Below are 144,179 nucleotides of genomic sequence, written 5' to 3'. Positions count from 1 at the left end.
CATCAGCCCCGTGCCTGAGGTGCATCATTAGAGCTGTGTGAATAACTGCGTCAGCCCCGTGCCCGAGGTGCATCATCAGAGCTGTGTGAATAACTGCGTCAGTCCCGTGCCCGAGGTACATCATTAGAGCTGTGTGAATAACTTTGTCAGCCCCGTGCCCGAGGTGCATCATCCGAGCTGTGTGAATAACTGCGTCAGTCCCGTGCCGAGCTCAACTGCAGCCGATACTTACATCCAGAAACTTAACTCTCTGTGCACCTACCCACACCAAAATATTAACCAACAGTGAAGCCCTGCACTCACAGCCCACAAAACAGCTTTGCTCATTTAGAAGACGGACACACATTGAATTTGGAGCTTCTTCTGCGTTGATGGTTATTTCTATAAATTACTATTGAATTCTTGTTTTCTACTACCAGTTTGATAGACCACCATAAATCACGTTGACCCAGATCGCTGTCCCCGGATAACCCCTATGTCGTCGCTTTCCCTGTGCTACCCGGCCTGAGCCTCCTCTGCAGTTACCTGGGGTGAGGCGTCGCTCCCCAACGAAAGGCAGAGCCGGTGGTGTTCCATGAGGCTGTTCCTCGCCGTGGGACATCAGACCGCACCGCTGCGGGGAATGTCCCCCAGGGGACCCAGGCAGTGGGGCACACCTCCTGCGCTTAGGGGACTGGGACTGGGGGCTAAGCAGGGCCTCGAACTCCATGGGCCGCTTCAGAGTGGCACCACACGCCATGCTGCCTTCCGTGAAGCCGACCAGGAAGAGAACAGTTATCGGCGCGCGGCGGAGACGCTGGCGCCGTGAGCGTGCGCGCGACCAAATCTGCGTGTGGCCAGCTCTTGACGCTCCCTCTCCCATTCACAATGCTGCGCGCGTGCACAGCTCTTATCTCGTTTTGTCGGATTTTCTCGGCTGAAACGATCTCTATAGTTCTCTGGCGAGTTTCTAGCCGAGACCTAAAAACGGGCACCTTGTTTTTATCATTTTGTGTCAATCTCTGAATGAGGCTCTGTGTATCATTGACTGAACTCAGCGAGCCCCAATAATGTGATGTTACAGAGAATGGTAAAAAGGAGCATTTAAAACAAAACTGCAAACTATTTTTGTGAAGAAAATGACAGAACGTCTCAATAATTTCTTTAAATATCCAATATTTTTAACATTATCCACAAATTCATATTCGTATTTCATGCCAAGGCATTTAGAGCTCGACAGACGTTTATAGTACCAAGTCTGACATATGAACCTGACAATTTTTTTATATATTTTGGTTAATAAACCTTTACGAGGACAAAGAGGCAGTACCTTTCAAAATTACGTGCCTGAAAAAAGATATCTACATGCCATGTTAGTTCCACTCTATCATACACATGCACAATAATTTGTTCATCCTTTTGACTACACCAGGTGAATGAATTTGAACAGAGAAGGGTGATGCAGAAATGTGATCTAGTGATTACGTTAAAAACATCAGCAACATGAGACCTTCATCTAAATCTCAGCTTCCCTACTTGACAAACTTAATGACCCTGGACAAATCATTTTATTCTCCACCACTTGCAGTGCCTGCACTAGAAAAACAGTACGTGTTGAATGGGTAGATGCAGTTCGGAGAGGAATGAGAAAACACTCGTAAAGACTTTGTTAATCCATGAGAGTAGATAGTATACCTTTTCTGGTCTAATGGTCAATAGTGTTAAAGGATGCTGAGAGGTCAAACAGGGCAAAAAGTAGCGGTCTCCATTTTTTGTCATGAGAAGGGTGCTGGTGTTACATTGTGACCTGAAACCCAACTGTTAATCATGAAGTTGGGTGTGTCGTTGATTTTATTTTTAAATTAGATGGCATTTTAGAACATCTAGTCTATAGCCGTAGTATGATCATATAATTTTAAGGTCAAGCTACGCGTTTATTCAAATGTGTGATGATTTGCTTTGAACCTGCTGAGGTAGACGGTCATTAAATGCAGCTGCGGCCCATGGAGGGAGTTCTGTGGGGCAGAAAGGCGGGGCAAGGGAGGGGCAGGGTGGGGGGTAGTAAACACTGGAATATGGATTATTGGAAGTAAGTAAACAATTAAATAAATAAAACAAATGTTGTTGTGCGCCCTGCATCACAAAGCAATGCAGGGCACACAACTAATTTGTTTTATTTATTTAATTGTTTACTTACCTCCAATCAAATAAATAAAATAAATAATCAAACGAATTTCGATGCTTGCCCTAGATCACAAAAGTGATGCAGGGCGCACAACGAAATTAGTTTTATTTATTTAATTGTTACCTTACCTCCAATCATCCATATGCCGGTGTTTACTACCCCACACTCTGCCCCTCCCCCACCCCGCCTTTTGGACCCACGGAACTCCCTCCACAGGCCGCAACTGGTTAAATGAGACATTCACCATGCTGAGCAAAGGGGCACATGCTTTAATAAAAAGGCTTTTCAATGATAGTGTTGGGGAGTGTTGACTTGGCTCTTTTTGCAGGGTTAGCCCCAAACTTTTTGCTTCTTCCACCTATTTTTTCCTGACCTGTTGTTGTTGGTTTTAGGACTTTGGACATTTTACCACTACTAATCAGTGCTAAAGGGCATATGCTCTCTGTGTAAATTATGAACTTGATTGGTTATCCATGATTGGCATATTTGACTTACTGGTCAGTCCCTAGTAAATGTCATCCTAGGGGGGAATGGGACCACCCACCATAAGCGCGGTGGTCCCATGGGTGGTATTAGGATGTACCCGCCACAGTGGCGGGCACATCCTGCTTTTTCAGCAGAGAGCACCGCCCGCCACAATGCTAAAAATGCATTACAGCATTTGCATAAACAAAGCGGCAGGCACCGCGCGGTGCCTGACGCTTTGTTTATGCAAATGAAGGGGGTACCACAGGTACCCCCCCCGTTTGCACCCCCCACCTCTCCTTCACTCTTGGGGCCCGCAGGGGGCCCCCAGAGTGAAGACCGCATGCCTTTCCGTGGCGGCATCGCCTTCACGGAAAGGCATCCGATTTGGGCCATCCTAATATGGCTGGCGGTGTCTATTAGACACCGCCACCATATTAATCTTTTTCTGCGCCGGCCGCAAGGCGACCGGGGCGGAAAAGCGGCAGACGATCTTTCCGTCCGCCGCGGTCCCCCCGCCATTCTAATATGGCGGGGGGAATTCAGGACAGGATGTCGGGCAGATTGCCCCCGCCAGGCCGGTGGTGGCTACCGCCAGCCTGGTGGGGGCAATCCGCCCGACATCCTAATGGGTCCCTATGTGTGCCAGGGCTGGTAAATGAAATACTACTAGTGGGCCTGCAGCAATGATCGTGCCACCCACATGAGTAGCTCGGAAAAGGTAACTCAGACCTGCCACTGCAGTGTCTGTGCACAGTTGTTAACTGCCATCTCAACTTGGCAAGTGTACCCACTTGCCAGGCCCAAACCTTCCCTTTTGTTACATGTTAGTCACCCCTAAGGTAGGCCCAAGGTACTCTGTGGGCAGGGTGCAGTGTATGTGAAAGGTAGGACATGTACTGATGTGTGTAACATGTCCTGATAATGAAATACTGCCAATTTTGTTTTTCACTATTGAAAGATTATCTTGCCCCATAGGACAGAATGGTGAATGCTTTGTAACCTTTTACAAGCATATCTTCCCATAGGGATAAGATAGAAAAATAAAGTTTGAGCTCTCTGAACTTAGAATTTAATAACACATTTTTTACTAAAGATGGTGTTTAAATTGTGTGTTTGAAAATGCCACTTTTAGAAAGTAAGTAGGAGTAAGCCTATACCTCGGATTTTTCAAGCATAAACAATTTTTAGCTTAAAGGATTAACATTTCTTTCTTATATTAATCCTGGTACATTTATTTATACCTTTTACTTAATATTTTATATATTTCATTTCTCAAACATTAACACATGGAAAATGAAGACATTCACTTCATAGTTACATAGAAAAAACACTTCATAAAAAACATTTCACATATATATAGGATGAACCGTTCTTTACAAAACACTGTTTTGTAAAGCATGATTTACTTTATTAACATTGTTTTGTAAAGCACGATTCATTCTATATATATGTGAAATGTTTTTTATGAAGTGTTTTTTCTATCTAACTATGAAGTGACAATATCTTCATTTTCCATTTGTTAATGTTTGAGAAATGAAAATATAAAATATGAAGTAAAAGGTATAAATAAATGTACCAGGATTAATATTAGAATGAAATGTTCATCCTTTAAGTTAAAAATTGTTTATGCTTGAAAAATCTGAGGTATAGGCTTACCCCTGGGTGCTTCAGAATTTAATGGACCTGCCTATCCCTTGTCCTATGGGTCTAACTCCCCTTCATTTTTGAAACTTTTAGAAAGTAAGCATTTTCTTGTTTAACCGTTCTGTGTGCCTCTGCCTGTTTGTGTATTGACTGTCAGGTTTTGGAGTGACAGGGGCTAGGAGGTGCATTTTCTCAGACAGCCACAGGGGGTGAGAGCGGGGTTGATGTGAGTCCTGCCTTTCCTGAATGAGTTAGGGCTGGGCTGAATAGACCTGGGCTGAATTCAGAGTAGGGGGAGCTGTTCTCACTAGCACCTGGTCTGCATTTAGAGTGGTTGGAGGAAATTTCCCCTGCACCTGAATAGGGCCTGTCTGCCTTACACAATGCTGCTCCACCTTCTGCAGGGCAGCTGCACCAGAGAGGACAGAACTGGTTTGGACTGGGCTAAAAAACACTTGCCCAAAGACAACAAAAACATTTTGGGGTATTAGACCTAAAACCCCTGAACTTTAGACTACATCTAGAATCAAGAGAAATCTTTGCCAAGGAGAAGAGCTGGAGAAACCTATAAGAAGTACTGCCCTTGCTGTGTGTCTGGGGTTGGCCTGCAGATGATATTTCTGCCAAGGAAAGGAGAAGGACTTGGCTGTGTGCTGTGTCCCCTGCTTGAAGAAAGTCTCCAATGGCTTGAGTAGAGATTGCCTCCTGTTTTGAAGTGTCAGGAACACAAAGACTTCACCCCCAGCTCCCCTGAACATCCTTGCTGGGAGTTCTGACCTGCCAGGAGTGCCTGTGGTTGTGAGTGGCCTCTGGAGGTTGTTTCTGCTACTGGGAGCTGGAAAGCAAACCCAACAACAAGGAAATCGACACATCGCTCTTCTTGCAACAGTTTTTCCTACCCAACGCCGTGGTACAAGAAGAATCTCCCCTCCGTGCCGGAGCTGAAACTGACACAGCGCCTGTCGCCGCTGCAAGAATCAATGCATTGAGGGATCAAGGCTGAAGAAATCAACGCAACGCCGCCGTATTGTTCGCCGACGCATCTTTGATTTCCAAGCATCGTCCCTGTGAGGCATCACCCGCAGATCGGAGTTGTCTCAGAATCGATGCGTCGCTTCCCCCTACAGACCGGACTTGACGCACCGCTCCCCTGTGTCCAGTGGAACTGTCACATCGCGTCCAGGAAGGTCTCAGGAATCAATGCATCTCTTTGTTTTTCAACGCTTTCAATCGCTGCAGCTGTTTGGCTTGGTGAATTTTGTCACGACAGGTACTTTGCATTAAGTCACGCATCCATAGTTTTCTATAGACTCAGTTGCTAAAACCTTTTGAAAGTAATTTTTTCTTAATTCTTGTATGTTGGATTTTTTGTCATTTTGGTCTTGTTAAAGTTTAGATAAATATAATTTATTTTTCGAAACCGGTGTGGTGTCCATTTGTCGTGTTATCACTGTGTTACTGTGAGTATTGGTACACATTCTTTACACATTGCATTTGGGATAAGCCTGTCTGCTAGTGCCAAGTTACCAAGGGGGTGATCACAAGTTATCTAGAGTGTGTATTCCCCTTACCCTGACTAGAAATGAGGGTCCCTATTTGGACAAAGGTACCTACCCCAGCCAACTAGAGACCCCCATTTCTAACAGGGAGAATATAAACATTATATAGCATGTGGGTGTTGGGACGGAATTGTACTCTGCATGGTAATGCCCATCTGTTCTGAGGTCTAGATCCCTATTAATGATTTTTGTTGTCACAGGCAAACACAGATCAGGCGTGTGTCCCATGACATAGACCTAACTCATGTATTGCGGTCTTGTTGCACCAGTAGGGGTACCCAAAGCGCTACCCTTTAAGTATTGAAAGGCTACCGCCTTCACTAAGAGTTAAGCAGAATGAGCATGGTGGTGGCAGGATACCATGCAGTGATCAGTAGGAGTGAACTGGTCCTTTCTAACCTGTGTCATTGCAGTGAGGCCTACAGGCTCACTCACATTTTTAAAGCTCAGGGCCTGTGTTTTTAACTCACCTTTGGCTAAATTAGATTGGTGTGAAGTGCTGCGCAGCGAGGAAGTGGTGTATATGTGTTCGGATGAATGTGTGCCTGGGAAGGGTGCAATACCGAGAAGTGCATGCATGGCATATGAAGGTGCTGAAGGTGTATGTGCCTGTGAGTGGTATAGTACCTGAAGGATGTAGTGCCGTGCAGTACGAGCAGGTTAAGTGAATATGATTGGTGTATGTGTTACTGTCAGTGGTACCATACTTGAGGGATGCAGTGTGTGCATGATAAATCAATGGGCTGGATTCAAGCTAGCCTGGCTGATGATGGCTGATTAGCCAGAAACTGGTCCCAGGATGCTTGTTTCAGATCCAGGGAAGACATGGCTTGGCAGTTCGGGCTGGACTGTTCCCATGAGGCGCAGGGTCAGACTGATTTGCATATGGCCATGTCTGAACTGGGGTGGCAGAGTGAGCTAAAGAATGATGATGGATTAAACCCAAATCAGTTGACTGAGGGTGGTGAGTGCTTGCATTGTTCAACACTCCGTCCATCATCCCCTTTGGTTTTGCTTTGTTCGCCCTAAGTTGGCAGTGTATGCCCAGATGTGGGTCCCTTGCTCACTTTGCCACTGGATTCAAGCTAGCCTGGCTGATGATGACTGATTGCCCAGACACCGGTCCCAGGTTGCTTGTTTTCGGTCCAGGGAAGACATGGCTTGGCAGTTCGGGCTGGACTGTTCCCATGAGGCGCAGGGTCAGACTGATTTGCATATGGCCATGTCTGAACTGGGGTGGTGGAGTGAGCTAAAGAATTATGATGGATTAAACCCAGATCAGTTGACTGGGGGTGAGTGCTTGCATTGTTCAACACTTTGTCCATCATCCCCTTTGGTTTTGCTTTGTTCGTCCTAAGTTGGCCGGGTATGCCCAGACGTGGGTCCCTTGCTCACTTTGCCACTGGATTCAAGCTGGCCTGGATGATCACGGCTGATTGGGCAGAAACCGGTCCCAGGATGCTTGTTTCCAGTCCAGGGAAGACATGGCTTGGCATTTGGGGTTGGACTGTTCCCATGAGGCACAGGGTCAGACTGATTTGCATATGGCCATGTCTGAACTGGGGTGGCTGAGTGAGCTAAAGAATGACGATGGATTAAACCCATATCAGTTGACTGGGGGTGAGTGTTTGCATTGTTCAACACTCCGTCCATCATCCCCTTTGGTTTTGCTTTGTTCGCCTTAAGTTGGTAGGGTATGCCCAGACGTGGGTCCCTTGCTCACTTTGCCCCTGGATTCAAGCTTGCCTTGCTGATGACGGCTGATTAGCCAGAAAACAGTCCCAAGATGCTTGTCTCCGGTCCCAGGAAGACATGGCTCGGCAGGTCGGGCTGGACTGTTCCCCTGAGGCACAGGGTCAGACTGATGTGCATATGGCCATGTCTGAACAGGGGTGGCGGAGTGAGCTAAAGAATGATGATGGATTAAACCCAGATCAGTTGACTGGGGGTGAGTGCTTGCATTGTTCAACACTCTGTCCATCATCCCCTTTGGTTTTGCTGGGTGTATGTGTGCCTTTGATTGGTACAGTATCTGAATGATACAGTGCTGGACAGTGTCAGCATGTTAAATGCAAGTGCTGGAGGTGTGTGTGCCTGTGAGTGGTACAGTAAATTGTGGATAAAATACTTTGCAGTGTGTGCATGCTTTATGCATGCCCTGGTTGTATGTGTGCCTGTGGATGGTACAATCACTGATGGCCCTGGTTTACAATTTTTTAGACGCACGTCTGCATAGTGAAACATGGGGAGGAGGTAGATAAATCCCGCCAACAGATTTGTGTATTGCTGCATGCATGTAAGCTGGGTGGGACACACACTGGGGAGGGAGGACTAAGCCTCACTCTACACTTCAAAGGGTGCTTTTTGATTCAGGAAGAGGTCACAAAGAAGGGACTTGGGCACGATTAATTAAGGAGATAGGGCTAATGAGAGAATCATGAAGAGTAGGGCTGGGTACCCGGCCTAATCGTTTGAGGCACCCATCACTTTGTCTAAGACCCGGTGTGAACTCTAGTCATTCCCGAGGCCTGTGTTGTGGGACTATCAGCTTCAGCAAAATCCCCGCTGTGAAAGACTGCTTTCAGAACGAAGAGAGAGAAGAGGAGTAGGCAATTCAAATCAAGCAGAACCCTAACATGAAACTTCATATTCTCAGACCCTAAATCTGATTTGGTGTCTGGAAAGGATCACTGACATAATGTCGATTACAAAAATATCTCCATACACAAATATTGACACATAAATCTCGATGTCAAAAATATCGACATCCTATATTTATAATGTAAAGTACAAAACAATTGTAAAAATAATATCGATATAAAAAATATCGAAGTACAAAATATTGTTTTTATATAGAAAAAATGTTAAATGAATTAATTAATAAGATTTACTTTTCAGAAATTATTTAGATGTAATATACATTTTAACAAATATAAGTAAATGTAATTTAAAACATTTAATCATACATATATAAAGTGTAATACATATATGTATTACTTTAAAACAATTATTAAACTTATAATTTTAATTCATTTTAAAATCTTATAAATATATAAACATTTACAAATATATATATATATATATATATATTACCTACTGGCGGTCGCCAGTAGGTATATATAGTTAGGATTTTTTCCCTATGGGATTTCTGAAAATTCTATGTCTAATAACTTTGGCGTTTGTGGACGGAATCGGCTGAAATTTTCAGGAAAATGGCACATTTTGTTTCCGAGCAGCTCCTGGAAATTTGGGGGGGTTTCGTCAAGGGGGGGCTGAGAAAAAAGGGGGGTCCCAAAACGCGTTTTTAACATTGAGTTTTCCATAGGGCGGTTGGACTCACTTTTAGCTCGAACGGCTGAATGGATTTGCACGAAACTTGGCAAAATTGTAGGGACTGTTAGCCCGATGTGCCTTTGCTAGGTCTCAATATATGTGCTTCAGTGGATTTTGAGAAATTAACGTTTAAATCAAGATATATATCTGTAACAGCGCTCCGGGCAGCGCTCCGGTTCGCGTACTTTTCGCTTATCGGAACTTTGCGAAGCGAAGCTGATTGGCTCTCCGGTGTCTGTCAACATTCTAAACAGTCCGGTGCGGCCGCCATCTTGTCTCTCGGTAGGATCGAGAGACAAGAGGAGGCCAAAACAAAGGAGGAAATGAAGGAAAGGGGGCAAGGTAGACCCCTTCTGACCCCCTAGGATTGATGAGGGGATATTATAGAGCCACGCTGGGCCCAAAAAAAAAAAAAAAAAAAAATCTGTTTTTTTCGCCGTAGAGACGCGTCTTGGTACGCGAACCGGGCAGCTAACCGGGAAGCTAACCGGCAGTGTAACGAGAGTCTGACGAGTAGCTGATTGGCTGTCAACATTGTAAACAGTTCGGAGCGGCCGCCATCTTGTCTCTCGGTAGGATCGAGAGACAAGAGGAGGCCAAAACAAAGGGGGAAATGAAGGAAAGGGGCAAGGTAGACCCCTTCTGACCCCCTAGGATTGATGAGGGGATATTATAGAGCCACGCTGGGCCCAAAAAAAAAATTCCGATTTTTTCGCCGTAGAGACGCGTCTTGGTATGCGAACCGGGCAGCTAACCGGCAGTGTAACGGGAGTCTGAGGAGAAGCTGATTGGCTGTTATCATTGTAAACAGTCTGGAGCGGCCGCCTCTCTGTGGGATCGAGAGACAAGAGGTGGAAAAAAGGTGTAAATGAATGAAAGGGGTAAGGCAGACCCCTCCTGAACCCCTAGGATTGATGAGGGGGCTATTAAAGTTCCCTGGGGGGTGAAAAAAAAAATGCGATTTTTCGCGGTAAAGGTGCTTCCTGGTACGTTAACTGGGCAGCTAACCGGCAGCGTAACGGGAGTCCGACATATTGTGTTTTTTGAACGTTTGTGATATGTGCACGTGTGGATTTTGTCTAATTAAGGTTAAAAAAATATATATATATCTTTAAGCGTGTTTTGGCGCGCTTACGTTTTGGGTTTGGTTTGCGCTGCAGAGACGATACGTCACGGTTATGCGATGCATCAGGAGGCGTCTCACAGGCTACGTGATACGTCACTTAATAAAGAATATATTTTACAGCTATAGATATTAGCTTTTAAAAAACCAATGAAATTCACAGAAAAAACCATAGGTTATAGACCATATATAGTTAGGAATTTGCATTTACAAAACCTTATTTTATTTGCACAAAACCATTGAAATTCCATATATAGTTAGTTGCACTAACTATATATCGCGGACCCGCAATCCACTGCTAATGATGTCACATATTACATCATTCATGACATGGTCAGTGACATCACTGATGACATCACTGATGACATCTCAAATGACATCACTGATGACATCACTGATGACATCTCAAATGACATCACTGATGACATCACTGACATCTCATTTGACATTACTGATTACATCACTGATGATATCATTTATGTGATAATACATCTTCAGACTCTAATATAACCTTAGATACACTCAGTGTAAACAGGCACTCACAGACTGTCACACATCCATGGAGTTACCCACACACCTAGTCAGTCATGCAAAGAATCAATCACACCTCCATTTCCTCAACTATACAGTTATACACACCTTACTTATTCAAACATATACTAACACATATTTTTTCTCTTATACAATCCTTGATACAAGTTCACAATGATTCATACAGCCACTCTCACATTCACTGGCTCTTATGTTCAGTTATTTATATATGTCAACTCTCACATGGAGTGTGTTTTACATATGTACTTACTTTGACATGTAGAACTGAGATATCCATTCACTCACCAATACACTCATGCATGCAGTCAACCGCCCATACAGCTGTTTCCACATGCACTTTTGAAACCATACATCTAGTGAATCAACTGCTCACACATCTATGCACAGAGTCATACACCTCCCAGCCACCCACACACACACACTCAGTCTCCCATACAAATACTTGGGCAACCAATCAATAACCCATATAGTTACTCATATAGCTACTTATCAACACATGCAACAGTTTACAGAACAACAGACATAATAATGCACAAATTAAGACAGTTTAGTCACTAACCCATGCACTCAGTGAGACACATTTAATCACTCACTCATACAGTCAGTCATGCACCTACTAAATCCTTCATCCAGACACTTATACATCCACTCATTATTCAATATGTAAGACATATTTTAACTTTACAGAAACATACAGTCACTGGATGTTGTCATCAGTGATGTCATCAGTGATGTCACTGACCATGTCATGAATGATGTAATATGTGACATCATTAGCAGTGGATTGCGGGTCCGCGATATATAGTTAGTGCAACTAACTATATATGGAATTTCAATGGTTTTGTGCAAATAAAATAAGGTTTTTTAAATGCTAATCCCTAACTATATATGGTCTATAACCTATGGTTTTTTCAGTGAATTTTCAAGGTTTTGTAAATGCAAATTCCTAACTATATATGGTCTATAACCTATGGTTTTTTCTGTGAATATATATATATATATATATATATATATATATATATATATATATATATATATATATATATATCCTATAACATCAACTCAAATTAAAAACACATTATATTATAAACTAAAACAATACAATATTTAATCATTTTTAAACTTACATTTTTCATTCCATTGAGTGCAACAGTACGGAAACTGTTGTATAGCGTAGGGGTAAAAAATTACCATTCCCACACAAGCGAGTGCAACAGTAGGGAAAGTGTTGGATAGCGGAGAGGTAAAAATTACTATTCCCACGCCAGTGAATGCAACAGTAGGAAAAGTTTTGATTAGCGGAGGGGTAAAAATTACCATTCCATACTCCAATTACTGCAACAGTAGGGAAAGTGTTGGATAGCGGAAGGTTAAAAATTACTATTCCCACTCCAGAAAGTGCAACAGTATGGAAAGTGTTGGATAGCGGAGATGCAAACATTACTATTCCCACTCCAGTGAGTGCAACAGTAGGGAAAGTTTTGGATAGCGGAGGGGTAAAAATTACTATTCCCCCTCCAATGAGTGCAACAGTAGGGAAAGTGTTGGATAGCAGAGAGGTAAAAATTACTATTCCCACTCCAAGTACTGCAGCAGTAGGGAAAGTGTTGGATAGCGGAAGGTTAAAAATTACTATTCCCACTCCAAAAAGTGCAACAGTAGGGAAAGTGTTGGATATCGGAGAGGTCAAAATTACTATTACCACTCCAGTGAGTGCTACAGTTGGGAAAGTGTTAGTTACCGGAGAGGTAAAAATTACTATTCCCACTCCAATTACTGCAACAGTAGGGAAAGTGTTAGATAATGGAAGGTTAAAAATTACTATTCGCACTCCATAAAGTGCAACAGCGGGGAAAGTGTTGGATAGCGGAGAGGTAAAAATTACTATTCCCACTCCAGAAAGTGCAACAGTAGGGAAAGTGTTGGATAGCGGAGAGGTAAACATTACGATTCCAACTCCAGTGAGTGCAACAGTAGGGAAAGTTTGGGATAGCAGAGGGGTAAAAATTACTATTCCCACTCCACTGAGTGCAGCAGTAGGGAAAATGTTGGATAGCGGAGGGGTAAAAATTACTATTCCCATTCCAGTGAGTGCAACAGTAGGGAAGGTTTTGGATAGGTGAGGGGTAAAAATTACTATTCCCACTCCAGTGACTACGACAGTAGGGAAAGATTTGGATAGCGGAGTGGAAAAAATTACTATTCCCACTCCAGTGACAGCAACAGTATGGATACTGTTGGATAGCGGATGGGTACAAATTACTATTACCACTCCAGTGAGTGCAACAGTAGGGAAAGTGTTGGATAGCAGAGGGGTAAAAACTAATATTCCCACTGAAGTCAATTCAAAATTAAAAACAAACAAAATATCAACTATAATACAAAAGATGTTAAAAAAGAAAAAAAAGAAAACATATTTAAAATGACAAAATATAGAAACATACTGCAATGTTTTAATAAAATTACCTACAAAGATTACTTTACAAAAATGTTAAATGTTTTTTTACGAACAAATAACTATATGTAATAGAAATTAATTATAAACAAAAACATTAACTGTTACATAAATGTAATATTTTTTATTTCCTACCCGATAGCACCCCACTGTTCACAAAACACTTCTAAAATTCTAAAAAAACTGTACCTCCATAATTAACATAATTAATGATCAAATAAACACATTTTATTAATAAAAAAAACAGATACAATTAATTTATTCACCAAACGTTATCTCTATAAAACCAAAATCCACACATAAAAAAATAAACAATTACCATAAATATTTATCAATTAATGAATGAATATTAATGAGCTACCAATTAATAATTATTAAAACCTAAAATACTTTCTACCATCTACCCCAATAAACACCACAACACACACCTAAAAATCATCCCACAATTTCCATAACTAGTTTTACATTATTAACTTAATATCAATTAACAAATTATTAATTAATTTGAAATAATTTACTTCCCAACCTTTACCACTATAAACCCCATCACTCTCATCTCAAATTACACAATTGCCATATTTGTTTTTAATTAATTAATTACCATTATTTAACAATTAATTATAAATAAATGTCTTCCCACCATATTCCCCTATAAACTCACACCCCACTCCTACAAAAAAGACACAATTCACATAATTACCAATTAATTAATAATAATTAACAACCAATTAATACATATTCAATAATAAATTAGGTCTCACTATTAACAGTATAAAATATAAATTAAATAAATATTAATAAATTAAACATATCAATAATTTGATTATAATTAAATTACTTCCCACCCTATCCCCCTATAAACCCTCAACCCGCTCCAGAAAAAAACACCATTAACATAATTACCAATTAATTAATGAATTAAAATGAACAATTAATAATCAACAAATAATAAATTTATACCCACAATTAGCACTATGAAATCTAAATTAAATAAATACTAATAAATAAAAAATATAATTAATTTATTATAATTAAATTGCTTCCCACCCTACTCCCCTATAAATCCACCACCCGTAAGGAACTAAAAAACGCAAAATGTTAATAAAATATAACATTAATAACTACAAAAAATGTAACACATATAAAAAAAGCTATCCTTATACATCAAAATACTTTTTAAAATACATACTAAAATACATAACACTAACTTAAAAATCGATATTTTAAACAACTATATTTTTGCAAATGATATTACTAACCGATATTTAAAAAAACAATGTTTCTTAAATTAAAGTCGATATTCTTGACCACGATATTCTTGATGTCGGTATTTCTGTTTCACGGTATTTCAAACTCAATATTTGTGTTTCTCGATATTTAAAAATCGATATTCTGTCAATACACCATCTGGAAATGGCTCATAAAAGGGAGAGTTTGAGACCCCAAAAATGGTACTCCGGCAAGCAGTCAGACAGGCTGTGTGAGAAGGGATAGCTCTGCAAGACTTCTGCCTGTGACCAGGACTGGGGGCCAAGGCCTGCTTGTCTCTCTGCTGGGTGAGGGGACATCACATTGAGAATCCATGACCACTTGTCCTGGAGCCTGAAACACCAGCGCCTGCCTGCTTGCCAAGATCAGTGTATCCTGTGAGGAAGAGTAAGAGTATTGGAGGGAGCAAGGACTCCCTGCATGAGGTGTGAGGAAACAGCTGCTGCACCAGTCAGGTTGTTGCCCGTTTGTAGGACTGAGTCAGCAACTCGCATGCCAGGAGAGGGCTGCCTCAAAGATGGGCATGTAAAAGGCTACCATGTGGTAAGTGCCAAAGCCTTCTGCGGTAGGGGTGCAGCAATCCTGTATACTAGGAGGGGCTATCATGGAAAATACTGCTGGGCGGTAAGGGACGAAGACTTAGTAGTGCAGTGAGGACCTGGTATGGCAGGAGGGGCTGCTGAGGAGAACTTCACTGTGCTGACCAGCCGAAGTCCATGGGCAGTGAGTTGTGGTGAACACATATGTCAGAGGAAGTCACCAGGAGCACCAACTTGTTCTAACTTGTCGGAGAAGTGAGGACACTATAGGAGCACCATCACCAAAGCGAGGAATCCATGACAGAATTGTCATAATCACCCCCACCCCTGCCCATCTGGAGGGAATGAACACTTACCCCACGGGAGAAGCCACAGATAACCTCTGGTTGCCTCAGGATTGCGAATTTGAGGGAGATATCCTCCATCAGCTGAGTGCTGCAGCTTAGTTCACATGCAGCAGACTTACCTGAACTGGAATGCATCCTCTGTGAGCATCCGCAGACGGAGCACAATCCAGAATTCCAAATGCTTTTCTCCTGCCAGTACGGGTAAGACTTGTTTCAAGCTAGTTGGCCCCTGGGGAACTTGCTGCTAGTTGAAGCACAATAGCTCTGGAACACTATTGAGTTAGAGTTGGAGTACTCTTGAGAGTCCGACTACTAGTAGGGGGTACCCTGGATGTTACCCACAGTGAATGGGGAATACCCATGATTGCTAATGTGAGGATTGAGTGGGACAGGGAGTCACTAAAGAGGCACTAGAGCCCGACCTGAAGGGAGGACTATGAAATTTGTTGTGAATGTCGTATATGTCCTTGGGTGTGTGGTAGAAAATAAAATGCTTCTCTTTTTCCATAAAAGTGAGTATTTGGCTGGGAATTTACTTATTACTGTTGCAGCTGCATGCATTTTGATTTGTGAGCCCGTATGCACTAAGAAGTAGCCACACCTCCCCCTAATGGAGCCCTGGACTGCTCAATCACCTTTGTTATGGAAGAAGGGGACCCCTATATTTGGAAATAGACTCGCTATACATAGAGAAGAAACATATTAGGTAAGAGTATATAGCTGAGTCAGTCACAATATTGACTAAAGCAGAAACAGGTCAATGTAGAAATGTCTAATTATCAGCCCATAACAACATCAAATTTTGAATATACAAATAAAGGTCTATGACCAAGATAGTAAAACAATTAATTTTCATTTATTTGATAAGTCTTCCTTTACTTTTTTCACTTTTATCATTTTATATAGATATTTGCATGATTTGTAATATTGTTTTCATTATAAACACAAAGACATTTATAAAGAACAGTACAACCAAAACTTAGACAAAAAGATGGAGGCAAGGAGGTAGATAAGACTACGCGCGTTTCGGCGTTATCGCCTTCATCAGGGCACCGTCTTAATGCACTAAAACTAAACAAAAAATGAATACAAACATTATAATTTGTTATTTTATAGACATATTGTATAGGGCAATTATATTTAACAACTATAGAAGACCTGGAGCTGCTTACAATGTGACCACACATATATCAAGGAACACATACTATATATTACATAATAGATCCAGCAAGACACCATCGCATAAATATATATACAGTGCAAAGAGTACAAAAACCCCACAAAAATATTTTTTATAACAAAAAAAGGACACATAATCTCAATATAGAGACCCGAATAGCATAAACATGGTATATCATACATATAATTGGCCCACTTCTTTTAGAAAAAGACATAACAACATATTGATAACATTCATGACATTCCATAGTCGTTGGGTTTATATATAGTATGGACTCTCAGTTCATAGTATGAAAGCCATACATATATAATATAACCATTCAGTGCATAGCTCGACATAACAGTCATATTCAGTTCATAGACGTTTGAGCATTAAGCGCCAGTATATGCATGAAATGGCCGATAACAAAAAAAGAAGAAACAATAGGTACGTGAATGGAGTGAAGCCCAGCTATATGAAATACCTATCCAAAAATGGTATCAAGGCAGATAAAGGCCAGGGGAACCCTATAAGTAAGAGAGTATTACCTGTTTTGGAGGTAAATGGATCCGTGATATGTTTAATGGGACAATGGTGGAAGAACCCACAATGGATGACGTGCTGCACAACTGTCGCTACTACCTCTGGAGAAACAAATATGTATAAAGGAAACTGATATCATGAATGCTACTTGGTATATACAATATAGTTGCTACTGTACCAATAAACGGAGGGCATATATGCTACAACCTATTTATTGTACTATAGGCCCTTTGCATGATGAAAAAATGATAACTCAATAGCCTAAAGCCAATGGGAGAGCCAGTAGTACATGCAGAGATCATAAGACAATATATATCCGACATAAACTTACTTCTATATGAGTGTAGGAAACAATACTCATGGGATTCCGTGAAAAGATGGATTCTTTAAAGTGTCAATGTCGAAAATCTCCAAAACAGAAATGACACATGAATAAGACTCTTTGTGAGAGGAGGTGTTTGTATCAGAGCTATGGCCAGAACAGAGTCGATTCAACTAATATATCCCAGTGCTCTCTGTATGGTAAAGGCACATATAGGACACAAACTGAGCTGAATGTGCGCTGTTATTATGTAAGTAAAACAGCAAGATGAAAACGTAGCTCATGATAAAGATGCCGAAATTGTGAACACAGGTGTCGCTGACAGATCATATACCGATTAAGGCTAAAAGTACAACTGGGAGAGGAATAGAATATGTATAGTATTCCTATATTTATATAAGGAAAAAAACTGCAGGTATTAAATATATAAACGATATCTAGCGAAGCAGCACAGACTTGCTTCAAGGTAATTGATGCTGTCACTGATAAATATTGCAAACCGTAATGCAGAGTGGACGAATAGTCCGTGCTGAAAAAACCTGAAAAGATGAAAATAAAAAGAGTTTTAACGAATAGCAATAAGTATCCGTGACTAAATAGCGAACCAAATAATGGTGCTGCACTAAGCAGATCACCTTTACCACTGAGAATCAAATGCATAAGAGGTACTTGGCCCAGTTGCTCAGAATCCATTCTAGGGCAGGTCCTGGGACATCATGAGTATGAGGCCTCAACCACCACGGTTGGACCCAGTAGCTCACTCCATGCCCTGGTGCCCTTTGAATGGGGTTCTCACAGAGGGTGTATTTTCAAAGGGTAAAAAATTGATAAATGTACATTACAAACTGTCAAGAGTATGAGAAGGGTGTTAGCTGATTGGTTCTTGGGCAGGGAAAATTGTATACTTAGCATATAACGTATGGAAAAGTTGGGAAGCTTGAGCTTTGCTGAAGATAGGAGAAACATTTGAATTTATCTATTTTAAGCTCCCAACCTGACAGTAGTGATTATTTCATGTAGTAGGACACTGTACGGGTGGGCTGAAACTTACCATGGAAACCACCACACAACACCCTAGTGCATGCAAGAGAGATTCGCTGATCACGCTGCAGTGTACCTAAGGACATTAGCGCACCATTCTACTGTGCATGTTGTCAACCACATTACAATGTATTCTATGAATATTACACAACCACATTTAGGTGCACCCCTCAACACTGCATTTTACAACGGTTTGCAATTCACTCTAGTAACATATTGTGTCAGCAGAGCAAGGATCAATATATCAACTACTACTGATACATGATTAAAGATAAAATACTGATTTTAAATGCCATCTTCTTTAATACAGGGGTCATACAGAACCTTTTCACATGTCATGCCTCATGAAAACTCAGAGGTCCTACATGTGTGTCTTCAGCATTACCATTGTTTACTTAGTAGCTGAGTTCATCATCAATAACACGATGGTAGGAAATCCACCTTTTCTGCACCGGCTTGCCCGATGTTTTGCCTTTTTCTGCACCTTGCTTTTGCTGGTATTATGACTCTGTGATCTGTGACACTGCCATCCAATGCTGCAGTGCGTGTAATGTGCCTCTAAAATTGCACAGTAAAATTTGATTCATTGGTGCATTTATTCCAGTAAGGCAATTGTACGTCATTGTAGATATTGCACTAGAGGCGTAGAATTGAAGTTAAATGTTATATGCAGGCTTCAGTGTGTATTTATACCACCCACATATATGAAAAAAAAAATTGGCAGCCAGAAACCTCTTTATGCACTTGCTGGAATGCAGTTTAAAAGCACTCCAGTATCACATGGCATGAAAAAGTGCCATGTAGGAAACCCTTTTTTTATATACTAGATAAATAAGCTTTAAAGGTCGCCTTGTAAGCCTTCACGGCAGCACAGATAATGGCTATCCTACGGTAAGGACCTTGATACATGTATCTCACAAAAATCAGTGGATCAATCAAACAACCATAGGCATTCCCAAAATTACTTCTTCCAATAAGTACTCAAAACGTTACCTAGCAATTATTCAAAAATAAAATGCACATGATGAATGTTGTATATCCAGTATTTCCTTTAGCTTTGATGCTAAAGCTCATACTATGGGGCATATTCTCAAGGACTCATTGCCGATTTAGCTGCACTTTTCCGCCATAAAAGCGGCAATAGATTTATCGCCCTATTCACAAGCTTGCGCCAACAACCGAAATTGTCAGTTTACCTGCGATAGCTGCCGCTAAAAACATCGTCAAGGCTGACCGCGACAACTAACACTAATCATATGCAGAGCAGACGTTCCCGTCCAAAAACCCATGATAACACCACTTTGCGATATTCTCAACGACAAGCCAGATCGGCGATGCGGCCTAAAAACAGGAGATAAGGCACGTTAGCAGCAGGGACTTAAGACCTGCCTTTTTCTAGTCTTAAGTAGGACAAAAACCTGGGGGCATATTATCAAGGGGGTTTATCTCCGCTTTTTTGGCTTTAAAAGCCAAGAAAGCAGAGATAAAATTATCTCCCTATTACCTAGCTGTCGCTAACACCAGTTAGCAACAGCTAGTTGGAGATAGCAACCATCTTGGGCCCCACTTTGCATGTCAATGATAGTTATCACTAATGACATGCAAAGTGGGCGTGCCAAGATGTTAGCGACCGGAAACAGTCGCTAACATCGCTATCTCCTATTACCAACTTTTGGAGATATTCGCGCTAAGCGCGAATATCTCCAAAAGCTAACACCTGCCCCGAGCAGTTCTTAGCCATGTTATCCAATGGGAGGTGGATAACATGGCTAAGAGCATTAGCTCGGTAATGCATGAATATTGCTGACTTTTCAGCGCTATTCATGTATTGTGGCCGATTTTTATCGCATTTGTGATAAACCTTGGTAATACCAAGGTTTATCTGTGATAAAAATCGCCGCAGCTCAGCGGTACATTTTTGTCTCTAACCAAACAATAGCGATAATTATCGCTATTGCTTGGTAATATGCCCCCTGGAGTTTAAAGGGAGCCCAGCCCAGAGACACATCTGAAGACCAACAGATGCCATGGAGCTACTAATCATGCAGTTTGGAGACCCAAGAGGGCCACAACACCCACCGCCACCAGGCCCAGGACCACCCCCAGCCCCAGGATTACCCCCCCTCAGGACTACCACGAGGCAGCACAAAACAAGACAGCGGACCTTCCGAAAATGCACCAGCCTCAGAGACTTAACACCAGAGAATGTCATTGCCCACTAAAGGCTCCAAAGGACAACCATCCTCAGGATCCTGACCCACATTGCCCACAGGCTGTCAGCACTAACACAGCGGAAAACCAACATCCCTCCGCAGAAAAAAGCTGCTGGCTGTGCTACACTTGTTGGCGTCTGATACCTTCCAACCAACAACTGCCTGAGTCGGAGGAATCTCACAGCCAGCCCTATCAAAGTTCCTCACACCTATCTTGGATGCCATCATCAACTTGATACCCATCACCTTCACTTCCCCCACACTGCGCAAGAACAGCAGGAGGCCAAGCAAGCCTTCTACGCCATAGTTCATTTCCCGCATGTGTTGGGGGTAATTGACTGCACACATGTCCTTCTTGTGCCCCCTGCCGACACTGCACACAATTACCGCAACAGAAAGCACAAGCATTCCATCAATGTGCAGGCAATAGTGGACCACCATGGACTAATCACCAATGTAGTCGCCAACTTCCCAGGCAGTGTGCACGATTCCTACATCTTCTGACAGTCCATAATCAACCAGCGCTTTCAGGATGGCACCTATGGAAATGCACTGCTCATTGGTAAGTACCAACGGAACACACCACATACCTCAACTCCACAATCATACAACTCCCAACTGTGGGAATGCACACGTAACTAAATCGCATACAACATGCCAACCAACATGCTCACCTTCCAGACACAACAACACAAGTAACTGTGGCAACAGGGGCCACACAAGTAGACAAACCATCCACAAAGGCATAGCCCCTCTGCCACATAATTGCAGAATGTGTGGAGAGGTGGGAACCAAGAATATGCAAAGGAGGCAAGTGACCCATGAATAAGAATGTACACACTGCCTAGTGTGGCGGAGATGTGCTGGACAGTCTTGAGTATGCAGAGCACAGACATGTCCATGTGGACATATACTGCTGGTGTTTGCAGTGTTGTGGACAGTGGACGCAACCAAGATCCCTCATGCAGTGAGGAAGACTTTGAACATGTTGCTATGCTGCCCCCCCGTAAGCATAAGCATAGTGGGCTGGGCCAGCGTACGCCAGTCCAGCGTAGGAGTGTAAATAAATAGCCCGGGGCTCTGGGATGTGTCAGAGTGTGGCCTGCTCTTTTATGGATGCGGTCTACACTCAGCCACCTCAGTGTCGTGGCGTGCACCAGGCCATGATAATTGGACTGCAGCCATGCTAATCGTCATGCAGTGACACTTGCATTGTCAGCGTGGTCCATGGATAAGCAGCTTTGCTGGGTTCAGCACATGTGCATGGGTTTGTTGTGAAATCAGTGATGTGTGGGGAGGGCCCCCTCTGGGCACATTGTCAACGGGATCCTTCTTGCTGTTTTGATGTGTGCTGCAGTATGCCAAGGAGATCAGGGACATGATCCAGAGTCATTGTGGGGAGACGGTGGCAGGAGTTAGGAGACCAGACACTGCTCTATATCACATGACCCTAAAGCAACAGGGTGAGTAATGACCAGGGACTGGGGGGACGAGGGAGATGGGCACAATGGCACACTGTGCACTGTGCTATACTTAATTGTGCATGTGTGCCATTGTGCCCATCTCCCCCGTCCCCCCCAGTCCCTGTTCGTTACTCACCCTGTTGCTGTCAGGTCAGGTCATGTAGAGCAGTCTCCGGTCCCCCAACTCCTGCCATTGTCTCCCCACTGATTACTGTGGACAGCATTTCCTCCATCTCATCCAGCTCCTGCTGTGGCGCTGGACTCCCACCTCCAGTCTGCATTGCTGCTTTCCGGTTGTTAGAAAGTTTCAGCTTGGTTTTACTCTTCATATCATTCCAGCACTTCTTGCAGTCATCCACTTCCGTTCTCTTCACTCTAACTGCATTCACCTTGACCAAGATGGACTGCCATATTGCATTTTTAGTTGTCAATGACATAGTGGAGTTGATGAACAGTTGTTGGTGGTGTTCTATCACCTCCATAATCAGGATCTTGTTTTCCTGCGGACTGAATCGCGGGTTCCTCTTCTTCTTCTCCTTGCCCTTTTTCTTCCCAGAGGTCCCTGGCTAGTCCTCCCAGGGGTTTGTGGGGTTCTTGTTGGCCTTTGTAGTTGCTCCAGCTTCCTCCATGGTGCTTCTCAGTTGCTTGTGTTTTGTTTTTTGTTGTTGGTTTTTGTGCATCTTTTATGGTGATTTTTCCCAACTGACGTGGGAATAGCAAGCCTGGTGCTGCTTATTGCTGATATTTTTATCGCTGTTGGGACCTTCGCCACTTTTTTCATGTTTGAGTTTTCTTTTTGATCGGCGTGCTGGTAATTTTAACGGAGAAATTTTTACGCGTTATCGGGAAACTATCACCTGTTTCCAACGATAGACGGCGTTATGTAAAATTGCGTTAACCTAGGTTGGCGAACATAATCGCCCGTTCTTGAGAATATCCCCCTACGAGTCTTATTTTCAAGGAAATTAAGGGCAAATCGTCAATGTGATAATAATAATAAAATTACTTATAAAGCGCCTGGTTACACCAGCTGGTGTGTCCCTGCGCTGAGACCACTCTTCCAAACAAAAAGAGGAAACAAAAAGAGGAGGAGAAATAGGTCAGGAAACAAGGGGGAAATCTCGCATAGAACCTAAGATGAAATGATTAATAAAATAATTCTGTGGACATAATGACATTTCTGCAATTGTTTTATATATCTAATTACATCCCGAGATTTTCAGTGAATTTGTGGCACAGTGCTCACAAAAAGGGTCAGCGCAAAGAGAAATAAGAAATAGAGTGTACTATACAACATGGCTTCGGAATATGGATACAGGTATCCCATTGATAATTAAATAGAGTAAAAAGACCAATCAATGATAAAGAAAACAGACCAATTAATGATAATGTACACCAGACAGACTCATTATAAGTGGCCTACTTAATTTTGATATGTGCAGTAACTCCTGTTACCGTACATATCACAATCAGGAGTTTTGCAGCTAACACCGCACTACCACAGTTTTCAGCTGATACATTTCAGCAGGTTAAACATGCCAAAATTAATTGGCGGAAAAAGGCACGATAATTATTGGAACATGCTTATGTTGGAGCTTCAAGCATCAAAATCATCACATATTCCCTTTTTGCTGGGCAAACTCCTAATTGAAAATTATTTATTTGAACTGATAAATTCCAACCTAGCAGAGTCAGATTTTGTCAGATCCAATAAATATTGACCCAAACAGTTGGCCACTCATAATGAGAGCCATAATGTCCACTTGTTTGTGTTGATGTTTCACCCCTAAGGAAGCAATCTGCTGGTCACATTAGAACAAGAAATATTGAAGAAGAATGTGATGAAATGGGTGCAATGGATGAGGAAAATGGGAAAAATATCAGCATCCAGGCTTGGGCAGAAATGAAATTCTAATTAGTTAACAGCAGGATCACAGGAATATGTAATGCAATATGTACTCTTAAAAGATGGATGGATCAGAACTCTCAGAGCTCAGTCACAATGGCCAGCAAATGCTTCTGGGGATGTTTGCAGTAAACTAAAAAGGAAGTGCTGAAAAAGTAGTCGGGATAGTTGGAAAGAATAGTTAGGAATGTGTGCAGCAAATTCAATTACTGCTATTGCACAGGTAATACTTGCACTTTACCTCCATCTCCTCTGAAAATTCCTCTACTTGGGAAGACATCATCTAGAAGAAGAAGACTTTGCCTGAAATATGGAAGAAAGAACACTCTTGACTGCTACTTGAAAAGAGACTGGAACTGCTCTCCAAGACCATAAATGTGGCCTCCTATTTGCCTGCTCCAAAGATGCAAAAAGCAGAAGATCTCCTGACTCCAGTAAGGCAAATCTGACCACTGTGGCTCAGCAGGCACACTATCTGAAGAGAGATTTAAGGCCTCGAAGACAGCTCTGAGGACCTGAATGCTGTAAGAGGGAGCATGTTAGAGATGGGGGTCTCTAGTTAGTAAGGGTTTGCACCTTTGTTTAAGTAGAGACCCTTCTTTCTAATCAGGGTAAGGGTGATAAACTTCTCAAATAACCCATGTGCACCCCCTTGGTAGCTTGGCACACACAGACAGGCTTATCTCAGAGGAAATGTGTAAAGCATTTGTGAACACATACAGTAACTCAGAGAAAAAAACTACAAATGGACAACACATCAGTTTAGAAAAAACATAATCTTTATCTAAACCAAACAAGACAAAAATCCACAATACAGTATTCAAAATGTAATCTTTAGAAGGTAAAAACAGTTCTGACCATAGCAAACTATAGATGTGACACTTTCAACACAAAGTACCTTGGATGCGTCAAAATCATAAACAAGAACAGACACAGGTAAAGTGATGCGTCGGTTCCTTACACCAGGGGAGGTGAAACGTCAGTTCTGTACTGCCACGCAGTTGTGGTGATGCATCAGTTCCTTACTGAGGGGGAGGTGAGGCGTGGATTTCTTACTGTGCGGGGAGGTGATGCATCGTTTTTGTACTGCAGCATCAGGAGCTTTGTAGATTTGGCACCCCAGCGCGATGCGTGGGGATCAGGGTTGCGTTGCTCCAGCCACAGTCCCACGATGCGTTGATTCTTGCAGCCACACAGCAAGGCCTGCATTGGTATCGGTGTGGTGATCTCGGACCTCAGAGGTCAGACGTGCGGCGATTTCCCCAACCATGGGCAGACGCTGCATCAGTTTCTTTTGCGATGCATTGGAGACAGGGGCAGAAGCGTCATGCCTCTCATAGTTGCATCTCTTTTACAGCTCCCAACAGCAGGAACAACCTCCAGAGGCCCAACTCAGCAACAGGCACCTCTTGGCAGGTCAGGACTCCCAGCAAACGAGTTCAGGAAAGCTGGTGGTGAAGTATTTGTGTCCTTGAGACTTCAGAACAGGAGGCAAGCTCTACTTCAAGCCCTTGGAGATCTTCTTCAAGCAGGATACACAGCACACAGTAAAGTCGTTGTCCTCTCCTTGGCAGAAAAATCCACTGCAGGCCAACCCCCAAAAAGCACACAGCAAATGGTCAGTTCTTCTCCTTCAGCTTTCCCAGCTCTTCTCCTTGGAAGAGGTTCCTCTTGAGCCCAGAAGTAATATAAAGTTCCTCGGTCTGTTCCCCAATATTTATACAGCATATTCCTTTGTTCTCTTGTGGGACAGAGGCTCTGAAAACCGGTTCTATCCTCTCTGGTCCAACTGCCTAGTAGGAGATGGAGACAGCATTGTGTAAAGCAGACCAGGCCCAGTCAGGTAAAAGGAAATCTCCTCCCCCTACTCTAAATGCAGCCCAGGTCTATTCAGCCCAACCCTGACTCATCCAGGAAAGGCAGGACACACCTCAATACCCCCCCCTACCCCCCACAGTGGCTGTCTACAGTGAATGCACATCCTCAGCCTCTGTCACTCCAAAGCCAGACATTCAATCAATAATCCAGGAGAGGCACATAAATTGGCTAAGCAAGAAAGTACCTACTTTCGAAAAGTGGTATTTTCAAACACAGAATGTAAACAGAATCCTTACTAAAAGATGCATCTTTAGGTTCTGAGTTCAGGCATACTAAATTTCACCTTCCTATCTTGTCCCAGTGGGAAGTTATATTTATAAGATGTTTTAAATAAACTCCTGTTCTATCCTATGGGACAGGTAGCCTTTCAATAGTGAAAACTGAATTCACTGTAGTTCACTATCAGGACATGTTACACACACCAGGACATGTCCTACCTTTCACATACACTGTACGCTGCCCACAGGGGTACCTTGGGCCTACTTTAGGAGTGTCTTACATGTAAGAAAAGGGAAGGTTAGGGACTGGCAAGTGGGTGCACTTGCCAGGCCGAAATGGAAGTACCAAACTGTGAACCGACACTGTGGTGGCAGGTTTGAGAACCTTTTGCAAGGCTGCTTGTGTGGGTGGCACAATCTGTGCTGCAGGCCCACCATCAACATTTGACTTACAGGCCCAGGTGCACTGTACTAGGGACTTAGTATTAAGTCAACCAAGCCAATTCTGGAAACATCAATCCATATTCACAATTTATATAGGGAGCACTTGCACTCTAGCATTGATCAGCAGTGGCAAAGTGCCCAAAGCATCTAGACCAGCAAAAACGAAGTCCAGCACACAGCAAAAACACAGGGGAAAACACTGCCAAGGATGCCAGGTCTAACAGACGGCAAATAACGTTCCCAGAAGTTGGAGAAAAGTGGGACGTAGTCATTTTTTCGACCTCTGCAAGACTAGAATAAGGTACTGAAGTTTCCCTAGAAAAAAGACATGCTCAATGGACAAGAAAATCAAGTGTCTCCTACTTTGAGATTTTTACCACACTGAAAACTGGTTCAGATGTTCCTCAGAGTAAATTATAAAACCTCTTGAAGCCCTGCCCACCTATGGCTTTCAGCCTTGCCGTGCTGGCAGAGTTTAAGAACCAAAAAAAAACAAGTTGGAAGGTAAAACCTTGGACCGCAATGAGGTGTTAAGTCTATCCACGCAGTGAAATTACCTCAGCAGCTACAAAATCCAGATTTGTATCATTATATGATTTTGGCACCAAAACCAGCAACTTTAGTGCAAACTCAGCAGCAATGTATTTGAATTCGAGGGGCCCTTGGGTTGGCTGCAGCCCACTAACCTTGTAATCAAGACCCAACTGGAGTGTTGGCAGTACCCACATTTGACCAAACCCACAGCCAATCTCTTACTACAATGGGACAAGAGAGAGAGAGAGAAAGAGACACTGGAGATCATCTCACTGTCTAGATGCACAACTGGGCTTGACCTGTATTGCAGGAACATTGATACTTAAAGATAAGAATAATCCATTAGTATGACGATAGTGTGGACATTGAAAGTTACATTCTGATACTATATATGATAAATCAATTGACAATGTGTTTCACATTATTATGAAATGAAACTTTGTATTTCTTTTGAGCTGTCAAGCAATGACAGCTGAAATGGTAATTACAAACAACACTCAGAGTTATTATATGTTGTTTGTTAATGACAACTAGCATTAATGTTGTGCAATAACTTTATGTGGTTAATATTAAATTCAATATAACAGGTTGACAACTGTAATATGAAAATCATCTGTTATTATCATATAGTTCACCTATATCTTTGTATTCAAGATGGCCATCACCATTGGCCACTATTGGCTAATTTCATGAGAGTCCTGTGTTTCCATGGAGAATGCAATTTTCCTTGCTTCTACTCAGGTGTTTAACCTAGACTTCCCTTCGAGACATAAGCCTTCTGCCCAGATGGCACCCAGACTCTGAGAACATTTCCAATCTTCTCTTCCTCTGAAGTCCTGCACACTCAGGAGGGCCATGGTATAATGGTAAGCACTTCTCATGGCACATCCTGGCACCTTGGACCTCGTCTCAGGGAAAGACTTTGAGCACCAAAAAGTAGACTTCGTGTCTAGGTATAAACTTGACTGGGTGACCCACTGAATGCATCTGAATTTGGTTGGTTGGTCTGAAATTATTGAACTTAAGTCCTGGTCAATCGTGGACTTTATCTAGGTGTTTTTTTCTCAAATGTTTGAAAACTCCAATCTACTAGGGGTTAAAAAGAGGTTTACTGAGAACTGTGTCGAGAACTAACTAGGATGTATTTATTAAGGTGATAAGGCTATCCCATCCCAAATGAGTAACTCAATGTCTAATAAAGCCATTTTAAAGTGTGTCCCTTTAACATATATAGGTTCAATGCTCAAGCCAGCTGGTTCATTCCCACCGTCCATGAGCCCAGACTCACCTGTAGACTACTCAGAAGAGATGGAGGAACAACAAAACCCCGTAAACCCACGCAACCTTCAAAGCTGCTGGAACCGCACACCACCTCCTTCTCAAAACCACAAAGAAAAAAGCCCTCCAAGACAGAATCAATGTCAGTACACACAACAGCCAAGAATGCTTCACGTCAAAGAGTTTGCCAGGCCCAACAGCGAGTCCACAGACATCCCACTCTCCCAAGACACCTGCAACAGACTCAGCACTTTCTTCCACCACAATATCAGACTGATCTACAACAGCTTTGACACCCAAGACCCTCCCACCACACCAGAAACCACAGCACCCAACCACGTCGCACCCCAAAAGATCCTGCTCAACTGGACCCCGCTAACCACAGACGACATACTCAAGACTATGAATAGCATCCACTCCAGAGTCCCCTTGAATCCCATGCATGTACTACATCTTCCATACAGCAGCCAGTCCCATTCCCCCGAACTTTGCTGCACCATCCCCTGCTCAACCGAGACCCTTCTCTGATGACTGGAAACATGCTGAGATCAAACCTCTGCTGAAGAAGCCATCTGCCAACCTGACAGACCTCAAAAACATCAGATTCATCTCCCTGCTCCCCAGCCAAGGTCATCAAGAAGGCCAACAACTACCAACTCCCCGAGTTCATCGAAGTGAACCACATCCTGGCCATCTCCAATACAGATTCTGAAGCAACCACAGTACCGAGACCGCACTCCTCGCCGCCACCAATGACATCCAATCACTCCTCGACTGGGGAGAAACCAAAGTCCTCATTCTTCTGGACCTCTCAGCCGCCTTCAACAGCCTCTCCCACCGCACCCTAATCAGGAGACTCCATGACACCGGCATCTGTGACAAGGCCCTGAACTGGATCCATTCCTTCCTCACCGGTCAAACACAGCGAGTCAGACTACCTCCATTCCACTCAAAACTTACAGAGATCAGCTATGGAGTGCCCCAGGGCTCCTCCCTGAGCCTAACCCTCTTCAGCGTCTGTATGGCCCCGCTCGCAGCCATCATCAGGAACCACAGACTGAACATCGTCTCCTATGCTGATGACAGCCATCAGATCCTCTCCCTCACCAACAAACCCACAGCATATAGAAACAACTTCCACATCGGGATGAAGGCCGTTGCCACCAAGCTCAACTCGGACAAGTCAAAGTCCTCATCCTGGGACCCACCCCCTCAGCTTGGGATGACTCCTGGTGGCCCGCCAAACTGGGAACGCTCCTCCTCTCAGAGCACGCATGAAAACGCAGCATCATACTGTACTCCTCGCTCACAATAAACCACCAGATCAATGCTGTATCATCATCATACTTCAACACGCTCCGCCTGCTTATAAAGACATTCAGATGGATCCCCATTGAATCCAGAAAGACAGTCACCCACATACTCATCAGCAGCAGACTCGACTACGGCAATGCACACTATGATGGCATCACCCACAAACTCCTCAGGAAACTAGTGAACTTTCAAAATACCGTAGCCAGACTCGTCTTCAACATCCCCCGCCGCAGTCACATCTTGAACACCTTTGAGAACTCCACTGGCTCCCAGTCAACATAAGAATCCCTCTGAAGCTCCTCACAGATGCCTAGGAAGTCCTGGCTTGGCAGTTCGGGCTGGACACTTCCCACAAGGAACAGGGTCAAGACTGATTTGCATATGGCTGGGTCCAAACGGGGGTGGTGTGGTGAGCAAAAGAATGATAGATATTACTCAGATCCTTGTGACTGGGGGTGTTTGTTTGCATTGCCCAGCATTCTGTCCATCAATTGTTTTTTTGCATTAGTTCTCCATAACACAGGACCAACATATCTTAACCACCACCTTTCATTTCAGATGCCCAACAGTCCCTGGCCATCGTCCCACGGATCCACAGGACTAGAACCGGAAATAAATCCCTCTTCTACCTCACTGCCAAGGCCTGGAACACCCTGCCTCTTCACCTTAGGCGATTCCCGTCGCTGACCCTATTCAGGAAGGATCTGGCTCTTCAACTTGAACTACAGCACTCGGACAGATCAGCACCCCCCCTCCTCCCTCAGTGCCTGAGGATTCAGACATTTGACTTACTCCTGCAGGTATTGATTTGGGATGACGGACCTCAGATGGTTGAATTAGCTACCCTCTACAGCCCACCACTGGAGGGTGGCCTGGGAGTACCAGATTTTGAATTGTACTTTCTCGCAGCCCAGCTCCAGTGGATCACGAACTGGCTTGATGGAACAGGCTTATTGGAACTCGGAGAGTTGGGCACTGTACCCAACCAGGGACTCCTGCTGGCAAAGCTGCTGTGCCTGGCGCTGCGGAATCCCTACCCTTTTATCCTTTTGTCTACCTCTCTGCCCTGCTGGTGATGAGGGCTGCAGTGTACTGGTACAGTGACCCCTTATTCCCCATAACTACTGTTGGTGTTAACTCCCTCATAGCAACCCATTGACTTTCTTTACTGCAGGGCAAAGGAATTCCTGGATGGGGGCGGTCACTCGCCTAGTCTCGTGGTTTTATTAGGCTCTAAATGGGCTGGTTAAGACACCTTTGGATGCCCTTCGGATTCGCTGGGAGTGTAGTATCGAGTCTCAGCAAAGCCCTAAATCATAGAAGTAAATTTGGCATGGAAACTGGAATAGAAAAGACAAATTTATTAAGACCTCATGAGGTGGTACCACAGTCACACAGTACCCTTAGGCAATGCATGAAGTAGCACACCGCATGCAAGGCACATGGTCCTTTTATACCCGCACAGGGGCTCAAAAGAAGGCGGCACACATGTTCAAATGAGTTTTATGTACATAAAGGGACATTTTGAGAAAACACATTCAACTAGTGGGAAGAGCCAACGATTGTCCAGTTGGGGTAAACACATTCCTGACAGTGATGGATCAGAAACAGATGTGGCTCGACTGAGAATGCGTGTAATTGGCAGAGGCTGAATATAACTTGTTTCTAGGCAGATTACACAAGCAGTTAACAAAGAGGTAGGACAGAGCACATGGTGAACACGAGGTAGCACATGGCATACAAAATGGCTGACAGAAATACAAATGGGCTTCCAAAAACAGGCAAGATAATATCGGAAAACACACTGGCTTCAGCGAATGCTAACCTGCTCACTGGCAATTTACGACAGACGAACCTCTTAGCATTTAGCTGAAGACAGCTGTTCATTAGGGATAATCTAAATATGTATCATACACATCTATCAGCATAATTTCAGCAATTTCCTTCTGTTGGGTCTTAATTTCAGGGACATTTCTTTTAATAGGGGTACAAGCAGAAATACAAATGGAGCAAATCATAGGACCACATTGTAGGCATACACAACACGTAAATAATATTGTAATTATAACGCATAGGGCAGTCAATATCTTCCAACCCCAAGAGGTAAATAATGACCATATCCAGCTCGAAAATGTCCTGGTACTAGTTTCTGCATGGATTTCTGCAGCAATTTTATGCAGTTTCGAAATTGCATCATATACTGAGGGCGAATTATCTGGGATAAAGACACAACTACTTACGATAATACAGCATGCACCACTTCGATCAGCTAACATTACATCTAAAACCATTCTATTCTGAAGAGCAACAATTCTTGCAATTTGTAGCTCCGCTGTAATATTTCCTAATGCCATTGCTGTCTGATTTAATCGCCTTATCTTTCGACTGTTTAATGCAGCACCCACAAAGAAGAACAAACCTAGATTAAAATCAACATATTGCTGTAATGTAGTGTCAGTCTGGTCCACTTCATCTATACTAATGGTTCTCAGGACACCCCCGCGCTGCACGCCCCCAGCTGTGTGTGCCCCCTCGTGTGCCCTAGCTGCTGCTCGCAGCCTCGTTTTGCCCTCTGCCTGCTTCCCTAGCTGCCGCCTCTCTGCACTGTCCCCCAGCTGTGTTATATTTCTTTTTCTGTTATCTCTGCATTTTGTACTTGTTTTTGTGAATAACTGTTGTGCTTTTAGGTGATTGTTGTGTCTGCCCCGCTCTCCGTTTTCCGCCGTCCTCCTCGCGGCCTGTAACGACCGGATTTTCCGACCAGATAGAATCAGCTCACCAAGACACCACTAACCCAGCCGAAACGTAACCACCTCCCTCCTTAGGACCTATTTACAACAGGTATCTGTGTTCCTACCTAAGGATGGGGAATTAGCAATATACAAGCTTAGATCTTCTAAAACACCACACTCATACAATATAGTCTCGCGGCCACATGGGCCCAGACTAATCTACCCTGACGCAGTTCTGATTACTTACCATTACACACTGATTACACTCAGTGCTCGCTCAAGCCACAATCTTGTGGGTATATACACTGTGTCCTCCCAGTGCTCTCACTATTTCATACATACACAAGCCACAATCCTGTGGGTATACACATTGACTACAATCAATGTTCTCATTAACGGCGCTTTCCCTAGAGGCGATCTCACTACGCACCGTATCCTCCCGGTGCTCACTCATGCCACAATCTTGTGGGTATACACATCGACTACAGTCAATGCTCTCACTAACGCCGCTATATAACGACGATCACTTTCCTATGATTACCTTCAGCTCTCTCTCTGTTGGGAAGTTTCTCTTATACTTCTAATACCTATCGGGAATGTATATATATATATATATTGTGGTAATGGCCAAATTACATGGTGTAGGAATTATTCCTTATTTCAAGAGCTCCTCTCCCCTCATTATTCAGTTACCATTTACCTGGACGGGAATTGCATCCATTCACATAACAGCATCTGGCTAGAAGAAAGGCTTACTTTATTATAAGATAATAAAACATACACACTAGTTCACTAAGAACTGGGGTATCTTTATTAATTAACAATATCAACAATATAATACTGTACTATAACACATAGCCTGAAAAGGAAAAGGAAAGGTTAGAATAAGAAAGGGTCGACGTCACCTTATGAATATGAAGTCTGGACTCAGCAGTCATCTGGGTTCCCTTCTCGTCTGTGGCTTGGCTCGTCTTAGGATCACACCTCTGCAGTCACGGATACACGTCTGCACCGCTATGCTCTGTCTCCTCCGTTAACCTCCAAGTCACTGGAACCTTCCTCTTATTCTCTGTCTCATCAGCTGCTCTCTTGCTGGTCTGTACTACTCCTCTCTCCTCTCAATCACGGACTGTCTTCACTTTTCAGCTTCGATCTTATAAATCAGTTTCTACCACTTTGGACTTCATTCTCTCAACTAACTGCTTCACTCTGTGTGCTCTGATCTTAATGTCAAAGCATGCCAGCTGCTCCAACTAAAATGACTTAAATCTTTCTAAGAGAGTAGGAGCTTCTTGGTCTTTCTCGAACTTCAAGATGGCGACTGTCTGCCCTGAAATAATTAATTGCATTGATGCTAACGACTAGCTGCCGCCTACGAACTGACTGACTCACTACCTCATGCGTTCGCTAATATGGAAGCTTGTTCCTGCATGGAAAGTTACGGCCAGTAACCTGCCGCCCACCAAATTCTTGTACCTACCCGTACCAAGGACACGTTCTCAGCCGGCCGGCCTGATGTTATGTCTTCAGCACGAAGAAAAATACAGTCTTTCGATAAGGGCCAGCCTGAGCCGGTTCTCTCCAAGCGAACAACACCTCATAACTAAAACATTACATTTGACCTAGAAGCATCTCAAGCTGCCGGAGCAGAAAGAAAGATAGAGTCTCTCTCGTTCGAGGCCTACAAGGCCCGAAATACGCATAACTCCATCAGAAATATACTAGCACTCTCATAAAAGGACGGATTACTATTAATACTAAGGAATCTATCCCTTACCATAGATTTATAAGCCCTAAAATGAAAGGAAGAGTAGGGGATTGCATTAAACGCCTTGTAAATAGGCCCTGTCTAAGGTTCTAATCCTCCTATTAGAATGATAGCAGACTAAAGTCACCTTCAATCACCTTCACTCAAGAAAAGGGGCAAAAAGTCGGTCAGAACACGGCCACGCCCTTTTTTCGTGTCCTCCCCGCTCTCCTTACCTCCCACTTGTCCATAAATGGTGACCGCGCGGCGCAGGTGAGTGTGACTTGTTCTCAGGACACCCCCGCGCCGCACGGCCCCTAGCTGTGTTTGCCTCCTCGGGTGCCCTAGCTGCTGCTCGCAGCCTCGTTTTGCCCTCTGCCTGCCTCCCTAGCTGCCGCCTCTCTGCAGTGTCCCCCAGCTGTGTTATATTTCTTTTTCTGTTATCTCTGCATTTTGTACTTGTTTTTGTGAATAATTGTTGTGCTTTTAGGTGATTGTTGTGTCTGCCCGGCTCTCCGTTTTCCGCCGTCGTCCTCGCAGCCACGCCCCTTTTTCGTGTCCTCCCCGCTCCCGCCTCCCAGCTGCTCCTCCCTCCCACTTAGCCATAAATGGCGACCGCGCAGACGCGCAGCGGTCACGCTATTTGTGCGCCGAAGGCGTGCCAAAGGCAAGCTCGTCTGCGCCCATCCGCGCCTGGACCACGCCCAGTGCCGGAACCCCTGGCCCCAGCCGATGCAAGACTCTCCGACGGACCTACGATGCCGCCACTCTCTACGCACTCAATGCCGGCCAGAACCCTGCCTGCTACCGAGCCACCCCGAGACGCACCTACGGACCCTTCGCCTGCCAAGCCTGGCAATTCACCTGCTACCGGACCTGCACCGCCAAGTCGAGCACCAGCAGCAACCACCTGAAGTGCATCCTGCTCAACACCCGCTCCGTCCACAGGCACGCCGTGGAACTCTGGGACCTTCTCGACGCGACAGCACCTGACGTCGCCTTCCTCATCGAAACCTGGATGAACGCCTCCTCAGCGCCCGACATCGCCATAGCCATCCCGGAAGGATACAAGATCACCCGGAAGGACTGCATCAACCAGACGGGAGGAGGCATCGCCATCGTACACAAGAACACCATCCGCATCTCGACTAACTCCGACGAAACCTTCACCGCCGCCGAACACCTGCACTTCCAGATACACACTGACCCCAAGACCACCCTCCGAGGCACCCTCATCTACAGACCCCCGGGACCACGCACACAATTCAGCAAAGACATCGCAGACTTCATCAGCCCGTACGCCCTCCCCTCCGCTGACTACATCCTCCTAGGGGACCTCAACTTCCACCTGGAGAACAACAACGACAGAAACACAAGCACCCTGCTGGACAACCTCGCCAACCTCGGACTCAAGCAACTGGTGAACACCCCCACCCACTACGCCGGCCACACACTTGACCCCGTCTTCTCATCCAGCAAGCACATTTCCTTCAGCCACGCCACCGGACTCCACTGGACCGACCACAGCTGCGTCCACTTCAGCTTCAGAAGAACTACGGCCCACCACCACCCGCAACAGGCCCCCCGCCGGAGCTGGAGCAAGATCACCGCCGAGCAGCTCACCGCCTCCCTCAGCCAGAACACTCCCACCAGCACAACAGACCCCAACGAAGCAGCCAGCAACCTCACCAAGTGGCTGACCACCTGCGCCGATGACCTTGCACCACTAATAAACCCTCCCAGCAGACCCGGCAGCAAGAAAACCCCCTGGTTCACCGACGAACTCAAGGAATCCAGGAAAAACTGCCGCACCCTCGAGAAAGCCTGGCGGCATGACCAGACCACAGACAACAGGACCGCCCTCAAGCATGCCACCCGAAAACACCATCAGCTGATCCGCGCCACCAAGAAGTCGGCACTCAAAGAACGACTAGACAACAACGCCCACGACAGCAAGGAACTCTTCAGCATCGTCAAAGAGTTCTCCAACCCCAGCGCCGGAAACAACGACATCACTCCCTTGCAAGACCTCTGCAACTCACTCGCCTCGTTCTTCCACCGCAAGATCGCCGACATACACAACAGCTTCAACGCACAGACAACGCACCCTACCACCGAACCAACGCCCGCCACCACCACCCTCTGCAACTGGACCCCGATCAGCACCGAAGACACCACCCACACGATGAACTCCATCCACTCCGGATCTCCAACCGACCCCTGCCCACACCACGGCTTCAACAAAGCCGACGCCATCATCGCACCCCATCTCCGGGACATCATCAACTCCTCCTTCCACACCGCCACCTTCCCGGAGAGCTGGAAGCATGCCGAGCTGACCGCCCTCCTGAAGAAACCAACGGCGGACCCCACCGACCTCAAGAACTACCGTCCCATCGCACTCCTTCCTTTTCCGGCCAAAGTCATCGAGAAGACCGTCAACAGACAGCTTGCTGCCTTCCTCGAGACAAACGGTTCCCTCGACCCCTCGCAGTCCGGGTTTCGGGCCAACCACAGCACTGAGACTGCCCTAATCGCTGCCACCGACGACATCAGAACCCTGATTGACAATGGGGAAACAGCGGCCCTCATCCTCCTGGACCTCTCTGCGGCGTTTGACACTGTCTGCCACCGCACCCTAGTGAAGCGCCTCAGCAACATCGGAATCCGAGAGAAAGCACTGGAGTGGATCATCTCGTTCCTCGCCGGAAGAACCCAGAGAGTCCGCCTCCCCCCCTTCAGATCCGAGGCCACCGAAGTCATCTGCGGCGTACCACAAGGATCTTCACTCAGTCCAACCCTCTTCAATGTCTACATGAGCCCCCTCGCAGCCATCGCACACCAACACAACCTCAATATCATCTCCTACGCCGACGACACCCAGCTGATCCTCTCCCTCACCAACGACCCCACCACTGCCAGAGCCAACCTACACGAAGGGATGAAAGACGTCGCCGACTGGATGAGGAACAGCCGCCTCAAACTGAACTCAGACAAGACGGAAGTCCTCATCCTGGGATCATCACCCTCCGCCTGGGATGACTCCTGGTGGCCCCCGGCCCTGGGCACCGCTCCCAAACCAACGGACCATGCACTCAACCTGGGCTTCATCCTGGACTCCTCCCTGTCGATGACCAGACAAGTCAACGCTGTCACATCTTCGTGCTTCAACACCCTGCGCATGCTCCGCAAGATCTTCAGATGGATCCCCACCGAAACCAGGAAGACCGTCACCCAAGCACTCGTCACCAGCCGACTGGACTACGGGAACACCCTCTACGCCGGAACCACAGCCAAACTTCAAAAAAGACTCCAACGCATCCAGAACGCCTCCGCACGTCTCATCCTGGACATCCCCCGACACAGCCACATCACCGGACACCTGAGAGACCTGCACTGGCTCCCCGTCAGCAAGAGAATCACGTTCAGACTCCTCACCCACGCACACAAGGCTCTCCACGACCTGGGCCCCAAGTACCTCAACGACCGCATGACCTTCTACATTCTACACGCCCACCCGCAAGCTACGATCGACCAGCCACGCCCTCGCCACCGTACCACGCATCCGCAGAGCCACCGCCGCAGGAAGATCCTTCTCCTACCTGGCAGCCAAGACTTGGAACTCCCTCCCCACCCACCTTCGGCGAACCCAAGACCATCTCTCCTTCAGGAAGCAGCTCAAGACCTGGCTGTTCGAGCAGTAACATTTCCCTTTCCCCCAGCGCCTTGAGACCCTCCCGGGTGAGTAGCGCGCTTTACAAATGCCATGATTGATTGATTGATTAACTCTATTTATAGAACTATCATTGTACAATTCAAGATTCTTGTGATATAATGCAGGTGCCAAAAATACAGGGTGTAACAGAAAAGATATGTAGCACACTACTGACCAACTCATGGGAAGCTGATAATAACCTTTACTCCCACAAATGAAATAGGTATTGTGAGAAGCCGTAAATGTACTGTTTTTTGCACCTTCAATTGTCAATACGATAGTGCATTCACTACTTCCTACTAGAAAAGTCCCCACACTACTAATACACAAATCTGCCTTTGCTTTGGTAACAGAAATCACAAAAAGTTCATCAATTTTACTTGTCCTTGTTCTGGTGAAGACATATGGTGACGAAGCATTGTCTGGTTGGTACTCTTCCCGTTCCCATTTAGTTCCTTTGGCTTGAGGATATCCATCCTTATCTTGATAAAAAACTTTATTAAGAGGAAAGTTAATCACGCCTACCGAAGGTTTTATAGATGCAAACAAAAGCGCATACCAAGCTTGACAAGAACCATTGTGAGAAAAAGAAAGTGGAATAAAAGGTGTTCCTCCCTTTTTCTGATGGGCAGGCATCATCCCACACACCCAACAGGTGGTAGTGTTCGTAGCATTGTGCGTATGATGTAACATCTGGATAAAAGTGTTATTCAAATAAGATTGATGATGTTTTTGTTCATGATAGGGAAGGGAAATTGAAAATGTTCAATTGGAGCTGGAGTAGTGACAAGCAAAAGTTGTCGAACAAGGGCCACCTTCTCCACAAACCAAGCTGCTATTGCTGAAATCACCATAGCAACAACAAACCCTACAGCACAAATTAATCTTCTGTTACTCATTTCAGTAGTAGTAATAAGCAAACTTTTCTAAAAAGAAAAACTATTTAAATGATTTTTGGAGCTCTTATCCCGTTGGCAGCCGTTGATTTCTTTACCGCAGGTCAAGACGGGTGTCACTACACTAAGCAGGGCTGATCCCCCCCCCCTTGCCATGTCGGCATTCCGTTTTACTACCCAGGGCAGTAGCTTAACCAGTCTTCTTCGACAAAACAGATTATTTTCTTGGTCTCAGTTGATATTGTGATGTTCCAGGAATTGTGTGGTCCTGAAATACCTCCTCAGATTCATCAGGTGTGATGGCCAGGCTCTTTTCCTTGTCCAGAAGCTTTCGTTGATCAGTCAGCAAAGCAGGTTCCACCAAGGCAGGTGACACTCGTCAACAATGGGTGCCATGTATCCACCTTTTCCGGTTCGTCATCCGAACTGCTGTCCTTGTGGCCAAAAGTACCTGTTCTGGTCCGCGCCACCTCGGCTCCAAGCTGTTCGCCTCTCAAAGACTCGGACCATAACCTGGTCCCCCGGCCGAAGATCATGAGCCTCACCTGTAGATCTGTCAGGAAGAGCTTCTCGGACCTGTTGATGAATAGAAAGCAAACTGTCTGTTAATTGTGCCAAATAGTCATTCATCAAAACACAAGGTACATCATGTATAGGACGTGGCTTAGGGGCTCCCCAAATATTCATTGGCCTTCCAAACACCACTTCATAAGGTGTGAGCTCAGATCGTGAATGTGGCACTGATCTTATAGATAACAATGCCAGAGGTAAGGCATCCGGCCACTTCAAAGACGTGGAAGCCACAATTTTTGCTAATTTAAGCTTCATAGTAGCATTGTACCTTTCCACCAATCCTGCTGACTGTGGATGGAAAACTGCATGGAATTTCTGTTTGATCCCTAATCCTTTCAAGACATAGTCAACAACTTGCCCAATAAAATGGGGTCCGTTGTCACTCCACAAAAGTTTACAAATACCGAATCTCGGGACATACTCCTTCAACAGCACCTTAGCTGTAGTTAGCGCTGAATTACCTTTTGTATGCCTCTATCCATTTACTAAAGGCGCAAACCACCACTAAGACATACTTCAGATTGTTGCAGCGCTCAAGTTGGAGGTATTCCATCTGCAAAACCTCAAAAGGTGCAGTCGGTGTAGCAAACCCTCCTGTAGGAGTTTGTGTCCCTTTACCAGGATTATATTGAAAACAGATCAAGCAAGACTGTACTACTCTCTTAGCAGTGCTGGCAATCTCAGGATGCTCCCAAACTCGTGTAAGCAATTTCACTATTGCTAGAGCTCCAACATGTGCCAGCCCATGTCTCATTTTTTTGAACCATAGGTTGTAAATAGGCTGCAGGTAATTTCCACTTATCCATGTCTTTAGTATGCCAGCAACCCTCATCGTCCAACACTCCTTCTTTGGAACATTGCTCAAGTTTTGCTTTCGAGGCAGATCTCTGTACATTTAGTACTTCCTCTCTAGCATCATGCCATTGCTCAGCTTGAGATTTTACCACGTATATAGAAGTGGCGCTTCGCTGCATCGCAGTCTCACGAGCTACGCGATCAGCAAAAGCATTACCCTGTCCTATTTTATCAGTCACTTTCTTGTGTATGCTACACTTCACAATCGCTACCTTCCTTGGGTATGTTAGCGCAGTTAAAAGATTCTGCACCAATTCTCCATGCATGATCTGCATCCCGTGTGATGTTAGAAAACCTCTCTCCTTCCAGAGTAGGCCAAAATCATGGGCCGCTCCGAAAGCATAGCGGCTATCCGTGTAAATGTTCACACATAAATCAGTGCTAAGCTCACACGCTCATGTCAGCGCTATTAGTTCAGCTGCATGAGCCGACTTCTGTGGTATGCGAGCTGTCTCCTCTACTGTCTCAAGTGTTGTAATGGCATATGCGGCTGAGGTCGTGCCATCTGACAACTTCAAACAGGACCCATCAACCCACAGTTCCCCATAGACATCTGAAAGGGGTATGTCTTGCAAGTCAATGCGGCCCTTTGTCTGTTCCTCAGTAAGGAAAATGCAATCATGAGGCTCCTTTGATTGGGACTGAGCCGCAGGGTATGGCAACAAAGTGGCTGGATTTAACGTGGCACACCTCTTCAAAGTAATATGAGGCGCTAATAATGTCAATTCATATCCTGTCAGACGGGCACTAGTTAGATGTAAATGTAAATGTACAGGAATTTATATAGCGCAAATCACCGAGCGGTTTCTAAGGGCTTGCTTAGGGAACCCGTCCTGGTATTCCCCTGTGAGATAACCCTGGCAGGGTATCCGCAAGGTGAAAGCCAGGCATCCCGCCGCGAGGGGCCGTTGTGGAGATTATGTCAACTAAGAATGAGCAACCCAATATACCCTTGAGGGCTTGGGCGGTAGGTATGAAAGGGTAATTGTGCCGTCAAGGATTTTGTTAAACTGTAAAGTATTCAAAATTATATATTATTTTGTGGTCCTAAGCATTTGACACCACTGATGCACAATTTGTGTCAGACAAAGTTTTTAAACAAATAGAGCTAATACCAAACGGTAATAAAGAGAGAGAGCAATAGCAGGGTGTATGGAAAAGTTCTGTTTGTTTTAATTATTCACAAAACAAAAATAAAATATACATGGGTATATCATTTGTTGCAAAAGCTACAATAGGAAAAATATCAATAAAACAGCCTATTTGCAGCAATTGTTGTAGCTTATCCACCTATTTACAAGTTATATCATTAAAAGCAGTGGAATAAGCGCAGTCGACGTTTCGGTCTCTAGACTTGCGTTATGGAGACCATCCTCAGGACAGACAAATCAAATCATGAATACCCTAAAAAACAGTAAAAACGATAATTAAAAAACTGTTTTATTCCCATTCAAGGGATTTGCATATATTATCCAAAAAACCCTAAACTCTCTACATGATTTAATAACAAACTATATTGCTTTTAGATTTTATTTCTCATAATATTTCATTCAATGACACCTTAATACTCAGAAGAAAGGAAATTTGTCAACATAATTCAAGACATATTGCAGCATCATTATCTTTTGTACATATTTCATTATTATTTTTTCATTCTTGATGGTATTGTCAGTTAACCAAAAACATTGTTCGGTTATGCATTGTAACACTCGATTCATCATATAGTGGATATGGTCTATATGGAAACACAAAACAATCCAATTGCAATTAAGAAATAAAATTCTAATCCATTTGACCTGGTCACAATTAGTAGATTCGGAGGAAATTTTTACCTTTCTTATAGATAAATGAAGCTCATGAAGCTTTAATGGGCCTCAAATTCAAGTAGATGGTAGCGATGAGTGCAATCATCTGTTTTCAGAAAAGCAAAAATAAACCATAAGTTGTTTATAGAGCATATATTATATGTAACCCTCGTTCATGGTAGAACAAATATCAGGGTAGACTAGTTAATGCATTCATATCGATCCTTTAATTAAAATGTAACTTGAATGCATTGTTTGAAGGTTAGAGCCAAATTATTGCTGATAAAAAGTTTTTTTATATTTATTAAAGTTGAATGAAGGAATCAACACATTAGATTCTGAAAAAAATCAAATTCTTGGCCTTATTTTCTATTTACTGCAACAAGTGTATGACTACCTCTTGACATTGTCATGTGTGTTTAGTCGACCATATATTACATTCTGGTCCAAAGGATCTTCAATATTTGTCACACCTGTGTGTTATGGTGGGCAAACTGATTATATATCGGTATACATATATGAAACAGCGGTGTTGTTGCTGTAAGAGATGCAGAGATTCTTAACTGACACACACGGCTCACATTAAAAATTATCATGTCAGCCATTAATTATATCAGCAATGACATGGGGAACAAAGGTTTACCTGTACAGACAGGAATCGACTGATTTTATATCTCCCTGTGTGACTTTGGAAGTGGGGCTGCTGATGAAAACGCACAGATAGTCTATACTTCAGTTTTCTGATGGAAATAAATCAAGGAGAACTTGTCACATATCATTTCAACTAAGACTTTTGTTAAAATTATCACATACGGAAAACTAGCCTAGTAAGATATCGATGTTAAAGGACTAACATACCTGTGTGTTTAAGCGATTTGCAGGCCCTCGATCACTTTTAAACGAAAATTCACTTAAAACGGCGGTCCTACAAATGGTAATAAGGAGATCACCATTAATATTAGGTGCCCAGGTTTAAACTAGCTTAGAGGACATTAAACTAGTTTCCCAACTAAAGATCCTCAGTTGTAAAGATATACCATTTACCTGGTTAAACAAAGGTCGAAGGCTATCCTCGCAGTTCAACAGGCAGCAGCAATTCGGCAGAGAACATGTAATTCTCTCGCCTCATGGTTTTTATACCCTGTTTGTTTGGTAATGGAAATAGGACTAGCGAGATGTGTCCTTTCTTTATCTCCTCTAAAAGGAGAGTAGCGGCCATCTTGTAATATGCAATTTACCGACCTTAATAGTCGTGAATGGAAATGATGCAGAATATATCATTACTCTGTTTCATTTTTAAAAAAAGGGGCGCGACCAAATCAGATTGTATATTTAACATAGGTAAAAAGACTAGTTTTGTTTGTTTTTATTTTCTAAAGAATCGACTTGAATGAAGACCAATAAATGATTAACAAACGGGCGCTTGTATTATGTTTGTTCCAGGATTGTTTAGTATCCTACTATTTCGCGGTCAAAGTATACACTCAAGAATACTTATTCCTACTATTCTTTGCTTATTCTAAAAAACTCGTAAATGTGTAGGTTTACAAACAGAGTTACCTACAATTTGCGGAGTAATATCAGCATCTAATAGAAGCATTGATCATAAAATTGCAATGTCAGATTGAACAAATTGGTTGGTGATGATACATGTTTGTCTATAGTTTGTTGAACTTTTTTAAATGCTATATATTCCAATTGTTGTTGAGATTAAGCAAGCTATTGCCCAGAGTCGCAGAGTGTGAACCCGTGAATCGAGTAGGCACCGGAGCGAGAATTGTCGAGTCCATGAACATTTTAGGACTCAAGACCCCACCGAGCCGGGAATTTAACCCTGGTCCCAGGCTGACCTCTGCTTCCAGGTCTGCCTCCTCTAACCAGTGAGCCACAATGTTGTGTCCTAGTCTGATTCAGGAGAGCATCTACTGCATGGGATACTAATACTAACAGTTTATGTGACAAAACTATCCCTTCACTCTGACGTATAGACACAGCTGCTGCAGCCACTGCACGAAAACACCCAGGAAATCCTCGAGCAACAGGATCAAGGACAGCTGAAAAGTATGCTCAGGGACGCTGCTTATCACCTTGTATCTGTACCAAAACTGACAATGCACATCCATCTTTCTCATGCACATAGAGTGTAAAGGCATTCGTGTAATCTGGAGTACCTAACACTGGTGCAGAACAAAGAGCTTGACGTAACTGCTGAATAGCATTTTCACATTCATCTATCCATGGGAGGAGCATGGGAGTGTCTTTAGTCAAAAGTGCTAGCAAAGGTTTAACAATGTGTGAAAATCCTAATATCCACTGCCTAAAAAATGAAGTCAAACCAATAAAGGCAGGAACATCTTTCTGAGTGGAAGGTACTGGTGTATCTAAAATTGCTTGAATACGATCTGGTGTCAATGCACGACCCTCCTTAAACAGAAGGTGTCCTACGTAGGTCACCTTCGGTCTACAATATTGTAATTTCTTTTGTGACACTTTGTGATTGTGCGTAGCAAGAAAAGAAAGCAAAGACAAAGTACTTTCTTCACACAATTCAGGCGTATCGGCTGCCAACAAGATGTCATCGACATATTGGATGAGAGCCACTCCTTTCGGTAAATCAAAAGAATCAAGTTGCCTTTTCAGTGCTTGACTGTAAATACTTGGACTCTCTGTATAGCCTTGAGGAATCCTGCAAAATCTATACGATCGATTATTCAAAGTGAAGGCGAACAAATATCGACTATCAGGATGAATAGGGATCGAAAAGAAAGCCTTCTTCAAGTCTATCACAGAGAATGTGGTCGCTGTGGGGGGAACCAAATTAAGTAATGTTGTAATATCAGAAACCACAGGATATTGTGGTACCACGATCTTATTTACTGCCCGTAAATCGATAAAAAACCTATAAATCCTAGTATCAGTATCTTTTTTCAAAATTGGAAGAATCGGGCTTTTACAAACATTGTAAGAGACTTCCTCCACAACCCCAACTTCAATCAAATCACGAACAATATGTATGAGTGCATCTTCATCCTCTTGTGAAATCCTATACTGAGGCAAACGTGGTAATAAAGCACCCTCCTTGACACTAATGTGCACTGGTGGAATAATCATCTGTCCTACATCAGTGTCCGAAGTAGTCCACAAAACACTCAGGAGTGAAGCTAATGCAGTATCCTCTTTAACCCCTTCGCTGCTCATGACGAGCTCAGCTCGTCATGCAGTACACTGGTCGTGTGCTCATGACGAGCTGAGCTCGTCATGAACAATGGGAAATCAGAAAATGCAGCGCCGCGGAGGAAAACCTCTAGCAGCCAAGGTGTTAAGAATACAAGATCTTTCGGGCACAGGGTAATAATCATTCATAATAACACGCACTCCTTCAGGAGCACAGCGTATTGTAGCTCTGAAATACTTGAGCATGTCAAGACCCACAATATTGTCTGGCGTGTTCGGTGAAAGCAAAAATGGGCATGGAGCAGTAAACTTATCAACATGGAATGTAAGTGGTTGTGACAATGGGCTAAGGAAGGGCGTTCCATCGAACCCTATCAATGAAATAGTTGAGCCAGACAGGGAAGCCCTTGGAACAAATTGTTTACACAATATGCTACGAGTAGCTCCTGTATCAACCAGAAACCGATCAGTAAAACCCAAAACATGTGCTGTAATATCGGGACCCGTCTGATCTACTGGAATTCAACCGATTCCTTACCCCATCCTAGGCAATCCTAAGCATAAGCAAAATCATGAAAATCAGATGGCACGCAATCAGATATTTGATATTGATTTCGCCTATCAAAAGTGTTAAACCCATTCTGCCTTCGTTCATTTGAATCAAACCTATCACGATCATTTGTGCTCCCTCTAGGCCCTGAATATCCTGAACCATTTCTCATTTGTCCTTGTTGATTTTGCTGGGCGCGTAATACCGGACAATCAAAAAGCCAGACCCAGTGTCCGAACTGTTTACAATACGCACACTGGTAAACTGATAAATTGGAACGAGTGAAAGACGAACCATAGGATCCACGTCTACCTCTATCATTGCCTCTAACAGGTGGACCAAATGCTTGAGCCATCATAACTTTCGTCTTCAAATCTTTCGTCTTTTTATCCTCATTACCCTTTGCTTCTAGCTCCTGGAGTTCGTAATACTGAGCCATGGTTACAAGAGAAACCGGAGTGGAGGTAGTCCACGAACTCTCACTAGCTTTTAAGCGACTGGCTATTTCTGGCCGCAAGTTGGTAACATATTTGTCAACAAACAAATGTGTGCCTGTATCATCCATTAATGACTGGCCGCTAAAATCATGAAATGCTTCCTCAAAACGCGTAAAGAAGTCTGACACTAACTCATCAACCTTTTGTTTACACAATGCTAATATAGTCCAGTCTATCTTTTTAGAGGGAATAATCATTTTTAATTGAACTAATATAGCTGCTGAAAGATCTAGAATTAGCCGACATGGTTTCTGTGCGGGTTCCCTTTCCGAATCTGCTAATTTTCTATCTTTCCATAATGCTCCAAAAGTTACATTATCATCGACTTTACGAATAGTTCTCCACATATCAGGGGGTAAAATAAATCCAAAAAACAAATCAATATCAGGCAGTGTCATAGTACACGAACTAATAGCGCCTTCAACTTCCTCATAAAAGGCTGCTGGATTTTTACGCGGATCGGGCAATGCGGTCTTAAGAGCCACAACAGAGTTACCTACAATTTGCGGAGTAATATCAGCATCTAATAGAAGCATTGATCATAAAATTGCAATGTCAGATAGAACAAATTGGTTGGTGATGATACATGTTTGTCTATAGTTTGTTGAACTTTTTTAAATGCTATATATTCCAATTGTTGTTGAGATTAAGCAAGCTATTGCCCAGAGTCGCAGAGTGTGAACCCGTGAATCGAGTAGGCACCGGAGCGAGAATTGTCGAGTCCATGAACATTTTAGGACTCAAGACCCCACCGAGCCGGGAATTTAACCCTGGTCCCAGGCTGACCTCTGCTTCCAGGTCTGCCTCCTCTAACCAGTGAGCCACAATGTTGTGTCCTAGTCTGATTCAGGAGAGCATCTACTGCATGGGATACTAATACTAACAGTTTATGTGACAAAACTATCCCTTCACTCTGACGTATAGACACAGCTGCTGCAGCCACTGCACGAAAACACCCAGGAAATCCTCGAGCAACAGGATCAAGGACAGCTGAAAAGTATGCTCAGGGACGCTGCTTATCACCTTGTATCTGTACCAAAACTGACAATGCACATCCATCTTTCTCATGCACATAGAGTGTAAAGGCCTTCGTGTAATCTGGAGTACCTAACACTGGTGCAGAACAAAGAGCTTGACGTAACTGCTGAATAGCATTTTCACATTCATCTATCCATGGGAGGAGCATGGGAGTGTCTTTAGTCAAAAGTGCTAGCAAAGGTTTAACAATGTGTGAAAATCCTAATATCCACTGCCTAAAAAATGAAGTCAAACCAATAAAGGCAGGAACATCTTTCTGAGTGGAAGGTACTGGTGTATCTAAAATTGCTTGAATACGATCTGGTGTCAATGCACGACCCTCCTTAAACAGAAGGTGTCCTACGTAGGTCACCTTCGGTCTACAATATTGTAATTTCTTTTGTGACACTTTGTGATTGTGCGTAGCAAGAAAAGAAAGCAAAGACAAAGTACTTTCTTCACACAATTCAGGCGTATCGGCTGCCAACAAGATGTCATCGACATATTGGATGAGAGCCACTCCTTTCGGTAAATCAAAAGAATCAAGTTGCTTTTTCAGTGCTTGACTGTAAATACTTGGACTCTCTGTATAGCCTTGAGGAATCCTGCAAAATCTATACGATCGATTATTCAAAGTGAAGGCGAACAAATATCGACTATCAGGATGAATAGGGATCGAAAAGAAAGCCTTCTTCAAGTCTATCACAGAGAATGTGGTCGCTGTGGGGGGAACCAAATTAATTAATGTTGTAATATCAGAAACCACAGGATATTGTGGTACCACGATCTTATTTACTGCCCGTAAATCGATAAAAAACCTATAAATCCTAGTATCAGTATCTTTTTTCAAAATTGGAAGAATCGGGCTTTTACAAACATTGTAAGAGACTTCCTCCACAACCCCAACTTCAATCAAATCATGAACAATATGTATGAGTGCATCTTCACCCTCTTGTGAAATCCTATACTGAGGCAAACGTGGTAATAAAGCACCCTCCTTGACACTAATGTGCACTGGTGGAATAATCATCTGTCCTACATCAGTGTCCGAAGTAGTCCACAAAACACTCAGGAGTGAAGCTAATGCAGTATCCTCTTTAACCCCTTCGCTGCTCATGACGAGCTCAGCTCGTCATGCAGTACACTGGTCGTGTGCTCATGACGAGCTGAGCTCGTCATGAACAATGGGAAATCAGAAAATGCAGCGCCGCGGAGGAAAACCTCTAGCAGCCAAGGTGTTAAGAATACAAGATCTTTCGGGCACAGGGTAATAATCATTCATAATAACACGCACTCCTTCAGGAGCACAGCGTATTGTAGCTCTGAAATACTTGAGCATGTCAAGACCCACAATATTGTCTGGCGTGTTCGGTGAAAGCAAAAATGGGCATGGAGCAGTAAACTTATCAACATGGAATGTAAGTGGTTGTGACAATGGGCTAAGGGAGGGCGTTCCATCGAACCCTATCAATGAAATAGTTGAGCCAGACAGGGAAGCCCTTGGAACAAATTGTTTACACAAGATGCTACGAGTAGCTCCTGTATCAACCAGAAACCGATCAGTAAAACCCAAAACATGTGCTGTAATATTGGGACCCGTCTGATCTACTGGAATTCAACCGATTCCTTACCCCATCCTAGGCAATCCTAAGCATAAGCAAAATCATGAAAATCAGATGGCACGCAATCAGATATTTGATATTGATTTCGCCTATCAAAAGTGTTAAACCCATTCTGCCTTCGTTCATTTGAATCAAACCTATCACGATCATTTGTGCTCCCTCTAGGCCCTGAATATCCTGAACGATTTCTCATTTGTCCTTGTTGATTTTGCTGGGCGCGTAATACCGGACAATCAAAAAGCCAGACCCAGTGTCCGAACTGTTTACAATACGCACACTGGTCAACTGATAAATTGGAACGAGTGAAAGACGAACCATAGGATCCACGTCTACCTCTATCATTGCCTCTAACAGGTGGACCAAATGCTTGAGCCATCATAACTTTCGTCTTCAAATCTTTCGTCTTTTTATCCTCATTACCCTTTGCTTCTAGCTCCTGGAGTTCGTAATACTGAGCCATGGTTACAAGAGAAACCGGAGTGGAGGTAGTCCACGAACTCTCACTAGCTTTTAAGCGACTGGCTATTTCTGGCCGCAAGTTGGTAACATATTTGTCAACAAACAAATGTGTGCCTGTATCATCCATTAATGACTGGCCGCTAAAATCATGAAATGCTTCCTCAAAACGCGTAAAGAAGTCTGACACTAACTCATCAACCTTTTGTTTACACAATGCTAATATAGTCTAGTCTATCTTTTTAGAGGGAATAATCATTTTTAATTTAACTAATATAGCTGCTGAAAGATCTAGAATTAGCCGACATGGTTTCTGTGCGGGTTCCCTTTCCGAATCTGCTAATTTTCTATCTTTCCATAATGCTCCAAAAGTTACATTATCATCGACTTTACGAATAGTTCTCCACATATCAGGGGGTAAAATAAATCCAAAAAACAAATCAATATCAGGCAGTGTCATAGTACACGAACTAATAGCGCCTTCAACTTCCTCATAAAAGGCTGCTGGATTTTTACGCGGATCGGGCAATGCGGTCTTAAGAGCCATAACATCTGCTCCATTCCAAGGAGTATAAACCCAATTATTAACAAAATAACCCTTAACATCAGCAGAAGCTTTATCCTCATCTGTTCCCTCGCCTTTAGGAGGAATATACAAGGGTGCGGTTTCCCGCATAGGTTTCGCATGAACTATCATAGTCTTATCTGATCCGAAGATAGAGGCTTGAGCCGTGCCGGTCTGAGATGTATGCGCAGCTGCGTCCGCTGCCTTTTTCTCCTGTTGCAGTCGAGCTGCCTCAGCAGGTATTTTAACCAAACGCCTGATTGAGTCAGCTACCTGGGAAAAGAGATAAAGACCATCACGCATGTTCATATAATCCTGTGTCACATCGATAGGCTCAAGTTCTCCTGTAATTTTCCCAAATTGTTCAATAACTTCTCCAGCAAATGCTTCCATAAAATATACTTGCTCCTTCTCCGGCCAGTTTTTCATATCCTCTGAGAGGTCGGGGGCAGCAGCTGTATTAAGCACAGCTTCCCGAGCAGCAGATCTAAGTTCTGTAGAGCGAGCAGCGGGAATCATAGAACGAGTGTCTTGCGCTTTATCCCGATCTTCAGGATATTTTTCATTGGACTTATCAGGAGCAGAAGGCAAAATAAACAGGGGTGGAGAACGATCTAATAACAAGAAATCATCTTGTTGCTTATTAAGCATAGGATAAAGGGGATGTCTAACAGCGTACTGGCCAGTTACCTGTAAATTTCGCTCCCTTTCCTCTCTTTCTTTTAATTCTTTTGTTTCTTTGTCTTTTAACTCTAAGACTTTTGAGAGAATGGTTTTACGCTGTTCTTTTTCAATTAAGACTTGTTCACGCTTCATTCGCTCACGCACCGCTTTCTCCCACATTCGTACACAATCAAACATATCTTGTCTAGTCTTTCGCTGAAACATACACTGCTCCACATACTGAATCTTTCGTAAATGAAATGACCCATTCATAGGCCAACGCAACTCAGGATCCTTTTTAGTGAATTTATTCCATAAAGTACTGTACATTATGGAAGAAAGACCATACTTTACATACATATCCCTATTAGGAGTCCCATCTGGGGGAGCTGGTTGAGCTTCGTCGAGTTTCAAACTGGTACCATTACAAAATCAACACATCCTACGAAGTGCGCTGAAAACAGGCATGCCAAAAATAATGCAAAATATGCAATATTATAATCAAAGTAGCGCTTAAAGTATCTACCTACGTTGCGCCGTTCGAAAAAAATATAAGACAGAGAAAAATCTCCTCATTACCTGCCTATATAAATTGCAATTTATATATAGTTTTTCCAAACAAAATTAAATGTTAGCTAACGCATACAAAGAGCCACAGTAAGTGTTGCTAAACTACTTTACCAATCAAAGGCTTAACATACCAATCCTGTTAGTGTCCAGATTCCAACTGCCAAGTTCATCAAATCAACCAAACGGTCTCTGCACGGCGAATCAACAGAAGAGATCTCAGTCGAGGACCGGCACCACCTGGATGGTCAGATCAGAAAGAAAGGAAAAACGCCGTAGAAGCCAAGACTCTGGTCTCCTCCGGCAGTGATCACGTCCAAAGCGAGTTTCCAATCCTTTATTTCGGCCAGTCCTTCGGGCATCCGAGTCGCCAATGAGCCCCACGTTGGATGCGCCAATTTGTAGTATCGAGTCTCAGCAAGGCCTAATTGCGCCGCTTAAAGCCCTAAATCATAGAAGTGAAGTTGGCACGGAAACTGGAAAAGACAAATTTATTAAGACCTCATGAGGTGGTACCACAGTCACACAGTACCCTTATGCAATGCATGAAGTAGCACACCGCATGGAAGGCACATGGTCCTTTTATACCTGCACAGGGGCTCAAAAGGAGGCGGTACACATGTTCAAATGAGTTTTATGTACATATAAGGACATTTTGAGAACACAAATTCAACTAGTGGGAGGAGCCAATGATTGTCCAGTTGGGGTAAAAACATTCCTGACAGTGATGGATCAGAAACAGATGTGGCTCGACTGAGCATGCGTGTAATTGGCAGAGGCTAAATATGACTTGTTTCCAGGCAGATTACACAAGCAGTTAACAAAGAGGTAGGACAGAGCACATGGTGAACATGAGGTAGCACATGGCATACAAAATGGCTGACAGAAATACAAAATGGCTTCCAAAAACAGGCAAGATAATATCGGAAAACACACTTGCTTCAGCGAATGCCAACCTGCTTGCTGCCAATTTACGACAGGAGGCTGACTTGGGCTGGGAAGGGACAGACACTGAATGGGGAAGAGTGCTTGATTATCCACAGAGAGTCTCTCGCAACACGCGTTTTAAACACATGCAATTCAACTATACTCACAGGATGTGCCCCCCAAAGGATTCAGACTATCTACAGTGGGGAGCCTAGAGGTTGCCCTCACTGTGCAACACTGGACGCTGACTTCGGACACATGACATGGGGTTGCCCTGGGCTCGCTGGGTTCTGGGGGAAATGTGATTCTGCGGCTCAATAAGACCGTGTCTAGGTCACTTGCTAACATGCTTCCAATTTGTTTCTATGGCTTTTTCCATAGGCTAGGCACGAAGAACGTGGAGAACAGATTTGTGGACTTGGCCATTGCCCCGGCCAAGCAACAAGTGACATGGCTTGGAAATCCCCCAGGTGAACTAACATGGAAACTTGGGTGACCAATGTCACGTGCTGGACACAGGCTGAGGAAAGGGCACTGCAGAGGGATGAAGCAAGTGGTGTCAGTCGCAGACCTATTGCACCACTCTGGAGGAAAGTAGTTGATGAATGGGAATCACCTGGAGCTGCAGATGGCTTAGCAGAGGATCGGAGTGAGGGTCTGACTGTGGTGCCAAGCCCTGGCCATGATGGTGAGCTGGTGCTTGTTAGAAATGAGGTTGCACAGACCGTGAATCTGTAGGCATGATGTGCCATGGGACGAATGCCTACTTTTTTCTTACCCCCAGCATGGCTTCCCCAGTTCCCTTCTGCCCCGCCCTCACACAGGTTTTTTACCCTCTTCACCTTCCTGCAACTAATATTGCTAATATACTTTATGAAGAGACTTAGGCATGCAAAGACACGGTTATAGTCTGTATCAAAAATGTTTATTATTATTATCTTATAACATGTAGACCTCCTAAAAGTGCAACCATAACCCCATCCCTTGTGGGAGATTGTTTGCTCCTGTTTTCACTGAGAGCCCTGTAAACCAGGATACCTATGCAGTGTTAAAATTGTGCTGTATTGCTGTAATCTTTGAAATGCCAATAAACAAAAGTGTTAATAATTAGATTGAGGGGAGCTGTGCTTTTGTCTGATCTGCTGCAGGGCAGCGAATGCTCGCCTTGATGGAGTATGGCATTTCCATTGTGACTGGGTCACTGTTTCCAGGTTGGAGCATGCTGGCCCCAACTCTCTGCTTCCAGTTAGTGATGTTAGGAGCCTTCCCAAGATTCGATAGAGGCGGTAAGGTCCCATTTGGAACACAATTTAATCTATTTTCCTGACTTAATGTGTTTTTTTGATTGGAGGATGAGTGTTTGTTTCCAATAAATGAGCATTTCTCGAGGGTGTACCTATTGGGCTAGTTGTTTGTACTAGTGTTTTTTTATTTCAGATACTGGGGGATCTGACTTCTGATGGTTCCATAATATCAGACAGATGAGCTGCAAATATGAGGCACGTCATTTTCTCTTCCTCCTCTGATGATGAAGGCCCTATTCTACTAAATATACTACTGATGGGTGGAATTCATCTGGATCCTTTCTGCCCTTCAAGTCTAAGTCAAAAGTTCAGGATATGATTGAGGCAGCAGTATGGAAAGCCTTGGCCTCTTCAAATTCTAAGAGGAGTAACAGACTTTCACACATGATTGGAGCAGGGAGTCTTCATCCTCTGATTCTGACAAGCCTTCCATGTCTGCAGGAGAAATATCTCAAGAGAGAAGAAATGGTGGACATCCTGTCTCATGTTAGGGATAATCTGGGGTTTCCACCTTTTCACTTGGAGAATGGAGATGAAGCTCTGTTTCTGCAGTATATTAAACCATGTGCAATGGCAGTAATATTTCTTGGTGCAATTAAAGACATGATCTTATCAGAGTGGAAGGAGATGGATAAGGTGTTACTTTCACCATTCCTGCAGAAACTATGCATGCTGGGAGGTAATGATGTTCTTCCACACAATGTCGAAGTGTATTCAATTTTGGCTACTGTTATTGGTTAAACTGCTATTAATCCTGATAATTGTTTCCCTGCTGACTCTTCTGATAAGAAAATAGATACTGGCATGAAAAAGGCATTTGCAGCAGAAAATCTGGCACTGATGGCCAATTTGTATGCAGCATTCACCACTCAGTTGGTTATCAAAGACTTTGACTAGCTAGCAGTAGCTTTACATGGGGGTTCTTGAATGTTCAGAGCTTTTGGCCGGCATGGAACAGCAAGTACATCTGCTGGCCGATATCTCTTCTGATGTGATTAATGCAACTATAATGTCTTCAGGAGCCATATTGGTGGCCAGGCTTAGCCTCTAGCTGAGGCAGTGGAAAATTGAAGTGGTGGAAAAGAAAGCATTGATGAAGATTTAGTTTCAAGACAAGATGCTCTTCGAGGTACATTTGTATTCAATGATATCGAAAGCTTTCATGAACTGGAAGCACACTCAAGAACTGGATGCACACTCTTCCGTGCAATGGAAGGTCTGATTACTTAAAGCGCACTCTTTCTTACAAGAGAAGGTCTGGTTATAGAACATTTTGGAATAAGATAGTTGGATCTTCTCCCCTTTGTGATTTTTAGTCTTCTACCGCTCACAAGCAGAAGTACCAGTCTAGATGGTACTTATTTCCTAAGGAGTATTCCAATAAGATGAGTCCATCTCAGAAGAGGTCCAGGCAATTATGGTTCCTCCAGTATTCTTCCATTCAGAGGGATAATGCCCACCTTTTTGGAGCATTGACGCCTGGATGTCACTGACAAGTGAGTGCGGGCACAATCAACAAGGGTATGTGATAGATTTTGGCAGCTATCTCCAAGGACAGGATTGAAGCTCACTCGTCTTCCAGAAGCGGGTCTCAAGTATCTGGCTCTGCTACAAGAAGTGGAACTGTTACTCTAGAAAAGAGTGATATTGTCAGAGTGCCTTTAAAGGAAAGAGGCACATTCAATCCTCCTCTTGGTTCGGAAAATGCAGGGTGCATACAGATCAGTTCTGGAATTAAAAGGAGTCAGTTCTTGGATTCAGACTCTTCACTTTTGTATGGTGACTCTGCATTCAATCCCTTTAATAAGACTAGGAAATTGGTTGACATCATTAGGTCTGGAGGATGTGTATCTCCTTGTGCCCATAAAGAGATCACACCAAAAATATTTGTGGTTTCCTTTGGAGAACAATCACTATCAACTCTAAGTTCTTCCTTTTGGGCTCTAGTCATCCCACAGGGTTTTCACCAAAGCGTTAGTGCCATTGGTAGCCCTGCTTGTAAACCAAGGGAATCTTTGTACATATGAACCTCAACAACTGGTTAATCTGGGCTCCCTCAGGTTTGTTGTTGTCCCATACAAACTGGGTGATGGAGAGTCTTCAGACACATGTTTTTTTCGTGTATTGGGAAAAGTCACATTTTTTAATGCAAGTGCAGGACCTCATCTTCATTGGGGCAAAATTTCCCTTACTCCAAGGAAGGATTCGCTACCACCTGGTCAGACTTCAGAGGCACATCATGGACCGAATAGTGCCCAAACAGTCAAAGGTGATTTAGCGGTTCAGTGTTCAGGGAGATAAATCCTCAAAGTTTTTCTACCTCCATGGGCTCGCTTCCATCTCCACAAACTGATCACTTGGATTCTCCACAACAGACATACAGTTGTGCAGGAACTGACACATTCTATTCCTCTCACCCAGCAAGTAAGGGAGGATCCGGCATGATGGGTGGATTCAGCCAACCTATTAAAAGGGGTGCAGTTGGATCCGCCAGATCCAGTAGTTGTTACCATGGATGCTAGTCGGTCAGGTATAGGGACATGCGTTGCAAGTGCAGGGGTTCTGGTCCCACAGCAAAGTGCTAAGATCCTCAAATTGGAGGGAGCTTGAGGTGGTGGGGCAGACTCTTCTTGTTTTCAGCTCCCACTTTCAAGGAAAGTCTGTCTTAGTGAAGACAGGCCAAGGACACAAGTTATATGAACAGGCAAGAATGGTGACATGTTCCAGAAGCCCGAACAGGATTACTCACAAAATGTTCTCTTGGGCCCAGGATTCTCTTCTTTCTCTGTAGTTCTAATTATTCCTTGTTGGTCTTCAGCCAATTGGTTTCCTTTGTGGAGTGGTGTGGCTCACTGGTTAGAGTGGAGTGGTGTGGCTCACTGGTTAGAGACGGCAGACCCGAGAGCAGAGAACGGCCCGGGACCAGGGTTCGATTCCCGACGTGGCAGGGTCTCGGACCAGGATCAGCGGAATCGATAATTCTCGCATCGGTGCCTTCTCCAACCAGAGATCACACTCGGCAACTCTGGGCATTAGCTTGCCTCATCTCCACAACGGCCCCCCACAAACGCCGGGGATGCCTGGTTTCACCTTGGAGACTCCCAGGAGGGACTATCTCACAGGGAAAGTCAGGACGGGTTCCCCAGCGGTCTATAGCGCTACGAGGCCTGCGTTGCGGGTAGAAGTGCGCTTTATAAGACACACACAATTTGTTGGTAGGGATGCAGGTGTCTCATGAATGGTCTCTCCCTCTGGTTCCATCTACTCTGGACTTCCTAAGCTTGAGGATGGACTCTTTCCGGAAAATTGGCTTGATAGCTTGGATGTTCGTAGAAGGGGATTGAAAGGTCTGGGATTTACGGAGACTATGGTGACTACAGCACCGGCTTCCAGAAAATGGTCAACTAGTAGAGCCTATAATGGGCACTGGGGTTCTTTCTCAAGGTGGTGTGAAAAAAAAGGTTAAGGTCCCACTTCTGTCAGTTTGATCACAATTATGCAGTTTTGCAGGATGGGTCGTGGTTGGGTTTGATGGTAGCTACACTGCGAGTTTAATGAGCAACGAGCAAGGCATTTAGAAGTCCATCAAAAAAATTGGCGATGAAGAGGGCTTAGTCACTATACTCTTAAAATGATTGTCCAATACCTGCTCTCAGTCGTTTAGATCTGTTCCTGCCTGGGAATTGAATTTAGGTTTGGATGCATTGACTAAGACTCCATTTGAGTCTTTGGAACTCTCAAAACGATCTTTCTGGTAGCAATTATGTCAGCGAGGAGGTATGGGGAGTTGGGGGTTCTGTCTTAAGGTTTCCTTTCTGCAAAGTCTTTCCGGACAAGGTGGTGCTAGTCACAATCCTTTCTTTTGTTCCTAAAATCAATTTCCCTTTTCATTAAAAAGAAGGTTATTTTACGGAAGTTTTTCCCCTCTCCTCTTTCCGGGGAGGAGGAACGTAAGTTACACTTGTAGGATGTGACGAGGGCTCTCCTCATCTATTTGCAAAAGGTTCAATCCTTTCAGAAAGTTGAGTTTTTTTTTGTGACCTTTGGTCCATGAAAGAAAGGTAAGAAGCCAGCTACAGCCATTTGGAGTAGGTGGTTCAAAGCAAACGCCTATGAAGTGTAAGGTCAGGTTTCATCATTAGCGATTCAAGGTAGAATGATCCGCAGCGTGTCTTCTTTGGCGACGGATCTGCAAGGGGCTTCTATTTCTGAGATTGGCCGAGTGGCTACATGGCCTGATTCCTCTACCTTTTCTAAGCATTACAGGCTATCAGAAGTAAGATGCATTCATGACGTCTATGGTTAGGAGGTTTTGTCTACTATGAAGGAATAAGAGAGTCTTGTCTTTCTATTTGCAAATAAACCTTTACCTTTGAGCAGCAGGCATTGGCACTAATTGTGGATTCAAACAAGGGAGGGACTATAGCGTAATGCATAAATTACTTACCAGTAATGGCATTACTCTGAGTCCAACTCTCTCACTTGAAGCAATTGTCCCTCTCGCCTTCCCTGTGTATACAACCAACACGTGGGTTGGTTGGAGCTTGCTTACTTACGGGAAGGGTGGTGGGGAGTTATTATTTTCAAGATGGTGTGGGACCGGGGTCTGAGTGCAGGTGGGGAGGCCTCAGTAGTGATGACTTCAAGTAAGGGCATTACTGGTAAGTAGTTTAAGCATTCAGGTATACCATTTTGATAAATAGCCCAAAATCTGAGGGACAAGGAAAGCTTTCACAAAATTTGGAAAACTGCCAGGATTGGTACTAGAAAAAATAGCACCATGCAGATGACCCCATAACTTGGCTGCATTTGTGAATTGTTTTTGTAATGCACAAATGTAACACAGATTTTGCTTATTTCCTCAATACAGTGGTTGTAGATTTCATTAGAGGGCTTATTTCGGCTAAGAATGTACCTGTCACTTATAGCATATTCATAAAGTTTTTGGTTTTCTGAAACACTCATGTGCCCTAATTTGCTAAAGCCAAAGTTTACTGTCCCATGTACATGTTTTTGATAAGTTTGTCAAAATAAGTCTATTCACCTTTATGTAGTCAACGAATTGGTGCGATATTCCTGTGTTCATCCTTTGCCTTACTGAGTTCAGTTAAAGTCTGTTTTCATTCCACTACACTGTGTTTCACTCTCTCCTTTGGGAACATACCTTTTAGGGATACGGTATTTGGAAAGAGACATCCCTGTGTGCCTTCTAACATGAAAGTTACAGAAAGGAGGTGGGCCAAGTGTATAGTATACTGATTTTTTTGATATTGCCTAGCTACTACTGTCTGTTTGCAGGATTAGGTGTGAGGCTCTGTGAAATGGCAACAAAGAGTGTAGGGGGTTTCTGCATTCATCCCCACTGTGCCACACTGAGGGGCTTGTAATAACAAAGGTAACAGTATCATGACTGGCAGATAAGGCCTCAGAGGAATATAAGAGCCAGTCTTAAAATTTAAGCTAACACTTGGGGCATCATCTCAGCAGGTTTTGGTGCTGGACAGCGCTGCAAGCAATGTTGCATCACTGCCCTGCAGCAAAACTACAGTGCAGGAATGCGCACCATCAATAAGATAGAGTCTAAAGAGAGGTTAGTGTTGGGCATCATTGGACCTGACCCTCTCTACAGGTTCACCGCGAAGCTTTCTACCTTCACCCTTCTTGTTTTTCTGAATTTGTTTTTGTTTTGTTTTATGCACACTTTACTACTTCTTACTGGTGCTAAAGTGCTTGCGCTCTCTCCTTAAAACATGGTCACATTTGGTTACACTTTAATAACAACTTTAATTTACTTATAAAGTCCCTAGTATATTGTACTACATGTACCTAGGCCATGTAATTTAAATGCTAGTGGCGGTCCTGTAGAAGCTCATTGTGCTCATTGAAGCTGGGAGCTTCATATTGTAGAGCAGAGGCGGCAGCACCCGGCTGTACCCAGATAAGTCTGTTTATTTTAATGTTTTTATTCCCCCTCTCCGCTGTCCTCTGAAGCGCTCTCTCGCCCCACCACCTACTCTTAGTAGTGGCCACTACTGGACAATAATAGACAAAATTGGAGTATAGCATTCCCCAGAATTCCATGCATGAGCAGTCGCTTTTCTGTTTTTTGAATGTAAGTTCTTATCTGATTTCAGAGTCTGTCTAAAACATTACTTTAACCTTTCTTTGAAGGTGCTCTAGTTGTTTGTTTGGTTTTCCCGAAACGACCCATTTAAATGTTTTTGAGCAAGTCTGGTAATGATGTTTGAGTTAATTACGAAGAAGTAATTATCTTAAAACAAACCTACGCATCTAATTCCCCTCTAGTGTCTAGTGTCGGCTTACAAGAAGATCTTTAGTGATATACCAATGCTGACACTCATTATGTAAAATCCTTATTTTTAAAAGTGCAAATAAAGAAAGTAAAGCAGATTATGCTAGCCTTGATCCTAATCACATTACATTGTACTTTAACTAATAGGACGATGTGTATAGTATTCAAGGCTACCATATTAGTCAGTTTGCATAACCTTATTTAACTCTTTGTTATCTTTCGTTATCGACCTAAAGGTGACAATCTCTCAGCTGGTGTGATTAGTTTCTAACCGTGCATACTATTCCGAAATATTTCCTAGTCACAAAAAATTCACACATACAACTAAGGGCCAGATGTAGGTAAATACCATTTACAGATTCTAAAATACAGAAGTTTACCGATATAGTATTTTAGAATGGGTAAATGGTATGTAGGTATTCATTCGGTAATTTTTACCGAATCAGTAAAATTCGGTAAATACCGATTCGGTATTTACCGATTCGGTATTCCCCATTCATTTCTATGGGCCTGGAGGCCCATAGGAATGAATGGGGAATACCGAATCAGTAAATACCGAATGAGTAAGAGGGGGAAGACCTACAAGGGTGGCAGGATGTCACATTGACACCCTGTTGCACCCTTAAATGGTGCATGGGTGCACATGTGGCAGACATACATGCCCTAAAGGCATGTATGTCTGCCACATGGTACTGTTAGAAAATTGATTTTTTAACGGTTTTCGTTATTTACCACCAACTTGTAGTTGGTAGTAAATAACGAATCCTTACAAGTGAAAAGCACTCACTTGAGTGCTTCCTACATTAAGGATTCAGTAATGTACCGAATTGGTATATAAGAATTCGGTAATTTACTGATTCCTTAAATTATCGATTCGGTAAATTACCGAATCCTTAAATTAGGCCTCTACATCTCAAATGCCTACTACAAGTCGGTAACGGCTGAAATTCGGTAATTTCGGCCATTACCGACCGGTATTAGGCTTCATACATCTGGCCCTAAGTGTGCCTAGATGCGGGAAATAGATACACTGCCCATCTTCATCTGCAAATCGGGGGTCGTTTGCTGACCTGATTTTCTCAGCGTAATGATCTGACTTGTAACATTGGGTGTACATATTCTGTGACTGTGGGTAGTGCATACTTGATGAACAGAATGTAAGCAAGTGTTGCACAATCTTCGCTGCCACTCTTTTCAACTAATACAATAGAATTTACCATGCCTGCAATCATCACAGTCTACCCCCAAAAGAAAAGCATGTCCATTCACATGTTGGAAGCCAGAAACCTACCCACAGCAAACTTCTGGTGCCAACTCAAAGCTAGTTGTTGCTGCCCACTATTATACTGCCATCATGTGTGGCATTAGTTAATAATATGTCTTCCTCAGTAAATTGAGTTACGAGGCACTGTAAGTCCTTTCTCCAGTGAAGCAGTTCAGGTTGTGATCTCATTGACCCCAAACTGACTTTTCAAAGGGCAGCAAGTTATACCTAGGTACTGAGATGACAAACACCCGGGGACAGAGCGTCTGACCCATGAAGAACTATGAAGAAGTACCTGCTCACCTCTCTTCCTCCTCCCTCAACCGTATGACCTACACCAGTCCATCCACCCCATTTACCACCTGCTCAGAGCAGAGGGAAGGGAGCTTTATTTCACAAGATATAGGGTATTCTGGGATGAAATTAACCCTGAAAAACGGGGTCTGCAAAGTTATTTCCCATTTTAGTGGGAATAACTTGTAATAGCCGAGTGTTGCAAATGTTTTCTGCCCATGTAGTTTGCTAGTATTTTTTGCTTGGGCTCATCAAGAGTTTAGACCCTTACAATGGATGAGTCTCACTACCCAAGTCTCACTCAATTGGCTGTGCATGTTTGTTGCCAGTGTCCACCTTTTAAGATAAGGCCGCTGCGACTCAGCTAAGTTAAGGGGCACTGGGCTGATTACGAGTGAACAATTGTACATGCTCGTGTGTGGGTTGTGTGTACGAGACTACAGTTGTATGCAGTCTGGTAGCTGGACACAGGTAAATAAATGTGGCAGTTTTAAATTACAAGTTTGACTTGTAAAAGTAACCCCTTTTGACAGGCCTAAACCTTCATTTAAAGATTAATAATGTAACACTTAAGTAGGCCGCATTGGCCATGATATTTGAAAGTAGGACATATAGAAATTAATTTAGAACATGTCCTTACAGTGAAATACCCCCCAAAGCGATTTTCACTGTAGCAAGGCTGGCTGCTTCCACATGGAATGACTACATTGTTACATTTTTTAAATGCTGAATTTGGATTGCTAGCAGCTAGAGAAAATATTTTATAGACTTGTTTTAATGATTATTCAAACTGCAAGTTAATGTTTAAAAAAATGTTTGTCTCACTAGTGACAAACTGGTAGTTTTATAAAGGTCTCAGTTGTGTGTCTAAAGATTGTAAGCCTTCAATTGTCAATCTGGCTGGATGGTTCCCCTATGGTGAGGTGTGTATTACTCCCAGACAGAGGCCAAAAGGCTTGGGTGTGGGCAGGTTCTGGCCTTCCCTTGTCAGGATGGACTGGGGTCTGTGCTCCAGGACTAATTGCAAAAAAAAACTCCTCTGTCACAAGCAGATGTAACTGACAACAGGTGCCATCTTCCTTTGTGACTCTAGTCAACTTGGCTTCAAACCCAGTGGGGAAGGGGAGCTGCACCAGAAGTGATTTGGAGTTACCACAAGGGAGGATTTGCCCACTATGATAGCCACACCCCTGGACCGGCACATGATCTCTGACCACGGAAGAAGGGTTCTGCAATTCTAGATTGTCCCAGAAGGCTTTGAAGGAGGTTTGGGACAGGGGTGGAGGGATGATGTGGCATCCTAGGATTGGCCAGGGGTGGCTGGCATCTACAACTTTCCACCCTCACCTATAGGCCCCTGCACAAGAGAAAGACAGAGTGGACACCTTGGAACTGGACAGCAACATCACCTAAATAATGGATAGCTGGAAGGAGGAAAGAGAAACCACCTGCTACCCTTGGTAGACAAAGGATTTTGCCTTCAGCTGACTGCCAGGTCTAGAAAGGTATCTACAGGACTAGGGTGCTGGCCTCCTTATGCTCCCTCTGGACAAATTGGTTGAAGACTTGTACTCCACTGCACCCCCAATACCCTGCAAGATGGCCTGGGGAACTGAAGTGGGCAAAGGAGAGGAGAAAGCTGATGCAAGGAGCAAATTAAACCAGCTGCCCACAAACTGTCCCCTTTGGAGGCCTGCTTCAAATGCTCCAGGTTACTAAAGCATACCACAACGTGTAAAATATGACCAGTATCATGGAAATCAACACATCTGGCCTAAGTTATGCAGATTTAAATGATTTAATCTTTGACCATAAACAGTGCTCGTGGGGCTTTTCTTCAATTTCTTAAAAATGGGTGGGAAATTGCAGTGGATCGACAAATCTTTGATAACAAATTGGGGGTTGGGGAGAGTGTGGCATGTTTGAGGGCTCCTCTGCCTACCTCCCTACTTTACAGACGCTCCTTTAGCCTGGGGGACCCAATCTTCTGAGGCTTGATACAGATGGAATGCCTGGCCACAGGGTAGCCATGTGAGTGCAGGAGAGAGCCCTGGGACCCATCCCTAGGAAGCATGAGGCAGCCCCAGGACACCATCCCTGAGATCACAGAGACAAAAGACTCCCATGCACCTGCTGGTTCCCGTGCTTTCAAAATAATAATATCGACCAGGTGGGGAACTGGCCAGGCAGCATGTTAGTTGCTGCCCACACTGCCCCAACATGAACTAAGGCTGCCGGTGCCCCTGGTAGGACCAAGGCGCCCATCTTAAAAAAAACAGTAAAGACAAAAGGAAATGCACAGCATAAGTCATACAATGGGAGAATCTGCTAATTACTTAGGGATGGGGTGTCGCATAATGACTATTTAGAGGCAAATTTGCATTTTTCCTGACTTCTGTGGTGCCCCATAATGGACTGGCGCATTACCAATGTACGTTTTAAGTGGTGCGGGAGGGGTGCAGGGAGTACAGCAGCCCCTCAGATGAATATCATAGCTTTTAACCATAACTCTCATGAGTTATTGAAACCATGACCTCAGGAGTGATTTTGTCATGGTGCTGGTCTACTTGTTTCGTGCCCAGTTCCCTAGTACGCCATGTCCCTTCCCTGTTCTGATAACTCATCCTCATAAGGGCAATATTGTAGCCCCCTGACATTAAGTAACCAAGTTACACAGACCCAGTACACTGTATCATTGCCGACATCAAGTGATGTACTTTTAGATTTATTATTTGTTTAATTTGCTACTGTTAAGCATCACAGCTGCCTGTGCTTCAGCATCATCTGCCTATGATTTGCCAAAATTTCGCAAGATTGTAAGTTTCCGTGAGATCTCGGCAGTCGTTTTGGGTTCAGTGTTATTTAAACCGCTCATAACTTGTACCATGCTCTGAATCAAGTTTTCGCCCGAAAGAGGACCTCAGAAACCTGGCTTACAGAAGAACGTCTTTATCCTGGTTTCCGGATTTCACCTCCACAGCAGTGGCAACTCAAGACTCAATCTTCAATCATCACCATCATCGGAATCTAAAAAAAAAAAAAGAAAAGAACATTTATGAACAAAACACACCCAAGGTGCACAACAAACTGAAGGTGCATGCATAAGGACAAAAGAGAGTGATGTTTGCAAGTGCCGCATGTGAAAGGCTGTATCAGTGAACAATAACACTAATACCTGTTTAGTAATAACTTCACCGTGGAACTGTTTAACCAGTATGAAGCAACACAGTGTCAAAAAGAGACATTTTAGAGGTATTAAAAACTGGTACACAAGGTATTTCTTCTGCCGATTGCTTTCCTTGTAAGCAACAGCGTGTTTTTTTCAGGAGGTTCCTGGCTCCTGCATCATCTCTCAAGTGTGCGATATTGAAGAGAGGTTCACAAGACACAGATAGGTTTCCACTCCTTTATTGAAGTCCACGCAAGTAGATGGAAACACAACTGACCAGGCAGGGAAACCTCTGAAACTGCCGTACCAGTTCTAATAATAACATTGCAACCATTACTGGATTCTCACCCCCGAATTCAGTCCCATCACAGCTTCCCTTTTATACTATTTTTATCAAAATTAATAAAAAACTTATGAAACATTAAAGAAACCTACAAAATTAAAAACATGCAAAAATGTTATGTGACAGCAGTCTGTACATAGATAAGAAATCCTGAAAAGGATACATGTTAACAGGTTGCACACAGTCCAGAAATCCTGCAAAGGACACATAATAACAACTACACATAGATACAGAATCGTGTGGGGGTCTCCTCATACGGATGATCTTAACACCCACATACCTCGGGCACATACAATCCCACTCCCATCCCCTCTCATAATTACATTCCTGCTCCACTGAAGTGTTAACCTCTCCTTGTTCCACCATTTATTATCCTCCAGCATGACCACAAAATCCTCGACACTAAGGACTGTCTTGGGTTGGTAAAACGTGGAACAACCTTTCACCCCTATTCCAAGAAGCTGAACTCTGACCAAAACTCCAGGTTTGATAGACAAGGTATGAACCCTTTCCTGCCTCACACCATCAGAATACTTCTTTTGAGAATCTTCACATCTCACCTTTACAGACCCATGATCCCTTTCCTTTACCGAATCCCCCATCCAAGGACTGACCAGCTTGTTAGAAGGTTCCTAACGACACGCAGTGGCCGTATTGGGAGTGGTGCAAATAAATTACCCAAAGTAAGTCCTTAATATGTTTGCCCCAACATCATTCCAAATTCCTAAACCACTGTTTTCATTCAAACGAGGGAAAAACCTTACACAGCATCTGGTAAAAGCAGCAAGGGGAACGGTAAAAAAGAGATCTGTCTGAAATGCTCAAGTTACCCCCAGTCACGGGACATTACAAATGCAGCCAATGCACAGCAGGCAAGTTTACCACTAATTCAAAAGAAGTTACAGTGTATGGAGTTAAGCATCAACAACGGAGATTTTCTAACTGTTGCACTAGAATTCTGGTGTACTGCATTTGGTGTCTATGTGACAAATGCTACATCGGACAAGCAACTCAACGTATCAGAAATCGTATTCAGCAACATAGATCAAGAATCCAATGTAGATGTGCAGAGGCCCCTCTAGTTGAACAATTTGTAGAAAAACAACATTCAGAAAATGATTTAAAATGGTCCGTTCTTTTTGTAGCCTCAGCAAACCAACGAGGTAAAGCAATGGCATCAGGACTATTTTAAATTGAAGCTACATTCATTACTAAACACCACACATATGAACACTGACAGAATGGGCAAAAAGAATGATGGGCTCTTGTCAGAACACAATAACTTGGTTGTGTGAGATTGAAGGATACATTTGTAACAATGTCTTTTTGAAAGCCTTTTTCTATACGTGTGCAGTCCTCATGACATTAGCTGAATGGTGTGCATATGAATATCTCCGGACTATTTTTCGCATCTGTATACATTTCTGCATATATTAGGGATATTTAAGGTTCCCTGTGCTAACAACACATGAAGAGTGTATTTGGCTGTTGTACATGTTTTAGATGATAAAAATGTTATATATGTAGTAACTTGGTACAACTGCTGCTTTGACATGTAGTGTCTTTTAATTTTGCATGTTACTGCTTGATGATTCATTCATTGAACATTGTGTCTGAATCCTATTGGCAAAATAATTTATCTCTACTGTTAGACCTGGCACCATTGGCGTGGGTCTACCTTCCATTTTCTTGCTGTTGCCTCCTATGTTTTTGCTATTTTTTTGCTGGCCAGATGCTTTGGGCACTTTTGCCACTGCTATTCAGTGTCAAAGTGCAAGTGTTCCCCATTGTTAATTGTTTTAATGGATTAGTGACTCCATGATTGGCTATTTGATTTACTTGTCAGACCCTAGTACAGTTCACCATGTGTGCCCAGGGCCTGTAAATAAAATGCTACTGGTGGGCTTGCAGCACTGGTTGTGCCACCCACAAAAGCAGCTTGTAAAACATGGCTCAGGCCTGCCAATGCAGAGCCTGTGTGTAGTCTGGGACTGCCATGTCGACTTGGCAAGTGCACCCACTTGCCAGTCCCTAAACCTTCCCTTTTCTACATGTTAGTCACCCCTAAGGTAGGCCCAAGTTACCCATGTGAGTATGGTGCATTGTGTGTAAAAGGTAGGACTTGCCCTGATGTGTGTGGCATGTCCTGATAGTTAATTACAGCCAATTTCATTTTTGTAATTGTAATTGTAATTGTAAGATAGTTTTTATAGAGCGCATACTATCGCTCCAAGGAGCATCTTGGCGCTGTAGTCCGTAGCCTAGAATGGTGGGCCGGAAACACTACTCACATCAATTTCATAGTACCTGATGGGTTTTTAGAGCCTAGACTAGCTGTTTGCTAACCGTGTCTGGTAAATTAAAAATCCAGGTTTTCAGGGCTTTCCTGAATTCGATTTCAGTGGGGATTTGCCGTAGGCTTTGTGGGAGTTTATTCCAGGCTTTAGTACCAAGGAGGGCCAGGGATCTTCCTCCTTTGGTGGCTAGTCTAAATCTGGGGACTGTTAGAAGACACATGTCTGATGACCTCAGGTTCCGACTTGGTATGTACGGCTTGAACCGTGGGAGCAGATATTTAGGCCCTTTTTTGTGGTATGCTCTAAAAGTAATTACCAGTATCTTAAAGAGCACTCGCTTATGTATGGGGAGCCAGTGTAACTGTTTTAAGGCAGCAGAAGCAGAAGATCTCCTTGGAAAATTAAGCACCAGGCGTGCAGCAGCATTTTGGACAACCTGCAGCCTGTGCAGGGTAGATCTATTCACTCCTGCATATATGCTGTTGCAGTAGTCCAAGCGTGATGAAATTAGTGCCACTGCAACTGTCTTCTTTGCTTCTAATGGGATAAAGTTAAAAAACTTTCGAAGACCACGTATGATGTTGAAACAAGATCCTGCCACTGCATTCACTTGCTGTTTAAAACAGAGTTTTTCATCAAATCTGACTCCCAAGTTACGTGCGGATAGTATTGTTTTTGGCGGAATTTCCTCATTTGGGGGCCACCATAGCTGGGGGGAAAACAGATTTTGGGGACCCACAGGGAGAATTTCAGTCTTGCCCGTGTTGCATTTCAGATGGTTAGTCTTCATCCAGTTAAAGGTTGCGGTGAGGCACTTTCCAAGATTCTCCTCCGCTCTTGTAGACTTGCTGTCTAAAACTAAGATGAGCTGAGTATCATCTGCGTATGATACTGTATTGATGTTAAATGATGTTATTAGCTCAACTAAAGGTGTCATATATAGATTAAACAGCACCGGGCTTAGCCTTGATCCCTGGGGTACACCTGTTGGATTTGATTTTTTTGCTGATAGATACTGTCCGAGGACAGTAATCTGTTTCCTGTCCACAAGGAGATTTTCCATCCATGCCAAGGCCGTGCCCCCTATGCCCACCGTAGCTAAACGGTTGATCAGTATCTCATGCGAGATCGTGTCGAAGGCCGCCGACAGATCCAGGAGAACTAGGACTGCCCTGTCCCCCTGATCCATGGCGGCCCTCAGTGTCTCCGTTGTGTAGAGGAGAGCTGATTCCGTTGAGTGGGCGGCTCTGAAACTCGATTGGTTGTGGTGTAAAAGATCCTCATCCTCCAGAAATTTGGTCAGTTGTTTGTTTACAACTGCATCAGTGACTTTAAAGAGAAACGGTAGTAATGAGATTGGCAGTAGGTTTGATAGAGTGGTGGGATCGGCCATCGCTTTCTTCTGTAGGGATTTGACCGCCGCTAACTTCCATTCCTGGGGGATTTTGGCTGATGCAAGAGAGGAATTTATTATGTTATTAATAATCGGGTTCACTAGATCAATCAAAGAGTGTAATATCTTGGGGGGGCACGGATCAAAAGGTGATCCGGATCTTCCAGTCAAGATTGCCTGGCGGCTGTCTTCCAAACTAATTGGCAGAAATTCATTCAACTCCGCCTTTCTGGTATCTGGGTCTAATGTTCCTATTTTATATCCCATCAATGGTGTAGGGAAGGCTTTTGTGAGCTCCTGGACCTTTGCCTCAAAATAGTTCGCAATGGAGTCACAGAGGGTCTGAGAGGGGGGTATGTCTTGCCTGGTAATCTTTGGATTTAGGAAGTCATTCACTATTTTAAAGATCTCCTTCTGCTTATTTTCTGACGACGAAATTGCCTCAGAGAAGAATGCTTTTTTGGAGTTTTTAATCAGCACATGATACTGATTTCTTGCTTCTTTGTACATTTGTCGTTCTTCTATTGTGTATGAGCGTCTCCATTTCCTCTCCAATAGTCTGACCTCAACACGCTTCTCTCTAAGAGATTGTGAGAACCAGGGTGCTATTTTTTTCTTTTTCTTAGACATGTTCTTTGATCCTTTAGTACTAATTAATTCTAGGCTAGTCGTGATCCAGTGATTAAAGGTCTCATTGTCTACCTCAGTGTCCCCCGTCAGGGTGGGTTTGCCCTGTTTCATAAGATCCTGAAAGTCCGGGTCCTGACTAATTTTACTCCAGTCGTATTTATTTTGGGGAGGTACTATTAGCTGCCTTTTGTTCGCTGGTTCCTTTGTGATAGTTAGTTCCAAGGGAATCAGCATATGGTCGGTCCATGTCTGAGGGCATGGTTTATTTGCCTTAAGGGTCATTATATTTGTACAGATACAGTCTAGAATATGGCCAGCTTCATGAGTAGGGTCTCTGTTTAATAACGATAGCCCCCACATATTAAGAAGTTCTAGAAACTCCCTAGTGTTAGGGTCAGTAATTATGTCCAAATGGAAGTTTATATCACCCAAAATAGTAAAATTTGCATATTTAGGGATGATATTACTGAATGTCTCGGTAAAACTCTCCAGAAACTCCTTATGAGAACCGGGAGGGCGATATATCAGAGCTCCGGAAAAGATATTAGATTCATGTGTATGAAGGCAGAAGCCTAGACACTCTGCTCCTTTTACGTCAGGGAGGTCGAAGGTGGTCGAAGGTGGTACACTATTGCAAGGCTACCTGTTCCCATAGGCCAGAATTGGCAGTTTGATTATAATACCTTATAATCCTAACTGACTCAGGGAACTGTGATGTTACTTAGATTCCATGTTAGAACATGGAATGTTTAGCCCGGGTATTCTAAGTTAGTCAGTTGACTGAAGTCCTCCCTGGATGGGGTCACATTAATAAATACTCGGATATATCAGAACATTTCCAGTGTTTAACGTTATTACACTGGCAACGATTCGCATGTTGAAGGAGAAAGACTCCATTCGAATTGTTCAAAGGTAGATCTTCAAATACCATCATCTGCCCAGGATGGATGTGTCCGGATAAAGGAATAAAGGATAATGACATTGGTCAGTGGAGAGATAAAGAATTTAATTTACAAAGGAAAAGGAAATTATATGTTGATGCTTGGAAATCAGCTGCACATGTGTCATTCAGAGAAGGAGACAGAGTCAGAATTAAAGCTTCTGTTGGTTGTCTCAATTGGTCTCAATTTACTGATGAGAAGACTGTGGCAAAGATTTTCAAGAATGCGGTGAAAACCAATGATGGTCGCATCTGGAATTGTAGTTGTGTGGTTCATGCAAAACCTAAATGTAACAGTGAAAGTTGTGGAGATAGTTCATGTAAATTTTCAAAACAAAAACAGTATTTTCTTCCTATTCGTAAGAATGTAAGCTATTGCAAAAGCCCAATGTATCTTAAGGATTTTGCGAGAAAATAGTTCATTAATGTTGTATTTTAGTTTGTTACTGAGAGCTAGATGCAGGTCGCTAAATACCGGTCGGTAACTGTGAAATTCAGTAAATTTCACCGTTACCGACCGGTATTTAGCCATGTGCGATGTAGGTATTACCGATCGGCATCGGTAATAAGGAATCGGTAAAAATAAGGGAAAACAGTTACCGATTCCTTATTTACCGATTCGGAGACAAAAATACTGAATCGGTAAATAAGGAATCAGTAAAAATGTGGTAATGCGATGTACGAAAAATCGGTAATACCGAATTTGCTAAAAATCGGTAATTAAGAATCGGAATTTAACACTGACTCAAAGCAGGTGGTAATCAGGTGCACTGCATAAAAACCCAAAATGCAATAGTGTGAACACAATGGCGGCCCTGTACGTGATAGCAAGGTGGCTACGTTTGCTGGCAGCAGGACTGAGGATCTGGAGACAGGATGAGCGCGTGTACAGAGTGTGTGTAACACTGTTCCAACTGACTGAGGCTGAAATCCATGAGCTGTACAGGCTACACCCTAACACCATCCTGGACCTCATACAGGACCCGCACCCACTCCTGGAGCACCAGACACCAAGGGCGCAAGCAATACCCACTCATGTACAGGTACTCTGTTGCCTGCACCTCCTGGCATCTGGCAGTTACCAAGGGGTAATAGCTGTGGCAGGTGGGATCTCATAAAGTTGCCTGTCGCGTTTTTTCCACAAATTCCTGGATGCCATGTTGCAAAGGATGGCACACTATATCAAATTCCCCAGCACACAGCCAGAACTGCTGAAGACCAAGTTGGACTTTTATCAGAAGGCCCAACTCCCACATGTCATTGGTTGCATTGACGGGACACACATACTAATCTGCCCCCCTGCTGCGACTGAGTACATCTACCGCAATCACAAGTCCACATATTCCATCAATGTCCAAGTCGTATGTGATGCGGAGACCATTATCACCGACATAGTTGCAAAGTTTCCAGGGAGCACCCACGATTCATACATATTTAGGAACAGTGGGATATATACCCGTCTCCTTGCAGGTGAATTTGGTGAAGGCTACCTGCTAGGTAAGTACATGTGACACCCCCTGAATTTTACAACTGTTGCTGCGATTGTACACTGTGAAATACTTACTTACTTCTCACACACAGGTGACAGTGCCTATGCAGTGCGCTCTTTCATCCTGACTCCGTACCTGCACCCATCCACCCCAAGTGAAAGGAGATACAATGTTGCACATAGATCGACACGCAGTGTGGTTGAGCTCCTCAAAAGCCAGTTCCGCTGCCTGCACAAAAGTGGATGTGCACGGCAGTACCAGCCCCTGGTGTGTTGCAAAATCATAACTGTATGTGCCATGCTGCATAACCTTGCCACTAGGAAGGGTACACCTGTGAAAATGTGTGATTCTGAAGAGGAGGATGAGGATGAGGAAGGTACACAGCCACAGCACGGCGCAGCAGGCGGCGCAGCTGCAGCAGATGGGAGACAGAGACGGTCAGAGATCACTCAAAATTATTTCTGAGTATGTAATGAGACAAAGCCAGGTAATGCATTCATGTCAGGGTGTACCTTACAGCAGGCAATTGTCCAGCACACCGTGACACCAGCTATGTGTTCAAAAGGATTACTTCACCCACTACAGATTGTCATTGTTGGGCCGTGCCTATGTCCTGTGCCCCCACACACAAGTGCTGCGTCCTGCATGCACACTGTCATCAGAGGCACTGTGTCATGCAGCAGACCCATGCCTCACACTGCGCCTCCTGCTCTCTGGCAAGGGGGGGTTTCAGTGCTACGACTGCTTGCCTCCTCACTTTCTTCCATGTCTCCAGTACCAGTGGCAGCAATCTGGTGTGTCGGCATGAGCTCTACGGCACTGGTGACTGTGACCAGGCCCTGGGTAACCTCACGGCTGCACTTTGCCATCTCAAGTTGACAGGCCACAGATCTCCTACTCAGCACATGGGTCTCATTACACAGTCTGTTCACATACTTCGGGAAGCCTGCAATCACCTGCCTGTCTCTCTGCCTTGCAGCGCGCTCCCCCACCATTCTGTCACTTAACTTGCTCACTGCATCAGATATCTCCTTCAGTCCCTCCACCATTGTATTGTTGAGGTAGTAGATGGCTCCTTCATTTCATCCACCTTCCTGTTGTTTGCCACCATCTGGCTCTGAATGGTCCGCATTGTCTTCCCCTGCAGGCGCTGGACTTTCAGCATTTGGCCCTCCAGGCCTCAGAAGACACTTGTTCCTTTAACATCAGGACTCATTGACCTCTGTCGCCATCTACAAGCACCTGTGATGCATTCCAGCATGGGGGACTGTGCCCCAGATGGCTGTGTGTCTGCGCCCGGTGTTGTATGTTGGCCTTCCTGCCTGTCCTCCTCTGTGGCATCAATCTCCTGGAGTGGAGCCACAGTGTATAGCTTTGACCTTGGTGGTGGTGGTGGTGGAGTAGTTGGTGCAATGTGTGGAGATGACAGGACTTTCTCCTCACTTCTGTTATCCTCCCTGGGGGCATCAGCAGTTTCCCCCTCTGCACCCTGTGGCGCTGTTCCGTCTGTGGATACAGAATGTACTATTACTCACTTTTCTTGCAGCAAATGTGTGCAAATAAATTTCACGACTGACATCCTAGCTGCCTGTGCTCTGCTATCTCATCTATAGATGTGCGTGAATTGCCTATGCTTATTGGGGAGTGGCTGATTCGCTACCCATTGATAGGGACTACATTTCCCATGATGCATTGCAGATCTTACATTAAACATGGGCTGGAGTGGGATTGTTGCAGGGGGATTGGGGTTAGGGAGGGGAGACAGAATGAAATGCAACTTACCTTGTGTGTTGGCTGATGTAGCAGAGCTATCCACATCCCCAATGCCACTGACGCTCTCTGGCTGGAGGGTGGATTTTATCAGTTGGTCCAGGGCAGTAGGAGCAGGCGCTGTGGAGCTTCCCCCCACCTGTTTTCCCAGCTTGTTTCTGACGCTCAGCCATCCTCTCCTTGGCACGTGCCCTCAGGTCGTACCAACGCTTTTTCAAGTCCTCAATTGTCCGTGGTGTGACCCCAATTGCATTTATTTTTTCCTGGATTGCCATCCAAACGCCCCTTTTCTGGGACTCAGAGAAGTTTAGTGATCTCTACCCAAAGAGCTGGTTATGGTCTTTCATTACTTCCTCAATGAGGACCTCCAACTCCTTTTCACTAAACTTGTGCTTTCTTTTCCTCCCAGCTGCAGAATCCTTGCTTTTCTCAGGTGTGGCCATGGTGCAGTTAGTCTGTGTGAACTGGGTGTTGGCTGTTCTGCTACTCTGCTGTTGCTGCTGCTCCCTGTCTCTCCAACAGCTACTGATTCAGTGCACCTGCATGGGTGTGGCCACTTCCTGGTTGGGAGTCATGTGTTTGTTCAGGATTGGCTGATTCCACAAATCCAGTTTTTTTAAAAATTACCGATTTGGTATTTGCCGAATCGGTATTACAGAATTGGTATTACTGATTCGGTAATGGGTTTCCGGTAATATTTTTACCGATTTCTATGAAATCGGTAACTGTTACAGAATTTTACTGAATCAGTCATTTTTACTGAATTATTACCTACATCGCAAATACTGATTCCTTACTACCGATTCGTTTAAAAATTGGTAATAACAATTCGTTATTTGTGGATTTCCTACATCTAGCCCTTAGTTTTTTTGAAGGGAAAATGGTATGCAAAAAGTATATTTATATACTATTTATATCTGAATAGTGATAATAAATTATTTGTTTTATTTTCTTTAAATTTTGTAAGAAATTGTAAAGAGGAAGAAGTATGATGTTACTTAGATTCCATGTTAGAACATGGAAAGTTTAGCACGGGTATTCTAAGTTAGTCAGTTGACTGAAGTCCTCCTTGGAAGCGGTCACATTAATAAATACTCGGATTTATCTGAACATTTCCAGTGTATTTTAACGTTATTACAGGAACAAGGTAGAAAAACGAGTTTAGTATTCCTGAACTCAGAATGTTAAAATACATCTTTTAGTGTGGGTGATTTTTACTAAGCATGGGCGAATTTTGCGAATCTCGCGTCCGTGAATTTTGCGGATTTGCGAACTCGCAATCCGCAAAATCCGCGAATTCTCGCGAATTTGCGGATTTTTTTTTTGTGTTTGCGCGGGTTTCTGCCAGTTCGCGAGCGTTTTGTACAATGTCGCAAATTGCGAACTTACCTGTCGGGTCGCAAGTTTCGCGAACTTGTTGTTTCTACGTGTCCAGCCTGTTTGGGACACTCTTCTTCATCACTGCCACTCTCTGTCACCACTGCCACTCTCTGACTACTCATGCCACCCTCTGGCCCACCCATGCCACCCTCTGTTTCATCACAGCACCCTCTGGTTGTCCAGTCAGTGTACATTATTGTGGCAACGCAAGCACACCTTCCCTGCCTCAAGTGACCTGAATTAATTTGGGGCTGATTAATGTGTCACAGAATATTTTTTTAGCTGGCACCTGCTTCCTTAGTGCTTCCTGATTAGTGATCTTTTGCACTTGCTAAGTGCTTTCATTGTTGCAAAATTAGTTACAACACCTGCCCTGCCCCAACTGACAATAATGAATTAGGGGCTGATTAATGGATTTGAACTTCCAGCCTGGCTCCTGCTTGTCTCCCTTAGCTGTAATTCAGGACCTTTGTGGCATATGTGTAACTATTCTGAGGTTCAGAGCAGGGTCACATAATAGTTGCAACTGGCAACTGAACTCTGGAGGGGCCCCTCAGGAAGCACTACAGGAAATGGCTACTAATGATGAGCCTGAACTTTTGAACCTGGTAAGTAGTTTCAGTTTTGCTAAGATCGTATTTCTGCAATTTTGCACTTATTCGCGGGGCGTGAAGTGTACTGGGAAGCCGCGAACTCACGCGAACAGTGCGAGCAAAATCCGCTGCTCGCGGATTTGCGGATTTTGCGGGAGATTCGCGAATCTCGCGGATTGCGAATTTACCGAAAATCCGCAAAATCCGCGAGCGAAATGGATTTTCCGCCCATGCTTAATTTTTACATTCTGTGTTTGAAAATGCCACATTTAGAAAGTAGGTATTCTCTTGCCTAACCTGGAGAGGGCTTTGGCTCCAGCAGTATGATGAGTCAGGGCTGGAATTGACTGAATAGGACCTGAGTTGAATAGAGAGTAGGGGGAGAAGATTTCCTTTCAGCTACCTGGGCCAGGTCTGCTTTCAACTATGCAGTCTCCACCTCCCGCCAGGAAGCTGCACCAGGAAGGACAGAACTGGTTTTGACTAGGTACAGACACTCTCTGCCTTCAGAGAACAAATGATTTAGTAGTATAAATATTGGGGCCCAGACCCCAGAACTTTGGATCACTTCAGGGAATCAAGACGAACCTTTGCCAAGAAGAGAAACAAAGAAATCTGAAGGAGGAGACTACCCCTGTACTGTTTATTGTTCGCGGTTGGCCTGCAGTGGTTACTTATTGCCAAGGAAAGGAGAAGAGGAACGTTTGTGTGTACTTTATCGTCTTGAGGAAGATCTCCAAGGGCTTGAAGCTGAGCTTGCCTCCTGTTCTGAAGTCTCAGGGAAACAAAGACTTCACCACCAGCTCCCCTGAATTTCCTTGCTTGGAATTCTGTCTGCAGAGAGGTGCCTGCTGCTGTTTTTGAGACATCTAGAGACTGCGTGACGCTGGGAACTGGAAGCACAGCGCAACAAGGAAGAAGTGTGTTGCCGCTGCACTTGTTGCTGTCGCATCGCCGAAGAAGCTTGCCACCGCCAGAGCTGTTTGCTGACACATCGCTGAAGAAGCGTGTCTCATCGCTGAAGAAGCGTGTCGCTCCCGCAGATGTTGCCGTTGCATTGTTGAAGAAGTGTGCCGCTGCCGCAGCTGTTTGCCGTCTCATCACCAGAGAAGCATGTCGCATGGCCTGTTGCGGCTCAAGAGTCCACCAAGTGCACCGCTCTGCCGCCGGGCCTGCACGCATCGCATTCAGGTTGACGCATCGCATCAAAAACTCCATTTTGTCACATGGCACTGGATCGTCGCAATGCATCGAGGCGCCATCTTGTTGCACCATAACCAGAACGCCGTAAGAAACCAACACATCACCTCCTCTCCGATAAGGAAGCGACGCCTCACTTCCCCTACGCTGCAGTAAGGAATCGACACATCACCTCCCCCAAAGCAAGGAACTGCTGCATCATCTTCTCTGCGACACTTTTCTTTGTTTTGCGTTACACATCCAAGATACTTTGAGAGTGAAGTGTTGCATTTAGCATCTACATTGAACTAAGCTATTTCTGCAATTTTAAAGTCATATTCTTGATAAATATTGTGGATGTTTGTTGTTTGGTCTTGCGTTAAGTCTAGTAAAGATTACTTATTTTTCTAAACTGGTGTGATGTCCATTTGTAGTGTTTTCACTGTATTACTGTATGCGTCCACAAACGATTTACACACTGCCTCTGATATAAGCCTGTCGGCTCATGCCAAGCTACCAAGGGGGTGAGCAGGGTTTTTTTTAGGAGTGTGTCCCCTTTCCCTGACTAGAAGCAAGGGTCCCTATTTGGACAAAGGTGCAAACCATTGCCAACTAGAGACCCCCATTTCTAACACCTATCCTTTTGTCAAAAATGTTTTTTCTGCTATGCAATGGTATTTTCCTTTAAGTGATGCCGATTCTTTGTCTTCTGATTCTTCTTTTTCATTTTTTTATTATTGGGAATTTTCGCGCTTTTTTTCCACCAATTATGCTTTTTGCTTTCTCATGTTGTTATGGAGGCGGGTCCCACTTCTCTTTTGTCCACATACCTCCCAATAATCATATATCCGCATTTTGGTGTGACCGTCACACATTTATGTTTGTGGCAACTGAGGTAACATTCCTAGCACAGAAAACCTATTACGATATGTTGGCGCAGTTGTTGTCAGTCCACCAACTGAGATGCATTATTTCTGAACTCAAAGGAGGTCATTACATCAGATCCGGTCTACTTGAACTCGGGGCCCACGTAATATTTCAAATAAACTCGATTCTGGCAGCCTGCACAGACAGGACCTTCATATCCACAACAGTCAGCTGACGTTTTGGATCGCTGGTATGACTGATTTGGGAAGATTCAGGAGTGTTAGGTCTTGATGGCTTCGTTCACTAGTAAGTAGTTCCTATCTGGGGACGAGGACAGATAGAAATGTGCTAGTAGCGAACTTAGCAGTCTAACCCCATACCAATTCATTTCTCCGTTTCAATAGCAACCAGCTGACGTCTCATATCACTGATGCGTGCGATTCTGGAAAACTGAGACTGTTATGCCCTGGTAACTCCGTTAATCAGTAAGTAGTTTCTAGGGAATGGCGAAGACACATAGGGGCATATGTATCAATCTCTTTTGTCTTTCGCAAACGGGCCGATTCTGAGAATCGGCCAGTTTGCGAACGGGAAAAGGCCTTTTGGGATGTATCATCTCAAAAGTGTATCACAAATGAGAGAATCCCAAAATTTTTAATTCTCTATTTTGCAATTACATTTAAGGAATTGCAAATTGCCTTTTCTTAAACAAAATGAATGAAGCACCTAAGTTGTGCGATTTCTCCTTAGGAAATCGCAAATTACCACCAACTTCAAGTTGGTGGTAATTTGCGATTTCTTTGAACAATGCACTTTTGGCATTTTTCAAAGTGCCATGAGGCGCACATACATGCCCTTAGGGCATGTATGTGCGCCACATGCAAACAAATGCTAATTTCAGGGGTGCATCAGGGTGTCCTTTGGACACCCTGGCACCCGTGAAATTGCATTGTCAATTTGCGATTCACAAATTGCGAATTGCAAATTGAGAATGTCTTCCCATTCATTCATATGGGCCTAGAATGGGAAGGTATTCCTTAATTGCGATTCGCAATTTGCGAATCGCAATTAAGGAATGGCAAGAAATCGCTAACTATTTGCAAATTTTTAAATACACCTCTTTTGCGATTCTCAAATAGCGATTCTCAAAAAATCGCTATTTGAGACTCGCAAATAAATTATTTGACATATATGCCCCATAGACACGTGTTATTAATGAACTTATGCCCACATGTATCAAAGTCAATTGCATTCGCAAACGGTGCAAATCGCAATTTTCGGCCGTTTGCGAATGCAATTGACTAATTTGGAATGCATCATGTATTTCGCAATTTTAGGAATCGCAAACATGTTGCGATTTCTAAAATTGCGATTGCATTTAAGAAATCGTAATTTGAGATTTCCTAAATGCAATGCATGATTATTTTTAAATTGCGAATTCGCTATTTGGAAGGGGTAAATTAGCCTGAAGTTAAACTTCATGCTAATTTACTGAAAACTTTCAAACATTCACTAGTTGCATATTTGAAAGTTTTAATTTACACACACACATGTCCTTGGGTCATGTGTGTGTGTAAATTGCACTCAAAGTTACATTTCAGGGGTGCAGGGAGGGGTTCTTTGGACCCTCCCCTGCACCCTTGAAATTGCATTCACATTTTGCGATTCGCAAATTCAAAAATTCGCAAAATGTCAATGCCTTCCCATTCATTCCTATGGGCCTTTTGGCCCATAGGAATCAATGAGAAGGGTTTCCTTAATTGCAATTGGCAAATTGTGAATTGCAATTAAGGAAAAATACAGAATCGCAATAATAAATGCGAATTTTTCATGCATTGCCGTTTGCGATTTCTAAATTGCGATTCCTTAATTTTCGTAATTTAGGAATCGCAAACGGCAACAATGATGCATGTGGCCGTTAGTATTTTAACCACATATTTATACATTTCTAACAAGAGCAAATGGCCTTAAAAGTCACACCTAATTTCCAGTGTGGCCGCAAGCTCTCACCAATTACAATACTTTTTTAGGTCAAAATGCACACATTCATGGCATGTACCTTTGCACCACATAATTCATTCTTCAGGTGAAAAAGGATTTGATCCATATTCTAGGTGAGGAGATCACTCGCTTGGGGAGTTGTTCATTTTAACAACAACCGCATGCCTTTAGACGCACTCCTTCTTTACAATTTGCACAGGGTGCCAGTTTTCTTGGTTATTAACCCCTTGCATGCGGCCGAAATTCTGCACCTGTGCGGCAGAATCGTGAGTGGGCAGGTTTATGACGGCCCCCAGCTGTCATCAGCACACGAGCACCATAGTGCATGACGGCTTGGGGCCGTCATCAGCATGGAAGGGGTTAAAAACGACACCATAAACTAGATAATAAATAAATAGCTATACTGTGACTTGGTTTTAAGTAAAGCCCTCTTTGAGCTTGAGAGATACTAATCCCCCTGAGGTTCATTAATAATTGATTTTTCTTCCTCCGAAGGCAAAAAATAGTAAGTCGTTTCTCTCTAAAAAACATTTTAATTGTTCCTGATAGAGCTATTCTTTTTTTTTTCTTGCAAATTTGAAGGGTGTATCCTAAGCTCTAGAAGGTTATACGGGCTCTCTCCCTCCTTTGTTGTCAGTTTGTCACTTCCCTTGGGAGTAGGGACAGACAAATCCAAGGGCCATTCCATTGTGCATGGTGTGTCATTGGGTTATATCTGGATTAAAGTCCTGGCAATGAATCATAGCACTTAGCATATATCATAGGTTTCAGGCCTTATATAGTTAGGAATTAGCATTTAATAAAAAACCATTGAAATTGCTCCTATATAGTTAGTTGTACTAACTATATTTCGCGCACCCGCAATCCCCTGCTGATGATGTTACATATTACATCATTCATGACATGGTCAGTGACATCACTGATGACATCACTGATGACATCTCAAATGACATCACTGATGACATCACTGATGACATCTCATTTGACATCACTGATGGCATCACTGATGACATCATCCAGTGACTGTGTGTTTCTGTAAAGTTTAAATATGTTTTACATATTGAAGAATGAATGGATGTATAAGTGTCTGGATGAAGGATTTAGTAGGTGCGTGACTGACTGTATGAGTGAGTGATTAAATGTGTCTTACTAAATGCATGGGTTAGTGACTAAACTGTCTGAATGTGTGCATCAGTATGTCTGTTGTTGGGTAAGCTGCTGCATGTTTTGCTCAGTAGCTATATGAGTGGGTATATGGGTTATTGATTGGTTACCCAAGTATTTAAATGGAAGACTGAGTGTGTGTGTGGGTGGCTGGGAGGTGTGTGACTCTGTGCATAGATGTGTGAGCAGTTGATTCACTAGGTGTATGAGTTCAAGAGTGCATGTGGAAACAGCTATATGGGCGGTTGACTGTGTGCATTGGTGTGTTGGTGAGTGAATGGATATCTCAGTGTTACATATGCAAGTAAGTACATATGTAAAACAGAGTGCATGTGAGAGTTGGCATATATAAATGACTATACATGAGAGCCAGTGAATGTGCGAGTGGCTATATGGATCATTGTGTACTTGTATCAGTGATTGTATTAGAGGGTAAGTATGTGTTAGTATATGTTTGAATAAGTAAGGTGTTGTGTGTATAACTGTATAGTTGAGGAAATGTAAGTGTGATTGATTCTTTGCATGACTGACTAGGTGTGTGAGTAACTCCATGGATGAGTGGCAGTGTGTGAGTGTCTGTATATGTGTATGAGTGCATATGATAGTGTTGTATTGATGAGTGACTGTATGTATGAGTGATTCGATGGGTGAATGAGTGAATGTGTGTGTAGACCTAGGAATCAGTGAGTGCGTATGTAGTAACTGGTATTGGTGTGTCAATGGTTGCAAGAATGGTAGTCTGTATTTAACACTGGGTGTATCAAAGGTTATATTAGAGTGTGAGGAGGTGCATCGTATTATCACATGAATGATATCATCAGTGATGTGATCAGTGATGTCAAATAAGATGTCATCAGTGATGTCATCAGTGATGTCATTTGAGATGTCATCAGTGATGTCACTGACCATGTCATGAATGATGTAATACGTGACATCATCAGCAGTGGATTGAGGGTGCACAAAATATAGTTAGTACAACTAGCTATATAGGAGCAATTTCAATGGTTTTTTAAATGCTAATTCCTAACTATATAAGGCCTGAAACCTATGGTTTTTTTAAGTGAATTTGCAAAGGTTTTTAAAATGCAAATTCGTAACTATATCAGGCTTGAAACCTATGGTTTTTTAAGTGAATTTGCGAGGTTTTTTAAATGCTAATTCCTAACTATATAAGTCCTGAAACCTATGGTTTTTTAAGTGAATTTGCAAGGTTTTTTAAATGCTAATTCCTAACTATATAAGGCTTGAAACCTATGGTTTTTTCAGTGAATGTGCAAGGTTTTTTAAATGCTAATTCCTAACTATATCAGGTGTGAAACCTATATTTTTTTTCAATAAATTTCAAAGGTTTTGTGAATGCCAATTCTATTAGCGGATAACGTTCATATATGTTATTATCCTTCTGGGACCACCTGAGCAGCCATCTTGTTTCTCAGGAGAAGTGAGACAAAAGAGAGCACAAAACAAGAGTGGAAAATGCGGGGTACGCGCACGGTACGCTTACCCTACGAGTACAGTGCACGTACCCCGCGATTATTATTATTTTTTCTTGCCCTTGGGGGTACTTTTGGGATTCCCGGAGAAGGACTAGAGGGTTGGGGGATCTCTACCCTGCCCCATTTTCGTGTTTTCCGCTCTTGTTTTGGGCTCTCCTGTGCCTCAGTTCTCCTGAAAGACAAGATGGTGGCCAACACTTCCTAGTTTGGACAGTTTGGAATGTTGACAGTTGACTGCCAGCCAATCAGAAACTCGCTCGCGCACGTAAGGGTACGCTCACGTATGCGTACGGTACGCGCACGTACGCGTACGGTACGCGTACGGTGCGCGTACGGTGAGCGCATATAGATATATAATTTGATCAAATTCAATTTTCTCAACAACTTCTGGAGGGATTTTCACAAAATATAGAAACGGCACTACTGCATACCTGTCCCTACCATTTTGCCAAGTTTGTTGTAATTCCGTTCAGCCGTTCGGGCTGTAGCCGTGCCTAAAGGTCCCATAGAAAATGCCATTTGAAAAATTTCAAATTCAATTTTCTCAAGAACTACTGGAGGGATTTTCACCAAACATAGCAAAGGCAGATCTGCATACCAGGCCCTACAATTTTGCCAAGTTTGGTGTAATTCCATTCAGCCGTTGGGTCTGTAGCCGTGTCTAAAGGTCCCTATGGAAATTAACATAGGGAAAACACGTTTTGGGACCCCTCTTTCGGCACCCGCTTGACGAACCCCCCCCGAAACTTTCAGGGAAGGAGCGGAGCGGAGCTGGCCAAAATTCTGGACAATTACACACAGATTCCTCAATCGGCGCCAACGTTATTACCAATAGAATGTTGAGCGCTTATAGATATATAATTTGCTCAAATTCATTTTCTCAACAACTACTGGAGGGATTTTCCCCAAATATAGAAAAGGCACTACTGCATACCTGTCCCTACCATTTTGCCACGTTTGATGTAATTCCGTTCAGCCGTTCGGGCTGTAGCCGTGTCTAAAGGTCCCATAGAAAATGCAGTTTGAAAAATTTCAAATTCAATTTTCTCAAGAACTACTGGAGGGATTTTCACCAAACATAGCAAAGGCGCATCTGCATACCACGCCCTGCAATTTTGCCTAGTTTGGTGTAATTCCATTCAGCCGTTCGGGCTGTAGCCGTGTCTAAATGTCCCTATGGAAATTACCATGGGGAAAACACGTTTTAGGACCCCTCTTTCGGCCCCCGCTTGACGAATCCTCCCGAAACTTTCAGGGAAGGAGCGGAGCAGAGCTGGCCAAAATTTGTGGAAAATTACACACAGATTCCTCAATCGGCGCCAAAGTTATTCCCAATAGAATGTTGATCGCTTATAGATATATAATTTGCTGAAATTCATTTTCTCAACAACTACCGGAGGGATTTTCACCAAATATAGAAAAGGCACTACTGCATACCTGTCCCTACCATTTTGCCAAGTTTGGTGTAATTCCGTTCAGCCGTTCGGGCTGTAGCGGTGTCTAAAGGTCCAATAGAAAATGCCATTTGAAAAATTTCAAATTCAATTTTCTCAAGAACTACTGGAGGGATTTACACCAAACATACAAAAGGCACTGCTGCATACCAGTCCCTACCATTTTGCCAAATCTGGTATATTCCGTTCAGCCTTTCGAACTGTAGCCTTGTCAAAATGTCCCTATGGAAATTAACATGGGGAAGACATGTTTTGGGACCCCCCTTTTTTCTTGGCCCCTGCTTGACGAATCCCCCGAAACTTTGAAGGAAGGAGCGGAGCGCAGCGAGGCGTATTTAAGGAAAATTACAGGCAGATCCCTCAATCGGCGTCAATGTTATTCCCAATAGAATGTTCGGAATTTCCTATGGTAACTAGGTCCTAACTGTAGTAGGTAATATATATATATATATATATATATATATATATATATATATATATATATATCACAGCTTCAAACATCCACGAACCGACTGTTCGTAGGCATATCTTGACGAAGCCCTCTGGCGAAACGCGTCGTATGCTGTAAAGTTCCCAAATAAAATCCACGTGGAACTACCCCCTGTGTGTGCTGCTTTCCTTACGAACAGTCGGTTCGTGGATGTTTGAAGCTCACGTGTGCAACCGGCTGGTGTTTAGAGCCTTGCATATATATATATATATATATATATATATATATATATATATATATATATATATATATATATATATATATATATATATTTATTACCTACTGGCGGTCGCCAGTAGGTAGTTATAGTTAGGATTTTTTTCAATGTTAAATCTCAAAATTCTATTTGGAATAACTTTGGCACCGGTTGACGAATCTGCCTGAAAATTTCCGGAAAATGGCCTCGTCGAGCTCCGGTCCTTCCTTGAAAGTTTGGGGGGATTCGTCAAGCGGGGGGCCGAGATAAAAGGGGGGTCCCAAAACGCGTTTTCCCCATGTTAATTTCCATAGGGCGGTCGATTTCACTTTTAGCCCGAACGGCTGAATGGATTTCCACCAAACTTGGCAAAATTGTAGGGACTGGTAGCCCGATGTGCCTTTGCTATGTCTCAAGATATGTGCTCCAGTGGATTTTGAGTAATTTAGGTTCAAAAAAATATATATATCTATAGGCGCTCTCCGGTGCGCGCACCGGAGAGCGCTCCAGGCGCGCCACGCGACTTGCGCGCAGGAAGCTGATTGGCTCTCAGTTGTCTGTAAACATTCTAAACAGTCCGGAGCGGCCGCCATCTTGTGTCTCGGTAGGATCGAGACACGAGAGGTGGGCAAAACAAAGAGGGAAATGACCATAAGGGGGCAGGGTAGACCCCCCCTTGACCCCCTAGGTTTGATGTGGGGGCTATAAAAGGGCCCCGCGGGGCATTTAAAATATTTTTTTTTTTCGTTTTGCGCGGGGGAAGCGCCCGGTACGCGCACCAGGTAGCGCACCGGGGAGCGTAAAATGAGGGAAAAAGATGACAGTTTATAAAAAAAGAAGCCTTTATTTAGAAATTGGAGGTAGTTCTAAAAAGAACTTTTTTTTTCTTCTTTTTGTTGTTTTATATTTTTTTTGTGTTTTTTGAACTTTTTGAACTTTTTTTGGCTTTTCAAAACAGTTTTATATTTTTTTTGTATTTTTTAAGGGGGAGAAACAAAAAAAGGGAATTGAAACTGGCTCAACTGGAGCAAAAAAATAAAAAACCCAAAAAATTACTTCTTTTTGGGGCACTTGTGATTATCACCTGCAAGGACGATGAGCTTAACGCTTTTTTCACCATAGGCGATAAGCTTGCCACATGCAGAACAAGTGATTTTAAAATCAGCAAATCTTGGCTGAATGCAAGGCATCATCTCGGATGTTTCTGGTCCTGATGAAGTGGGTTGGTTTGTTTGGGAGGTGGTCCTTGACGACTTGGGGAGGTTACTGGCCAGTTCCCTGAACTCAGCACGAGAGTAGTTGTTTGGGTGCTTTCTGGTCATATGACGAATCATGGTATAGTTACCAAATGAATATTTTTTGTTTGGGTTGCCCCGTGAAAGTTCATCATTGCAGATTAGGCAAGTTACCTTGGGCGCATTAACTTTTTTCTTGCCCTCTGGGATTGAAAAAAAATCCCATATAATGTGTGGCTTGGGTTTGTATGGAGTATTTTCTTCAGGCAGCCATCTTCTCCTCCCCTCCTCCTCTTCCTCTTCCTCCTCCTCCTGTTCTTGACCACCAATATAATCTTGAGGTGGTCCTCTTGGTGGTTGTGGTGGTGGTGGTGGGGCAGATGCACCAGCTGCTGCTGCTACTGAAGCCATTATTAATATCAAAAAGGTACAGAGATGTACAAACAGGTCTTCCTCAGTCAAAGGACAAAGTCAGAATAAGGAAAAAAGGTGGGGTCTTTCATCATTAAGAAAAAAAACTGTCCTGAACCAATGAGAAGTGTTATTTTCAGGTCACAAGACCAGGGGCTTCATCATTATGAAACTAAAACTGTTATGAACCAATGAAAAGTGTTATTTTCAGGTCACATGACCCGACGCGCTTACACTACGCGCCCCGGGGCGCGCCCGGGGGCGCTTCGGGTCGCGTAGCGTAAGCGCGTCGGATGTTTACGTTGCGCGATCGTATTCGCTCGAGTACTTCCGGGTGCGCTTACGCCGTGCGTATCACGCGGACGCGGCTACGCGATACGTCATGATCATGTTTTCGTTCGCGATATTGGCGCTTACGGGACGCTCCTCGGAGCGCGCCCGGGGGCGCTTTATAAAAGTACGCTTTTCGGGGCGCTTCCCGGGAAGCGCACCGGGAGCGCTCCAAAGCAAAAAAAAAAAAAAAAAAATGGGAAAAATTGTAGGGACTGGTAGCCCTATTCTTAAGTTGTTTTTACGAAAATTAACTTTGATAAAATATATATTGTGCTACATTGGGCTATATATATATGCCAAAATGCCAAAATGTAACCCAAATGTAGTCCAATGTAGCCCAATGTAGCCCAAAGATGGCCACCAGAGACCAAAAAATTTAAATGTAGCCCAAATTTCAACTAGATGTAGCCCAACTGTAGCCCAATGACAGAATGTACCAGAGTGTTCTAAAGAACAACTAGAGTGCTAACAGTCTTATTTATAAAGTGAGACTTATAGTTAGGAATTAGCATTAAAAAAACCTATGAAATTCACTGAAAAAACCATAGGTTTCACACCAGTTATAGTTAGGAATTAGCATTTAAAAAACCTATGAAATTCACTGAAAAAACCATAGGTTTCACACCGGTTATAGTTAGGAATTAGCATTTAAAAAACCTATTAAATTCACTGAAAAAAACATAGGTTTCACACAAGTTATAGTTAGCTGGAAATTTTACTGATATAAAACCATTGAAATTCCCACGTTATAGTTAGTTGGACTCACTATAACTTGCGCGTGCAATGCACTGCTGATGACATCACATATTACATCACTCATGACATGGTCAGTGACATCACTCATGACATCACTGATGACACCATCCTTGTAACACAGTGACAGACCTCCTTTCACTGTAAAGTAACCTTTGAAACACATATTCAAAAATAGAAACTAACATTAACAAAAAAGTGGATATACCCATACCAGTTACAACAACCAATTCAGTAATTTCACCATCTATATACAAATTCACACATTCACCAACAGTTTTATGTATTCACTCATACATATACTCACTCATCATATGTAGTGATACCCCTATTCATTCTGTTACACACTGACAGTCATCAAAAACTTACTCATACATATACTCACACATGCAAATAAACTAATAAACATCCATTTATTTGCATATACAACTATACACACATTAGCACATTACTTCTAAGGAAACTTACACATACTTACTCTCTTAAACAATCACTTATAGAAACACATACTTATTTAAACAGGAACTCTTTCAATCTCTCACTCTCACATATACTTACTTATATACATCAATTCTCATATATACAAGATTAAAACATATGTAGTTACTCATAAAGACACTAGTGAGAGAGGCATTCACTCTCTAACACACACATATACACACTCATCCACCCATACAATCCTACACAAATGCTGTCTTCAAAACACATACAAACAGTGAGTCAGTCATTGATGCATCTATGTGCTAAGTAACAGCCCCACCAAACCATACAGACACTCATACTGATACTAAAAAAACATCTAATAACCCATATACACACACATGTAGCTACTCACCAACCCATGCAGCCACTTATACACAAAGTAAAACACTGATACATATATTTAAATATTTAAACATTACTCGCTAATATATGTATTCACTAAGATACACTTAATAAGCCAGTTAATCAATCAATTTTTTTTAAAAAAACATCCATTTAGACACTTATTTAAACATTTATTCTTCCATCGATCTTAATATATACATATATAAAATATATTTATTTTTCAGAAAGACACACATTCACTGGACGATGTCATCAGTGATGTCATTTGAGATGTCATCAGTGATGTCATGAGTGATGTCACTGACCATGTCATGAGTGATGTAATATGTGATGTCATCAGCAGTGCATTGCACGCGCAAGTTATAGTGAGTCCAACTAACTATAACGTGGGAATTTCAATGGTTTTATATCAGTAAAATTTCCAGCTAACTATAACTGGTGTGAAACCTATGTTTTTTTCAGTGAATTTAATAGGTTTTTTAAATGCTAATTCCTAACTATAACCGGTGTGAAACCTATGGTTTTTTCAGTGAATATATATATATATATATATATATATATATATATATATATATATATTACCTACTGGCGATAGCCAGTAGGTATATATAGTTAGGATTTTTTCTCTATGGAACTTTTGAAAATTCTATGCCTAATAACTTTGGCGTTTGTGGACGGAATCGGCTGAAATTTTCAGGAAAATGGCACATTTTATTTCTGAGCAGCCCCTGAAAATTTGGTGGGGTTTCGTCAAGGGGGGGCTGAGAAAAAAGGGGGGTCCCAAAACGCGTTTTTTGCATTGAGTTTTCCATAGGGCGGTTGGACTCACTTTTAGCTCGAACGGCTGAATGGATTTGCACGAAACTTGGCAAAATTGTAGGGACTGTTAGCCCGATGTGCCTTTGCTAGGTCTCAATATATGTGCTTCAGTGGATTTTGAGAAATTAACGTTTAAAACAAGATATATATCTGTAACAGCGCTCCGGGCAGCGCTCCGGTTCGCGAACTTTTCGCGTATCGGAACTTTGCGAAGCGAAGCTGATTGGCTCTCCGGTGTCTGTCAACATTCTAAACAGTCCGGAGCGGCCGCCATCTTGTCTCTCGGTAGGATCGAGAGACAAGAGGAGGCCAAAACAAAGGGGGAAATGAAGGAAAGGGGGCAAGGTAGACCCCTTCTGACCCCCTAGGATTGATGAGGGGGATATTATAGAGCCACGCCGGGCCCAAAAAAAAAAAAAAAAAATCCGATTTTTTCGCCGTAGAGACGCGTCTTGGTTCGCGAACCGGGCAGCTAACCGGGCAGCTAACCGGGAAGCTAACCGGCAGTGTAACCCAAAAAAAAAAAAAAAAATCCGATTTTTTCGCCGTAGAGACGCGTCTTGGTACGCGAACCGGGCAGCTAACCGGGCAGCTAACCGGGCAGCTAACCGGGAAGCTAACCGGCAGTGTAACACAAAAAAAAAAAAAAAATCAGATTTTTTCGCCGTAGAGACGCGTCTTGGTACGCGAACCGGGCAGCTAACCGGGCAGCTAACCGGGAAGCTAACCGGCAGTGTAACGGGAGTCTGAGGAGTAGCTGATTGGCTGTCAATATTGTAAACAGTCCGGAGCGGCCGCCATCTTGTCTCTCGGTAGGATCGAGAGACAAGAGGAGGCCAAAACAAAGGGGGAAATGAAGGAAAGAGGGCAAGGTAGACCCCTTCTGACCCCCTAGGATTGATGAGGGGGATATTATAAAGCCACGTGGGGCCAAAAAAAAAAAAAAAAAAAAAATCCGATTTTTTCGCCGTAGAGACGCGTCTTGGTACGCGAACTGGGCAGCTAACCGGGCAGCTACCGGGAAGCTAATCGGCAGTGTAACGGGAGTCTGAGGAGAAGCTGATTGGCTGTTATCATTGTAAACAGTCTGGAGCGGCCGCCATCTTGTCTCTCTGTGGGATCGAGAGACAAGAGGTGGAAAAAAAAAAGGTGTAAATGAATGAAAGGGGTAAGGCAGACCCCTCCTGAACCCCTAGGATTGATGAGGGGGCTATTAAAGTTCCCTGGGGGGTGAAAAAAAAAAATTTGCGATTTTTCGCGGTAAAGGTGCTTCCTGGTACGTTAACCGGGCAGCTAACCGGCAGCGTAACGGGAGTTCGACATATTGTGTTTTTTGAACGTTTGTGATATGTGCACGTGTGGATTTTGTCTAATTAAGGTTAAAAAAATATATATATATCTTTAAGCGTGTTCTGGCGCGCTTACGTTTTGGGTTTGGTTTGCGCTGCAGAGACGATACGTCACGGTTATGCGATGCATCATGAGGCGTCTCACGGGCTACGTGATACGTCACTTAATAAAGAATATATTTTACAGCTATAGATATTAGCTTTTAAAAAACCAATGAAATTCACAGAAAAAAACATAGGTTATAGACCATATATAGTTAGGAATTTGCATTTACAAAACCTTGAAAATTCACTGAAAAAACCATAGGTTATAGACCATATATAGTTAGGGATTAGCATTTAAAAAACCTTATTTTATTTGCACAAAACCATTGAAATTCCATATATAGTTAGTTGCACTAACTATATATCGCGGACCCGCAATCCACTGCTAATGATGTCACATATTACATCATTCATGACATGGTCAGTGACATCACTGATGACATCACTGATGACATCTCAAATGACATCACTGATGACATCACTGATGACAACACCCAGTGACTGTATGTTTCTGTAAAGTTAAAATATGTCTTACATATTGAAGAATGAGTGGATGTATAAGTGTCTGGATGAAGGATTTAGTAGGTGCATGACTGACTGTATGAGAGAATGATTAAATGTGTCTCACTGAGTGCATGGGTTAGTGATTAAAGTGTCTTAATTTGGCAATCAATATTTATGTTCTTCTGTAAACTGCTGCATGTTTAAATCAGTAGCTATATCAGTAACTATATGGGTTATTGAATGGTTGCCCAAGTATTTGTATGGGAGACTGAGTGTGTGTGTGGGTGGCTGGGAGGTGTATAACTCTGTGCATAGATGTGTGAGCGGTTGATTCCCTAGGTGTATGGGTTCAAAAGTGCATGTAGAAACAGCTGTATGGACAGTTGACTGTGTGCATGAGTATATTGGTGAGTGAATGGATATCTCAGTTCTACATGTCAAAGTAAGTACATATGTAAAACACACTCCATGTGAGAGTTGACATATATAAATAACTGAACATAAGAGTCAGTGAATGTGAGAGTGGCTGTATGAATCATTGTGAACTTGTATCAAGGATTGTATAAGAGAGTAAATATGTGTTAGTATATGTTTGAATAAGTAAGGTGTGTATAACTGTATAGTTAAGGAAATGGAGATGTGATTGATTCTTTGCATGACTGAATAGGTGTGTGAGTAACTCCATGGATGTGTGACAGTCTGTGAGTGCCTGTTTACACTGAGTGTATCAAAGGTTATATTAGAGTCTGAAGATGTATTATCACATAAATGATATCATCAGTGATGTAATCAGTAATGTCAAATGAGATGTCAGTGATGTCATCAGTGATGTCATTTGAGATGTCATCAGTGATGTCATCAGTGATGTCATTTGAGATGTCATCAGTGATGTCATCAGTGATGTCACTGACCATGTCATGAATGATGTAATATGTGACATCATTAGCAGTGGATTGCGGGTCCGCGATATATAGTTAGTGCAACTAACTATATATGGAATTTCAATGGTTTTGTGCAAATAAAATAAGGTTTTTTAAATGCTAATCCCTAACTATATATGGTCTATAACCTATGGTTTTTTCAGTGAATATATATATATATACATATATATACATATATATACACATATATACACATATATATATACATATATATATATATATATATATATAGTGAGCCAGTGAGCCACAGTGAAGTAGTGTGGCTCACTGGTTAGAGGCAGCAGACCCGAGAGCAGAGGACGGCCCGGGATCAGGGTTCGAATCCCGGCGTGGCAGGTTTCTGGACCAGGGTCAGCGGACTCGATAATTCTCTCGCCTCGGTGCCCACTCTGATCAGCGATCACACTCAGCAACTCTGGGCATTAGCTTGCCTCATCTTCACTAACGGCCCCGCCGGGGATGCCTGGTCTCACCCTGGAGATACCCATTAAGGGACCATCTCTCAGGGAAGCCAGGAAGGGTTTCGCAGCGGTCGAAGCGCCTTGGGACCCTCCGGGTAAGTAGTGCGCTATATAAATGCCTATACATTACATTACATTACATGTATATGTATATATATACACATAATGCTATTATATATTTATTTAACTCAGAGATTACTTTGTATTTATACAGTGATTTATTTATGTTTGCTTTTCGTTTTTTTTGTTAAAAATGCACTGTCATTTTAACATTTTTGTAACGAACATGCATTTCTCTGTAGGGCGAGTAATCTCAGCGTTTAATATTATGATTGCAGTCTGCCCTCTATGTCTATGATCACGTGACATTTTGGGTGTGCTTCACTACAAAATGTATAAAAACAAAAAATGGTGCAGTAAACGCTGTATGTGATCAAGGGCTGGACAGCCCGAAACGCGTCGTCGCAGGTTGTGACTAATAAAGATTTGTCGCCTGCATTAATGCTGCAGAGGTCTGAGTCTCCTTCTTCGCCAAGGGCTATCGCTATCTGGAAGTGGTTGGAGTGTTTTCCTTGGATATATATATATATATATATATATATATATATATATATATATATATATATATATATATATATATATATATATATATATATATATATATTACCTACTGGCGATAGCCAGTAGGTATATATAGTTAGGATTTTTTCTCTATGGAACTTTTGAAAATTCTATGCCTAATAACTTTGGCGTTTGTGGACGGAATTGGCTGAAATTTTCAGGAAAATGGCACATTTTGTTTCTGAGCAGCTCCTGGAAATTTGGGGGGGGTTCGTCAAGGGGGGGCCGAGAAAAAAGGGGGGTCCCAAAACGCGTTTTTCCCATGTTAATTTCCATAGGGCGGTTGGACTCACTTTTAGCCCGAACGGCTGAATGGATTTCCACGAAACTTGGCAAAATTGTAGGGACTGTTAGCCCGATGTGCCTTTGCTAGGTCTCAATATATGTGCTTCAGTGAATTTTGAGAAATTAACGTTTAAAAAAAAGATATATATCTGTAACAGCGCTCCGGGCAGCGCTCCGGTTCGCGTACTTTTCGCGTATCGGAACTTTGCGAAGCGAAGCTGATTGGCTCTCCGGTGTCTGTCAACATTCTAAACAGTCCGGTGCGGCCGCCATCTTGTCTCTCGGTAGGATCGAGAGACAAGAGGAGGCCAAAACAAAGGGGGAAATGAAGGAAAGGGGGCAAGGTAGACCCCTTCTGACCCCCTAGGATTGATGAGGGGATATTATAGAGCCACGCTGGGCCCAAAAAAAAAAAAAAAAATTCCGATTTTTTCGCCGTAGAGACGCGTCTTGGTACGCGAACCGGGCAGCTAACCGGGCAGCTAACCGGGAAGCTAACCGGCAGTGTAACGGGAGTCTGACGAGTAGCTGATTGGCTGTCAACATTGTAAACAGTCCGGAGCGGCCGCCATCTTGTCTCTCGGTAGGATCGAGAGACAAGAGGAGGCCAAAACAAAGGGGGAAATGAAGGAAAGAGGGCAAGGTAGACCCCTTCTGACCCCCTAGGATTGATGAGGGGATATTATAGAGCCACGCTGGGCCCAAAAAAAAAAGAAATTCCGATTTTTTCGCCGTAGAGACGCGTCTTGGTACGCGAACCGGGCAGCTAACCGGGCAGCTAACCGGGAAGGTAACCGGCAGTGTAACGGGAGTCTGAGGAGAAGCTGATTGGCTGTTATCATTGTAAACAGTCTGGAGCGGCCGCCATCTTGTCTCTCTGTGGGATCGAGAGACAAGAGGTGGAAAAAAAAAGGTGTAAATGAATGAAAGGGGTAAGGCAAACCCCTCCTGAACCCCTAGGATTGATGAGGGGGCTATTAAAGTTCCCTGGGGGGTGAAATTTTTTTTTCGATTTTTCGCGGTAAAGGTGCTTCCTGGTACGTTAACCGGGCAGCTAACCGGCAGCGTAACGGGAGTCCGACATATTGTGTTTTTTGAACGTTTGTGATATGTGCACCTGTGGATTTTGTCTAATTAAGGTTAAAAAAATATATATATATCTTTAAGCGTGTTCTGGCGCGCTTACGTTTTGGGTTTGGTTTGCGCTGCAGAGACGATACGTCACGGTTATGCGATGCATCATTAGGCGTCTCACGGGCTACGTGATACGTCACTTAATAAAGAATATATTTTACAGCTATAGATATTAGCTTTTAAAAAACCAATGAAATTCACAGAAAAAACCATAGGTTATAGACCATATATAGTTAGGAATTTGCATTTACAAAACCTTGAAAATTCACTGAAAAAACCATAGGTTATAGACCATATATAGTTAGGGATTAGCATTTAAAAAACCTTATTTTATTTGCACAAAACCATTGAAATTCCATATATAGTTAGTTGCACTAACTATATATCGCGGACCCGCAATCCACTGCTAATGATGTCACATATTACATCATTCATGACATGGTCAGTGACATCACTGATGACATCACTGATGACATCTCAAATGACATCACTGATGACATCACTGATGACATCTCAAATGACATCACTGATGACATCACTGACATCTCATTTGACATTACTGATTACATCACTGATGATATCATTTATGTGATAATACATCTTCAGACTCTAATATAACCTTAGATACACTCAGTGTAAACAGGCACTCACAGACTGTCACACATCCATGGAGTTACCCACACACCTAGTCAGTCATGCAAAGAATCAATCACACCTCCATTTCCTCAACTATACAGTTATACACACCTTACTTATTCAAACATATACTAACACATATTTACTCTCTTATACAATCCTTGATACAAGTTCACAATGATTCATACAGCCACTCTCACATTCACTGGCTCTTATGTTCAGTTATTTATATATGTCAACTCTCACATGGAGTTTGTTTTACATATGTACTTACTTTGACATGTAGAACTGAGATATCCATTCACTCACCAATATACTCATGCACACAGTCAACTGTCCATACAGCTGTTTCTACATGCACTTTTGAACCCATACACCTAGGGAATCAACTGCTCACACATCTATGCACAGAGTTATACACCTCCCAGCCACCCACACACATACTCAGTCTCCCATACAAATACTTGGGCAACCATTCAATAACCCATATAGTTACTGATATAGCTACTGATTTAAACATGCAGCAGTTTACAGAAGAACATAAATAATGATTGCCAAATTAAGACACTTTAATCACTAACCCATGCACTCAGTGAGACACATTTAATCATTCTCTCATACAGTCAGTCATGCACCTACTAAATCCTTCATCCAGACACTTATACATCCACTCATTCTTCAATATGTAAGACATATTTTAACTTTACAGAAACATACAGTCACTGGGTGTTGTCATCAGTGATGTCATCAGTGATGTCATTTGAGATGTCATCAGTGATGTCATCAGTGATGTCACTGACCATGTCATGAATGATGTAATATGTGACATCATTAGCAGTGGATTGCGGGTCCGCGATATATAGTTAGTGCAACTAACTATATATGGAATTTCAATGGTTTTGTGCAAATAAAATAAGGTTTTTTAAATGCTAATCCCTAACTATATATGGTCTATAACCTATGGTTTTTTCAGTGAATATATATATATATATATATATATATATATATATATATATATATATATATATATATATATATATATATATGTACTAAGTGCTATGACTCATTGTCAGGACTTTAATCCAGATATAACCCAATGACACACCATGCACAATGGGATGGCCCTTGGATTTGTCTGTCCCTAGTCCCAAGGGGAGTGACAAAGTGACACATACACATGGGACATTCACCTAAAGCTGTTTTGTAATTGATGGTATATATATATATATATATATATATATATATATATATATATATATATATTTTCTTGTTCCTTTTTACTTTATGTTCAGTGGGTAGAGTTAGAATATGTCAGAGCCCTATAAAGCTAGTTACACTGAAGAGTAAATAGCAAAATTACTAGTCAACCCTTCACTCCTTACCACTGGAGAAGTATCCACTGGCTATAGAGAGCTGAATGTTGTCCTTGATGATCCTGTTGCATCTCTCAACAAGGCGATTACTGCTAGGGTGGTACAATGACGTTTTGGTGGGTTTCACACCCACTGAGATCAAAATTGCCCAAACTTGGCAAACGTAAATTTAGAACCATTGTCTGACATAACCTCACCGGGCAAACCTTCCCTCATGAACATTTTTTACAGATACTCCTCCGCAGTAGAAGAATCAGATGAACGCACAAATTCTACTTCAAGCCAATGTGAAAAATAGTTTATCAGCACAATTCCATATCTACAGCTTTCCTTCACGACATTAAGGGATCCAATGATGTTAATACCTAATTTGGGCCATGCTATGTATGGAAAAGGCACTGTCTCCATCGGATTTGGATTCAGAACTTTCAATGGCTCCAATAATGCTTAGATCACATAACTTGTTTAGTTCCTTCCTAAGATCCTCTCTCATAGTAAATTGTACACACCTCATTTTATGCACACTGGAATGGCCACAGACTTTAATATGATTTGATCAAAGAAACCCTTAAGTGTTCCCAGTTATTCTTTAAAACATTTCTTGGAATGCTTTGACCCACAGACAATCATTAACAGTTGCCAAACACTCATCATTCAACAACACCTGCTCCGGGCTATTGGGATCAAGGATTATTCCCAACTTCCTCTCTTTCAGCCACCCCAATAGACACGATCCATCCTTGGCCACATATACAGTGGACTATGCTTTGTTCCCTTCAAAATCCAACTATGCCTCAAATTCACCCACGACCTCAATGGATTTTACTCCATATGCTAATGGTCGCACATTGGACTTCCTTCAGCTAATATCTTAGAACTGTTCCCACTCTGTCATACCAAAAAAGATCCTGAATAAGCCATCATACTGACAGAAAAGAATGCTATGTTCACCAGGCAAAAAGACCTTTTGAACTTTTCAGATTCAATTTGCATCACACCTTTGTTCGGATCGTTCCCCGCCTCTTGTATACAAAATACAACAGTCTCATCATCAGATTCCTCAGACATATCACCCTTGATGATAGTGTTTTCAATTACATTAATTTGTTTGGAAGAACTCTTCTCGTTATCAGATTTACACACCATGGCGAAATGCCCTTTTTTCTTACATCCACACACTTTTCATCCACAGCAGGGCACATCGGGGAATTTCCAATATGATATGTTTTGACACATCTGTAATATTCCATGACTTTCCTCTCAGAGTCCCCTTTCTTATCCTTGCGCTTCACAGAGTCCCCCCAACATCTCCTGCTTGCTGCATTGCCAAGCAGCACAGAATGCCACATGAGCCTGAACGCACAGACTCCAACATGTAGGCGTCACACAACCTCAAGCACAGCTCCTCCAAGCATCACTGGATTCCCAGAATCCAGTCCCAACACATATGCAAAAGGTTCCTGCCTTTTTTAAGTAGTTGGTTTTCTGCTTTGTTTAGATTTCTCACCTTTAATTTAGTTTGCCTTTCCTTAACAGTAGCTTTAATATGTGAGGGAGCTTGTGACAGTATAGCAAGGGTTGCTTGGCCCTTTTTTCTTTTCATTTTTCCTCACCAGTTTCGAACTTACTCTGAGAAGTGCTGAGTTACCACACCCCCTTACACATCCCCCTGGATGTTGACTTACAAAAGAATCCACACAGTGCATCTGTGCAGTGCTTCGGTGCAGCGGACGCACTCAGTAGGCACGCCAAGGGCAAGCCTGTCTGTGACCAGACAGTGCCCAGTGCCAGTCCCATCTGCCCGTTTTCTGTCCCACCATCTTACTATGCTTTGGTACTCAAGAGAAGAACTGCTAAAGTATATTTCAGGTAAGAAATCTCAATGCACCATTTTGGAACCCCATGGGAGACCACTAAAACCAGGAAATTTCAGGGTTGCAACGTCAGACTAATCAACCCCAAAATTGGAACCAATAGTTTATCAAATTCATAACCCATAAACCTGATATTCAGCAAACTATCTCCTGCACCCTAATACATGCCAGATCCTTGGTGAAAAACAAAATTGAGTTCTATGACTTTTTAGATTCCCACAAACTAGAATTGGCATTTATAACGGAAACTTGGGAGACCCATCCTCTGGACCCGACCTGATGGCGCTATGCCAATGGGCTATTCCATTACTAGGATGGACTGACTTTTGAAGAGGGATGGAGGACTGGTGATAGTCTACCATGATCAGCTGACTGCCACTTTTAAGAATGAACTTTCTTTTAAAATTGTGTTGAACAAAAATCATACCGTTAATGTTTTTCTCATATATCAACCTTCTAGATCTTATTTTACTAACTGGAGAACGGATTTTACTTTGAAGCTTACATGGTCCTCTGATATTTTAACTTTCATTTGAAAAAACTTTTAGTCAGAGATTCAGAGCTTCTAAGTGATAGCAGTCTTGGCCTTGTTCAGTTGGTAAATACCCCTACTCATGTGGTGGGCCACATACTTGATGGCATTTTTTCCGACAATCCATCTCTCAACCATATGGCAGTCATGTTTGATCTAAAAACAATGAACACCTCAGCCTCTCGGTAACATGCCTTGCTCTGCTAGAAAGGGGTGTACTTGGCACAAGATAGAGTCAACTTTGCTGAATTCAGCTCTCACCAGGTCAAACCTCCCAAATTAGACCTAGCCATCTCAGATTATGACCATTCGATAGGCACAGCTGTAAATCAGCTAGCTCCTGAAAAAGTGCTTACCAGTCATAGAGCTACACCTTCAGAACCACGTTTTTCTGGCAAACGTAAAGCCCAAAAGCAACTCTGCCGCAGGCAGTAGTAAATGCAGAAAGAGTTACGCTATTCATGAAAGCGAATATGCACGAATCTGGCCGATATCTTTAACGGAATGCTCAGCTCTGGCTTCGTTCCTAAAGCTTGGAAAAATGCACCAATCCCGTCTCAGCTAAGCATCAATCACTTGCTCGACCTACTCAGTTTGGGTTTAGGAGCAAGCACAGCACGGAATCTGCACTGGGTGTTGTGTCTGAAGACATAACATCTACCCTTGATAAAGGAGGAAATGCTGTCTTGGTTCTTCTGCGGCATTCGTCATGGTCAGTCATGACCTTTGATTGACCATCTCCATTGTATTGCAATTAGGGGAGCGGGGCTCACTCTCTTAACATCCTTTTTGTCTGAGTGGGAACAATTAGTTGCTCTGAACGAATATGTGTCTGTTCCTTTTTCCCTTCTTTGTGGTAGGCCACAGGGGTCCTCCCTGAGTCCCACCCTTTTTGATTTATATGTCACTCCTCTGGCCAGGCTCATAAAATGTTTGGTTCCTCAGTAATATCTTATGCTGATGACACCTAATCATGGTCTCAGTATCCAGTAATCCCTATGAAATAGCAGTTAGATTCCACAACTGTATGTTGCACATTGGCAAGTGGATGAACAGCAACTGCCTGAAATTGAACCCCGGAAAAACTGATGAACTCTTGCATGGCAATAATTCCTCCTTCTGTTCCCCCAGTTGGTGGCTTCAAGAAATAGGTACATTGCCAATCTTGGTCAGGAAAGTGAGGAATTTGGAGATTCTTTTAGCTATCAAACTGACCTTCAAAAACCAAATTAATACTATGACGTCATGAGTTTTCTACACTCTGAAGAGTCTTAAGAATGGGCTTCCCTTTATTCCCAATGAGCTGCAGAAGACGGTTGTCACTGCCCAATTGTTATACAGATTGAATTATTGTAATGCCCTCTATACCAACATGCAGCAAAATGTCTTAATGAACTGCTAATCCTGCAGAATGCAGCAGCTTTATTACTGATAGAGACTCTCAGGCATCAATCAGCCCCACAGGTCCATAAGGATTTACATTGATTGTCTATTATGGGACACCTTGAATTCAAGTCCCTTCGCATTGCTTTTAAAGCACTTCATGACTCTGGCCCTGAATATCTTAAATGCAACTTTCTTGGTGTATCCCTTCCAGGTCTTTGTTCTCACCAGCAGCAAAAAATGTAATTGTTCCCAAGTTTCGAAAAACCAACTGTGGAAGCAGAAGAGTTGTAATCTGCACTGCCAAACTCTGGAACAATCTTCCTCTCAGTCTGAAGGAAATTACAGGCCTTCTCCCATTAAGGAAAGCATTAAAGATGTGGGTGTTTGGGGCGTGGCTTGAACGCCGCTCGGGATGGCAGCCTAGCAGCGAAACTCCGCCGCCGGATTTCCGAAAAGGGCTTTTTCACGCGGTTTTCCTTGTTGGAGAACTCACCTGAGCACAATACTGCAGGTCAGAACAAGAGGTGAGCAAAATGTGATGCTCTAGAACCTCGAATTACTTTGCAACATCTGGATTTGATCCGAAATTCGGCCCGTTTTGCCGCTGTCGCCATTTTGTTTTTTGTTCCCTCAAGAATTGCTCGTTTTTCAGCGCACAATGCCTCTAAAACGCCCAAATAACTTTTTTGCAAATATTTTCTCTTAACTAAGGTGGGTCTCCTCAGCAGCTGCTACTTAATGTTTTTTCTCAATTTTTCTTGCATTTTTTTCTCTTTTTCATCTGAGTTGTCACCATTTTGTCTCAGGAGCAGGGCAGAAATCCCCTTTCCCACACTTATTTTGGGACTTTTCAACAAATGACGCTTCTTGTCTTTTCTTGACCTTTGCTTGTCATGTATCTCTGTATACTCTACGGTGCCACCTTTTTGTCTCGGGAGTTGCCTGGAAAATTTTTCTCCTCATAAACGTTCTCCTGAAAATTTCTGACGTACTTTTTCCTTCATCATTGTGGATTCAATTGCTTTGTGTGTGCTCTGCCACCAGATTTTTCCGTTGTGTTGCGCTTTGTCTGGATGAACTGCTATTTATCAACTATTCTACGTTGTCTTTATGGGGAAACTGGGCAACCTTAAGCTTTCCTTCTCTACCCAGCGTCGCAACTGTTCTGACTCTGTTTCTACTCCTCCTGACAAGGAGGACCTTGCTACACAAAAGACTGATGCAACCTCTGGGGCTATTCCAAAATCACAGCCTTTAAGCAAGCTTCCACAATCGTCATCCACCAAAAGGCTCAAGAAGGACCCACCTTCTCCAGGCAACTCCTCACATTCTGCCGCCATGGATCTCATCCTAGAAGAGATCCGTGCCCTAAAGCCATTTATGGTCAAAACGACCAAAACTTTGCAATTTTTACATGACAAATGGTCTTCCTTAGGATCTTGTGTTCTTCTCGTGGAACAGTCTACAGAATCTCTTCAGACTTCCTGCTCTCAGATTTCAACACTGGAAAAGGATATATCCCTCCTCAAGAGGCAGGCAGAGGAAAACCGAAATCGCAGGAACAACCTCCGTCTTTATGGTTTGCCGGAACATACAGAGGGCTCGAATCCAACAGAGTTTTTCCAATCATTTCTGCCAAAGATTTTGGGCCTCCCGTCTTCCTCTATTTTCAATATCCAACGAGCTCATAGACTGGGTCCAAAATCTCCACTAAACCTTGTGGTGTCATTATGCTGTTTCTTCAACATACTGACCTTCTTCAGGTTTTATCTGCTGCCAAGTCTAACATTACAAGAATGGGGTGACCCTAAAGGTATGGACCTGGGTATCTAATAATACAAACAAACAATGGTCCTAGACCTATAGATTTTTGTACACTGATCAAATCATGAGCAAGAGATTATTCAAGATGATAGCACCTTCAGTTAGTCTGCTATCTGTAGAGGACTGAATCTTTAAGACAAAACTGTTTACACCACGGTATTTTAGGAAAAATATATGTTATTTAATTTTTCAGATTTTTACACAATTTGGTCAATATTGTCAATAAAAACATACAGGTTGCCCCAAGGGGGGAGTGCAAATAGAGAGTGTGATTTCAAAGGGGTGAATAAGTGAGGTGAAAGGAAATGGCACAGTGGTAAATAAGAAACAAATTTATAATTTAAACAATCAATACTGAATCCGGTACTTCACGAAATAACAGTATTGGGCACCTAGCCAACAAATATCAGTTCATTTGAATTTGTGAACAGCAACATTGTAGGGTTCTCATAACAATATTTACAGTCTTGCACTGCCTACAAAGTTGAAGAGGTACTGGTCTAGGGTGTGTATGTAAAGAATGTCGACGTTTCGACTCGACTTTTTCCCAAACGGTAATTTAGACCTGGGGACTGCGAGTCTTCATCAGGACGGAAAACAAACAACGAGGCAACCAGGGAGTACTCAATAACCCCTTTGTGGCAGAGAGAATATTTTGTTAGGCGATCCAAATTCACCAACGTCTCAAAACAGGAGACCTTGTAGTTGTATTAAGTCCCAAGAAAAAGGGGGGTTTTATTTTCTTGGACACGATGGAAGATACCTTTCATGTATGTGAAACCAGCCTCTATGAAGTGAATTCCATGTAGGGTAGAGATTCAAGATGTCACTCCTGCGATGTGCACTGAACGTGTACTTCAGGAGGAATTAATCCCACGAAGTTCCCAGATACAAGCAGCTTTCGAGACGATTAGGCGTCACCAACCGAGCCTCTCAGTGCCATCGGATGTCGAGGTAGTGTGAAAATTAATTCCACTCGATTCCGGACGCCATATCTCCGGGTGCAGCGTCTGCCGATTACGAGCCTCTCAGTGATGCGGTATGCCGTCGAGTGGAATAAATTTTCACACTACCTCGACATCCGATGGCACTGAGAGGCTCGGTTGGTGACGCCTAATCGTCTCGAAAGCTGCTTGTATCTGGGAACTTCGTGGGATTAATTCCTCCTGAAGTACACGTACACATTGTTTGTTTGTATTATTGCCAAGTCTAACAAGCAGATTATTTGGGAAGGTCATCGTTTATATCTTTCCCAGGATGTGGCTAAAGTAACAGCTGACCGACGCAAGCAATTCTTGGAGATGCGTCCACAACTGCGTGCCATCAATGCCATATTTGGCCTACTCCATCCATGCCTCTTCAAGGTTACCTACAAAGAACAAACCACAACTTTTGAAGATCCTCTTGCTTTGCTGGAATTTCTTCGTCGACATGGAGCTGATGTTATGGACACCTCCAGAGTTGTTTAATCGTTTAGTCAATTATTATGTAATCCATTTTGTCCACTCATTCACTGTTGTGTCACCTCCTTCTTGTGTTCTCCCTTAATTTACATATGTATTGATGTGTTCTTATTTCTTTCTCTTTGTATCGTTATTTATAGAGTCTCTCTTTCCTCCCGTCAACTTATTGCTCTCTTTCTCTATCTATGCAGATTTCCTACTCTTTACCATCTTCCCAATCTCCCTTGTAGTCAGATATCCTGTTGCCCTTTCCAGGATGTCCGTTGGTGTTTTTGCTCTCGTTGTTAGAGTCGTCATCTCCTGGCGTTGTCACTCCAGCTCTTCAATTTGTATTTGTAAGTATGTTTTTCGTTGTTTCTCTTTGTCGTTTATTATCTACTATTTTTCTCTCTCTTCTTCTTTTCTTCTCTCTTTTTCCTTTTCTTTCCTTTCTTCTACCTCTGCACTTGTATATTTCTATATTTGATCTTTTCTCCCAACCTTTGCTCTTCTATTCTTCACTTTTATTTCAACTCATTCTTCCTTTCTCTTCTAATTTCATGATTTTTCCACACATATGTTACTTGCCTTCGATTCCGAGTTGTTACAGATTTTGTGTTTCTCCAGACCAATAACTATATAACTATACGGGCTACTAGTATGGTTGTCATGTGACTCCTACACCTTGTAGTCCTTAGTCTTATGTAACATTTTCTATACAGTGATTTACACACATTGATTGTCTCTGTGTAATGTGTGTGATGTAAAGTGCTCTGACACCCTACAATGGTATGAGTGGCGCTGTAAATCAAATGAAATGCATCTGAGAGAGAGTGGTTATGGAGACTTGGGGGGCACAGATAAAGGGTGGTAGTGAGCGAATCCATGGCAGAGGTGGTTATTGGGGGTAACTAACAAATATTAATGCACAGGACACCACCAGTGCTATGGCTGGCCCTGCCCTTGAGGCCAGTCTGCCTCACCCAAAGGTACCTCCATTGGCCTTGTTTCAGCAGCAGTAGATGCAATTCACCAGGGATTGGCAATGCAGGATTTTCACACACCAAACGAAGTTCGCAAACTTCAGTCTCCATGCTACATTCACAAGCACTTTTAACATGTGCTGCCTGCTGTGGGGCCACTGGAATTAATTATGCAGCAAAGGATGACAACATTATGCCGTAGTGTTGACTAAATTATGCATTAAAAAAAAGGCTGCAGCGTAATGCAGTATATTTTCAGATATTTTATTATTTTGACGTGTGTACACTTCCTAACAGTCTCTGGAAAGATTTTGCCTGATTAGTATCAGTGTAACATACAAATGCAGCAGTGGAGAAAGGTGACCAGTCAACCTTTACAATAGGCCATCCACTCTGCAGCAACACAAGTCACATTTTATATTAACTTTTGATATGTTTGAGCTACAAACAATTCATTAGTTTAAATGGTCAGATCATGCAGCAGATCTTGCATTATGAGGCAAATATGGCAGAGCCATAATTTTAGAGAAAACATTTGCAAACTAGGATATTTTGCCATTCATTTTTGAACTGCTGTTGTTGAAAAAGGGTGAAGTGCTGATGACAGAAACTCCATGGCTCAGAGACAAAGTGCTTGTGTTTCCACATTTTATCGTATTTGGTACATTCTGTGATTAGGAGCATATCCCACTTTGTGAATATATTTTAATGCCAATAACTCATTATAACCTTAAATAATCATGTGTATCCATTGGATTATTAAATGGGCAGTAAAATGCCAAACAAATACTAAAAATTGGGATGTCTGCGCATTCTAGACACACCTCTGGCTCCACCCACAGATCCAATCCTTGGGTTATTCCGCCCTCTGATTCTCCGCCCTCTGTTCCCCTACTTTCCCCCCCCCCACTTCGACCACTGTGTAAGATTCACCATCCCTGGACCTGTGATGTGGCGCAGCTGCGGGCGCCGCATGTTCCACACATTTACGGTGCCGGGGTCCCACATAAGGGAGCTGGGCAATATGGTATCCATAAATGTGCGCACGATGTCAGTTTGACATTGACTACACGTAGAGGGACTCTAAGTTTCTTTTCAAAAATATAGCTAACATTTGGACCTATACATTTTATTTTGTATAAATTAATTGAATGTGTGTAAAATTTAGCCGGGGAATTCTAGTAAAGGGAGCATCCATTGTCAAATCACTAGCATGTGTGATTGCTGCATTATTTATTACTAACTTTGACATTGTGCTTTAACTTTGGATAAAAGTTATCATGAATTCTAGCACCAAGTAGCCAATATTGGTAAATATGTGTGCTACAAATAATCTCTAAAATACACTGTGCATACAGTACATTTAATCTGGTGCTTTAATCATAGGCTGTTTTAAAGTATTCTGATAAAAATCGAATCATGCTGAAGACAGCCTTGATTGGTGTTGGATCGAGGACCCGGAAGTCTGCACACCTAGCAGACAGAAATAAGGCACCTTGTCAGAAAGTTTAGCGTTTTCCCTACAGGTGGTGTTTGTTGGCCCGTGGCAGGGTCAGTCACATGTTCTGGATTCCTCCCATTTAATTTAGTCCATCCCAGTTCTGCGCCCCAGTGTTTTTGTGCCCCACCTGGCACACATCATGTCGGAGGATTGTGATGATGTTAACATTTTGCCCCCCCCTGGAATTTTTTTTGCGGACGCCCATGTCAGCAAGATAAACTCTCGGTTTACGCTGATGATATTCTTCTATATTGCTCGGATCCTCAATCTTCTCTTCTGTTTTTTCTACAGCAGGTTTCCTCCTTTTCTGCAGTTTCTGGGTACCGACTGAATGTCGATAAGTGTGAAATTTTGCCCCTGAACCCCATTTGCCAAAAACATCCTTTTCAACATTCCGCTTTTTCTTGGCAACCTTTAAAAATTAAATACTTAGGGGTTTGGTTTGCTCCTCGTCTTTCTGACACTCTCCAAATTAATTTTGATTGTATTTCCCAAAAACTATCCACTCCTATTACTAGATGGAATCCCCTTTTTCTTTCCTGGTGGGGTCGTCTCGACTCTATTAAAATGATGCTAGCGCCAATTATATTGTACACTATTTCTGTGAAACCCATTCACATTCCCCCTCATTATTTTAAGACGATTGATTCCATTCTTCTTAAGTTTTTATGGAAGGGTAAGCGCTCGCGCATTGCCATTGCTGCCTTGAAGAAAGAAAAATCTATTATCGGTCTTAAATTTCCTGACTTTAAGTCTTATCATAACGCCTCCTCTTTGAAACAGGCTACCCGGTGGCTTTCTTCTGATCTTCCTTTTTATCCCCCTCTTTGGCTTCAAATAGAGTCCCTAATAAAAGAGAGAGGGACCCCTAAGCCGAAGGGATAGGGTACCACAATAGACACAAGTCAGAAAAAGTCAATTCCCTTTGGGCAGATAAACATAAATACCACAGTACTTACAATAAATGACCTCACTAAAACATAAACATAACAAAGAAGCAATGAAAAATGAAAATTCAAACACGTGAAAACACTATAATAGGATCAAAACATTAATACAGTTTATTGACATAAATCATGTTAATTAAAAATTGGGAAACACATACAGGACGTAACAATAAAAAATTAAAAACATTCCAATTAAAAAAGGAGCTAAGGGGAAAGGACTAAATTCAAACACTATTATGAATTTTCCTTAAATATGTAATCCACATTCACTCCTTGGGCATCAACGCGTTTCGGCGGTATGAACAAGGTATGACCGCCTTCATCAGGGTATGAGTATATCCGTTTCCCAATAATTCTCGAGGGAAAAATGCTTGAATCAGTACGTCATAAGGGGTATGTATCCTCCTTATTCATTCATAGGGATATTCGACCCGCGAATTATCCAAAGGTTTACTGAAGCTAAAAAGCGTTCGAAATTCACAAATACGTCCAGCGCTATAACTGGAGGTAGTTTAAAAACAAGATTGTTGCCGTAAACTCCGACTTCAAAATAGCGTATGAAATACTTCCGGCAATGTGATTTTAAAAGACGAGGTAATAGCAATGTAGGCTGCGGTCGCGGTACCGTCAGAATAATTTGTGAGGCTTGGTAGGGACACAGTATGACTCCTGGTTCCCTTTAATATGGGTAACTCGATATGGGTCTCTGTCCTCTAGCGTATGCTCAACCGGCGTCCCGCGTCCGTCCTAAAGCACATATAATCAAGAATAATAATTGGAATGTTTTTAATTTTTTATTGTTACGTCCTGTATGTGTTTCCCAATTTTTAATTAACATGATTTATGTCAATAAACTGTATTAATGTTTTGATCCTATTATAGTGTTTTCACGTGTTTGAATTTTCATTTTTCATTGCTTCTTTGTTATGTTTATGTTTTAGTGAGGTCATTTATTGTAAGTACTGTGGTATTTATGTTTATCTGCCCAAAGGGAATTGACTTTTTCTGACTTGTGTTCAAATAGAGTCCTCCTTTCTTTTTCCTTTTGATTTTTACAAAATTCTAGCCTTTACTTCTAATGTTACCTCTTTACGCAATCCTATCATCTCTCATTCACGTAAACGTCTTACTCCGTATTTATCCTCTTCCTACCCGTCTGCTACTTCTACTCATTTACAACCTATTTGGCATAATAAATTCCTTAAAATTCGAAACCGCTCTATTTTTTTTAAATCCTGGCACTCTCGTGGTCTTAAGTGGATTTCCCAACTCACTTCTTCTAACTTACCCCTCTCTTTCCTTGATCTACAATACGTTTTTCTCTTCCCTCCTCCTCCCGCTCTCAATAGCTTTTGCTTTGCCCGGTTCTCACTCAATATCTTCATTCACTTCCTCCTACCAATGACGTTCCTGATTCTTTTCGTTCCATTTCCTCTGCATTAGACACTGTTCTGTCTGCCTCCTTCCTGTATAAATCCTTCTCGTGTGTGCTGGATAGAGAGAAATCCAAGGTTGAACTGGCTTGGGAAAAAGGCTTGTTACAAGATTGGTCCATTCCCTTATGGGATAACATTTGGGCAAAAATACATAGGAATTCTAGAGCTGCTAACACTACCCAAACTCTATACTTTATCTATAATCGTACTTTGTTTACACCACTAGCTTTATCCACTTTTTCCCCTGATACTCCTGCCACTTGTTGGTCCTGCTCTTATCCATCTGTAGATTTGAAACACATGCTATTCGGCTGCCCGTCCATCTCCCATTTCTGGACTCTGGTTTGGAATCAGATTCAGAACATTTTTCAATTCCACTTTCCTTTTTTCATTGTCAATATTTTTCTAGGTTCCTTGTCCCCTATTTATCCTCAATCCCCACAACATTATGCCTTATTGGATCTCTTGATAGATATTGCTTTTCACCTCGTCACCTCTAATTGGAAACGAGCTGCTGATGTCACCTTTGGTGCTTGGTGGAATGCAGTTTGTTTCCATCACAGACTTTATACCAATTTTGTTACTCCCATCTCCCTTGCAGTAAAACAAGATCTTTTATGGCTCCCTCTGACCAATTATTTATCCTAAGTTGCTCCCTCATCACATCCTTCCCCCTTTGACAATGTTGATGTTCGTAAACCACCTTGATTTTCTTTCATTGTCTGTTAGCATTACTATTAATATTTGATCTTGTTATTGCATTTATATTTTTCCATACTCTCAATCATTATGTTTTTCTATTGTTTCTCTTTTTACTGTATGATTTTTTATCTCTGATTTAACTGCTTCATAATGTTTTACTTAATTTTTCATTCTGTAATATGCTTACTAATTGATTGTAATTTTTGATTGTTTTTTCTCTTTCTGTCTTTGCCTCTTTAATTTTCAATAAACTCAAACTTAAAAAAAAAATGTGGCTGTTTAGTCAATAGACTGTCTTTTTCTTCTACTCTTGCTTTCTTAACGGGAGCAGGTTTTCGCAGATGCAGAGAATGTGTGTTAGTGATTCTTCCACTTTTGTGCATTAATGACATTGTATGTTGGACTCATCATGGTTCCTCCGGCCATACCAGAAGGTTTTCAGAGCGAGTAATCCAAATCAAAGGCTTACCAGCTGTTGTTTCATGGTCTTGCCGAAAGGCAAGGAAAGGTAAGTGGGTAGGACTACTGGTTCATACAGTGTTCTGAGCCAGGTACAGTGTGCCAGTTTCTTTAGGGCTTGTGCATCTCGTTCCCTCGACATTAGTATAGCTTGTTTAATCAGCAGATTATGGATGCTGGGAGGCCACTTGACCAAATCTCTAGTGACTCCAATGCATCCAGTGCGAGGTTTAGGTACCTATACCAGATTATGAAGCGGTTGCTTATTACTTCCCAGATAGTAGTTTTTTACATCTTTTTTTGAAAGGACTTAAAAGGAGAAGTTTCCCCACCCCCAAGGTATCATAAGAGGAAAGATACAAGTGATCAAAGGAACCTACACACATACCAAAGCTGCATTGCAGTAGAGTTCTAACCCTACTTATTCGAAGGCATTTGGACAGGAAGTCTAGGGAAAACTCTTGACGACATCACTTATGAGTTTCCTCTTATATTCAAGGTCGATAGCTACTCTCCTGGGTTTAACTCCAGTGCAAGAAGCAAGACTCGCTTCCCTGGTCCTAATCACCTCTACTTGCAGTACCTCACTTCACAAGTAAGGAAGGTTGGGGTACACGAAGAGGGTTCTTATCTTTTCTGCAGAGACTCATCATGGGTCTTACAAAAAGGTGTACACCTGCATTGCTCGCCCGACAGGTTTCCAGTATTTCTAAGGACTCACTGGGCTGAAGCTTTTGCTCTACTGCTTAGGTGTGCAGGGATCTGTGGCACATCTTTGGTATTGTTTTGAATACAATTTCTTTGTTAAGAAATATTTTTGATGAACATTGCAATGCTTATTGATAATAAATGCTCTTAGGTTAATGGTAAAAACCCAACATATGATAATTGTGCATGGAATGTAGGGACCCCCTTCACAAAGCCTGCAGGATTGTCTTATATTTGAAAGTGGTGACCACTTGACAAAGCCAATAGGCCAACTTTATTTCAAATTACATACTTCTATATTGTGCTGTTGCATCTGGTATATTGTGGTGGTATTGTGATTTTAGGGGTCGTGGCTCGTTCGGGTTCAAATGTGATTTCAGAAACCACAAGTGAGAATCCATTTTTTTACACCTATTTTTTGTGCATGTTATTTCTGGCCACTCTGTATCCAAGCACATCAATGTACACTTATGCCTTCTTACCTTGGTCTAAATCTGTCAATGAATGTTGTGTAAGAAACCTGCAAATGTTTTGTAAATACCCACAAAGTGTGGGTTGATGGTGTACACAACCTTTCTTAATTACCACAACTCTTGTTGGATCACTTTGCCTCTCCTTCTAATCCTTTCAATCCTTATTCTCACATTTAAGTGAAGAAAGTGCAAAACCATTCATAAATCCTTACTGATTTGGGATTTCCAATTAGTAAATGGAAACGTCAGTGTTCATATCCATAGCTGGCATCTGCGCCAATATGGCCCTGCCTTGGTACCCATTTACTCTCAGTTTCTGTGCTTGAATCATACTGCTCACTGTGAGTCTTATTTTGCCACTTTTACCCGGTCCAGGATATGTATTTGATATTCTTTGGCATGCAGTGTATGTGAAGTCTTACACCGCATGAAAATGTGGGTTACATCTCTGAATTATTATTTCATTAAATGCTTGAAACGATTTTGCTGTTCAGCTGATTTTAAGGAGCGGGCAAGTAAAGCTGCATGGTATGCAATGCAATATGCATGAATGTGGTGGTGCAGGCTAATATATAAATAGAATGCATAAATACATGCAGAACCGTTTCAATAATGCATTACTTAGAATTACTCACTGGTGAAGTTGATTTTCTATCTACTCATTTTAACATGCTGAAGAATATTTCCTCAATTAAAAATTATCCAGTCTGGTCGTTTCTGTGTTCCATTAACCTTAATTGACAGAGCAAGTTCTGCCTCGTGTTTTGTTTTTTTTGGAAATGTGAATGAAATTTAGTTTTCGAAAATAAAACGTGAGTGTGTACTGTGTCTTATTCAAAAAGCATATTAACATCATAACATTATAATGTTGAGAGCACCATTCAGGACAACGGTGTGCTCTGTGTCAATAATGACTGCTAAATGCTTTCTGCTACAACATCTATGTTTTCCTTTCTGTTTCACCTTTTTTAATTTAGAACATTTTACCTTCATTGGGGTAATGTTCTTGTACACCTTTCCAATGATGACCAATGAGCTTATGATTACAATATCTATTAAAATTAAATGTGATTATTGTAACTTGTTGTAATTACAGCAATAAAGAAAACCCCTTAATAAGGGTTTTGGATAATAGCCTGAAACACATTGAGCATTGAGGTGTTGTAGCATATCCAGCAAGCAACGAATGATCCTGATGAAGACATATGCAATACAACAACAAACAAAGGAAATAAAGAAAGTACAAATCCAATTAAACAGTGAGAGACTGTGTCTTTATTAAACACAGTCTCTCACTGTTTAATTGGATTTGTACTTTCTTTATTTCCTGTGTTTGTCGTATTGCACATGTCTTCATCACGATCAACCCAATTAAACAGTGAGAGACTGTGGGGGCATATTATCAAGGGGGTTTATCTCCGCTCTTTTGGCTTTAAAAGCCAAGAAAGCGGAGATAAAATTATCTCCCTATTACCTAGCTGTCGCTAACACCAGTTAGCGACAGCTAGTAGGAGATAGTGACCATCTTGGGCCCCGCTTTGCATGTCAGTGATATTTATCACTAATGACATGCAAAGTGGGCGTGCCAAGATGTTAGCGACTGGAAACAGTCGCTAACATCGCTATCTCCTATTACCAACTTTTGGAGATATTCGCGCTAAGTGCGAATATCTCCAAAAGCTAACACCTGCAGTTCTTAGCCATGTTATCCAATGGGAGGTGGATAACATGGCTAAGAGCATTTCCTCGGTAATGCATGAATATCGCTGACTTTTCAGCGATAATCATGCATTTCGGCCGATTTTTATCGCTTAGGAGATAAACCTTGATAATATCAAGGCTCCTAAGCGATAAAAATCATCGCTACACGGCGATAAAATGATTGCCGCTAAGCCAACCTAGCGATAATTATCGCTAGTTGTTGGTAATATGCCCCTGTGTCTTTATTAAAAAAACAATGTTTTTTTCCCCAAAGGGAAAAATTAGCCACAACATGGACAATAGGTTGTGGTGGTCTTTCCAGGACTCAGGATCATGGTCCCCATTGAAATACAGTGTAGTGAGTGGATGATTTTGTGGGTCACAAAAAGGAGCACACATTGTTGTATGGTAACTTCATGTTACTTAAAAGGGAGCAATTTTATAGAATTTAGAAGGTTCAACGTTGCTGGGGAGAAGGCAAGGCAGAAATCTGTTGGGTCACTTCCTATGGGAGATGCTGGTTGTTAAACTGGACTCGTTTACAAAATGAACCTACTACATAGATTCTTATAGATTCATATTGCACATTTCCATTGATACATGATTTGGCGACGGGATGTCTACAAAAACAGGGTTCATTTGGTGTTCACCAAAGCTTTAACCAGCCATATGCTGTTACAGTTGTTACAGCTTTTTCTGCAGTGGCAGGTCTAGTCACAGAGCACCAAGAATTTGTCTACAGACGCTGTTGGCCGCATTTAGGAGGAGTTGGCATAGAGCTGAGCTGCAACTCTTTTTGCTGCACTGCCCTATGCCAATCAATCAATCAATCAATCAATCAATCAATGTCATTTGTTAAGCGCACTACATACCCGCGAGGGTCTCAAGGCGCTGCGGGGGGGTGGGGTGATGGCCGCTACTGATCGAACAGCCAGGTCTTTAGTATCCTCCTGAAGGTCAGCAGGTCTTGAGTTTGTCGTAGGCTCAGTAGGACGGTGTTCTATGTCTTGGCGGCCGATGTGAGAGGCGAGTGAGAGGTCGGAGTAGCGGGGTTGGGGGTGTAGAAGGAGAGCCGTCAGTTGAGGTAAGCTGGGCCGGTCTTGTGGAGGGCCTTGTGTGGGTGGATGAGGAGCTTGAAGGATATCCTCTAATTGATGGGGAGCCAGTGTAGGTTTCTCAGGTGTTTTTTTTTTGGCCATGTCGTGGTACATCGAGGATCAGTCGTGCAGAGGCATTTTGGATGCGTTGTGGTCGATTGATGAGCTTGGTCGGGGCTCTCGCGTAGAGGGCATTCCAGTAGTCGAGTCTGCTGCTGACGAGGGCCTGGGTGACCGTCTTTCTTGTATCTGTCGGGATCCATCTGTAGATCTTGCGGAGCATGCAGAGAGTGTTGAAGCAGGAGGAGGGGACGGCGTTGACTTGCTTGGTCATTGAGAGCGTTGAGTCGAGGATGATTCCCAGGTTGCGTGCGTGGTCGGGTGGGGGTCGGGGCTGCCTCCAGTGCTGATGGCCACCAGGAGTCGTCCCAGGCTGACGGGTTGGAGCCGAGGATGAGGACCTCTGTCTTGTCTGAGTTCAGCTTCAGATGGCTGATCTTCATCCAGTCGGCAACGGCCTTCATTCCTTCATGGGGGTTGGAGTTGGTGGTGATGGGGTCCTTGGTGAGGGAGAGCATCAGTTGAGTGTCGTCAGCGTAGGAGATTATGTTGAGGTCGTGCTGTCGGGCGACGTGTGCGAGCGGGGCCATCTAAATGTTGAACAGTGTTGGGCTGAGGGAGGATCCTTGAGGTACGCTGCAGATGATCGCGGAGGCTTTGGAAGGGGAACGAGGGGAGGCGGACGCTCTTAGTTCTGCCGGAGAGGAAGGAGGTGGTCCATTCCAGAGCCTTGTCTCGGATCCCTGCGGCGTGGAGGCGTGCGCGTAGTGTGCAGTGGCAGACGGTGTCGAAGGCGGCAGAGAGGTCTAGGAGGATTAGTGCTGCAGTCTCCCCGTTGACTAGCAGGGTCCTGATATCATCGGGGGCGGCGATGAGGGTGGTCTCGGTGCTGTGGTTGCTGTGGAACCCTTACTGGGAAGGGTCCAGGATTCTGTTCTCTTCGAGGTATTGGGTTAGCTGTCTGTAAACGATTTTGTCGATGACCTTGGCCGGGAAGGGGAGAAGAGAGATGGGTCGGAAGTTCTTGAGGTCTTTAGGGTCTGCCTTGGGTTTTTTGAGTAGGGTGTTGATCTCAGCGTGTTTCCAGCTCTGTCTCAAGGTAAAGATTGATGACGTTGCGTAGGTGGGGTGCAATGGAGCTGCTTGCTTTGTTGAAGACATGGTGTGGAATGGGTCTGACGGTGAGCCGGAGTGGATGGTGCTCATGGTCTTGATGGTGTCATCAACGCTCACGCTGGTCCAGGCTAGCAAGGGGATGTGGTCGATGGGGTGCAGAGGGTCTGTTGTGTTGCTGTCTGTTGGGGCTGTCTGGATGTTGAAGCTGTCTTGGATGTCTGCTATCTTGCAGTGGAAGAAGGTGGTGAGGGAGTCGCACAGGGCTTGCGACGGCAGGATGCCGTTGGTGTTGGAGTTGGGGTTGGAGAGTTCCTTCACGATGTTGAAGAGCTCCTTGCTGTCTTGTGCATTATTGTTGAGCCGGTATTTGAAGGAGGTCTTCTTGGCAGCCCTGATGAGGTGGTGGTGGTTGTGGACAGCATCCTTGTGTGCTGCGTGGCTGTCCAGAGGTTGCTCACTGTGCCATTTCTTCTCTAGTTTCCGGCAGGCTTGCTTGGAATCTAGGAGTTCTGGGGTGAACCAGCTGGCCCTCTTGCAGGTGTCTCTGTGGGGGGTTTCTTATGCGGGGCAAGGGTGTTGGCCCAGTCCTCGATCAAGCGTCTGAGGTTGTGGGCAACGACGCCGGTGTTGGAGGGTTCGGTGGGTGGGCTGAGAGCAAGGTTTGCATGCAGCTGGTCTTCGGTGATTTTGCTCCAGCAGCAGCAGGGTATCTGTTGGGTGCGGTGGTGTGTGGTGGGTTTGTGGAAAGTGAAGTGAATGCAGCGGTGGTAGTTCCAGAGGAGTTCGGTGGTGTGGCTGATGGAGACGTGCGGGCTTGAGGAGAAGACGGGGTCGAGCGTGTGGCCGGCGGATTGGATGGGCGTTACGACGAGTTGTATCAGTCCGAGAATGGCGACATTATCGATCAGGGTTGTGGAGTTGTTGTCATTGTTGTTCTCAAGGTGAAAGTTCAGGTCTCCGAGGGGAATGTAGTTGGTGGAGGTCAGGGCATGCGTGCTGATGAAGTCTGCGATGGAGTCGCTGAACTGGGGGCGGGGTCCAGGGGTCGGTAGACGAGGGTGCCTCTGAGGGTGGAGTTGGGGTCTGTGTGGATCTGGAAATGAATGTGTTAGGCGGTGCTGAGCGCGTCGTTGGTGCTAGTCGAGACCCTGATGCTCTTCTTGTGGATGATGGTGATTTCTCCTCTGAAACCGTTGGTGCGATCTCTGCGGGTGATCTTGTAGCCGTCTGGGATGGCTATGGCGATGTCAGGTGTGGAGGAGTTGTTCAACCAGGTCTCTGTCAGGAAGGCGACGTCGGGGGAGGTTGTGTTGAGTAGGTCCCAGAGCTCGACGGCGTGTTTGCGTGCGGAGCGGGTGTTCAGTAGTATGCATCGCAGGTGGTTGAGGTTTTTTTTGGTGGGTGGTTTGTCGGCTCGCTGGCTGGTATAGCTGCAGTTCTGGCAGGTGAAGGGACCCTGTGTGCATTTCGGGGTGGCATTGAAGCAGTTGTGGGTCTGTCCGGGGTTGAGAACATACAGAGTGCTGGTGTCGTAGTGGTGGCGGGTGCAGGGGCAAGGGGTTCTGGCCCTGGGTGCAGTCCAGGCGCGGGCGGGCGCAGAAAGGCTTGCCGCACACCAGCATCGCAACCGCGCAGTGGCCTGCATGTGTGGGGAGGTGGGAGTGAGGAGCAGCTGGGAGGCGGGGGCAGTGAATGGGCAGTCAGGGGGGCGGAGCCGCAGTGGACACAGTTGCGGGCGGTGAGGGGTGACAAAGGAAACAGAAGGTAAGAGGGCACAACAATTGAGGGGAAAACAAGTGGCATAGAGGGCAGAAAGATCACAAAAAGGGCAAAAAGGTAATAAGAATACAGGGGGAAACGAGTGGCACAGAAGGCAAAAAGGTCGCAGGAAGGGCAACAAGGTCACAGAAAACGGGGGGAAATGAGTGGCACAGAGGCAGAAAGGTCCCAAGAAAGGGCAGAAAAGGTCACAAAAAACAGGGGGAAACGAGTGGCACAGAGGCAGAAAGGTCCCAAGAAAAGGCTGAAAAGGTCACAAAAAACGGGGGGGGGGGACGAGTGGCACAGAGGCTCAAAGGTCACAAAAAAGGGCAGAAGAGGTCACAAAAAACGGGGAAAAGGAGTGGCACAGAGGCAGAAAGTGCCAAGAAAGGTCAGAAAAGGTCACAAAAAACGGGGGTAAACAAGTGGCACAGAGGCACAGAGGTCACAAAAAAGGGCAGAATAGGTCACAAAAAACAGGGGAAACGAGTGGCACAGAGGCAGAAAGGTCACAAGAAAGGGCAGAAAAGGTCACAAAAAACGGGGGGAAATGAGTGACACAGAGGCAGAAAGGTCACAAGAAAGAGCAAAAGAGGTCACAAAAAACGGGGGAAACGAGTGGCACAGAGGCAGAAAGGTCCCAAACAAGGGCAGAAAAGGTCACAAAAAACGGGGGGAAACGAGTGGCACAGAGGCACAGAGGTCACAAAAAAGGGCAGAATAGGTCGCAAAAACAGGGGAAACGAGTGGCACAGAGGCAGAAATGTCCCAAGAAAGGGCAGAAAAGGTCACAAAAAACGGGGGGAAATGAGTGGCACAGAGGCAGAAAGGTCACAAGAAAGAGCAAAAGAGGTCACAGAAAACAGGGGGGAAACAAGTGGCACAGAGGCAGAAAGGTCCAAAGAAAGGGCAGAAAAGGTCACAAAAAACGGGGGGAAATGAGTGGCACAGAGGCACAAAGGTCACAAAAAAGGGCAGAAGAGGTCACAAAAAACGTGGGGAAACGAGTTGAACAGATGCACAAAGGTCACAAGAAAGGGCAGAAAAAGGTCACAAAAAATGGGGGAAACGAGTGGCACAGAGGCAGAAAGGTCCCAAGAAAGGGCAGAAAAGGTCACAAAAAACGGGGGGAAACAAGTGGCACAGAGGCACAAAGGTCACAAAAAAGGGCAGAATAGGTCACAGAAAACGGGGGAAACGAGTGGCACAGATGCACAAAGGTCACAAGAAAGGGCAGAAAAAGGTCACAAAAAATGGGGGGAAACAAGTGGCACAGAGGGCACAAAGGTCACAAGAAATGGCAGAAAAGGTCACAACAAAACGGGGGAAACGAGTGGCACAGAGGGCATAAAGGTCACAAGAAAGGGCAGAAAAGGCCACAAAAAAGGGGGGGAAACGAGTGGCCCAGAGGCAGAAAGGTCCCAAGAAAGGGCAGAAAAGGTCACAAAAACATGGGGAAACGAGTGGCACAGAGGCAGAAAGGTCACAAGAAAGATCAGAAGAGGTCTCAAAAACAGGGGGGAAACTAGTGGCACAGAGGCAGAAAGGTCCCAGGAAAGGGCAGAAAAGGTCACAAGAAACATGGGGAAACGAGTGGCACAGAGGCAGAAAGGTCACAAGAAAGATCAGAAGAGGTCACAAAAAACAGGGGGGAAACGAGTGGCACAGAGGCAGAAAGGTCACAAGAAAGATCAGAAGAGGTCACAAAAAACAGGGGGAAACGAGTGGCACAGAGGCAGAAAGGTCACAAGAAAGATCAGAAGAGGTCACAAAAAACAGGGGGGAAACGAGTGGCACAGAGGCAGAAATGTCCCAAGAAAGGGCAGAAAAGGTCACAAAAGGGCAAAAAGGTCACAGAAAATGGGGGGGAAACGAGTGGCACAGAGGGCACAAAGGTCCCAAGAAAGGGCAGAAAAGGTCCCAAGAAAGGGCAGAAAAAGGTCACAAAAAATGGGGGGAAACGAGTGGCACAGAGGGCACAAAGGTCACAAGAAATGGCAGAAAAGGTCACATAAAATAGGGGAAACGAGTGGCACAGAGGGCACAAAGGTCACAAGAAAGGGCTGAAAAGGCCACAAAAAAAGTGGGGAAACGAGTGGCCCAGAGGCAGAAAGGTCCCAAGAAAGGGCAGAAAAGGTCACAAAAAACATTGGGAAAAGAGTGGCACAGAGTCAGAAAGGTCCCAAAAAGATCAGAAGAGGTCACAAAAAACTGGGGGGAAACGATTGGCACAGTGGCAGAAAGGTCCCAAGAAAGGGCAGAAAAGGTCACAAAAAGGGCAAAAAGGTCATAAGAATACAGGGGGAAACGAGTGGCACAGTAGGCAAAAAGGTCGCAGGAAGGGCAAAAAGGTCACAAAAAACGTGGGGAAACGAGTGGCACAGAGGCAGAAAGGTCACAAGACAGAGCAGAAGAGGTCACAAAAAACGGGGGGAAACAATTGGCACAGAGGCACATAGGTCACAAAAATGGGCAGAAGAGGTCACAAAAAACGGGGGAAACGAGTGGCACAGATGCACAAAGGTCACAAGAAAGGGCAGAAAAGGCCACAAAAATGGGGGGAAACGAGTGGCCCAGAGGCAGAAAGGTCCCAAAGAAAGGGCATAAAAGGTCACAAAAAACAGGGGGAAACGAGTGGCACAGAGGCACAAAGGTCACAAGAAAAGGCAGAAATTTAAAAGAAAAACGGGAGAAATGAGTGGCACAGAAGGCAGAAAGGTCACAGAAATGCAGGGGCGGTTAGGAAACAGAAGGCAAAAACGGGCAGAGAGACACAGGGGTAGCGAGGGGAGCAGAAGTGAAACAGGGCAGAGAGACACGGGGGCAGCGATGTAGAGAACGGGCACAGGCGGTGCTGTGCGGAGGGGAAGCGACCTACCTGGAAGGGTAAAGGAATGCTCAGTATTTGTGAAATATGGTGCATTCCTGTGCTTTCCCCCTGCGCTGGGGCATATTTTGCTGCCTAGTACCAATGTAGACACCTTTGCACCATGGTTGCAGAGTGCCTCCGTTGCAGGCAGGATTGTTTTTGTGCAGGAAGGGGTGCTTTCCTGCACCAAAATAATCCAGAGAGGGGTTTTCCTCTTTCCATGTGTGCTGCAGAATGTAGCACACATGGAGCGAGGAAAAACAATGGGAAATAAAAATATTTCTCCTCGTTACGGCTGCTCTGTGGCGGCGTAAGGTTTTGGAGCTGACCCAGGTTTTCATGGTTAAATAAATCTGGGGCAGCGTCAAAATCCATGGGTGTTGCTTGGGAAACCCAACTGTAACGCCCATGGAATGCCTTCTTGACACAGAATAAGGCAAGGCAAAGACTTGCTCCTCTTTGTCTTATCTATGAAGCCATGCAAAAGCACGCAGAGTGGTTTTTCATGACCTCATAGATATGAATGAGAGGCTTGCGCCATCAGAGCATCAAAAAAATGATGCTTCAGTGGGGAAAACCTCTCATAAATACGCCCCTGGGTGTCCATTGATTTTCATTTGTGTCAGTCATGGACAACATAAACCTGCTTATAGCAACTGGCGAGTTTCCATCACCTCTTATTTGTGTTATCCTCTTCATTCGGAATCACAGCGGTGTTATTCAAATTTTAGGACTACTCACATGCATGTAGAGCGCATCACGGTCCATATGGCATTACTCTTTTCTGTAGAAATTAATGAGGGGTGGCCACTGGCACACCTTGTTTATTGCTTCATAAGCTTCTTCTAATCAATCTTTGCTCTAATTTGTTCTGCTTTTGCGTGCTGTTCGGTGTCGTAGGGCTGCTTTTCCCTAGGTATGTAATAATATTTAAACTTGTGGTTAGTGATGAAGTATCACAACCAAACCAAGTGCACAGCGAATGAGTTAATTATCTACTATTCTGGTCTCTGTACACAATAACTCCAACTCTAGAGTTTAGTTAAACATTGATATCTTGTTTATTTGCTTTGTGCATTAGAGTTTTTTTCTCATCTCCATTCTATTTTGAATTTCATAATTTGATCATGACAACGATAATTCTTTCACATATGTACAATTTATCATATATTGTATTGCAAATCATACAAAATACTTGGAAATTTCCTTAAAATTAACGGCGATTGCTGAGTTGGTTTGCCCGATGCATTTTGGGACGTTGTCCCTTCTTCAGGGGCCTCTGTGAAAAATGACGAACATATTTTTGCTGTAATTCTCAATAATGTCATGTTTACACATTTACATTTGTATAATTTTTATATGCCACTGCAAAGTTTTGAGTGCTCCACCTTAATTGCTCAATTGCTGAAATCAAAACTATCTGTATTCAACATCATTAAAAGTGCAAGTACATCGTTTACTGATGTGCTTAATATCATGCTGAGAGTATTAACAAAGAACCCTGGTGAGTCCTGTTGGTGACTTAATACTATTGAAGGAACTTCATATATGAAAACAATCAAAACTGACCTCGGTTGTCAACTGCTCTACACATTAGAGTTACACCCTTTTGAATGGTAATCCAGTGTTTGGGGAATTGGCGCACACTACTAAATAGACCTTAATATTACATGGTGATACTCGAAAGCCATAGTGTTTACACGACAGACAACTCACAAACCAACTGTCCGTACCTTTGCAGTTCCACTCGTTTCTGTGGCATCTAAATGATTTCACTCATAGTATCTGAAAGTGAATATGTAAAAACCTCATTTAGATGCTTAAAGCGTAACACAATACACTCAACATAAAGTGCAATGTACAGAGGGAAAGTAAAAAAGCCGTTCGAAACACCTTCTGTGACAGTTTTCATTCATAATCTGAAAACGAAATAAAGTCTTGTGAGTATCTATAATAGCCCGTTTAGGAGTGTAGCTCATTTCACGTACGGTAATCGTTAGAGCGCTCACCTTTAGAGACCAGGAAACAAGCTAATAGTGCACCGCGTTTCAGAGTTGAATCGATTTCCGCATACGGAATGCCTGAGATCTCGCGAGTCTTTATACAGCGAGTATCAAGAAACGCTGGTCAGAAATGTTTTAAAAAAGGAAAAGCGCAATGGCTCCATTTTGTAGAGTCTATTATACTTGAGATAGTATGGAAAATTCCGAACAATGTAAATAAGTCGATAAATCCCTATAAACTGGGTGTTGGCGAATGACAAGGATTACTGTTTGGTTAGCAGAAAATAAACACCAAAGCGCAAAGAATATTGAAAGAGGTAAAAGTAAACGAATGTTGCATATAAATAATCCAAAATTGCCGCACAACTCTAAACAGCCAAAAATAAGTGATCTAGGGGATGTGTACCACTTTAATCGTGAAATGAGTGTGAGAAAAAACATGGAGATGTTCGCTGAGTATCATAAATTGAGTTCTGAGTGTGTATTCTGTCGTAATGTTAGCCTTCTCCTGCTTAACTTGTCTTGTGCCACGTATCACATATATTCTATACATCATTCATATGGCTTCCTGAGTTTACACCTTCGTGTTGACATTTGCATCACATATATAACTGAATTTCATGTGTAGATGACAACCAATATCATATGTCCCTATGTTTTAATACATGTTATAAAAAACAGCCTAGATCTAATTTGTCATTTAAACCTAATGGTTCCATTGTTTGAAATTTTTTGATCAACATGACCTCCCTTTGAGATAAGATCTTGTGACAATATGTCCCTTCTCTGTCTTTTCTGTGACAGCTCTCACTCCGTACAGTTTAAGCTGCAGCATATTTTTCTAAGGGGATTCTGCTTATCCCACAATTCCCTGGGAGTGCATGTGACATCACACATTGGTGGCCAACTTTATCTAGGAATTCTCTCATTGGAAAGTACATTATATATGCTGAATAGTGTTTATTTCTTGCACTATTTAATGTATTGTTCTGTGCACTATTTCAACTTTACGGCTTTACTATGACGAATATTGCTGCTCCATCTCCTTTTCTACAAATGGCTGTGAAACTCCCAAAGGAATTGTACCCAGTATTCATGATGTGTTTTGGAGAAATAGAAGGTGAAGACTGTTTGGCACAAAGAAAATTGTCTGTAGTCTTTATTGAAACATTGTTGAGGTGGAGTTAGTATAAAAGAAACCAAACGTACCTTCTTTAGAGAATACTAGTGATATTTGACCAAACAATAAAGAGAATAAGCATATGGTTTGGTAAAACATAAATACCACAAATCTAGCTGGATTTTGCCAATTTGAGACTATCACATATGACCAGATAATAATGAAGACTAAAAACAAAAAGTACAGAAAAGGTTATGGGTAGGTACAGACTCTACATTGAGTGCTTTTATAAGCATTTTCAAGGGTATTGAACACTCTGAGAAATTTGTAAGTGAAATTCGAGGTCAAAATATCAAGCCGGTTGAAGTACGTAATGAAGTTTGAATAGTACTGAACAGTGCTGGTGATAAAAGCAGAAAATATTATCAAAACAAGAATTATGGAAGGAAGAGTGGCCCTGTATGTTTCAGGTGCAGAAGTTTATGCCATGTAGGGAACTTCGAGGAATGTTATGCTGTGACCAACGTATGTGTCTGATGTAGCCAAAAAAAGGGATCTTTTGGCACAATGTGTTAAGCTGGCAGTCCAACAAGATCAACTGTATTCTATGTGATGAAACTGAGGGGCAAATTGTGAATGCCAAGTGTAATTTTTTTGCATTGTGGACCAGCAGTTTAAAGGTTTTCCAAATTGTATTCTTATGCTAAAAAGGGTGTAGTGCTATATGCATTTATACACATTGTGAGATTGTTGTGAACATTCCATGTGTTTTAATTGACCCTATTTTGAATGTACAACATCATGTTGTGCTCTTGTGTGGTTTTATTTTAGGCGGACCCTGCTGACGGACGAACGGGATATGGACGGACCCTTATAATTCGAGATGGAGTCCTCCCTGGATCCATGAGGGTGAACACGTTACCTGCATTAAACTAGTGTCTTCTGATCAATGGTACCATATACCTTCATATAGTTAATATATTGGAGCGAACACCACGCAAATCTACCGATATAATCAGTGAACATAGAAGCTCCGTTCGTTCACGCATCCATAGACCACCGTCAGATAGAATACTTTCAAGACAACTACATACCAGCAGGTGGACTGTTTCTTTTATCAAACGACAGTACACTCACATCCGCTTGTGCTTTATTCGCCAGCAGATATTGGTGCATGAATACAGACTTCCTGAAGAAGGCTCACGCCGAAACGCGTTGAAAAGGAATGCACTTCTGTATTTTTTAATGATCAATCAAATTGTCTAGTCTTACACCATTTGCACATGTTTTGTCTTTTTTTACCTATAACAATTTGCACGTATAATGAATTAAGAAAAAACAATTGCTAAGAAAAAAAGATGTTACAAAAATAAAATATCATAATAAATCAACACTAGAGTGTTTTCAGTCATTAGTTATTTAGTTTTCCTCCCCTTTTTCTACCAGGCACATAACCCGGTGCACTTTTGTTCTAACTTTACCCCCTTATGCTGTTTCCTTGCCAGGGTTCATTCGATTAGGCAGGGGCCCCCTACTTTCCGAAGGTGGTTTTATTTTGTGCCTTCTTGCAGCTTAAGAGAAGGATGTTTTCATTTCTTCGCAGCACAGAGCAAAACAGCCTTGCTTGGAACATGTTGTGTGGGATGTGCGCTTGGTGTCTTTCACAAGGTTGAGATTGTTTTTGCCAGAGAAATGTGCAGAATGTACAACTCTGTCTTGGAGTCAAAACCGCCTTGGCCTCGACACACACCGTTATGGTCAACCTTGGTTATGCAATAGATGAAGCGAGGGGGAATTTCTAGAAGTCTCTCTCCATGTTAGTAAAGGTACTCAAAGCAGAAAATCTTGGTTTTCAGACAGAAGCTTTGCTTGTGGGGTTGACGCACTGTCACAGGGAAATGTTTGGTGCTCCCTGATTGAGACTTCAGGATGACTGTATAAGCATCCAAGTCAAGCTGACCAGAATGATGGGTTTATCTCAATAGGTGATGTATTTGCATATTTGCTTATTCAAAGACACAACATGAAAAGGAGATTACAATTATATTCAGTCCATTTGTAAAATACAATCAGTACCACAAATACATCAGATCCAGAAATATTGAACAGGGAGTCTTGGTGTGTCTGCTTCCAATTTAACTTTATTTGTATTTTTAAATGACATATGTACATCAGCCCAGCAAAAGGGTTTTGTTCAACAAGACTTCCTCAGAGTTGGGAAAATTCTTCAAACAAACTGGGTTGTTTTTCCTCTACTTCACTTTTATGAGGTGCTAGGAATCCCCAAAGCATCCTTATTTTCACACGATAAAAGGATAACTGCCTTCTTTTCTGATCTATTAGCGATTAGTGTTATCCCCGTGCACTCATATGTTCTCTTTTTCAATTAAACATTCTGTTCCATCAAGTTTTATTTAGGCGCTCATTTGTCACAGGGCGTCTGCCCGTGCCTTTAAATATCCAAACGTGATGTGGGAAGGGTCACCTACCCACTAGAAATGTGCGCACACTCTATCATGAAACACTGGGTTTCTTCACAAAGTTCAAATGTATTTATTCAATGTTCATATTTCAATCAAAGAACTTGATTTAATTCCATGTTCAGATTAAATTTCATATGCTGGCATAATCCACATCTTATGTCGCAATTAATTAAAATGGTTCACAGTTTTTCAATACCCAATGCATTTCGGGTCAACAAAATGGGACCCTTCTTCAGGGGTCTGTAAAGAAATGAAACAGGACTCTTTTCTGATCTGCCATATTCCCCGTTGGAATCTGAATGCCATATTGTCTATCCAGATATTGTTTTGATTGTTTCATTTGACATCTGTAAAAGTCCTTCTGTTAGAGAGTGTTGTAATAATAAAACCCCATGCTTCATTTTGAAACTGCCTTTTGAAGTTTCATTTGCCTCATTTTATGAGTGCTGAGTCCCTTCTTGCTTTACCGAGTGCCTCATCTTGGGAGTGCTGAATTTCTTTTATTTTGGAGTGAAAAGCAAGACAATGGGAAACCTGCACCCATGATGGTGGATGCTTGTACATGGTACAATATAATTGGTGAGGTATTAAGTTATGAGGTGTGGGGAGATAGACAATTGCTTTCTCATGATGTACAACCTGGGGGTAATCTGACCATAAGACTAAGTTAGAAGGGTATTTCTGGCCTGATTTGGAATTTAAAGTGGGAAGGACAAAGGGGAAGGTTTATGTGGCAACTAAGAGTGACTCCATCTTAGGATGCCCTCATCAGCAGGAATTGAGCATGAAATTATATCCTAATGCATCCCCACCCGTGTATGTAATTATATCAGTGACGCAAGGTTTTGATTTTGTGTCTGAGCTAGCGTCAATGTATCCCAACCGGTTCCAAGAAAAGTTAGTGAGATATGAGGGTTTTAAGCGCAAAATCATTCTTAAAGATTAGACTGTTCCCTTTAGGTTTGAAAAAAGGAAGGTACTCTGATCTCATTGTACGAAATTGAGAGCAATGTAATTGATTTGTGGAGGAGGAACATAATTGAGGCAATTGAATCACCCTCACGGGTATGTCCCATGGTGAACTCTGTTAAATTCTCTGGTGAATTACGTCTGTGTGTAGACTTGTGTAGTTTCAACAATGAGAGCTGGGTAGATGGACATCGTCTTTCAAATTTGCATAAAATGGTTTTTACTTTTTGGAGTCCAACAGTGTTTTCTACTGTTTATTTATTTATTTATTTATTTATTTATAATCTGAATCAGCCCCGCAGGGGTATCTCCGCGCGTGGCTTCTGTAAGGGATGAGAGACATGTTAGGGGATGACAGTGTAGGAAGCAGAAGTAAATTAATCTAGGGTAAATAGGTATGTTTTTAATTTTTTCCTAAAAGAAAAGAGATTAGAAATTTGTCTCAGCTGTGGGGGGAGGGAGTTCCATAGCAAGGGGCCTTTGAGTGAGGGTGCCCGGCCTCCCTGTCTTGCTCTGGTTACTCTGGGTATCTGCATCAACATGGTATTACTGGAGCGTAAGGCACGTCCAGGAGAGTAGGGGACAAAAATGTCTTTTAAGTATTTGGGACCGGACCCGTAAATACACTTATGCATTATGCAACAAAGTTTGAAGTTGACGCGTTGTCGCACTGGAAGCCAGTGAAGGTGAGAAAGGAGGGGACGTGACGGGGTTCGGGGGGGGCATTCAAGATGAGTCTTGCTGCAGTATTCTGCACCACCTGCAGTCTGCACAATTGTTCTTGGTTGGCAGAGATGAGTAGACCATTGCAATAGTCTACCCGTCCGAGAACTAGAGCCTGTACCAGCGTTTTCCTGTGGATGTCTGGCAGGAAGGGGAAGATGCGCCGTAGGAGTCCAATTACTCGGAAACACGTTCCCGTGACTTGACTGACATGATCTTTTAGAATCAGTGTTTGGTCCAGGCGCACTCCCAAATTTTTGATGGTCTGTTTAGGTGCGGGGACAGGTCCTAGCTCGAGTGGCCACCAGTCCGGGGACCAAAGCAGGGTGGCCCCTCCAAACAACATGACTTCAGTTTTAGTCACATTGCATTGGAGGAAGTTCTGGGCCATCCAACCTGCCACAGCTCTCATACCATTTTGAAAGGATTGCATGACTGCAGGTGTGATAGTTTGGAAGGGAAAGAGCAGCTGGGTGTCATCAGCGTACGAAATTGGGGAGAACCCGTAAGATCTTATAATGTCTGCCAAGGGGGCCACATATATGTTAAATAACGTGGGGCTCAGACATGAGCCCTGTGGCACACCCTTGGTGAGCTTCCTACAGATAGATTTATGGGAGCCTAATTTGACACCTTGTTGTCTATCTGCAAGAAAGCTTTCAAGCCATGCAAGGGCGGTCCCCTTTACTCCCATTCCCCTCAAGCGGGCGAGAAGAATTTTGTGCGACACCCATAAGTGCATATTATCAACTTGAGTTACACTTGGAGTCCAAATATCTCAAAGCATTTGTGACTCTGAAAGAGATGCTCCAATTCTTAAAAATGCCTTTTGTATTTGTAAGTGCTGTGTCAGTATTCCAACATCTTATGAAACACACCCATGAAGGCATTACTGGCATGATGGCCTTTTAAGTTTGATATATTAGTTTCTAGTAAGAACCATGAAGAACATGATACGAATTTATGTGCTCTATTAGAACAACTACAGTCTAAAAGATTGAGAATAAGGCTGTCTATGTGCAGTTTCAGATAGGAAAAAGTTGAGTTTAGGTCATAAAATTTCAGAAGAGCAAATAAAGCCTAAAAAGAACCATGTAAAAGCTATTGTAAACCCCACTGCTCCAATGGCTCTTTTACAGCATTTCTTGGTCGAACAGAGTTCTATCTCAAGTTTGTAAAGGATAATTGGCCAGATGCATCAAAGGGTTTTGTCCATTCTGTGTCTATGGGAAAACGTGTTCCTGCATATGGCCCTATACTACTAAAATCGAGTCAAGTCAAATAGGTTTTATTTCGATAAATACATAACTTAATAAGCATTACATAACACAGTAAAAAACCATTCACAGGGATAAAAAAGACACAAAACATCAATAAAATATATAAAAAGGTCTAACAAAGTGACCATCAATAAACAATTTCATTTAGCCTTTTGAATCTAATCATCCAAGCCCAACTTAGAAACTTAGCCATGCCGCACACGAACAAAGGCCGAGTATCGGACTTCAGAATACGCATTGCGGCTATGTGTTGTCTGGTGCCCAGCTCCTTGCACAATGGTTTCAACCACCTCAATCGCGGAAGTTTGTAGGCGGGGCATTCGAATAGGAAGTGGGCAGCAGACTCAACCCTAAGCACACAGAATGGGCAAAAAGGGGAAGTTTGGGCCGGGATTTTCCAGCGGGCAGTCAGTTCACCCACTGGCAGCGTACCTATTCTGAACTTAAAATACAAGGCCCTATCTTTGGATTTTGAGATTAAATCAAGGTAGGGTTCATGGAGGGGCACGTCCTTAATCATGAGGAACTCACTGGTTGCTCTGCAGTGGTTGGGTTCAGTGCTGCTCTTCACAGCTACCCAGTTCCAATAGATATAATTTTAAGGACAGACTTTGGAGGGGCAGATCTAGTTAACCAAGCCTCCCCGAACCCCAGCTCCCCAAGCAAGAATTTGATGTCCCTAAGCCACCTGATTTTAGACCAACCAGACAATGACAATACCTCCTTCAAGCTTTCCGCGTAACTGGAAAGTTCTGGCACCCTCCACAGACGGGCCCAAAGTAATAGGGGACGGAGCTTTGCCTGATCTATAATAGAGAGGCATCCCAAATCTAAAAGCAGAGGGAGCGTTGGAGTACTCTGAGGGAGAGCCATTAGGTCCCACAAAAATGTGTTCTCTGAGCAAGAAAGCTGGTCAACATTTTGGGTTCCCCAGAGCTCTGCCCATAAAGTGCTGCACTGACACCTCTCGCCTTATATATATCTAGCACAGGGGCAATGGGTTTAAAAGAGGATGACCGGTGTTCTTTAAGAAGAGCCCCCACCATCCTTTTGTGACTTAATAACCTCTTCTGTAGGTGGGAGTTCCACCACATAGTATTGGTTAAACGCATGCCCAAATAATCAAATTCCTTTACCCTTTCCAGGGGAACCAGGTTGAGTACAGGTGCCCGGCCAAGCCTTTTGGGGGGGTTCAATATCAAATACTTTGTCTTTTCTGCGTTAATCAGTAACTCTCTACTTACACAGAAAGATTGGAAACTGTCCAAAAGCCTCTGTAGACCCACAGGGGATTTGGAGATTAAAAGGGTGTCGTCAGCGAACAGGAGAGTTGGAATTCTCTTGCCCGCCAGGGTTGGTGAGTCAGATGGAATTTCCAGAAGATGCTCCACCACTCCGTTCACATACAATGACAACAGAGTGGGGGCAAGAACACATCCCTGGCAGACGCCCCTATTCACTGGCACTCTAGCTGTCTTTTGACCCTGCCTACCCCATCTCACCTGTGTAAAGTTACCAGAATGGAGCTTCACCAATAGGGACACTATATAAGCGGGCATCATCAGATCTGACAGGACCTTCCACAGACGATCCCGGGGCATCAAGTCAAAGGCAGTCTTTAAGTCGATAAAGCGAGATTTGGACTGCCTTTGCCAAGCACGACTACCTTCCAGTAAAGGAGCAGCCATCTAAATGACTGCTCAATAGTCCCCGTACCTGTCCTAAAACCTGTTTGGTAGTCAGAGAGGATTTTGTTGTCGTCAACCCACTGGAGTATTCTCCACAGAACCACCTTTCCTACCACCTTCTGGGTGGAGTCGATTAGGCTTATCGGGCAGTAATTTTCTGGGTCGTCCCGACTCCCCTTTTTGAAGACAGGGACGACCTCAGCTCCCATCCAAGAGTCTGGGATATCCGCACCTAAAAAAGTTGCATTTAGTAATGATAAAATGAGCCTCCCCCACTCCACGAGGTTGAGGCGTATGAAGTCCCCGGGTAGTCCGTCTGGGCCTGCTGCTTTATTTGTGATTAAGGATTTGAACACACTCTCCACTTCCTTACCAGTAAAGGTGAGATCCTCAGGCAACCCAGAGGGGCCCATAGGAGAAAAGTTGGTCTGCCCTGCCCTGGGATCCAGGTTGGTACAGTAGAGGAGGGAGAAGTGACGAATCCATGCCTCCTCTGGTATATTACATGTTATAAGGGTATCGAGTGGCCTATTCCTAGCTCTTACTAGGTCCCAAAAGCACTAGGAGTCCCTCCCTGCACTAGCATTATTCTAAGAACAAATCACAAGCAACTTGTGAATATGTTGTCTGATGGTGGGAGAAGAACACTGACTGCACGTTTAGCTTGTTTGGTTGCTAAACTCCAAGAATACCAGAACAAGTACTCCCACTCATTCTTGGCTTCGTTAACAGCGTGCTTATACTCCTTTCTTGCAATCTGAATCAGCACTGGTCCCTTAAGTTTTACTGCTTCCAGCAGTGTACTTTTTGCCCACCGACATTTCGTTGAGTACCAGCCCGGAATGCCCTCATATCTCCGGCACTCTCTCGCTGGAAGACCCCGGCTGCGAATTAAAAATAACTCTGCCAGGGCATTGATGGTGTCATAAAACAGCAGGGATACCTCCGGAGGGTGCAAGGTGGCGGTCTCCAACCTGGTCACAGCATTTACCAAAAGTACCCCTATAGTCTGGACCTTCCCTTCATCCATGGCAACCTTGCGCCATTTCAGACGCCTCCCGCAATTTGAGGGATGTACTTCCCCAGTTGTGCGCTGCACAGATGGTTCCTGCAGGCCTTTTGATGCCAACCACAAAGGGGTCAAGATCAGAGATAGAGGGTTATGGTCGCTATCCATAGTGGGTAACACTTCCATATCCCGCATACGGGGCCAAAGTTTAAAATCTAGGAGAATGTAATCAATTCTTGACAAATGGTCTACCCTGTTGAAAGTATGTGCTCCACAAGGGTCTGAAATTGATCTACCATTCGCCGCCCTTAGCCCATGTTGCATGGTAAGAGCATTGAGCTGGATTACCCATTGGGACCACCACTTTATAGGCGCTATTGTTAGGGAAGGAATACACCTCTTGTCATCCTCCTCTGAGGTACCCAAATTGTCATCTGTCGCAAGGGGCTCAAAGGTGCAGTTAAAGTCCCCGGCAACCATAACATGCATATCATGAGAGCACTGACTAAGTTCGTCTTCGGGCCCAGATAGAATTGGAGAAGGAAAGCCCCCTTTTGTGCCTCTAGCATAGATGTTAAATATCTCCAGGGTAGGCCCTCTCTTAGGCCCCCTAACTGATAATCTCATTAGGTCAGGAGACTTGGTTTCTCTGAGCTTAATTTGACACCCCAGGGAAATGCTGACCCAAATAAGAAGACCTCCTGAGAGATTGCAGGAACAAAGTGCGTGGAATATCCAACCTTGTAGCAGGGCTCCAGGCACCAGGTCTCTTGGATATCCGCACCTAAAAAAGTTGCATTTAGTAATGATAAAATGAGCCTCCCCCACTCCACGAGGTTGAGGCGTATGAAGTCCCCGGGTAGTCCGTCTGGGCCTGCTGCTTTATTTGTGATTAAGGATTTGAACACACTCTCCACTTCCTTACCAGTAAAGGTGAGATCCTCAGGCAACCCAGAGGGGCCCATAGGAGAAAAGTTGGTCTGCCCTGCCCTGGGATCCAGGTTGGTACAGTAGAGGAGGGAGAAGTGACGAATCCATGCCTCCTCTGGTATATTACATGTTATAAGGGTATCGAGTGGCCTATTCCTAGCTCTTACTAGGTCCCAAAAGCACTAGGAGTCCCTCCCTGCACTAGCATTATTCTAAGAACAAATCACAAGCAACTTGTGAATATGTTGTCTGATGGTGGGAGAAGAACACTGACTGCACGTTTAGCTTGTTTGGTTGCTAAACTCCAAGAATACCAGAACAAGTACTCCCACTCATTCTTGGCTTCGTTAACAGCGTGCTTATACTCCTTTCTTGCAATCTGAATCAGCACTGGTCCCTTAAGTTTTACTGCTTCCAGCAGTGTACTTTTTGCCCACCGACATTTCGTTGAGTACCAGCCCGGAATGCCCTCATATCTCCGGCACTCTCTCGCTGGAAGACCCCGGCTGCGAATTAAAAATAACTCTGCCAGGGCATTGATGGTGTCATAAAACAGCAGGGATACCTCCGGAGGGTGCAAGGTGGCGGTCTCCAACCTGGTCATAGCATTTACCAAAAGTACCCCTATAGTCTGGACCTTCCCTTCATCCATGGCAACCTTGCGCCATTTCAGACGCCTCCCGCAATTTGAGGGATGTACTTCTCCAGTTGTGCGCTGCACAGATGGTTCCTGCAGGCCTTTTGATGCCAACCACAAAGGGGTCAAGATCAGAGATAGAGGGTTATGGTCGCTATCCATAGTGGGTAACACTTCCATATCCCGCATACGGGGCCAAAGTTTAAAATCTAGGAGAATGTAATCAATTCTTGACAAATGGTCTACCCTGTTGAAAGTATGTGCTCCACAAGGGTCTGAAATTGATCTACCATTCGCCGCCCTTAGCCCATGTTGCATGGTAAGAGCATTGAGCTGGATTACCCATTGGGACCACCACTTTATAGGCGCTATTGTTAGGGAAGGAATACACCTCTTGTCATCCTCCTCTGAGGTACCCAAATTGTCATCTGTCGCAAGGGGCTCAAAGGTGCAGTTAAAGTCCCCGGCAACCATAACATGCATATCATGAGAGCACTGACTAAGTTCGTCTTCGGGCCCAGATAGAATTGGAGAAGGAAAGCCCCCTTTTGTGCCTCTAGCATAGATGTTAAATATCTCCAGGGTAGGCCCTCTCTTAGGCCCCCTAACTGATAATCTCATTAGGTCAGGAGACTTGGTTTCTCTGAGCTTAATTTGACACCCCAGGGAAATGCTGACCCAAATAAGAAGACCTCCTGAGAGATTGCAGGAACAAAGTGCGTGGAATATCCAACCTTGTAGCAGGGCTCCAGGCACCAGGTCTCTTGGAAAATACATACCCCAAAGGACTCAATAAAGATGTTCCAGTCTGGGAGATCAAGGTTTCTGGCGGAGATACCCGCTATGTTCCAGCTAACAATCTTCATATTACTGTGTGCTAAGTCTAGCTCTACTGAAGGCTGCTGTCGGGGTATGTTAGTAGCAGAACCAGTTTCCAGAGGTGAGCCCTCCATCTCAGCTAGCATGCAATAGTCTCCAGGTGGGGAACAGACAGGTGCAGACTTATTCACAGGGCAAAGGGAAGGAGAGGGAGTGGACCTCAGAGAATACAGATGGCTATGTAATACACCCTGCTCAAACACGCCACAACTCACAGATGTAACGGTTGCAGCAGGTAACATCTCGGGTAGGTGGTGGGCGTCAAGTCAACAATCCCACCCTGGCCTGTTGATGCCTAGGCCTGAATTCAGCAAGAACGGCCATGTGGGGTGGAAATCATGATGATAATGCCCTCTCTCCCATTCCCCCCAGATTGGTGGGCTAACAAGATGATGGTTTACTGGATAGGAGTGGAAATAGCTGAGGTCGTGGGTGCTAATTCCCAAACTACCTTGGCTAGAATGATAGTTGCAGATATACCTTGCTACCCTAGCATCCCTGAATTTAACCAGGATGCAATCACCCCTTGTGTCCTTAGGCCTACTCCCTACCCAGCTAACCCCTCTCACATGGAGAACCCTCCCATACTAAAATTGATGCTTTAAAGCAACTGTCAAAGAAAAATGCTAAATTTGCATGAGGTAATGATCAACAGAAGGTCTTTGGGAAAGGAGTTTGTGGAGGCACCTTGTTTAAGGTATTATGTAGAGGGTAAAGAATGTGTGGTGGTGGTGTATGCTAGTAGCAATGGTTTAAGTGTGGTGCTGATGTAGAGATATAAAGGCAAATAATAGATAATATCATAAGCATCCTGCTAAGAAAGGAGTTATTCTGTGACTACAAAATGACCCACCTAGGCATTGCAACATTTGAAGCAGTTTCTATTGGGGAGAAAAATTATTCTAAGAACAAATCACAAGCAACTTGTGAATATGTTGTCTGATGGTGGGAGAAGAACACTGACTGCACGTTTAGCTTGTTTGGTTGCTAAACTCCAAGAATATCAATGTGCTGTGGAATATTTTCCTAGACTAGACAATACACATGGTAAATGTAGGTCCTATTTTGCATTGTTAATTAGTGAAGAATAGGTGGATGCGTGTGAGTATGATGTGGCATACACTGTGGAGGATTTAAATGTGTAGTCTGAAAACAAGGAGTTGCGAGATGCTATTTCTGAGGAAGTATAGAAGGAATCATCTTATTGTGATCAAGCTTTGCTTTTGGTTAGTAACTATTTGAATAATAGATGGCCTGAAGACATGAAATTGAGTGGAGATTTGACTTTTTTTTTTTTTAAAGTGAGGAGTGAATAGATGGTTTTAGACTGTGTTGTAATGAGAGGAGAGTAAGGTTATTTCTTCTCAGGATCTAAGGAATTCTTTTCCTTTTGGTGATTAAAAGACATCTTGATATGTCCAGTACTAAAAGAAGGATATGAAAATTCTGTTGGTGACATGGGATTGGTAACATGATAGAGAACTGGGTCAGTGAATGTGAACCACGTGTCAATAGTGATAAAACAGCTACATTTTGCATGCTTGGGTAAATACTAGTAACCCATCCATGTTCAATGTAAAACCAAAAGAAGTAGCAGGACTCGTGAAATTTAAAGACTATTAAAAGTGTTAATAACCTTGTAAATTTGTTTACTTCCTCCAGATTTATGAAAAAAGGGAAAGGTGTGGTGTAGGTTAATCTCTTACTAATTTACCAGGTAGAATGTTATAAGGTTAAAATTTAGAATGTTTAACGTTGCTGGGAAGAATGCCAGACAGAAATTAGTTGGGTTGCTTTCTCTCTGAGTTGGTGGTTATTAGGCTGGTCCCGTTTATTTAATGACTTACTCCTTGGATTCCTATTGCAGTTTCCATTCTTACACATATAAAGCCTGATAACCAATTTTAGTCACAATATGAATCGTTTGTTGGAGGTACCATGCTGATATCAGGAACTGTGTTGAGTTTGGAGGTGATTTTACACAGTGAAAAATGCTAATGCAGTCCTGGGATTTGATCAACCATGTTTGAGAGAAAACTGTTTACTCTCAGGATTTTCTCATTGAAACTATGAAATGTGCTCCAAGAGGTAAAAACAGAGTACATTTCTGTTAATTCACACTATCTTCCTCAGTCTAATGAGCATTAAGTCTGACATTCTGAGTTAATCATGTACTCGAACAGCAGCAGCACCCTGTCTGTTGATTCCCAGTGTTCTGCTGCAGCCTTCCATTGTGTTCTAATGAACAACGGAGAGTGTTAACATTCTGTGTTTATGATAGGCGTGTGGGACACTTGTAACCATTATGATGGATTCAAAGCTGTCAAATATAAAGCATTTACTTTAGAAAGGAATAAAATGAGGGGGTCTCTGTTGCCATAGAAATTATAGTTAGTGCTCTAGAAAGCTAAAATGAAACACATTTTCTATGAGTTCTCAAAGTAATTTCGCATCCATCTCAGTAAAACATTCTGACATGCAGACAGAAAGATGTACTTTCAACATCAGCAGCAGTCTGGGAGTTAACTCCCCAGTGTTCTACTGCAACTTCCCATGGTATTCTAATGAACAACTAGGTCACTAACAATTTGAATTAATGATAAAACTATGGCACTCAGACTCATCATGATGGATTTACAGCTGTACAACTTAAAGCATTGAAATGAACCAAACGAGAGGGGTTGTGTTGTCATACCAATGATGGTTAGTGCTCTAATAAGCTAAACTGAGAACGCATTTTCCATGAGCTCTCAAATGTATTTCTCATCCATGTCAGTAAAGCATTTTGACATGCAGACTGAAACATGTACTTTCAACATCAGCAGCAGCCTGTCAGTAGGCTCCTCAGTGTGCTGCTGCAGCCTCCCACAGTGTTCTAGTAAACAACTAGATCACCAACATTTCTATTGATGACAAAAGTGTGACATTCCTGAAGCCGTGTGATGGAATCGAGCAGTAAAACCTAAAGCATTTCATTCATTTCAAAACTGAAAAAAGGTGGCTTTTTCTGTCATTAAAATATGGTTAATGTTCAAGGCACTTAAAAGGAGGAAAGCAGATGGAAGTGGCAGCACAACGTGCCTGGAGGGCAGTAAAGAGGGTGCAGAGGCATGCACAAAAACAGCAGAGTACTAGGGGATAGGGGCAGGAACAGCAAGTTGACCACAGAGGGCATGGACAGTTTCAGCGCAACAAACCATTGAGGCAATGAGGTAGGAGGCAGGGGTATACACACGGAGAATGGAGAGTGGAGAGGCAGTTCCAGAAAGGTGAGTATGATGGGCAGGTAGGAGGGGGCAGGGACACTCAGATGGTGAACAGAACAAAGACGAGAGAGGGCCAACATGCTGACCAACTGAGGACAGAATGGCATGAGCTGGGGCAGACAAAGACCACAGATGAAAGAAGATAGGGTGTAGAGGCATGCACATGGAGAACAATGGAGGGGGACCTGGGCCGGAAAAACTGAACAGGGAGGACAGACTGGCAGAGGCAGCATCATGTACCACTGAGGGCAGCAGGGAGGGGCAGGAGCAGCTAACTGACCATGGAGAGCAAGCACGAGTGGGCAGGTGCACACACATACCAATGTCACTAGACCTGATTTAAGCAGGACAATCCTGAATTTTGAAGGCACAGAAATAGCACTTGATTCAATAGAAGTGAAGGAGGAAAATACATTCCCTTGATTTTATTTTCAAAGTCTCCCACTTTCCGGGTTTAAATGTTGGCATGCATTTACTGATATAAAACTGAGGGCAGGCAGGATGGGTGTGGGAGCAGCAAGTTGGTCACAGAATTCAGCTTGACATGGGCATGATTAAAAAGCTGACCGTGGAGGTCAGGAAGGAGGCTGCAGGAGCATCAGACTGACTGTTTAGGGAAGGCTGGCTTAGGCATGGGCAGCAAACTGACCATGAAGGTTAGGAGGGAGATGGCAGAGGCAGCAAGCTGAACATTCAGGGCTAGTTTGCATGGGCAGTAAAATAGACAATGGAACGGGTGGGGGCACTCACTAAGAGAACAGGGAACTGGGGGAGGCATGCAGAAGCAGCAAGCTGTCAACAGAGTGGAGTCTAGCAGGGGCAGAAAGCTGACCATGGAGAGTAGATGGGGGGGGGCAGGAGCACTCAGATGGCAACTGAAGGGCCAAAGTTGGGGAGGCAAGAGCAGTAAGCTGAATAGAGAAGGCAGGCCGGCATAGATAGGGGAAGCACAATGGAGAGCAGGAGGGAGGGGACAGGGGCATAACCACTGAGAATTGAGAGCAGGGAAAGAGAGTCAAGGGCATTGGCACCAACCTGGCTACGGAGGGCATGTTGGCATGGACAAATCAGCATGCTGACTACACAGGGCAGGTGGGAGGAGCAGGGGCAGCGAGCTGACTAGTCAGTGGAGGCCGGCATGGGCAACAAACTGACCACATATTTCTGGAAGGAGGTGGCAGGGGCAATGCAGATGGAGGATGGAAGACAGGCAGGATGGGGTAGGGGCAGCAAGTGACCTAATAGTTAGTGTTGAAATGGATTAAACATGAACATTTATAAATCCAAAAAACACAGAAATTAGCCCATTATAATTCATTGAACTAACTATGACTTGCATCACTTATGACCTCACATGTTATATCACTCATGACATATTAAATGACCTAATTGATGACATCACTGATGCCATCATTGATTACATTACTGATGCCTCATCCAAGCTACTGCTCCCATTGCATCATCTAAGCTACTGCCCCAGGAGTATGTAAGGTAATTATGATTTAATGTAATGACTGCAATATTACTTGCAGGGATTTAATTACTTGTGATGTTTTAACAACTGTCATTTAACCCCGTCTCCTAACATTGCTAGCAAAACCTTAGAATCATACATTTAACAGAATGTTCACCATATAGATAAATAGCCAGATGACTCCAGTGAAGCGTTCCCAATTAAGGAATCGCCCTTACTAGTCCAAACCCTGTCAGGTTTTCTGTTTATCCAGTCTAATCTACGTTATCTAGTAATCATTCAGTTCAATCCTCTGCAACATTGAGAGTAGGAGTTGATGCCTATGCCCCATTCTCTCCAATGATAGGGGGAAAGGTATTTGCTTAGGGAAGGAGCCACTCAGTGCTGAATTTCTAATAGAATGAGGCTGGTGCCCAAGCCTCTTCTCAGAAACCTGCGTCTGATGCTTTTAAACATTGCCACACCAAATACTAAGGCTGCATAATCTTGAATCTTCCTCATTGCTCTTCTATCCACTATCAGGCACTCCCTTCCATTTGATCTCACTTGTGCAGAATCTTGTTTTCTTCCTTTGCTGTGGCTTTTCCATCTTTCTCTTCCTCCTCCTTTCTGCTTTTAGTGTTGTTTCCTCTATTGCTCCCAGTCAATGTCTGAAGGGAAAAGTGCCGGTCCCCGAAAATGAGAGCCAGCGGGCCCCACCGTCAACCACCAGTTCAAATTAAGCACAGGAATCACTCATTGCTGTAATGGAGGCAAGGTGAACAATAGTTAGCTCATGGTGATTACCTTTCAGGCTACCTAGCCTGTTTCCACACATTTTACTAATCAAATAGTGATAATGTTAGACTTGCAATGTTGTATTCTGTTGGCTGTCATGTTTTATGTTTACCTTTACTAGTTACTTACCATTCACCAGACAGTTCTATGAGGGTGAGTGAATAATAAACTGAACTTTTATGGTGAGTTAACAACCATATTTCCTTAAGTAAGAACAAACTTTCCCTCACTTGCTGCCTTTACATTAAAGCAAAGGGTTGGGAATTGTATTTTGTATTCTTCGCAGAGAATGAGTCTACATGTACTGAAATGTGTTTCTCCATAATCTCAGGGAAGATGAAAGGCATTGTGTCACTTTGCCACATTAGGGGCCCAATATTCTAAAATACAACTTGCAAAAGTGGTTGTAGAATGCTCACAGACTTTTGCCAACCAGTCTATAAATGCCCAATGCTGACTATTCACTAGTAGATTGAAGACAGAAAAACAGTTACAAGGTAAGAAAGCAGGGATGAAAAAGTAATTGAGGGAGGCACAGATACAGATCATGTGATTTGCCTCACCTAACTTGACATGAAAGTCTTATGTATTAAGGAGAAACGTGCAGAGGCTTCAGATTCTATTCAAGAGTAGAGATCTCCTTTTCTGTTACTGCCTTTGCCATCATGATCCTTAAGGCACATGTTAGCATGGTCAGTACTAAGGGTACTTAAATGATAGAGAGCTAACTGTAGAGGAGGGCAACAGTTGTTGACTTTCTGCAAATGTCAATGGAGTAATGGATGTAATTACTTTGTGATCAGATGGTCATGAACCAAAATTGTTCTTCAAGTATCTGTAATTTTCATATTTCTTTATTTTCAAATCAGTTTTTCAATTTTGGACATACCCAGCCAACACTTTTATCCCAATGGAGACTCTTTACCCCCAACAGTTTGTCAAAAAATACACAATTGATCCATTCCTCATGGTAGGTACATTAGTGCGGTGTATTTATAAAGGAGAACAGTGTTCATTTCTTGCAAGGTGTATTTTCGACTACAAATCCAAGTGTGTATTGGCTTCAATTTAAATATATTTAAATTAACTGTTAAAAGAAAGAAAAAAATCCTTCATTTGTATATTCTAACCATCAACTATCTATACATGATATTGTTTTCGAACTTGCCATTATTTTCGAACTTTGGGAAACTCTTTTTAGGGAAATACTAACTTCTCAGGAGTCTCACATTGACTCATCACTTTCATCATCTAAAGCGCAGACTTGCACTTATTTCTATTTGCAATGGAAGCTAAATCAAACAGTATACAGTTCTCGCTGTACAAACCAGTGTCAATTACAATGAACACGCATATAGCTATCACTATGTTCAATTCTCTTTTGTATTCTCCTCAATATATTGCATCTCTCATACATTAATCAGTTCATCCCATCACCATAGTATAGTGTTTATCCTCACTGAACTTTCATTTTAAATGCATACTCTCCTTACAAACGATAACAGCCATTGACTTTCTTTTCCACTTATCGGGACGGACAGGTAGTATGACCCGACACTCGCACATCAATTGATACAGCACAAACTGATAACCGTCAGGATGCTGGCAACCAGTGGCAGATGGTAGGGAACGGTGGTGGGTGGCGGAGTCAGGTGAAACAAAAAAAACAAAAGAAAAGAAAACTTACCTGGTGGTCGCAATCGCCAGTAGCCGCCTCACCTCTAGCAGGAACCAGGAAGCACACAACCTCCCAGAATCCCCTGACCAATAACAATGCTGTGATTGGTCTGAGTGCCATGGTTCAGCACTCAGAGAGGGACAGGGAGGCTCTGCATGCTCTCCACCCAGGCTGTACAATACAGCCTGTTGAGAACATGCAAAGTGTGCAAGCCAGTTTTGCCTGCCTGAGGCGGTCGGCCAAACCATAATGTGCACTTAAGGTACAGCCACCTCTCCTTCTTCCTCGGCATCAGGGGAGCCTGGCCGAGCCTCGTCCTAACAACTTGGCTGCAGTGCAACTGCAATTGTAAAAATCAACTGCTTTAAAGTAGTGCGGCAACACTCCTCCACCTTAGCGGACTCCTCCACCTTAGCCGACAACTAAATTTACTGGCAAGATATTGTTTATAGATTTAATTTTGCTTTCCATGGCACACTCTATCATTTTCTATTGAGAACTGTCATGGTGTTCTCGAAAACAACTTTCAACCTATGTATAGTTAAACACGTACTACTGTTTAAATCAGGGGGAGGCTTTGGGTTAATAAGTGGAAAATAATTTACATTTATTAAATGGTTAGGAGAAGTCTTCAACTTAGAATTCCGATTTTTTTATATATAATCATTTCACTTGTTGCTTTTGTGCCGGTAGGGATATGTTAAAAACACTCAATCCATAGCATTTGCAAGATAGATGGAAATACAGCTGGGGAGTTTCCAGTGTATAACAATGCTGTGCATGCATTCTCTAGATTAGAAATAATTAAATATTTCAGAAGGAAGGTTCTCTGAGATTATTGTTTTGAAGTGTGCATAACAACAGAAGATATCAAATGACTCATTACCCGAAAGAGGAAGATTAATTAAGATACCATCATCTGTCATCATTCTTCCCTAAGGTTATAGTCTAATATTCTTGTATATTATGTGCATCCCTTCAGAAGTGCAGATCTAACAATTCACAGTCATGTGAAATGCAAATAAGCTTAGATAGGCAATTCAATGTACTTTCCTTTGCCTCAATTACAAGTATTTATATAATGTTTGAAATATTTGAATAACACGTTTTCAGAAACTGCATATCAGTATCTTTAGCAATTTACCTTTAATAGCCCTCTTTGTTGTGCCTTTCATTTACTTCCCCGGCATCACTTTGAGAGCACCTTTATTTTGTATGTATGTAATGAGATGCACTATGCATTTACCCAAACCATGAGGAAATGGAAATGTATTTTTCAGATGATTATAATTTAGCATGTACCCTATTTAAATCAGATTTGGGGTTAGTTTCAGTGCACAGAGGACATGTGGTGAACCTTAGGCTGAGAGATTAACAAGGGGCTATTGCGCCTTTTAGCTAGGTTCAAAAAGGTACACAGTGACAACAGTGACCTCATACCATGTACTTATGATCAGAGGAGAGACTCTGCCTCCAATAGCCATTTACTTTTCCATCAGGACTACTGTATGATAGCAACTTCTGCTTAAGTTGATGGGACTTAGGGAGCCAACCTCAACCTTATATTGAGATTTGCGGGTACAACATCCCTTACCTTCTTATTTTGCTTCAATTTTAACCTAGAAAAGTTCATGTGGGAAATGATCCATGAAAGCAGGACTTGGACCCGAAATGAGCTGGCCTATCTTAAACCTGAATTGTCACGAGAAGGCTACAGGTCAACATTTCAGCGTTTGATGGAAATTACTTTCTTTACAGGGGCATCCCCAAACATTTTACCTTCCTCCTCCTCTTTTTGCTGAATTCATTTTTGTTGGCTTTAGGACTCTATGCACTTTATCACAGCTAGCCAGTGCACAGTGCAAATTCTCTAGGACGAGAACAGTTAGTTAAGGAGCCAACGCACTTAGCTGGTCATACTTTAGACAGCCTCTTCTCTAATGATCCATGATTAAAAATGATTAGCATCCTTCCGGTGAATTGGTCCGATCACTCGGTTGTCAGGTTTTCTACTAAAAAGCTTAGCAATCGGATGCCTAGGCAGAATGGTCAAACCACCTTCAGCTACATAGACTGGAGCAAAATAAACTCTGCTACTCTTGAACAGTCGTTAGCTGAGCACTACCTTCCCCCACCTGGCGAGGCCAAGTTAGCGGCTGCATGCTATACGAATTGGTTGTCTGACACCTTCAAGGAACTAGTTCCTACTAAAAATCAGTGCTCCTTTAGGAAGGAGCCAACAACCCCTGGTTCTCAGAAGCCCCGAGGCTTGAAAAACACGCCTGCAGAAGGCAAGAGAGGATTTGGAGAAAAAACTATCATAACCATACAAAACTACTATACCAGAAGGCCTTAACTTCATACAAAGATTTCATAAAAAAGGAAAAGAGTAGGTACTCTGCCCAGGTAATAGACAAGGCATCTAACCCACCAAAATAACTTTTTCAAGTAGTTCAGAGACCATCTCAAATAAATCTAACCCCTTTGATAATCAATCTTTTTGTGATGCCCTCGCTACTGCCTTCAAAGAGAAAGTACATTTTATTTTCCAGGACTGCGATAAGGGGGACCCTCATCCTACTGGAACCCGTATTGAGAATATGTTAGGTGACTGTTCTTTTACACACTTCTCTGCCACTTCACCTCAACGAGTTAGTTCCCTAATCTTGCAAGCCAAATCGGGCTCCCCCCACAACCCCAGTGAAGATCTTGAAACTGGTCCCTGACATTATTGTCAGGAATGTATCTCAGATCTTTGTTACCATGTTCGCCACAGGGACATTTCCTTCAGCCTGGAAACAAGCTTCCATATTTCCTCTCTTAAAAAAGTCCAGCGTAAAAGTAAACGACAGAGCCAGCTATCCTCCTATCGCTCGACTACCTCTCCCTGCTAAAATGTGTGAGAAAATAATGAATCTGGAACTGTCTAAATACATCTTCGACAATCAGCTCCTGGACTCCTCCCAGTACGGCTTCCGACCAGGATACAGCACAGAAACCACCCTGGTCAAGGCAACAGAGGAAGTAAGGAAGGCAGTCGATGGCGGAGGCTCAGCAGTGATGATTTTACTAGATTTATCAGCTGCCTTCGATACTGTTGATCATACCACTCTCAATGGTTGCCTAAAGGAAATAGGAGTTAAGGGGGTCGCCCTGGAGCTTCTTTCCTCCTTTCTCAGTGACAGATCTCAAGAAGTAGCATTAGGGAATTTTAACTCCCTACCCTACACACTGCCTTGTGGAGTTCCACAGGGGTCATCCCTTAGCCCCACGCTTTGTAATATTTATGTAGCAAAATTGGCACTGCTCATAAGAAGTTTCAATTTGGAGGTAACTTCTTACGCAGACGATACCCAGCTAATAATTGCTACAGCTTACAATGACTCATCAGGCCTCTTAAAATGCTGTAATTGCATCAAGACAATCAGTGGCTGGATGAGTGGGCAATGCCTGAAGCTTAATGCAGGGAAAACAGAGATTATGGTATTCGGCAATCCCTCCCCAGCCTGCTCCACCAATTGATGGCCTGATAATCTGCCTCAACCACCTCGCCGGTGGTAAAGTTAAGAATCTGGGAATCATCATTGATGACAACCTGAACATGAGCGTGCAAATATCATCAATCACTTCCGCAGCTTACTATATCATTTAAATGATAGGAAAAAATCTTCCTTTTATCACAGACAGGCACAGAAAAACTTTAATAACCCTGCTTGTACTTCCCAGGCTGGACTATTGTAATATTCTTTATCTAAATGTTTTAGAAACACATATGAGTCGACTACAACTAGTCCAAAATGCTGCAGCAAGACTGGTTCTTAAACTTCCTAAACACCATTACATTAACCAGGGCCTTCTCAAGTGGCACTGGCTTCCAATACGCTACGTTTAAGGCCCTATGCCTGGCCCACAAAGGACTGCATAACTCATCCCTGATTGCCTCAGGTCATCTTTCAAGAGATATAAGCCTAATAGAGAACTCAGGTCAGCCAAGGCCAACCTTCTAGCAGTTTTGGCATTTAAAAAGATGAATTGAGGTGGCAGAGGTATTGTCCTCAACACCATCAAACTCTGGAACAGCCTCCCACCCCAACCCACCTCAAAGCTATCCCTTCATTGACATCTTTCAGGAAGGAGGTAAAAACCTGGCTATTTAACATCCAAGTCTCCACTCTGCGACCTCTTCTTTTTATTTTTTTTTATTTTTGAAAACCTTTATTTATACACAGGGTGCACACAGCTATTCAGCCGAACATCCCGGAGGCACGGCAGCAGGATTAGAGACCAGAACTGTTTCAGCACACACGAATCTTTGCACAGGATGAATGAGTTTAATTTAAAAATTTTAAAACAGGATATTTACCGTTAGAAGGAATGACTTTCAATATAATAACAAAAAAGAGCAGAAAACGAGAAAGAAAGGAGGGATCAGTCACAGAATCTAGATCATATAAAACAATTGGGCGCGTGAGCAAGCAAATCCAACATATCTATCGGCATCTTTAAGGCG

General features: G+C 43.2%; 1 long non-coding RNA gene across 1 annotated transcript; it reads right to left on the bottom strand.

The window, feature by feature from the left end:
* Positions 1-41,435: 41,435 nt before the first annotated feature.
* Positions 41,436-120,815, bottom strand: LOC147709278 (uncharacterized). The gene is made up of 4 exons (XR_015296543.1): positions 120,763-120,815; positions 120,487-120,538; positions 64,240-64,329; positions 41,436-41,688 (listed from the first exon to the last, which is right to left on the bottom strand). It is a non-coding gene; the product is annotated as an uncharacterized LOC147709278 (long non-coding RNA).
* Positions 120,816-144,179: the final 23,364 nt, after the last annotated feature.

Source organism: Lissotriton vulgaris, chromosome 6 (assembly GCF_964263255.1).
Source record: "Lissotriton vulgaris chromosome 6, aLisVul1.2, whole genome shotgun sequence".
In the NCBI taxonomy this organism is placed as follows: Eukaryota; Metazoa; Chordata; class Amphibia; order Caudata; family Salamandridae; genus Lissotriton; species Lissotriton vulgaris.
The sequence above is the reverse complement of the archived record's forward strand: the minus strand, read 5'-3'. Positions and strand labels throughout refer to the sequence as shown.